Source organism: Melitaea cinxia, chromosome Z (assembly GCF_905220565.1).
Source record: "Melitaea cinxia chromosome Z, ilMelCinx1.1, whole genome shotgun sequence".
Lineage (NCBI taxonomy): Eukaryota > Metazoa > Arthropoda > Insecta > Lepidoptera > Nymphalidae > Melitaea > Melitaea cinxia.
This window is the reverse complement of record NC_059424.1, coordinates 3,961,010-4,105,188: the sequence shown is the minus strand read 5'-3', so window position 1 is coordinate 4,105,188 and position 144,179 is coordinate 3,961,010. Positions and strand designations below refer to the sequence as shown.

Below are 144,179 nucleotides of genomic sequence, written 5' to 3'. Positions count from 1 at the left end.
GACAAAATACCAAGCGGTTTGATCCGGACGCAAAAACTGAAGCAACCTAGCCGTAGTGTTGTGCGTCGTACAACTAATTATATCGATGGATTGTATTTTCGCTGACTACCATCTAACTATAGTCAAGGTTAATTTATAGAAAAGAGAATACCCAGTAGATAGTGTAGCGTAGATTATAAGTAGGTAATACCAGTTTACATAGAAACCATTTTGTTCCTAATTTTCGTTGACCTATATTTTATTTTTGTAAAATTCGTGTGTTGGAAGATATATTTTTTTCTCGAAATCTTTGAAATTTCAAACTTATATTTATAATATTAACATCTGTATATGTATTGACAAGACTGTTCATCAGATGTTCCAGTATACTGGTAATAGTCTAGTCAAAAAGTTCAAGTTCCACGTGCTAAATAGATAAAGGTCTTAAAAATATGAGCCGTAGCTCATTCGATCCAGAATGACATCTAGACAAATTATTGGAAGTATTTTCTAGCACGTAAAAAATTGTAAAAGTTATGAACAAATTATGTTGCAAAAAAAATCGTTGTTATTAATATCTCCGAAACTATTAAGATTTAAGGAATTAAAAAAATACTGCTTAAAGAGGAGGAAATTTTCAATAAAAAAGTCCGAAGTCTCAGAGTTCTATCACCAAGGTTATATCGGTACCGAAGGGAAAGATGTCGTCCAGTGTTGAGGACTATAGACCCATGGCAATCCTTTCAACACCGGCAAAAGTTTTGGAGTCAGCAGTGCACAAGAGACTGTACACACAAGTAAGCGCTCATTTAACAGATGCACAGCATGGCTTCCGCTCTATACAAAGCACGGCCAGCAACCTGCTAAACTATATGTCAGGCGTTATGACGGCTTTGGATTCGGGGGTTTAAATTGACAAATGGTAGACAATGATATGATTCTCAGATAGTTAACAAGTTTCGGTTTTACTACACAACTTTTACAGTTTTTTGCAAGTTATATGAGAGACAGGCAGCAGTTTGTGGAGTATGCTGGTTACGTAACAGAACCATATTATATTACACTAGGTTGGGTGTAAGTCATGGCAGTAATCTGGGACCTTTCAAATTCATTATGATGGTGAACGATCTACCGTAGGTAGTGAAAGAAGGAAAATGTCTTTTGTTTGCTGATGACCTTAAACTGCATTTGAAAGATGGAAATCAAGAGGATTGCGAAAAATGATAGGGGGATAGATAGAGTAGCAGCTTGGAGTGATGTCAATGGCTGACATGCCACTCCATTACATGAGCACTCTATTCTATCATTAACAGTTGGATTGAGGTCCCGGCTTTAAAAACATGTGTGCAGTTATAGTATTGTAAAATGCTTTAGTGAGGAGTCACCTCGAATGCCATGCAAGTGTATGGGCACCGCATGAGATCAAATACATCTTCATGCTGGAACGGATACAAAATAAATTTATTAGATATTTGAACCTGAAACAATATGGAGTATAAATGTTAAAGTATATTAATGTGTGATCACATTGTTCATCTTGGGTATGGTGGGATATATCAAATCGGACTCTAGCTGTTTATATGTTTCGTCTTATTAGGTTCAAGATAAAGCGTCAATCTCACGTAAGGGGAGGGAGGTTTAGGCAAATGTCACTAAATCTCACCTAAGGGAGGTCTAAACTGATCGAAAAAGAGCTCACGTAATTCATGGATGCCCTAAGTTGCTGCGGGAGACGCCGCTCACTTACGTCACACGCCTTCTGAATCAGCTCTGAATCATCAGGTGGACCTATTCTGTTGTACTCTGAATGAATTTATTATATGAAATGAAATGAATTTATTATATGTCAGGTTTAGTAATTGTTTTGTTAAAATATTTTAGTATGTAACTATTAGCATTAGGTAATTAACCTATAATAGTTGTTGTATTTTTATGGCAATAAATAAATAAACACAGGTGAAACCAGGGGTTTTGGGTAGTAAGACATAAAACGTTAGAACTATCTCAATCATTTGTGTAATAGTTTTTTGTTGTTTCGAACATCTGCAGTTTGTGGCTTCAATGGAATTTTGTTTGTCTCGATTGTTATCGACACTTCTCGATAAATGTCAATATTACTTTTTTTTTTTTTAATTAATATTATCGTATTTAAATGCATCATCGCAAAACTGTTTCTAAAAATGATTGACTACATTTCTTTTTAGTTTTATGAGAAGTTACAATTGTACAAAAAAAATATATATATATATATACATATACATATATATATATATATATATATATATATATATATATATATATATATATATATATATATATATATATATAAAAGAGTTTGTTTCGCTTTGTGATACACTGTTAGTGATCATGTTTAAACGCACACTTAGTTTCATATTTTAGGTAACCTTATTTTCATATCGGTATTAAAACCTCTCTATTTTCTCTCATATATCCTTGTGAACGAGTCTTGCGACTCATTAAACCTACTAAACCAAACAATTTGACCTTTCAGAGTAATTTAATAAAGGATAATTGTCTTTTATTTATTGAAATGTCAATACGTATGAACTCATTTAATATAATAAATATTCATCGATATTTAAACCGGGCTTCCCGCTCTACGGCTCACATTCGCCGCTTATCGGTGGCGTTTTACATTTTTATTGCAAGCGGATACGGACCGCGTTGCGCCGACTTTATTATTTCTCCCTCGCAATTATTGTTTAGAGAAGCTCAACGTGACTGGTCGTACGACGGATCGTCCGACCGGTCGCTCGATTGGTTCATGATTTATCATGTACCGGCCTACTATCCGCAAATATGCATTATTTATTCATTTCAAAGGGAAACTAGCGAGGAAACTCTGTGCAATTAAATCTAATGTTACACGCATTCTTTTACGGTAATTGTGAACTACTTCACGAGGTATAAGTACACTAGACCGTGTAGGCTGCTTAAAATGATTTGATTAGATTTTATTTTCCACCTCCTGAGGAACGATTCTGTTTAATATTAGAATCATTTTTGTCACAAAGCTATCAATTGTTTTTAGTTATTCATTTGATTTTGAAGGTTAAAGAATTTTGTTATCTAAACCATAACATAATAAAATTTTTGAGTTTTTACTACATATTTCTATGTAAGATATTAAATTAACATGGAATAACATGGGATATTTACCATATTTTTTTGTTTTAAATTTGCCTTTTGAAGAAGACATTCGTAGTTAATGTCGAAATATCAAGCTCCGCAAAATGAAAATAAAAAACATAGTAAATATACAGTTTTTGAATGCATATTTTTAATTTCAAGATATTCTTTTGAAGTTCGTGAATCTAGACAATTATGTGCTTATACTTATTTCAATTATTACAATAAAAATTCTGACAAATTCGATGTTCTCTTGAATTTGGCATGTTTTTATTCGTTAATATTTTATCATCACTAGCTGACCCGGCAAACGTTGTCTTGCCGCTAAACGCTATTAAGAAATAGGGGTTGGTGGTAGAAGGGTGAAAATTGAGGATTGCATGTATTTTTGTATGTTGTATCATAAAAAAATAGAAATTAAAAATTTTGTCTAAAAAATAAAAAATAAAAATTTAGGGGTGGACTACCCCTAACATTTAGGGGGATGAAAAATAGATGTTGGCCGATTCTCATAGATACCGGATAAGCACAAAAAATTTCATCAAAATCGGTCAAGCCGTTTCGGAGGAGTATGGCAACGAAAACTGTGACACGAGAATTTTATATATTAGATTTAAATCTCTCATTGTCATTATGACTGGGGTATAGCACTGATTGTTTCTCAATTTTTACGTAGGTATTTGAGTAGACAAGTATTGTACTATTATCGCCAATTTAATAGTAAGTGCCTGGGTGACCGAGCTTAGTTCGGCATGGTCTTCTCGGTCGCTCCCCACCTGCCGATTTCCCATCTGAGCTATTACAACTTATATATGCGAAATTACCTTCGTATTCTAACGATATTGTAGCCATTTTTTCATTGCCTAAAACAAGGATAAAACGACATTTTTTCTAAAAATGAATCCTAGCTATACCGATTTATCTCCCCCGAAATCCCCTGCATACTAAATTTCATGAAAATCGTTGGAGCCGTTTCCGAGATTCTGATTATATATATATATATATACAAGAATAGCTCGTTTAATAGTATTAGATAGATTAATATTTTTTTAATAAAGAATCTGTACTATTTTATTATTATCTACCCAATAATATTCAATATAAAAAAGAAAAGAAAACGACAAGTAGTTACAGTCTTAAGTTTATAACACTTCAAACAAACAGGAAGTATAAATTACAATATAATCGCTTCAATCGTAAACAATCGACAATTATAAATAGTTACTGTTATAAGTAGCTTTGAATTATCAGTTATCAACTTCATAGTTTTTTTTTTTCAAATCATAATTTTTGATAAGCCTTTTTAAAGGAAGTGCTAGACAAAACGAAATAAAAATAAAATAAAATAAAATAAAATCCTATGTACTGTGTGGCTACGGTACTAAAGAATATAGCCACCCCCTCTCTTCCCGTGGGTGTCGTAAGAGGTGACTAAGGGATAACACAGTTCCACTACCACCTTGAAACATATAAAGCCGACCCATGGCGGGATAACCATCCAACTGCTGGCTTTGAAATACACAGGCCGAAGACGGGCAGCAGCGTCTTCGGTGCAACAAAGCCAGCCCTGCGGTCACCAACCCGCCTGCCCAGCGTGATGACTATGGGCAAAACACATTAGTTCACGTTATTTTTGGCGTAAACTTGTGGAGGCCTATGTCCAGCAGTGGACTGTATAGGCTGTAATGATGAAAATCCTATGTATTTCAGTTCACATTTAACACGTTTTATGTTTATTTTTTTAATATGTACTCGTAAGTATGTGTAAGAAGGACGACACCACGGGTGACAGCAGTTGTTCACTATCTGCTCAGAGAATAGTAAATGGGTTTTAACGGGGAGATATTACTAGCATTTTCACCCCTATTTATACCATATCTGTCTATTACTAATTGCTGTTTTAAGTTTTGCATTATTAATTTGTATAATACTGTAATTTGTGTTCAGAATAAGTAAAAATACACGTAAACATGTACCTTAACATAAATGGAATATTCCAATAGTAATTGTTTAATATTAACTAATACCTATGTAAATATTTTGTTTTTTAATAAGGATAAACATAAATTAAAAGTACCTGCTTCTAAAACATTACTTAGCAAACAATATTCAAGTTTTCTCTTTTTTAACCGACTTCAAAAAAGGAGGAGGTTACTCAATTCGATCGCATATATATATTAATGTATGTCGTTTAGGAACCGATTTTGATAATTCTTTTTTTTTTTGTTGGAAAGGAGATATCCCTGATGTGGTACCATGATAAGGAAACCAGGATCTGATGATGGGATCCCAGAGAAATCGAGGGAAACTCGAAAATCCGCATAACTTTTTACCGGGTGTTCCGATTTTGATAATTTTTAATTCAATCAAGAGCCGATGTTTATCATGTGGTCACATTTAAATTTCATCGAGATCTGATTACTAGTTTTGGAGTAAGCTTTGATAATGCAATGTATTTACTTAACCATTTTTTTTCGTCTACCTACGTTGTATTACTTGTCGATATAATTGAAGTCGGCTTTTTTTCGTTTGCCTGCAAACACAATTATTTAATGTACTTTTATTTTATTTTTTAAATCTATCTATATAAATAAAAATAAGTGTTACAAAGCGCATTTCTCGAGCATGGCTCGACCAATTCGGCTAGTTTTTTTAACCGACTTCCAAAAAAGGAGGAGGTTCTCAATTCGACTGTATTTTTTTTTTATTTTTATGTATGTTACATCAGAACTTTTGCCCGTGTGGACCGATTTCGACAAATTTTGTTTTAATCGAAAGGTGGTGTGTGCCAATTGGTCCCATTTAAATTTATTTGAGATCTAACAACTACTTTTCGAGTTATATCTAATAATGTGTTTTTACTTGACGCTTTTTTCGTCGACCTACGTCGTATTATACCACATAACTTTCTACTGGATATACCGATTTTGATAATTCTTTTTTTGTTGGAAAGGGGATATTCCTAGTTTGGTACCGTGATAAGGAAACTAGGATCTGATGATGGGATCCCAGAGGAATCGAGGGAAACTCTCGAAAATCCGTAATAACTTTTTACTGGGTGTACCGATTTTGATAATTTTTAATTTAATCGAAAGCTGATGTTTATCATGTGGTCACATATAAATTTTATCGAGATCTGATAAATACTTTTTGAGTAATCTTTAATAACGCGTAGTTGCTTGACTATTTTTTCGTCGATCTACGTTATATTACTTGTCGATGTAATTGAAGTCGGTTTTTTTTTCGTTTGCGAGCAAACACAATTATTATGTTCCTTAAGGCACACGGAACGTTATAATAGAAATTAAAAAAATACTATTAACATTTGACAGAACGAAGTCTGTCCGGGCAGCTAGTATTTAATAATAGTATATACGTTTAACATTACTTGCGAAATATTTAAGATTTCTCTTTTTATAATGTCATTTTGATTTTCATTTTAACGATTCGTTCTTCACAGTGTAATGACATTAACACGAAAAGCGAATGACAGTCGCTTGCGCCGCAGTAGCAATATCCGCGCGGAAATCGTTCAGACTGCCCCGCGTTATGTGAACGCAGTCTGAGATTTGGACTTTTTCCCGCCTAGTTTTGACTCTTGCAAAATTGTTTTAAATTTTTTCATCTTCATGATTCTTAGGTAACATAGCGGCGGCTATAACTTATGAAAAAAGTTTTTGTTAAATTGCCTGTTTGCTTAATTATACAGTAGTCATTTCTTATATTTTATATCGGTAATTTTTATCAGTGATCATAAACCAACAAACCAAAACTTTAGTATTAGCATATGAAACTCGACTGATATAATATGTATATGATGTTTAATTTTTTTTTTTTTTTTCGTAATGGAACGCGTTATGAAACTGGCGTCCATCCATTTAATAGCGATATCTGAATCGAAATTTTAATCTAAATATGCAACTTAAATGCTCTAACGCTTTGAATGTATTGAATATATTAAATAATAACCTGACTTTTAAAGTTAATTCTGTATTTAAAGCCAATTTTCCATGTCTTCACAACATTTTTTTTTTTCCAAATTTGTCGATTTTAAAGTTTTGTATGAATGCTGTACTTACAACTGCTTCATCTTTTCCACGTATAATTTCGGCTATAGTATGCCATCACGTATCTCTACATAATAAGAAATAAATGACTCACACTCAAAGGGCTCCACTAGGATTAACTCCTGTGTCGGGGTCAGGTCACATTTTATATACAAAAAAATGCGTTTTAATACACTTTATGAAATAACTATATTGATTGTTCATTGACTCTCAGATGCAGCCTGTAACATCTCAATTTTAGGCATATGCCTCTTTCTCCATGTCGGAGAAAAATCTGAGCTTAATCCACAACCCTGCTCCATTTGCGGGTTGGCGGATTAGTCCCTAATATCAATAACGATTGATATTAGGTGTTTATGATAACAACCGGGATCGAGTGCTTCACATGTTCTCCGAGGCACGGTGTTGATTTTATACTGCACACGGACCACAACACCAGAGCGATATACTACTGTACGATTTTTATGACTAATCTGTACTAAAAGATCTAATATATAAAATTCTCGTGTCGCGGTGTTTGTAGTTAAACTCCTCCGAAACGGCTTGACCGATTCTCGTGAAATTTTGTGTCCATATTGGGTAGGTCTGAGAATCGAACAACATTATTTTTCATCCCCCTAAATGTTAAGGGTAGTCCAACCCAATTTTTTTTAAATTTTTAGATAAATTATTTATTTTATATTTTATTATGATTTGGCGTTGAAAAATACATAAAACCCTAAATTTTCACCTTTCTACCACCAACCCCTATTTTTAAATAGCGTTTAGCGGCAAGACAACGTTTGCCGAGTCAGCTAGTAATACTATAAGATTAAAGAATAATATGTATTGCAACGATATTTAAGTTTTGCTCCAAAAAGGAAAGCTACCAGTTTGATGAAAGTTTTGTGCGTAACTTAGTAAGCAATAAAGAACTAAATATATTACAAAAATATTAAAGAAGTATTAGATATTTCAGAGATATTTCGTTAAAACAGTACCTTGTTATACAAGTAGGTAGAAAATTGCAGCCTCACACCTCTATATCTTGCGCCAGAACAAATAATAAATGATCACAGCGCTGTTCTCATACGGTTATATTTTTATTATCACGTGTTCTTATTCTTGTGGAAGTAGTCTTTGGTGATAATACATAATATTGTAAAAATATTTATTTCATGAAATTTTGCTTTTTTATTGAAGAGTTCAATGATATATTTTTTTTATTAAATTATAAAAATGATGTTGAAATTTTTTACAAAATATATAAAGTGGTGAAAGACGACGTAGTGTTTTGTTTTTTGGAGCATTTCTTTTTCATCTTATTTCTCGTAATACATTTATATTTGTATTACCACTTGGAATATCTTAACATTAATAAATGAATTGTTTTACCTATATATCCATTCTGTATTTTCTTTGTGATTTTAATGTTTAATTTAAAAAAAAAAAATGCAAATTGTAACTTAATTTGTATGAATTTATTGTCGACGTACGTAAAGAAAACGCGACATATTTCACGCCAGGCATCACCCATCTATCTATTCGGTCACATATTTATTAATCCACCTCAAGATAACCCAATAACGCTCCCCGCGAAAACAAAATTGCTCTAAGGTGAAATCCTCTGAGGCTGACAATATTTGAATTAAATCTGGTTAGAATCGACCAATAGGGTGACGATGAGCATCTGTACCCGTCCTGAGCTCCAATCACTTTTGTGAATTTTGGATTTTGTGTATTACGTTCCGCAAACGACTCTGATGTGCGGACGCCCCAGGGGCGAATCAAACCATTATAGTGGGAAGCAAAGCTTATACCGCACATGTCTGTCGCTACAGCCACGAGTGATTCCGGAAGATTACGAAAATGTCACTTGACTTAACTGAGTAGATTTGTTATGCAGTGCATTCACATTTTGATTGAAATATACCAAAGCAGTAAAAATGTATATAAAATAATTTTTCGCCCTTAATTTTTTTTTGCGTTTTTAAATAATCATACGGTATATGTTTTTTACGTATTTGTATCGTAGATAACATAAACTTATGTGAAGTTTGAATATTTTATCTGTTAATGATTTTGCTTACTAAAGCATCACAAGCGCTTTGCCGAGAATTTAAGTTGAGCTTTTACTATTAATTAGTAATGCGTCACGAAGTTATCGTGGCAAATCTCTATTATAAAAAAATAAAAAAATATAAAAACTGTAAAATGATTGCAATTGTTAGGAAGGACACTTGTACGTTTATGTATAAGTTATACAATTGTTTAAGGACTAAAGGAGGGATTTTCGATTTCCGGTGAATTTCTCTTATAATATCGACCTGCCATTCCCACTTCCGGAACAGGAATTTGTTCTCTCTTTCCAATATTACGGGAAGATAGAGATAGTACGTAGGTATTTTAAGCGTTAGAGGCTTTCATTTTCAAAGGAGATTGGTTCGCTGTAATTAAGACTGATTTTATGTATTACGTATGCAATTACAGTAAAAATGACATTGGATTTAAATATAGGGAACTACTTTTTATAAGTCTATTTTTTGTTTTTGAAATGTTGCCAACATAGTGGCTTTCGAATACAATTAGTCGGTTAATTTTTTTTTCAAATATTTAACTTTTATCATTCATATCTTTTTCTAGTCCGATATATCACTATTTATTAAAGTAATAAAAACTTTTCAACTCGTTCAAACCTAGCGTTAGAAAAGGTTTAAAAAAAAACAGCAAGAAAGTGTTGTTAGACTTCTTATCTCTTTGGTTCAAATTATGTCGCGAAACTATTGAAAAGTTGTGCAAATCAAACTTAGATTTTTTAACGATACAATCATATAATAAGACTTTATTTAAAAATCTGTAACATAGCATCTGCAAACGAACTAGCACGGGTGCTTTTATGGGACGACACGTACACTGACGCACTTGCTCCATCCGCTGCGGATGAAAACTGAAACGACTAAACGGCACAAATATTCGTCACTGATTCCAAATTACATCTTTGTACCATTTGCAGTCGAAATACTTGGACCTTGGAGTAGCAGTGCTAATTTTTTTGAATATATTAATCTTTATTTATTATTTTTTTTAAAGATTTAAGTCCTCGTCGTATTGCGTCCCCTAGTGACAAGAGTGCTGCCGCTTTTTTGACCAGATAATCGATAAATATATATGACATAAATGGTACACAGCACCAAAAAGTTATATAAGAAACAACAAAAATGAAATATTTAATGAATATATTAAGGCCAATTACGTCCATCCATCCGTTTAAAATTAAATTAACAAACGTGTAAATAATAAAAGGAAAACAACACAAACAAGACCATAAAACTGAACAACAACAACAACAAAAATAAATTTATTTTCATAATAAACTAATGAATACCCTAACGGTAGTTATATTTGGAAAGTAATACCTATAACAAATATATAAAAATGATAATAATAAAGTAAAGATTATATAAATATTTATGAAAATAATATAGCCACCCCCTCTCTTTCCGTTGGAGTCGTAAGAGGCGACTAAGGAAACACGTTTCACTACAACCTTGGAACTCAAAAAGCCGACCGATGGCAAGATGGTTATCCTGTGTATTTCAAAGCCAGTAGTTGGATGGTTATCCAACTACTGGCTTTGAAATACACAGGCCGAAGACGGGCAGCAGCGTCTTCGGTGCGACAAAGCCAAAAAAAGCTAACCTAACCTACTCGCCGCCGGCCCAGCGTGGTGACTCGTGGTGACTATGGCAACACACATGAGTTCACGCCATTTTTGGCGCGAACTTGTGGGTGTTGCCATGCCTATATCCAGTAGTGGACTGCGATAGGCTGAAATGAGTGTGTGTGAGTGAACTATTTGTAAATATTTAGTTTGATGAGATATATATATATATATATATATATATATATATATATATATATATATATATATATATATATATATATATATATATATTGATTCTATAAGATGTGAATTGTAAATATGTATAACATTGTAAAATTTCAAAATAATTGTGAATAGAAATATTTTATATTTTACTAGCTGTGCCCGCGACTTCGTCCGTGTGGAATTTAAAAAATGTTTTTGTTCAGTTCGCAGAGTTATAAAATAAATAAATCTCTGAAATAAAAGTAGCCTAAGTTACTCCTTGTTACATTAGCTATCTGTCAGTGAAAGTCCCTTCAAAATATATATTTTGTTATAATACAGATAAGTTAATATATATTTTGTTATGATAAAGATACCAAATTTTCCCTCTGACTACGTTTCAGAGGCAGAAGACATTTAAAAAGGTGTAGCCTTCTCTAGTAAGAGGTCAAAATGAAAGTATTTTTAAATATTAAAACTAGCCACCGAATTCAGTCAGCCATTGTAAAGCCGGTGACCGGTAAACAGTCGTAAATTCCATGGCTAATATTTGTCATAGCCTAATGATTGTAAAGGGCGGTGCCACAATAAAGTAATACTTTATAGCCCGTGTGTTTGTCCGTCCGTGCGTCATAGGCGCGCCCTATATATTTGCCTTTCGTGTGCTCATTTTAGGATTTACTAATTAAATTATGTTGTTGGAGATAAATTAGTCCAATATTATGAACTGATCGATACATTTTAATTGACAACAACTCGGCTATAGTAATGCCTGTAGGCGCCTATGGACGTCGCAGGTTCGATTCCCGTTCGGAGTCAATATTTGTATATGTACAAATATTTGTTTTCGGTCTGGGTGTCTGTTCTTTTGTCTTTTGTACGCCTGTTTATCATTCGTATATTTATTAGTTTATTAACAAAAAAAGTACGGAAAATCTGTAAGCAGTGCAACAAAAATCATAAATGGTTGGACTATGCACCATGGATTCTTCTTAATCAATAGATGTTATATAAGTATATATAGCATATAGAAGTTTTTAGTAAAAAAATTAGTATAATTTATTTAAAAATTACAAAATTCCACAAATTTAGGTTTGAAAACATTCCATGAAATATACGAAAAGAAAGGACATTTTAAACTGCCCTAATTCATGTTTAATTCATATATGTCAAGGAGTTTAATAGCGAAAGGCGTGTTACATCAGGATATGCCTTTCTGATTAATTTATGGTAAACAGTGTATGTGTATTCAGCGTCAATAAATCTAATTTTTTTAGCCCTTTACGTATAAGACGTGTCGTTTTGAGCGATTAATACTTGACGTTTTCACCTTGTAAATAAGATAATGGCTTAATCGTTTATTTACATTTTTAGTTAATTTTTTTTTTTGATAAAGTAACTGACTTAGCATAGTAAAAAAATTTATCTAGAAAAGAAGAAAAACGTTTTGTCTAATGTTATGGTTTATATAACTACGTATAATCGTAACAGATATATATCCGCGGTTACAATTTTATCATATACTAGCGGGCCCGCCCCTAACGGTTGCAAAAACTATACCTTCCTCTGAAATTACTCCCCGACTAGAAAAAAAGTCAGGCTCAACCAGATCATGTATCTGGACCGGGTTAGGATAGAATGGGATGTGCCAGATCCGGCAAACTCTACCAGGACCAGGTCTGGTCCAGACAAGGATACCCTGATGTAAAATATAATCAAGTATGGTAAGGTATACTAGATCAGGACCCGGTCCGGTCCAGATAAGGACAGCCTGATATAAAATATATTTAAGTATGGTAAGGCACACTGGATTAGGACCCGGTCCGATCCAGATAAGGATAGCCTGATGTAAAATATAATCAAGTATGGTAAGGCTTAACTGCGTCAGGATCAGGTCCTGTCCAGATCAGGATAACCTGAAAGAAATTACGCGAACGGAGCATCGATGTTTTTAAGCGCACTTAGTATATATACAGATATCAGGACAGTCTAGCAGGGAGTTATTTCTACACAGTGAAGCAGTCGTAAGTAGTAGGAAGTAGTTAATTAGTAGTTAATTAATAGAAGCTAATAAATAAAATTTAATTAATAAAATAATTAATTATTAATATAAAAATAAATAAAAATAATTGATATTTAAAGTAAAAACCAAAATAAATAATACATTGGAAAAAATAAACGGAAATAAATATCATAATAATTATATTAAGAAACATATTTATAATTAATATTTACTTTTTTTTACTAAACAATTTTTTCAAGAATATACATTCGTGGTGTTTTAAAAGGACCGGACCGGACCGGCTGATCAGGATGAGATGAGATTTCCTGATCTGGACCTGATTAGGAAATCTCATCTCATCCTGATCAGGTCCAGGCAATCTTCTGCGTTACATACTTTATCCGGTCCAGATCGAGCATGCCCAATCCGCTCCTTCTAAGGAACACAAAAACATTTCTACTCGGGTCTATTTACTAAAAAAATCGCATCAAAATTCATTGGGTAGTTTTAAAGATCTAAGCATACAGACAGCGGGAAGCGACTTTATTTTATACTATGTAATGATAAGCTGTTACAAACATTGAGCCGTTAGCCGTGCCCGTGACTTCATCCGCGTGGAATTTAACAAAAAAGTTATTTTTCAGTTTGCAAAGCTATAAAATAAATAAATTTCTAAAATAAATTTTTTAACTTAATAATTGTGTATAAACTAGTGGGAATTGTATGTAGGCATGACATTACAAAAATACTTTGAAAATAAATTACAACGTAAATTATATTTTTGATTTCTACGGTTATAATTACCGTTAATATTTATAATATTTAACTGAGCTAGGGCACAGCATTAAATATACTACTCAAAATCTGGAGCAGCCCGACTAGGGAAGTATCCCGACCTTAGATACAGAAGAACACAGTTAAATAATACTGCTTTCAGGCAGTGTTGTGTTCCTGTGGTGAGTAACGTGATCAGAGCTCCTGGGGAAGATAGACCTCCAGGTAGGGTCGGTAACGCACTTGCGATGCTTCTGGTGCTGCAGGCGTCTATAAGCTACGGTAAACGCTTACCTTTAAGTGAACCTTATAACAATAATATAGAAATTTGTAAAATAATTTATTTTAAACATTAATCGAACTCTGAGTTCGTCAAAATTATTCCTGTTTTAAAATATATTATTACACGCAATATTTGGCGATAATTATAAGGCATTTTTATTATTTCGTCTGCAGTTGTGATACTAAGTTCTAATAGATTTCATGGAACTTTTCGGTAAAATCAGATGGAAGCTCAGAAAAAAAGTCATAATCAATTGAATCGCAAGAGTAATTCTCAATTGGTACATATATTTAGTAAGGGAGTACGTCTCGCTGGCCCACAGCGTCACAGGTGCTCAAATCATTAAAGATGGAGCAGCTACTAGGCTGAGGAGGTGTTAATAATGCAAGTTCGCTTCGTCCATACCCTTAAGTGATCAAGGCTTTGTGCACTTGTTAAGACATGTTCCTCGACCAATACTGCTTGTAAATACATTTTGACCAACTTAAACATAACACTTAAAATATCCTAGAATTTGATTAATTTACATTTTACGTTGATATTTAAGTTTATTGAATAACTGAGGTAGGGCACAGCGGGAAATTTCCTGCTCAAAATATGGAGCAGTCCGACTGGGGTAGTACTTCGACCTTACAGAAGATCACAGCTAAATAATACTGTTTTCTAGCAGTGTTGTGTTCCTGTTGGCGAGTAAGGTGACTAGAACCTCCTAGGGGAAGACTCCTGGGGGGAATTGGCGGTAGGGTCGGCAACGTGCTTGTGATACTTCTAGTGTTGCAAGTCTGTAAGCTTAAATACCAGCTGTCCCGGTAAACGTTATTTTGGTATATATATATTATGAAAGTTTAAGGTTGTATGTGTAGGAAGGTGGTCACATTGGTTAATTATAATGTAAGGTAACACAAGATAGTTATTAGTTAACAACTATAGATCGGTATATAATATGTAACAATTAATTCTTTGCACAAATCTAAGTTAAGCTACTAGCAGGATACAACAAATACACCGTGCCAAGCCAGAGCCTAGACCCCGCAGTTGCTCCCATCCTTTTATACAGGTCAGAATGACTCGAGTAATAGGATAAGTGAGGGTAGGTGAGTATCGAACGATGTGCTTGGTGGCGTACTCGGTGCATCTGTTGTTTATAAATTCCTTGCTAATTGCGTACGACAGCGCAGGACCGCCATATGTATTTTTCAATACCAAATCACAATAAAAAAAAATTAAAAAAAAATTAAAAAAAAAGAAAAAATATAATTTGGGGTCTGCCACCCTTATAACTTAGTAGTTTAAAAAAAAATTGTTTACGACCGATTCTCAGACCTACCAAATATGCAAAAAAAAAAACTTCATATGAATCGGCCAAGCGGTTAGTTTTCGAAGCAGTTTGGCCAATTCTTAAGTTTGGATAATTTTACATATTAGATTGTAATAACTTGTAAATAAATGTTTCATTTTCTAAAGTTATGCTTATCGTTAGTTGTAGATCATTCAAAATTGATAAGGCGATGCTTTGTAATTCTGTTGTGGTATGTGGCGATGTATGTAGGTAATGGTTCTGACGCAACGTTTATTTTAGTCGAATTTGAAATCAGAGAACAATACGCAAATTCACCTGGCAATTTAATGGTTACGTTCAGAAACAGTCGTGCCGTGTGTTGTTAGCGATGTCCGTTTAGTTCGAAATGTTTCCGTAAATCTTACTCGGAAAGTCGAGTTGTACTCTATTAACAACGGGTAACACGCATCGTGTATATTTCAGTTAATTGTCTACCGATTTTAAATTACATAGGGATTTTTTTTATGAAGAGGGCATTGACAATTGTGAGAAGAGCCCGTAATCTTTATCCGCCGATTCATTTGAGGTCTAAATAGTTTTGGTCTCCAATCAGTTTTTGTTTTGAAATTACAAAAAAAAAAATGTATATACAATAGCAATTAAAATTTATTAATTTACTTTATTAAAATCTTAATTAATATATAATTGGCTGAAGGGTTTGTATGTTTATTAAGACTTGTCATACTTGCATTCGTCGTTCTAAGAGAAATGTGTGGGAACTTGTTTTCTTTGTACATTTCTGATTGACTTCATAAAACCATTAAAAGAATAATCTAATTTCTGAAAACCTGAACCGATTTTGACGGGGCTTTCACTGGCAGATAGCTGATGTAATTAAGAGTAACTTTTATCTTAGAAATTTATTTATTTTAAAACTCTGCGAACTAAAGTGAAAGAATAACTAAGAACTTTTTTGTTAAATTCCACGCGGACAAAGTCGTGTGCATAGCTAGTCGACATATAAACTTAAAAAAATAGTCTATTAATAATAATAAATTAAATAAAATAAATTAAATTTTTATCACGGCCGAGAGTTTTAGAGAAATCGGTTTTTAATATTTCCCTCTATTTATCTATATATATGAAAATAAATGTTTGTCTGTATGTCCTTTATAGAATCGTAAACTATGCATTTCATCATGTCATGATCTTCAGTCACGTTCCCAGTGATCGAAATTCGACCATAATTAATTTAAATTATAAGTTTGAACTTTATTAAGATTCTGTTGTCAAGGTCTATATTTCTATAATCTTAAACAAAAGAGTATATATGCGTGTGTGTGTCAAATACATGGTAGTGTGTATAGTGTCTTTTTTATTAATTCAATGTATTTTTATGCATTATTAGAAAATAATTTTAGCATTCTGCACTCCTTTTCTATATAAACTATAAGTTTGCGATATTTCAAACTCCTCCGTCGAAAGGGGTACAAAGTTTTTGCTTCACGTATAAATATAATAATAATAATAAATACATACGGTATTTGGGAAATAACGTTACATAATAAATGAGAGTCTAATTTACTTTGTAAGGTAGAGCGCTGTCACTGTCGCACAAAACAGTAACAATTTGTTACATCTTTGGAAAAAGTTTACAATGGTACAACCACTGTCAATATGAGGTGTCAAAATTGAAATTATGACGCAAGTAGGAGTAATATAAGATAGTAAACTAAGATAGTCTACAAGTCCTACATACTTCATATTAGTTTTCAACACGATGTGAATGTGTATATCTGTAATGTTTATACTCAGGTACTGTGATGGTTTCCCTATTAAAATATACCATTGATACTTGTACACCGAATTTCTGAAATATTCTAACTATATCTTTATTTGACATAATTTTTATCGAGAATAGCTGATGAGACTGAATACTTACCTACACTTTTAATTGATACCGGCCAAATACAAACGTGTAAGCGAGTATACTTATACTGTAACCGATGCTCGTTATTTTAAAAGAGATAAAATTCGAAACGTGCAAGGTATTGCCGGATCATGATGAACTAAAAAATTGGTTGTCTGTTGTAGTTTACGGACGATAGTTTAACGTGACAACGTCATAATAAAACGTCTCCTCGGACGCATGGGCAATCGAGTGGAAGAGAGATAGATGCGGCGCAAGCGTACAATGAGCGTAACGGGACAATGAGTCATCCTTTTTCGTGAACGTAGCCGGCGTTCATCGATTTATTAGACGTTGTCATGTCAAAAAATCGTTATTACAGTTTCAAAATTTAATAATGCAATATTCCACAAAGAAACGGACGAAGTTGAAAGATAAAATCGATAGTTAAAATTTTCTACCTTATACTGTCCCTGCTACAAATGGGTCTATATATACGGTTGTAGCAAAATAAACGTATTCCAGAGTCCACACAGCCCTCAACACAACGCTATTGAATTTTTTCTTGTGCATTTTCTTCCTGCTAACTGCATTGTTCCAATATTTGCCAATGGCGTAGGCATGTAATAAACTATCAATGGAAATTATTCTCTACGTCAGCTGCGTGGCAGTGAAACGTTGGTATTCGATCTTTTATTAAATGTACCGTGCTTTGAAAGAAAAACAATGTGTGACAACTTGACAAGTTAGATGATTTAAAGAAAAACGTAAGTATCCTTGTTGATCCACTGCATGGCAGATGGCATGCATCGTAGAGGTTTTAGTGGGTAAGAATCCCACATAACCCGTTTCTACTCCAAGAGTCGGGCATCTTCTTGAAGATTTCCTCTGCGTAAAAAAATATATATTGCAGGGCACAACTGAAAGGCATTAAACCAATCAATAAACCAAGCATTATAAGCGGATTATAAGCTTTACAAGGATGAACGAATACTAGTTACTAAAGTAACGTAAAGTAAGTGTCCTTTACGTAATTTATTGTAATTTATTACATAAAGGACATATGTAACTGATTACCAATAAAACTATCTAATGTGTAGCGGCGTACAACAGAGAAAAGTGTTTACAATAAAATTTTGTAGGAATTGAATCCCGAAATCGGACCTTATACAGTTAATGCAACTTACAATTAAAACATAAAATTTGAAATATATTTGTTAAAAGTTACAGGAACAGCGAGCGATGGATCTGAGACAAAACTAATGTTTTGATTAGGACCATAAGTTTACGTGTTCTGTGTTTCGGCAACAGCCAGCTGAAACAGAGATACATATTTCATAATAATTGTGTACATAAACCTTTTATGTATACATGAAAGTAACAGATTGCGTGCGACCATCAAACCCCCGACATGCGCCTACTGTCTAGTCAAAATAAGTTATAGAAAACAAGTTAGATTTGCTTAGGAACTATTTGGTTTTATTTTAAGGAACATTTTGGCTAAAGTGAAGCCTCAGGCAATGCCGCTTGCAGTAAACTTTCTTACTCATTGTTTATTTTCGAAATCAAATTCCCAACTCTTTCGTACTGTTTACTCGTTATTCCTAAATGATCATTATAATTTGTTGAATGAAAATTTCACTATCGATAAATGTATAAAAAAATATTACGGTAACGATTAATGTTTACTATACATAATATGATACAAGGGACAAATAATAAAATAACTAGTCGTATAACTCCGGTAACATGCGATGATTGTGGCCGGCAAGCTGTATCGATGGGCTCTCCCCTACTAAGTAGGGCACTGTGGGTCCGTGGGTGCATAATGCAGATTATGCTATACTGTATGTGCACAACGACATATCTATCGCAGATACGGCGGTTAGGAACGAATGGAAAACCGATTCGCTTTGACGACTTTCATAAAAAGTAGCCTTTGACGCTCAATAGGGTAGATTTTATCTTTATAGAATGATTCATTTTTCTCCTCCACAATAAGATTATGAAAGAGTATTTGTTTGAAAGGCTTCATTCTAACCATTCATTTGGATAGTGAATTTTCAATCATACACTCAAACCGTAATGGCGTCGAAAGATTTTCTATTAAAACGTAGAAATTTTTCATTGTTTTTATTTTGTGCAAACAATTTAATATGAGAAAAATATATTTTTAGATATTCTTTACTATTATTTATCGTCTAATTTTAATTTTTATGTTCGTTTTCATTCGAGAATGTAAATGTACCAAAAGAGTATTGTCTTAATTAACTATAGAACAGAAATGAGAATTCATGTAAGCTTAAACCGAAATTAATCGTGGACATTTATATTAATCCTATTGAAATAATACTTAGGCTATGATGGATGATTCAAATCATCAGAAATTCATAAGATATCATCATACTCATGTTATCGTTAAATTTTTGTAAAAATCTAAAGTAAAACTGTATTTCTTAGCAAAATCAAAACTTCCTTCGGAAGCACTTTTGAACATTTCAGTTCCTTCTTCGTAGTTATTATTATATTTTCTTAATCTGTAGGTATGTCATTGTATTTTTTAGTCCTGTATCGCATGAAATACGACTGAAATATATATATACATATATATATATATATATATATATATAAAGTATATATAAAGTATATTTATTGATTCCGATATATTTTATGATAATATTCAAGTATTAAACAGGAAGACAATAGTAAGACTAATGGGATTGTCCAATGTGTTTGCCCATAACTTGATTGGTTGTTGGTCCAAACGCAGCCAGCGCCAACGTCTTCACTAGACAAGGAAATTCGATTAGCAGAATAATTGAGCCGCCGCTCTCTCAGTCAATTCCAACTGACCACGAACAAATCTCTGTGCACGGGAGTACACTACATGACTGTGATGACCAACTCGGATTAATTATTTTGTCCGAGAGCATGGGAAACTATACGGAAACTATACTATTCTATTACGTAGTGCCTATACTAGGGCCAGTTTAATGAATTTGCTGAGTTGCTAGCTATATTGATTTTCAGTATGTTTTGACGTTTCAAAACAATGTTGCATTACAACTAAACTATCATTTTTACGACGTCGCCTTTGTAGGAGTTTGAAGTCGCAGAAAACAAAACCTTGTGTTAAGTTAGATCGATGGTCAAGATGTTGGTTAAAGTAGTTTATTTTAGGTTTATGTACGTATAAAGAATATGAATAAAAGTTATAGCGGAATCTGCTTTAATTTTTTTTTTATATTCATTCCAATCGTAAGTTGTTGTTTTTTATTTCATTATTGTAATATTATTAAAATTCCCCCTACGCAGAAGTGCATCAGAGCTACAGGGTCTTCACAGCAGTGCTACGAGGAGATCGGATCTGCTCTACGAGTTCATCGGTGCAGAGCTACGAGGTCATCGGAGCAGAGCAACGACTTCGTCGCAGCAGGTCTACGGAGTCAGCGGAGCAGAGCTACGAGGTCCTCGAAGCAGCACTACGAGATCATCAGAGCAGGTCTACGGAGTCATCGGAGCAGAGCTACGAGAGCACCGCATCGGAGCGCTACACGGCGTGATCTTCGATGCTGTTTTAGATTTCCATCAAAATTCCTTTGAGAAAATCTTTTATTTTCAGGTAAATATACTTTTCTTAAAAACAAAATTTTGTACTACGCACGCTCTATAAACTTAGTATAAGTATTGAAAATATACGAATTTATATGATATATAATATATATTAATAAAAATTAATCAACGTAATGTATGTACGTGCGTAACTTCCGAACGTCTGCACCGAGTTGGATAATTTTTTGTTTTTGCATTTGTTATTCTTATTACCTACAAGGTTTGTTAAAGAGAAAATAAAAAAATCGACTGTTTTTATATTTACGGTGAAAAAAAACACATTCGCACGTTCGCCGGGTCTAGTGACTAATAATAATCTGTCACACATTAAACATTCACAATAATAGCAATGTTATTAAATTTGGAAGAACAAGACATGTAATTGTCGACTTAACTTTCTTGAAAGATGTATGTTTTTAATTGTATATTAATTTCAGGAACATTGTATTTAACTTATATAATGTCCGCATGAGATAAGATTGGTTGATTAGATTGGTTGTATATATAGCTGTTTCGGTATTAATTGTAGAGTATTAAGTAGGCAGTTAGAGCTAAGTTAAGACCGTCGTCCATGAAACCTAAATTATTACTTTCATATAATATCTTAAAAAATGAAATAATCGAAAATTGTTAGTTGACTCAGTATACTTAGGAGCCATCGATATGATATTAGCCAACAATACACGTTTACTTAATCGCACGGTGTAATCTTATACTCGTAATATACCTAATATGTACGTCAAGAGGTTACAAGCGTCTGTCAACGCTCATATAATTTTTGTTTCTATATAACACACACACACACACATCTGTTCCTTGGGTAAGCAACTTAATGCTTGTATATGTGTAGATATATGCAACAGCCAACTGATATAGCTACAAATTTTTTTCTGTATATATTAACCCATACTCAGGTAGGAATTAAGCAATGAGTGAAGTGGAGTAGAAAATAGGGCTACTACAAACTGCGTCAACGGGTTAATATTATTTATATAAGTTAATGTACGTCATAGTTATGACCAGCAAATGGCGTTTTCGCATCAGTGTCCCATAAAGCAGGAGGAACACTAAGATATTGTTGGGGTAAACACGGGGCTAAAGAGGAATTACTGTCCGCCATCACATAACTACGAGTTAACTTTAATTACAACAACCGACATTAATAATACGCCGCATATGAGGGACAACGGCGTACAGTCGCCTAGTCGGGGAGAAAGCGTTAGCTGTGTTAAAGATACATATTGTGATTCAGATGATAATACAGTAATACGATTTAAAAAAGGTGATTCGAAACCGCCGGTACGACGCTAGTCGGTTAATGAACATAAAATGTGGTATATGACTTTTTTCTTTTAATTGTCTTTTAATATGCCGACTTTAAAGTAGTAATTAGATAATAAAATAATACATTAAAAATGTAATTTCATGCGTATTCCAGAGCCATAACAAGTTGGTGTTAACGCTTTTGTTACAACAATAAAACATAAGTTTTTTTTTAATGAACAGAAATATTATGTTACGTTATAAAACTCTTATTTAATACTTGTTGAAAAGACTTGTTTCCATTTATACTTGCATCTTACATTGATTTGTAATGTCTCTTGAAGTTGTTACTTGATCTTGCTAAGTTTTTTCATGAATAGATCATGCGTATGTTTAAATGTTAATATTATGTGATTATAAAAATATTTTAAGCCTTTTTACATACAAATTTGTTACTCGACAGTGTTTTAGCGATTTTCTAACATAAAAATAATTGTAACTATGGTGAGATCACTGAAAAAATGTATAAAAGTCAGTAATAATTTCTTGGTGTGAAAAAAATAGTCTTAAAATTATTTAGAGTATCTTAGGTAACAGTAATATTTACCTAGTTATGAAAAAAAAACACTCACATCTGTTCATTATCTAGCTTTATTACTTTATCAAAAAATAATCAGAACTTATAAGGTTAAAAATCATCACTTGACAAATTAATAACAATTTTAAAGAGAAATAAAAGACAAATACATTCATGAAACAAAAAAAAAGTATTCAAATCATATTTTAGTTAATTTGACATTGCCAAGTACAAAGCGAGATTATCATTACTGTTTAAAAAACAGTTTGTTTGTACCAAGACGCGCGCTTTAGTCACACTTGTTCCGTAGAGAGGAGTGAGTGAAGTGAAAGCGAAGCATTAGCGGTAGGTGCACAGGGATTTATTGTTTTTAATAATAACGCGAAGCCGTCACAAAGAGAACAAAAGTCTGCGTGGGACGGAGCTCGAGCGCGAGTGCGCTAATGATGGATGCGGCAGTTAAAATTATTTATTTAATTACGGAATTGAATACAATTCTACACGAAGTGCGTTACGATATTTAAACATTAATCTTTACTCGTCAACATAATGATTCCACTGTGCACTGAAACAAATTTTATTTATTTACTAGCTAACCCGGTGAATATTGTTTTTCCGCATAAAAATTTTTCATCTTGAACCCTATTGCGCATCTGTGGATGAAACTAAAAATACTAATATCATTTTCAAAAAACGAGGGTGTTGGTAGAAAGATGAAAATTTAGGAATTTTATATTTTTTGATGAAAATTGTTAAAAATTAAAAAAAATATATTCCATATCTACCCGAGTAGAAATTTTTTCGTCTTCCTTAGAAGGACCGGACCAGGCATGTCTGATCAGGACTAGATATAAGGCATGTAACGCAGATGATTGGTCTGGACCTAATCAGGATGAGGTGAGATTTCCTGATCGGGTCCAGATCAGGAAATCTCATCTCATCCTGATCAGCCGGTTCGGTCCGGTCCTTTCAAAAAACACGAATGTATATTCTTGAAAAAATTGTTTAACAAAAAAAAAAAGCGAATTGATATTATAAATATGTTACTTAACATAATTATTATGATATTTATTTCCGTTTATTTTTTTCAATGTATTATTTATTTATGTTTTTTCTTTAAATATTAATTATTTTTATTTATTTTTATGTTATTAATTAATTATTATTATTAATTAAATTTTATTTATTAACTTATAATAATTAACTAGGTACTAATTAACTATTTCCTATTACTTACGACTGCTCGCAACTTTTGTGGTCAAATTTTTCCGAAACGGCTCGATTAATTCTTATGTTTTTTATTTTAGTATATTTATTAGCGATGAGATTAAAGTATATATCAGATCGTCAGGTGGTTATTAGGATGTCTCGATCTAGATTTGATTTTCTTGAAAAAAGTTCAAAATTATATAACTAGTCTGGCCATAAGTACTATTACATACAAACTTTTCTTTTTTTTCAACTTTTTAATTAATTTGAAATTGGAACACGATTATTATTTTAAAAACTTATTTCGATTTTGCGCCATTTCATATATTTTTTCGTGTTCATTATCAAATTACAATATGGATGGGGTATTAAAAAAATAGGATTGCAGTGATCATTTTCCACAAAGTGGGTATGGAGCCGTCGATCATATTCCAGACACTTCTAAGCTTGGTATCAGCCGTATGTTCGTATAACTTACTATCAACAGATACAGTAACACTTCGTCTGTCGAAGACCAGAAAAGATCGGTGCGGCTGCGTGTTGTTAGAACTACAAATGCTGTTAATGCTGTTAAAGCCAGAATTCATCGAAACCCCATTAGGAAGCAAAAATCGTATCGCAAGAAATGAAGATTCCCGCTAGGACTCTGTCGTGTATTATAAAACAAGACCTGAAGCTCGGTACTTATCGCCGATATACAGGACATGCCTTAAATCAATTTTTACAATTAAAGAGAGTGGATCGATCAAAACGCCTTCTGTCGCGATATGTAGGCGAAAAGAACACAGAAATATCCTCTTTACCGATGAAAAAATTTTCACGATTGAAGAACACTACAATAAGCAGAATGATGAAGTGTACGCTCACTGTTCTAAAGAAGCTGCTCAAGTTGTCGGAAAGGTACACGTGGTCATCATCCTGCATCAGTGATGGTTTGGTGGGGCGTATCAAGGACTCACAAAACTACATTTTTGTGAAAAAGGAGTGAAAACTTCAACCAAAGTGTATCAAGATACAGTCTTGGATGATGTTGTGAAACCTCTCAGCAATACACTTTTTAAAAATATACCGTGGACTTTCCAGCATGACTCTGCATCTGGTCACTAGGCACGAACTACCCTAGCCTGGCTTGAAACCAACGTTCCGGACTTTATAAGTTGAAGACTGGCTCTCATCTAGCCCAAATCTCAACCCTTTAGACTTCAAATAATGGTCAGTTTTAGAGGACATGGCCTGCTCTAAACGACACGGCGACATTGAGTCTCTTAGAAAATCTTTGGAGCAAGCAGTGCGGAAATTTCCCTTGGAAACAGTGCGCACTCCATTTGTGGCCAAACAGATTAAAGGCCTGTATAAAAGCTAAAGGTGGCCATTTCGAATAGAGTATTTTTTATTTTTTGCTGAGACGTTGATAAATATGTAGGTATCAATTTTAATAATATTTTACATTACTTCATTTAAAAAAATGTATTTTCATTTGTAACAGAAATTATGGCTGGACTAGGTATATATGAAGAATTAGTCTATATGTAAACAAAAAAATTATCAGTCCATCACATGTTTTCTAGTGATAAAACATGAAAATAGTAATGTGGGATGTGAATTATTATTTAAAATCCTATTAGGTTAATTTATTTTAAAGAATCATTTAAATTTTAATTTAAATAACAATATGTTCTGATCTTATAATATACTGTACAAAATACGATTAATATATCGGCGTACATAAAGTATGTAGTACTTTTTATAGTTTCATGGTTACAGCTCGAAGTTCTGCTGAAGCGTTCCGTGGTCGCAATATTAACATTCGTAGTTGCCGAAGTTATCGTCTGTCAGCCATATGCACGCTACTGTACGCTTTAAGCTCTCGTGTCAAGTGCCAAAATCGCTTGCGTTGTTTTCATTTTCTTTTTACGTTCAATCATGTACGATAATAAGGTAAATCTGGGTTGCTCATTTAATTTTTTATTTCGCATACGTCGTTCATTTTAAAAATTAAAATAATAATTGTATTTAATGCAAAGTTTCATAAATGTTTTGGTGGAATAATAATTAATTTATATTTGTATTAGAAATTTGCAAAGCAATAATTTTTATATGGAATAGAACAATTTACTTACATATTAGTGATAATCATATTATGATTGTAAGAAGAAAACGTTGGTCGATAAAGACAAGACAAACGCTGAAAAAATATAATTTTAATAGTTACTGGACATTTATGTAATAAATTAAAGAATTCCGATATATATCTTATTATTCTTTTACCACGAACTAATCTATCTTTTATTCTCTAAATAAAAAGAAAACGCGACTTATATACCGACGATTGTTTTTTGGTACATTTTATTGTAAACATGTTGTATAGAATTCAGAATATCATTTAACAGATATTGCAACCGAAACCGAGTTGTCAATATTTTGCCAAATCCTATTTGGCAGAATTGGATATGCATCTAAACGATAACCTAACCGACAAACTGGCAGTGCGACACTGAAATTAATAGAAAATGAAATTATACGCATATTATACGGATGTTACATGTAGTTACTGAGTAAAATGTCAGATGCATGTTATATCTACCCAGCGTGGTCACTATGGGTAACACATGTTATCTGACCTGTTTTTCATTTTTATCACCAAACTTTACTCAAACACAACGAACTCTATATATGTACATGTACTTTATGTATGTGCAACCCGTGAAGTTTATTAGTTTTGATTCAGCCTGTAACACCCCATTGCTGTGTGGTTACGGCAATGAAGAATATAGCCACCCCCTCTCTTCCCGTGGGTGTCGTAAGAGGCGACTAAGGGATAACATAGTTCCACTACCACCTTGGAACTTAAAAAAGCCGACCGATGGCGGGATAACCATCCAACTACTGGCAATGAAATACACAGGCCGTAAACGGGCAGCAGCGTCTTTGGTGCGACAAAGCCAGCCCTGCGGTCACCAAACCGCCTGCCCAGCGTCGTGACTATGGGTAACACACATGAGTTCACACCATTTTTGACGTGAACTTGTGTAGGCCTATGTCCAGCAGTGGACTGTGATAGGCTGAAATGATGATGATGATGACTGGGCATATTCACAGAGACACATATTCTTTTTTACTCTTCTTGTTAGATAAACAACACATTAATGTACTTGTGTTTGTTGATATAGTAGCTTACTGTGTAGTCGTGTACCTAATAAATAGGCGTTTGACAGTAAAACCAAATTTAAATTCTTAAAAATTAAAAATTTTGCTACAATATTATCAATTTTTAGATTGTATAGTTCTTGTATAGTTCATCTAGTATATTTATTTATTTATTTATTTATTCTTAATGTACACCGAAATACAGACACATATAAAGAAAGACACAATAGAAGATGTACAAAGGCGATCTTATCGCCAAATAGCGATCTCTTCCAGATAACCTTTGGGTACAGGACACGATACAGTAGCAGCGGTTAAGGTGTGCACAAATTAAGGAGTAAAGATCAATTATAAATAGGTAAAAACTACGATATGATAAACTTACATAATTATTAAAAAAAAGAAAAGAAAAAAACATATAAATAAGTAAATATTTTAGTATATAATGTATGAAACACATATATACACACATACATACATACATACATATAACATACACATACATAATTACATTGAGGCATACATATATTTACATAATAATATGCATAAAAAAATAATTAGATACATAAAATATACAGTAACAATAATTATTTACAAATAGTATATGTATAGTAATGTTTTAAATAAATAAAATAATCGAGTAGTTATATCTATCTAAATGATGTCAGTCAGTCAGTCGGTCAGTTCAGCTTATTGAAGTCGACTGCTGGACATAGGCCTTCCCATGTTCACAGTTCCCAGACTACACCCTCAATCTTACGTAGATCGTAGGTCCAGCGGACTGGAGGACGTCCCATACTGCGTTTGCAAAGACGCAGTCTCTACTCCAGGTTACGTCTGCTCCAACTGCCATCGGTTCTGCGACACAAGTAACCAGTCCACTGCCACTTCAACTTGCTAATTCATAGCTATGTCGATTACTTTCGTTCTCTCGCGGATCCTCATTCCTAATCCTATCTTTGAGAGAAAGCCCAAGCATAGATCGATCCATTGCACGTTGACCGACCTTAAACTTGTGGACCAGTCCCTTCGTTAATGTCCACATCTCGGCTCCGTTAACATAGGCAGGACGTATTGCTCGAAGGCTTGTGTTTTCAAGCGTTGCGGAAGTCAAGATTCGACGAAGCTTGTCAAACACCGCCCAGTCCAACAAATAATGTAGTAGGTGTTTGTCTTCAAATTTTTTTCATTTAATTAACGCGATAATTTAACTTCGTTGTTATATAAACATGAGAACTTACCAAAGCTCATATGTATTGATAGGTCATGTTATTTGCGTGCGGGTTCCCTCAACATTTATTTTAGTACGATCGTTACTGTTTTACGTACAGATACCGTGAGTATTGAATTTTAATATTCGAAAACGAGGCAGAGATGTTGCATATTGTAATTGGAAAAAAACTTTTTGTTGCGACTAGTATAGAGTATTAATAACATGCATACAATGTTAGTTTTGTAGTGGTATTTTTTTCGAAAACTACGACTTTGCAGTTTTAAAATACTGATACTGATAGTAGGCTATTGGTACATTCTATAATACCTAAGATTTGTGATTCCCTATAAATGAACTAGACGCAATTACTTTTCAATAAAAAATAATAAAAGAAAACCATTACACCAAAGAGCATTTTATTTGAAACAAGAAATAATGTATAATTGTGTTTGCTAGCAAACGAAAAAAACCGTACAAGTAACACAACGTAAGTAGACGAAAAAAAAAAACCACGAAGTTATCCGCGAACACACATAAACAATATATATATATATATATTTAAACGGTCGAATTAAGAAACCTCTTCCTTTTTTTGAAGTCGGTTGATAAAATTAAATACTAGACATTGTGTAGGCCAAATTTAATAAAATAAAAAAGCATAATATTTACCAACGTCGAGTGCAGCGAATCGTCATTACCATGGAGCTTCACAAACAACAGTCACTTAACCCATTTAGCAAATGAGTCGTTGAAATATGATTACGGTCTGCCTTTTTATTTTCCAACAAGAAAACGACATTGTTTTGTCTTTAAAAGGAAAAGAAACGGATTTGTGGCTCCCGTGCCGCCCAGTAATTGAATTATATCATCGATTTTCCATTAAAATGCTTTATGGAATGAAATGTTAAAAGTCTAGGTGGGGCGGCTGCGTGGGCCATGGTCGGAGTGTTAGCGGCTATGAATATATATATCTTTTTACATCTTCTTATATTCTTATACGCGTTGTAAAAAAAATTATTTACTATTAAACCGATACTATATAATAACGTGGTGGCCGATAGCGAAATATCACTATTTCATAGAAAAGTTCTTCGTACAGTATTAATAAATATTTAAGAAACGTATTTTATTTTATAAGAGATGAAATATTAAGGAATACAAAGTGGTGGGTACTAACTGGGTACTTCTAAATGTGTTATTGTCTTAATATTATTTAATTATATATATTAAATATTGTTTTTTTTAATGTTAATTATTTTTTTTCATTCATTCATTACAGCCTATACAATCCACTGCTGGACATAGGCCTCCACAAGTTTACGCCAAAAATAACGTGAACTCATGTGTTTTGCCCATAGTCACCACGCTGGGCAGGCGGGTTGGTGACCGCAGTACTGGCTTTGTCGCACCGAAGACGCTGCTGCCCGTCTTCGGCCTGTGTATTTCAAAGCCAGCAGTTGGATGGTTATCCCGCCATCGGTCGGCTTCTTAAGTTCCAAGGTGGTTGTGGAACCTTGTTATCCCTTAGTCGCCTCTTACGACACCCACGGGAAGAGAGGGGGTGGCTAAATTCTTTAGTGCCGTAGCCACACAGCATGTTAATTATTAATTAATGTTAATTATTAATATTACTATTGATTGAATTTTAGTATTGAATTTGGTGATGTTTTTAATTTTGGGTATTATTTAAATTTTAGTATATTGATGTTGATTTTGATTTTAATGTTGTTCGATTGGATTTTGATTTAGTATAATTTGTTTTGTCACAATTATTGAAATTAATATAGGTATTACTATTTATCTATAAATTAATACGTTACGCAAAACAATTGAACCCCTTTTTACGAAAATTGCGCGGACAGAGGAGTTTGATATTTCGCACTCTTATAATTTATGTAGAGAATGAGTGCAGAATGCTAATATTTTTTTAAATTATGCATAAAAGATACGTTAAATAAAAAAAGGTACACACAGTACCATGGTACTATTTAACACATAAACATACACACACACGCACACACACACACACACACACACACACACACACACACACACACACATATAGTCTTTTATTTAATGTTCAAACTTATAATTTAAATTAATTATGGTCTAATTTCGATCACTAGGCGACCACTAGTTAATTATTGACGAACAAAAATTATAACATTTCTGCTTTTTTTAGTTATATAACAATTTTTTAACTTAATTTTTTTCAATTTGTTCTATTGTGACAATCTCTCATATCTCGACCACACCTTTCTCTATGTCCAGTGCTGAACAAGAATTCAATCTCGAGTTTGATGTGAAGATTTTCATCGTAAAACAGTACATTTTATAACTTAATACAATAAAGAAAGTTAAATATGGAAGAGCTCGATATATATTGGTATCACGAATGAAAATAAAAGTAGAGCATGGAAATCGTATCGAGGACTACGTCTCAAAGAGTCCACGTTTAATTACAAACTATTCCAATGTACCTTCCATGATGTATATGTTGTGTGGGAGTAAAGAAGTTCTTATATGCAACAGTGTTGACTTTAGTAGGTTGGCTAACCCATAAATGTTTAAAGTGCCAACATTAACAGTTTGGTTTTAAATGTTATTTAATTACATTCTAGTTGAATTTAAACAAATAAGTTTATATGTATTTCAAAAAACGGTTCTGCGATACGATGGTTATAATTATTGATGACACTCTTACAAAATGAACCCCAAATTAATAATTAATGTTAATATTTACTCATTAAAAAAAAAACTGTATTGCATTATTATTTTATCATTATTATTATTATCTGCGGTCACCAACCCAGCGTGGTGATTAGGGGCAAAACACATGAGTTAACGCCACGTTCACGTTTGGCGCGAAATTGTCGACCTTGACCTATGTCCAGCTGTGGACCGCGAGAGGCTGATGTGTGTGTGTATGTGTGTGTGTGTGTGTGTTTGTGTATATATATATATATATATATATATATATATACATACATATATATTTCATTTAATATTATTACAAATAAAAGTTATTAGATATTTTGTTACAGTTTATTTAAATGATTTACTGTAAATGTAGTGACTGCAATAAAGTTCTTAACTACCAATTATTTACGTTATACCACAAATAAATAACTGATGATAGTTATTATTTATAATTTTTTATTTGTACTGGCTCACTATCGTAATATATCGATATCAAATATTAAGCGACGTGACCTTTTACTTCTAGTACTGATCGTTTCCTTAAGAACGTTTACCGGAAAGTAACAAGAGCTCTGTCTTTTTCAGAATTATGTCTGTTCATTGATACCGACGGCCCTCTCAGTATATGCTGCGTACGATAATTAATCAAAACAGTTATTTTTTGTGCTTAAATTCCTTAAAAAAGTTTACCTATACCTCACTGAAAAAAAATAAACATAATTAATAAACGCTTCACACTCAACGGCCCCCAGTAGGATATTCTCCTGTGTCGGGGGTCTGGAAACTCATACAATACAAAAGTACAAACGCCCAGACCACGATATAAACATTTATTATATTGGTCTATATATATATATATATATATATATATATATATATATATATATATATATATATATATATATATATATATATATATATGTATAAATGGCTAATACAAAAGTCTGTCGTGAGCGGGGATCGAACTCGCGACGCCCCCGCCACAGCTGTGATCGCTGCACCAACGCGTCGTCAAAACGTCATTTAAAAAAAAATGACAACGTAATGAATGCTTTATTTGTTAAAAATAGTTCAGATCTCGAGCTACCTACTAAGCGAATATCTTCCGTCGTATGAACATTATATACATAGACATATTTATTTCTACCTACTCGTATACGTCACATATTAATAAATATTCTAACTGATTAACCTTATTTAGTTTTTTTTCTTTTTTACGAAAAAACCTTGCTTAGGTTTATTCCTTAAATACCTATAACCTTATATCTCAAGAGCATTACAGCTCATTTATGAGGATATTGTACATTTATGTATAAAGAAACTCAATAAAGATGATATGTAAACAATAGTTAAACAGTAGGTATGTATTTAGATACGTAATGAGTGAAAATAGAGAATGGCAGCAATGCACAGTCAAGTTTATTTATTTGTTTAATACTAGTATTATTAAATTTAATTAAGGTCTGGTCGTATTATTATTTGTTTTATTTTACTATTAAATTTTGATTTTATGGCGTAACAAAACTTAATTGCGCACACTTACATCTATTGACTCTACACACATATACACCTTTGTATTAAGTACCTATGTATAAGCTTACGTGCATCGGAAAGAAAATAGGATGACATTTTACTTGTTCTTAATCATATTGTTAGGTAATGGGTATTGTATCATAATAATTAACCCATTATTGACTTTCCTGTAACCGTTGAAAATATGTCTTGGCTTGCACTTTGCTTAATGGACTTATTTATAACTTATCTTCTTTATAATATGTGTCAGTTTCATGTCATAAAAGACATTAATGAACAGCCTCCGTTGTCGTCTAGCCGTTGAAGGTGTATGGTATAGAGTTACAAGTTTAGAACAAAAATCTTGAATACACCACCCTTTTAATGTTCATAGACTCAATACGCAGAGGAAAGATTGATTTTTTTTCCTTTGAAAAGGATAAATTCAAATTGGATTTTAATTTAATTTTCATGAATATAGAGTTAGGTTATCATTGGCTGTGAGTGTAAGTAAATTTCGCTTCGTCAGGAACATGTAATTTGATAGATCACGAATTCATTATTATTTGTAATTTATCATTCAAAAACTCGTGTTATAATGTAATTAACCGACTTCCAAAAAAGGAGGAGGTTCTCAATTCGACTGTATTTTTTTTAATGTATGATACTTCAGTATTTTTGACTGGGTGGCCCGATTTCGTCAATTTTCTTAATCGAAATGGTGCTAGTGCGTGTTATTTGGTCCCATTTAAATTTATTTGAGATCTAACAACTACTTTTCGAGTTATATCTAATAACGCGTATTTACTTGACTGTTTTTTCGTCGACCTACGTTTTATTACTTGTCGATGTAATTCAATTACATCGTCGTTTTTTTTTTTTTGCTTGCTAGCAAGTTCAATTATATTCGTTCTCGTTATTCGACTAGCCCGTTGGCGCAGTTTGTAGTGACCCTGCTTTCTGCTCCGAGGGTTGTGGGTTCGATTCCCACCCCGAGTCTGGGTGTAATATAAATATTTATTTATATATTTATATATGTATTATTTATAAGTATGTTTATCGAAAAAAAAAATATGTAGCTATATACCAGTCGGCTGTTACCTATAACACAAGCATTAAGTTGCTTACTTTAGGAACAGACGACCGTGTGTGTATTGTGTAGATATTTATTTGATATTTATTATTTGATATTTATTATAATGTATCATATACTGGACATATAACTAACTATTTTAATTACACTATTCTTAAGCAATACCGTAATAAAATGGGTACTAAACTTCTATAAAGAAAGGAATACACATCACCCTTCGTTCATTAGCAGGATGAAATATGACCACAAAATTTTATTCGCATCGAAATGGCTTTTGACAGTCATAAATCTATTTTTGATGTCATTTTTAAAATACATGTTAACGACTTCTATGTACATAGAATTTGACACATACATGTATATATACATCTAGATTGATTTGTATCATTGAGATAGGGATACAGCTCATTGAGGTAGCACTCAATAATAATTGTGTTTGCTAGCAAACGAAAAAAACCGACTTCAATTACATCGATAAGTAATATAACGTAAGTAGATGAAAAAAATTAACAAACGCACTAGTCGTCACTACGATTTTCAAGGTTTCCCCTCGATTTCTCTAGAATCCCATCATCAGATCCTGGTTTCCTGATGTACCACCCTTGGGATATCTTCTTTCCAACAAAAAAAGAATTATCAAAATCGGTTCATAAACGATGAAATAATCCCCGAACATACATAATATATATATATATATATATAACATTAAACTAAAAAACCTTAAGTATATATATATACATACTATAATAATTAAAAAATATTATTAAAAGGAGTCCCTTTAGGCAAGGTTCCGAAGATACTGGCAGCGTTCCCCCTTTGAATAGCTAGACTAATTCTTTGTTCGAAGTAGCTGCCAGCTCTTCGGTCTCCTGTGACGTCGAATAACCTTTTCGATATTTCCTTAAAAAGGGTTATAGCACTAGGACCCCACGGACCAAGGGTCTCGACACCGAATGGGACAAAATCATATTCGGAGCCTAGACCCTTTTTATTTTGTTTTTTTATATATATATATATATGTGTGTGTGTACTGTATATATATATACAGTCGAATTGAGTAACCTTATCCTTTTTTGAAGTCTGTTAAAAATATCCTGCTTCTAATCTGGCCCAGCACGTCTGGGGAAGTTCCTCAACCTGAAAAGATGCTAATGCACAGCTAAATAACAATGATGTCAGTTAGTGTTGTGTTTCTGTGATGAGTACTGTGGTTAAAGCTCCTGGGCAGGGCAAGGGATCGGCAACGCTAGCGATGCTTCTAGTGTGGGAGGCGTTTTAAAGCTACAGTAACCGCTTACCACCGGGTTGGCCGTACGGTTTTATGCAGCCCCTGTCGTATAAATAGATAAAAAAAATGTTTTAAAATACTATCGTCTCTTCCTAAGGTAGACCTAATGTCCATGATATAGTTAACAGTTGCCTGATATATTACAAATATGTATGTATATTTTTAAAACAGACACATATAAATTATGCACACAATATATAAATAAATACATATAATACAACTATTTCATTAGGATTCAAGAAATTGAACCCACCCCCTCGAGCAGAAAGCACTGCAAACTGCACTCACAAGTTATTCGTGAAAGTGCATTTACTAAAGCTATATCCCAAAGGATCTATGAAAAGATACAACTGTATTTGTAGAAAAGCCTAGACACAGACTGTAAACAGAACTGTAAGTAATATTCCAACCATCCAACCAGACTACAGACAGTCAGAATATAATATATATATAACAAACTATATATCGTATTTATATATAAGATTTATAATAGAAGTCAGTGTGCATTTTTTTACATTGTGTCAAAGTTATCGTTATTTAACAGTAAATAAAAATCGATATATAAAAAATAAAATAAAAAATAAATACAAAATTATTTTATTATATAATAAAACCGATTTTATATATTTATAATCATGTTAACTATAAGCTGGTAATAACCTAACTATCAAATACTTTAACTTGTTAGATTTAATTCATAAAAATATTTCTACGTAATTTTTACAGTTTTTAGATATATCGGAATCAATCTCTCAAATGATAATAATGAACTAGCTGTGTCTACGACTTCCTCCGCGTGGAATTTAACAAAAAAAGGTATTTTTTCAGTTCGTAGAGTCTTAAAATAAATAAATCTCTAAAATAAAAGTAGCCTATGTCACTCCTTATTACATCAGCTATCTGCCAATGAAAGTCCCGTAAAATCGGTCCAGCCGTTTCAGAGATTAGCCGGTACAAACAGACGGACAGACAGACAAAAATTGTAAAAAATGTTATTTTGGTATATGTGCCGTGTATACATTCATGTACATTTAAAAAGCAGTTATTTTAATATTATAAACAGCCCAAACCAATTAACCAATTTTATTTATTTGTATAGATAATGTCTACCTATGTTATATTAGTAACTATTTACAGTTAGTCAATATAGTTATAATAATGTTTTTCATGTGTAAAACTCACTCGTTTTTATTTGATATATATCAACCCTAGTTTACACGTCAGTCTGTTGCCGGCCAATTAAATACTTGTCACATCGACACTTGCCTAAGCCCGGGTGTTATGAAACCACATGTTTTGTGTGTAAGCGCTTTTACACTTTTCTATTTTTGTCTATGCGCAAATTCGATTTTTTTGGTTGGCTGCATTGGTGAACGCTCTCGGGCAAAAAGATTTGACCATTTTGCGTCTATGGTTTCACACTTTTTTGAAAGAATATTATTATTTAAATAAAACTTGTACGAATATTCTAATACACGAATAAAATGTTGTTGCGCTAAAATATTCGTCTGTTTTGAAAATAGTAACAATATTTTATAATTATTACAATATTAGTTAGCTACATTATTTAGTAGTAGGGGAGCGAGGGGCTTGTTGTAACATTTTTCATGAAAACTAATATATCTTGAAATCTATTGATTATATTGCTACTAAATAAAGATGAATAGATGCTTTAACTCTTCCTCTACCCAATAAAGTAAAAATAATACCATAACTATTAGTCATTATTTTACAATCAATTATTTTCTAGAAGAAGTGCGGTGTTACAACTTACCTCGGGCTTGGGGCAAGTAGTAACATCTACCGGGGCAAGTAGTAGCGACAAAAAAAACGACACTAATACCTGTAATCATTTATTCTTTGTTTATTTTTAACAAAATTGACACCTTTTTAAAGTAGGTATTATGTAATTCTTATCAAAAATCAACTCAAATAGACTTTTAAGTAATCAACGCCTAAAAATTAAATAATTAACTGTTTTATGTACTTAAACACTACTTATAATCATCATTGCACTTTTATATCACAGTAAGTAATTAAATTATTTATATCTAAGGTATGCTTCGTAATTATCTCTTTTTAATATCTATCTAACAAAGTATTGTACTTATATAAGAATCAACATTTGGTAGGTTTCATTATAATTAAATTCAGTCTTCATCTGAGCAACAATCAAAACAAATAAAAGAAATAGTGTTTCCTGTAACACATCCTACATGTGCCATCTTACAAATGATACACTCTACCCAATCTTCTTTATTTGAATCTGTGTAAGCTTCACCACATACCAGACAATATGTATTTATAAAGAAATACGTGACATAATCCGAAAGTCTGACTAGCTTTCCGAATACTGCATTTTTTTTCTAAAACTTTAGCTGCCGCTAACTCGTATACTTCTTGGTTTTGTGTTGCTCGCTCTGACTTTCTTTTATACACCCTCATTCTAGAAGAACATAACTTGGGGCATATTGTAACACGTTACATCAAGCCTGGAATTTTGTTACAACTAGCCCCGGGTTTTTGTTACAACTAACCCCATGGTATGATTTTTAACATTTATCAACAGAACTATTTAAACAATTTAGCAACCTTAAAAACTGTTACACATTATCAAAGATAGATAAATTTGTATGAAAATGAGATATAGAAAGTCTGAAATTAGTCGATATTAATAATGCAAACCAAAATTTTACGACAGTACAATTTTATATTACCTGGCAAAAATGATGCGCGTGCACAATTTCGCTCATTGCGCCGGCTGGCGGGACACTGGCTATGACAACATGATGCAGCGCAGTTTATAGGTTAAATCGAGTCAAAGAAATGCGTTGAAAAAGTTTAAGATCCTAGTGAAAAGAGCCTGTCACTACTTACCCCTGTTACAACAAGCCCCTCTCTCCCCTAATATAACAGCGCGGACGAAAGAGAGTGGTATTTAGTTCGCCTGATATTATTATGTACATACATAGGTAATTTGAAATATGTAAATAAATAATAATGTATTAATTATCATCATTACAGCCTATACCGTCCACTGCTGGACATAGGCCTCCACAAGTTTACGCCAATAATAACGTGAACTCATGTGTTTTGCCCATAGTCACCACGCTGGGCAGGCGGGTTGGTGACCGCAGTACTGGCTTGTCGCACCGAAGACGCTGCTGCCCGTCTTCGGCCTGTGTATTTCAAAGCCAGCAATTGGATGGTTATCCCGCCATCGGTCGGCTTTTTAAGTTCCAAGGTGGTAGCGGAACTGTGTTATCCCTTAGTCGCCTCTTACGACACCCACAGGAAGAGAGGGGGTGGCTAAATTCTTGTGTATGTATTAATTATAAATGTGCTTAATACCGTCCACAACTGTAACAGTTGACTAATATAATAAATGTATAATATACACATTCGTATACAAATTCGTATCACATGCAGATTCGGGCCGAAAATTGAACCCACAACCCACGATTAGAAATCAGAGTCACTGCTAACTATGCCAACGGGGCAGTTTATTTAGCAGCTTTTGTACACAAAGTTTTTTTATTTAATTTGTACAATTTGTATTTTGTTACAACAAATTAAATAAAAAACAGTTTGGGAATAAGCTATGTTGATAGAGTCGATAGGGTCGAAAATGCGTTGGAATGGTTCTGGAGATGCAGGCGTACATAGGCTACGATAAGCACTTAGTTCAATTTTAAGCTTTTTTGCTATCTTTAAAATATACTACCAATATCCGTGCGAATAATGCGCACTAAATAAGTAAAAAAATTACCGACCGTCAATCTTGGTGACGTTGTTTCAAAATTAAGGTCGTCATACATTTTAATGTATAATTAATTTACAAAATCAGAAGCAATAATAATTTTGTAAGTTGTCGATGCCGGTATAGAAAACAATTATCTATAAAATGATATTTAATTTATGTGGAGTAATTGTGAGGTTTTTTTTTGAAAGTGAGGCAATCATCTTAATCTTAGCGTAATAATACCTATATATGATTATAATCTCCCTATATACTTGAAAAGTCAGTAAAAGTAAGTACATAAATAAATAAATAAATAATTTGCGGAAATATATGTAGGGCTGTAGGCCCATGATATCCGAACACGGACAAGGTTATATAAAAGAATATTTTAATAGAAGCCATTAAGAAAAAAACAAAGCAGTGCAAAGTTCGTCGGGTTAGCTAGAAGTAAATATATCTCGTAATATACAGCCATACAGTTTCACTGTAGTTGTGCCATTGATGTTGTAATACAGAAAAAGATACACAAATGGCTCTATGTTGTGACTCAGTTTCCTGGCGGCTCACTAAAAGTACAACAATACTTGGAAAACTCCAGAACGGGTAATTAAACCGACTTTATAAATATGGCCGACAAATATTAGTTCCACGCGTCTTATGTTCCTTATACGACTTGATACGGGCTGAGCAGTGTTTGATACATCTCTTTGCTTTGGAAAACATATATATTTTTTTAAATGTTTACTCGTAGGTAACTAACTATATCCTATTTTAATATATTTTCATTAAAAAAAAAATTGTCTTAAATATTATTATATTTTTAAAGGTTGTCTGGAAGAGATCACTATAAACGATAAGGCCGCCTTTGCATACACTATTTGTTTTTGTATCTAATTGTTTTTCTAAATGTATCTTCGTTTTTTGTGTGCAATAAAGTTTTTATAAAAATAAATAAATATATTTTAGCAAATTTTATCTTTTACAAATAAAAATAAAATATACAGCTTAAAATCGTTTTTGTTTTTTCTGTAATTAATTAATTACTTATCGTTAGTACAGAAAATAATTGTGTTTGCTCGCAAACGAAAAAAAAAACCGACTTCAATTACATCGACGAGTAATACAACGTAGATCGACGAAAAAATAGTGAAGTAACTACGCGTTATCAAAGATTACTCAAAAAGTAGTTATCAGATCTCAATTAAATTTATATGTGATCACGTGACAAACATCAGCTTTCGATTAAATTAAAAATTATTAAAATCGGTACACCCAGTATTATTGCGGATTTTCAAGAGTTTCCCCCGATTTCTCTGGGATCCCATCATCAGATCCTGGTGTCCTTATCATGGTACTAAACTAGGGATATCTGCTTTCCAACAAAAAAATAATTATCAAAATCGGTACATCCAGTAGAAAGTTATGCGGTATAATACAACGTAGGTCGACGAAAAAAGCGTCAATTAAAAACACATTATTAGATATAACTCGAAAAGTAGTTGTTAGATCTCAAATAAATTTAAATGGGACCAATTGACACACACTACACAAATCGGTCCACCCGGTCAAAAGTTCTGATGTAACTAACATACATAAAAAAAATACAGTCGAATTGAGAACCTCCTCCTTTTTTGGAAGTCGGTTAAAAAAGCGTTTAATATTTTCATAAGCGTAAGAGTTTAAAGCGACGCGATAAGAGATGGCGCTAGCGGTACAAAAGAACTAATCAACTCAAAGCGTTGACTCATAAACATGCTAATTTTCCTATGACTTTTTTATAACTTAATTAATAACGTGTAGCGTACAGCCACTACAAGTTACGATTTAGACCAGTTTATGCTACAATTTAATTTGATGACCCTCGCGTGACCCGACTTGTCGTCACATACTTTTATGAGAGATGTAAAATAATGAAAAAATACCGGATGGTCATTTTATGCGGCATGTTTGATTTAAAACCGCTGTGTTTAATATTCGACAGTGTTGTTCTAATGTGGAATTTACACTTTTTCCCCATTTACATAATCGTCTAAACAATTGCAGTTGTTTCGTGTTTAATTTGTAAATTGTAGAAACGCTCTGTTAAAAACAATCCGAGTTCTGAAAAGAAAACTGAACAAAAGTTAGCTTACGTAAAAAAAAAATTGTAGTATAAATTTCAAACAAGGTTTATTAAAGAAACGTGAATTTCACAGAATAAAAGAGACCCCATAAGTTTCATGTGTATTTTTAACTTCGAGAAAGCTAAATTGTGAAACCGATTTTCATCTAGATTCTTAAAGGTTTATGTTATGTAAGCTTAGCGAAAGGAGAAAAAAATGTTTATTAAGAGTAAAGAAAGGAATTTTTTTTAATGTTTATTGATCAGTGCTGTGTGGCTACGGTATTAAAGAATATAGCCACCCCCTCTCTTCCCGTGGGTGTCGTAAGAGGCGACTAAGGGATAACACAGTTCCGCTACCACCTTGGAACTTAAAAAGCCAACCGATGGCGGGATAACCATCCAACTGCTGGCTTTAAAATACACAGGTCGAAGACGGGCAGCAGCGTCTTCGGTGCGAGAAAGTCAGCCCTGCGGTCACCAACCCGCCTGCCCAGCGTGGTGACTATGGGCAAAACACATAAGTTCACGTTATTTTTGACGTAAACTTGTGGAGGCCTATGTCCAGCAGTGGACTGTATAGGCTGTAATGATGATAATGATGATCAGTGCCACTACAGAGATTTCAGTTAGTTATACTCGATACTGCAGCCTCAATCCGTAGTTGATGGAACCAATAGTGATTGTAACAAAACAATACTTAATAAAAGAAAAATACAGAAAAAGAACTATACATATATACGTATTGCTTCTAGAAAATCAAACAAAAGTTTTCTTTAGAATATCAAACAAAAGTTTTCTAGAGGTTTTATCTAGTTTTTTAAAGATTTTTGCTTAAAATTAATTACTTTAGAATACTTCTACACATATACACTACTACACATGACAATATATCCATATATAGACATAAGTTATAGTATTGTTATATTATAGTGACATTAAAACAATGTTATCAATGTACGTTAAGCGAATTTTTTTTAATTTTGATTTTATAAGATAGATAAGAAATCGTTACTAATCTACTGTCGTAAGGCTGCAACATAACGACCGTTAAGATGAGAATCCTGTTTTAGGAATACTGACAACTTTAGAACCCTATATAAACTTTTAACATAAGTGTAGATTGAACCCAATGCCGCTAGAGTAACAAGCAATAGCTGTGACCAATTCATCAGTGGAGGACTATTATCCAGTTATTCTCCATAAGATGTTAGAGCATAAGTAGAAGTAAAACTTACGAAAACTAAGTCTCTCTCTTTCTATCTTCACTAGCTTATATCTCCACTCAACTTCGTTCGCTTCACCCGCTCACACTTTTCGTAACGCTCTAATCACGCATTCATTCTGGTGACAGCTTATTCCCTATGTCAAGTGTGCCTAAAGTAGTTTTACTTTAATAGTATTGGTAATATAACACACACACACACACACACACACACATTATATCAATTTAATTAAAATAACTGTTCTGAAATAATGACGTGAAACTTTCATTAGCGCCGACGGTGGCGAGTTCAGTTTCCTGTCTCAGCGTGCATTGTTTCTGGTTTAAGTTCCGAAAAGCATACAAAGCCATGAATGTTGATAATATTATGTATTATCTAATATATAAAATTCTCGCGTCGCGGTGTTTGTAGTTAAACTCCTCCGAAGCAGCTTGATCAATTCTCATGGAATTTTGTGTGCATATTGGGTAGGTCTGAGAATCGAACAACATCTATTTTTCATCCCCCTAAATGTTAAGGGTAGTCCACCCCAAAAAAAATTTTTTTTTGATAAATTATTTTTTCTTTATTTTATTATGATTTGGCGTTGAAAAATACATAAAATCCTGAATTTTCGCACTTCTACCACCAACCCGTATTTTTAAATAGCGCTGAGCGGCAAGACAACGTTTGTTGAGTCAGCTAGTATTATGTATAATAATATATACGTAGCATAGCTCTAAAATGCGAAAGACTCCTGCAGCCGAACTGGCTCCACACGTATCGACTGGCCGTCCCTGTGGGCCTAGCCAGTGAGGTCGAGAGGGTGGTGCAGAGCTTAGACAAGTCTGCGTTTCCTGAAGAGTGTCCTAGGCGACACAGTGTCTCTCTGACTAAGGCCAATAGAGACGTGTGGTGGATTAATCTCCTACTCATTTCCTAAGTGCAGGCATTTTACTAGTGAGAAGCTTAAATACTATTTTAGTTCTGCCAGCTCAAAGAAATTCCTATTTAAATATTGTCCATTTCAGAATTTCGTTGTAACTAACATTAAATGAGAAATTACATTTATGCAACAGTTTGAGACCACCGGTTTCAAATTAGGTTTTTTATTATTATTTTAAGTATTTGTTTAGTCAGTACTATTAAAATATTTGTAGCTACACAAGGTTTTTTCCTACCCTCCGCACAAGGCCTTTGAATGTTTTAGACAGTACGTTGCAATAATGTCGAATTCATCGAACTGAATTTTATCGTGAAACTAATTCTGATTTACTATGTCTTTTGTACTCGAAACTTATTTGAATTGAATGTAACGATCAAGTAAATAAAGTAGATTTTAATAGTTAATGCAAAAAAATATTTTGTAATCAATAACAGCTTATGTCTGTATATGGTAAAGCTTAGATAAAGGTGTCTTTTAGTGGCTGGTGGTGACGCTAAGACCAAGAGAACACGTGACAAACGTTTTAATGATTGACCAACGTTTTCTATTTATGGCAATTGATGGTACAATAGAGAACCAACCAGTTACCTAACGAAATTACACTTGCAATAGTTGTTATGAGTTCACACGCAAATAAATTTAAAATTTGAATTTGGAACAAGTTCTAACGCTAGTCACGATTAACAAAATTAAAATCGGTTTTCCGATCCACATACAGACGACACACAGAGAGACATGCGTGAACTTAACTTTTTGCGTCGGAGGCTAAAAATTAATCAATATCCTGTCTAACAGTTTCGAGCTCTGTGTTCCGCGTATATTTGTTTACGGCTCGCCGAGGGCCACTCTGTATATTTTATACGCCTGTGCCAACATACGACTGGCTTCGTGGAACAATTTAATGTTGCCATACTCACAATACTCTATACTCCTTAACTGCCCTCTGCCTACGCCCTGCGAGGATATGTTTTCGACCCGAACTTATTTTTATTTTCAATTATTGTAACTTTGGTAATTTTGACCTTCTTTTTTTTCAAGTACTACTATTATTGGGATGTTTTTTTTTAATGTTTATTAAAGCAGCTTTTGGGTATAGAACAAGAATATCTGGGAAATTGTTACGCTAATAAATTTCATTATTTTTTTTTAATACAACTAGGTCGGAAAGCAGTATTATTAAGCTGTGATCTTCTCTAAAGTCGAGGTACTTCCCCAGTCGGACTGCTTCAGATTTTGAGTAGGGTATTTCCTGTTGTGTCCTACCTCAGCTAGATAGGTTAGTTACCCACTTACGTGAACTTTACTTTTTATATATATAAAAAGTAAAGTTCACGTTAGTGAACGCTGCGGTATATGTTTGTTTTGTTCTGTGTATTAATGTAAATGTTTTAATTCACTAAAGTTTCACTTTTTTTTTTTGATTTAATATCTTTTTTTTTAATGACAATGAAAAAAAAAACAAGTTTCACTTACAGCGTGGTTTCATAAAACCACACAATTCTTTTTTTATTTATTAAAAACGTCTGTTCACGCAACTATGTTCGTCATATGAATAATTTGTATGTATAATTGTACATTGAATAGCATCAACAGCACACTTAACCCTTTAACTGCTATCGTCGTAATGTTACAGTTTTAAAATAAACATATCACGCGCCACCCACATAAAAAGGTAATCAGACTTAAAAGTGACTAAAATCTGTAGATACTGGATCTGTAGATAGATAACGGACTTTACTAAATTATAGATAGTGCACTTTCCTTTATTACTTTGTATATTTGTAGCATGTTAAGCTTACATATCATTATTATTTATCAGTATCTTATATATATTAATTCTTATGTATAAAATTCTCGTATTACAATGTTACTTACCATACTCCTCCGAAACGGCTCGACCGATTTTTGTGAAATTTTCGTTCATCGGGTCAGTCTGAGAATCGGCCAACATCTATTTTTTATACTCCTAAGTTGTAAGGAGGGGGGGGGGGATAAAGGGGGTGAATAACATATGGCAAAACAACGTTTGTGGGATTGTTAATTAATTAGTTAACCTCCATCCAGATCGTTACTCATAGTAGCACCCTTTATCTTGAACGTAGAAAGAGTTCTATGCCTAGCAGCGGGATGTTCCAGGCTAATGAATAAAAAGAGTAACGTAAGTAAGGGGTCGGCAACGCGCTTGCGATGCTGTTCGTGTTGCAGGCGTCTATAGGTTACGGTAGCTTACCATCACGGGGACCGTAAGCTTGTTTCCGACCCAGTCGTATAAAAAACACGTGGACTTGATGTGTCGTAGTCGTAGGTTCAGACTTCGCTCCCTTAACTTCGTCGAACTTGGCCGCGTAAGTGTGAAACTGTACTAAAAACAAGCGGCAACAATAGCTACATGAATCAATATTATTATTATTTTTTTATCGATTTTTATGTTTACTGAATTTATCTATCTAATCTAGGATGTAGCTTGACTGTGTGTGTGTGTGTTTGTATCTATCTTGTACTTTTAATATAAACTAGCCGTGCCCATGACTTCGTCCTCGTGAAACTTAACAAAAAGGTTTTTGTTCAGTTCGCAGAGTTATAAAATTAATAAATTTCTAAAATAAAAGTAGCCTAAGTTACTCCTTATTACATCAACTATTTGCCAGTGAAAGTCCCGTCGAATCGGTACAGCTATTTTAGAGATAAGGCGGAACAAAGAGACAGATAGACAGACAGACAAAAATTGTAAAAAATGTTATTTTGGTATATGTACCGTGCACACATCCATAATGGTTTAGTAAAAAGCGGTTCTTTTAATATTACAAACAGACACTCCAATTTCATTTATTTGTATAGATAGATAAATGGATAAAAATCTTAATAAAGTCAACACGATCAAAGTAAATCTTAAAAACGAAAACACAAAATATGTTAAAGTTCAGCGTGCAAAGGCGGTTTTACTGTTATTTGTATATAATCTCTTCCAGACATGCTTTTGTGAAAGTAATTATCTACCTAAACCTTGGTGGTTCAAATAATACCTTCGCCAACTTGTGAAGTAGGCGTCCATAGGATACTGTAACCGCTTAATATAAAATGTAAGCAACACGTATAAGTTATATTTTATGTTATTATGTACAAAATTTAATAAAATTTAGGGATAGGCAGATAGTATAACAAATACAAATGAGTAAGTAACATCTGGGTATATTATCTTGATATTAGTAAATATTACTTATTTTAAATGTTGATAATTAAAAGTTTTTTAATTAATCTAGTTGTAAAACTACCTATATGTTTATAGATTATATTTATTTCGAATTCTGAAAATCGTGAAAATTCCGCACATCTGACGTCCTTCATTTAGAAAAGCTAAAATCGGTACAAGATATTATTGTTTCTGTATATTTTTTGTGATTGATGCCGTCCTCCCACCGCGCGTGTAAGAATAACGCTAAGAAAATATTGAAAAATTCACGACAGCAAAATTTAGATTTTAATTCAAACTTACCAACTAACGAACCTGCTGCACCTACCTTTCCCACGCACATTTTCTTCTATCTAAAGGTTGCCTGGAGGACCGCTAATAAGCGATAAGATCTCCTTTGTACATTACAGACTATGAATGACTGTGTGATTTAAATTATTTTTGAGTGGTGTGTAATATCTATAAATCAGGCCGAAGACGGGCAGCAGCGTCTCCGGTGCGACATAGCCAGTACTGCGGTCACCAACCCGCCTGCCCAGCGTGGTGACTATGGGCAAAACACACGAGTTCACGTTATTTTTGGCGTAAACTTGTGGAGGCCTATGTCCAGCAGTGGACTGTATAGGTTGTAATGATGATGATGATGGTGTGTAATAAAGTACGCTTCAGCCAGTAATATCCCACTACTGGGTATATGCCTCTTTCCCCACGTAGAAGAAGGATCAGAGCTTAATCCACCACGCTGCTCCAATGCGAGTTGGAGGATATATTCCCTACTATGAGTAACGATCGCTATCAGGTGTACATGATAACAACCGGGACCGGCGGCTTAACGTGCTTTCCGAGGCACGGTGGGGAGACCCACAAGGACTGCATAAACACATGTTTGTCATGTGCGGGGATCGAACCCGCAACCGCCAGCGCAACAGATACAATCCATGGCTGTAACCGTTGCGCCAACGCGGCGTATAATAAAGTATATTATATCTATCTAACAGCTATGATTAAATGGGTATTAGTTTTAGCGATCGTAATAATCGTAATGAGTTTAAGGTGTATTTATATTGACGAGAAGTAGAAGCGTTGATATGCGACAAATTCTTTGTCGCGTGACGCGTGCGTCATTGTGTGCACTTACACGTGTGTGACAAGATCATTTTGTGTGTGTATTATTTTCTGTTATTAACAGTGACATACCTACGTACGCATGTTCTACACCAAAAAAGGGCATTTTATTGCCAAAAATGGGACACAACATTATTATTTTATTATTAAGACAGTAACAGTAGACAATAGAAGACACGTATATAGTTTATCGTTTTCCTACGTATACGTCAATAAATCGAAGTAAAGTCACACTTCGAACTAATTTTGCGCGTATGTGAATGAGCCTTATTGTTCGTTCGTGAACTTGTCCGTCTATGATGACAAGCGTTGGGTCTTGAACTTTGTTTACCATAACATGTAAATCAATAACTTAATTTTATGACGCGCGAAGTTGTCATTTTGAAGTTAGTTGTCATAGATCACGGACTTAGTTCGGTTAATTCCATTTGGAAAATGATTCGCGGTTATCGACCGAGCACTTCGTCAACAGTTTATTTAATAAGTTGTAATAAAATTACACCAGCGAAAATAATAATTATTTTGAAAAGAAATTTTCTCGAGAGTAAAAGGTATATTAGTAAAGTAGACCAGGGTCGACAATTTTTGAGACCAAAAAAAATTAGAACAGGATGTAACACATTAGGAAAGTAAGAAAATATAACTAAAATAAAAATAATTTACGGTGGATTTAAATTCCGAAATTGGAGAGGGGGGGAGAGGTCTATCCTCATGTTAATGTTGAAAACGGTTTATTACGATTTCTGGCAAAACTACGATTCATATCGAAAAAAAGTTAAATGGCAAAATTGTAGGTAGCAAAATCAGACATTTTGACGTGAGAATTCCCGATTGAAAATGATGATGCTTTCTTGGTAAGGAAAACCATATATATATATATATATATATATATATATATATATATATATATATATATATATATATATATAACAATTAAATTTTCTAATGCGTGAAATGCTTTTTTATTTTATTCTTTTAATTTTTACCATGTTTAAAGACTTCGGCACTGGTCTAACTGTGCAATGTGTAATTATGTATGCTGCCTTTAGTTTCTTGTTAAAATCTTTCTAATAACCTGATAGAATACTTATTATATATATGTTCCTTATTTATAGGTACGAATTTTAAGCTGTCAGTCACAGTTGACTCATAAGCAGGAAGTAAAAGGTACAATGTAATAAACAAACAAAAAAAAAATGTCGCTGTAAGTTCGGTGTAACTAATGTTAGTTGTGGCTGTACTTTTCTTGTGATGCTTTTATTCATCATCTTCTAAAGAAACTTATGTAGGTATATACTTATGTAGCCGATTTTATGAAGGCGTGGTAAAAAAATAATAATAATAAAGCTTTATTTATTCCATACATACCTAAATTACAAAAAGATATAAATATATTAGTATTTGCACTATCAGTAAATATGTCAACACATAATAATCATAATACACACACACACACGCACACACACACACACACACACACACACACACACACACACTTCAGCCCATCGCAGTCCACTGCTGGACATAGACCTCCAAAAGCTCGCGCCAAAAGTGTGTGTTGCCCATAGTCTCACTGGGCAGGCGCGTTGGTGACCGTAGAGCTGGCTTTGTTGCACCGAAGACGCTGCTGCCCGTCTTCGGCCTGTGTATTAATAATTACAAATTATCGATATCACGGCTACAATTAATAAGTAAACCAATTACAAAATCATACTTGTTATCACTATTTACCAATCAATTATGTATAAATAATTACCAATATTTAATATTCTATAAATTTACAATATTCTATAAATTTACAATATTAAATACATATATATATATATATATATAAATGAATGTTTGTCTGGATCCCCTTTATGGAATGGTAAACTGTGCATTTGTTCATGTCATGATCTTCAGCAAAGTGTTGTGCATGAGCCCACAAAGGTTTTTGAGTTGATACGGTCAAAAATAAAAAGCGTATCAATGCGCGCATGGTCAGCTAGTTAAATACTATTACTATCTTTTTTAATAGTATTTTTTGTAAATAAATTTGATGTTTGAGATTGAGTTAATTTCTCATTCAGTTTATTAGTATTTTTCCATCAATTCGCAAACTAACCATGTATGTACGTACCCCCATTCGGGTAAAAGCCTCTGTCAAAGAATGCTAAATGTTTTCTTCTTTGAATTCTCTGATTTGAATTTGATGAGGAAGGCCTGCCTGTGGTTGCTGTACTGTGTCAGGTTTTGATGTTTCTCGTTGTTCTTGGTTGTTGTATTTGGGTGTGAAAGTTAATTTTGGTTTTTGTATAAATAAGTCCTTAATGTTGGCAGGTTTTTGTTGTTGTTTGTTTTACCCGTTAAGTCTCTTTCCACTTTCAGTTAGGTTTGTAACTCTGCGCTCGTTTCTGACCTCCAGTGTAAAGTCATCTTTTATATAATAACTAGCTGGCCCCGCAAACCTTGTTTTGCTATATATTTTATTAACCTTCTCAATCCCCCCCCCCTATAACTTAGGGGAATGAAAAATAGATATTGGCCGATTCTCCGACCTACCCATAACCCAAAATATATGCATATAAAATTTCATAATATTTTATTAACCCTCTTAACACCCCCCCCCCCAAAAATAGATGTTATTCGATTCTCAGACCTACCCGATATGCACATAAAATTTCATGAGAATCGGTCAAGCCGTTTCGGAGGAGTAACTACAAACACCGCGTCACGAGAATTTTATATATTAAATTTGTGTTGCGTAAATATTTGCTTAAGTATTTTCCGTTTTTCAGTATTAAAATGATATTTTGACGGGTTTAACCTTATTTCCTTTTTTCCCTTGCTCTTATGACATCTTCTATGTTGTTGCTGGTGTACTTAATGCTGAAGTATGAATCGTTTCAACCTGTCATATCCCACTGCTGGGCATAGGCTTCTTTCCTCACGTAGGAGAAGGATCAGATCAGTGATCTCATAAGGCCGGCACTCTGATAATTTCGTTTGTGTCAAACATAGCAAATCATTGATAACACTATTAATTAGTTACGAAATTGTATGCCTAATGAAAGTATTTGTTTATTTGTAAGTGTAAGTGTTGAATTTGGATTCACTATTTACTTTCATCAAACACACATCTCCGTTACATATTTCACAAGTAAACTTATTAATCACTGATATATTAATATTTTCACTAATAATAAGAACGCTCAAACGAAAAATTCAAAGCGAATTACAATTATTATTACGAAATTACTCTGTGGAATGTTGCGATTATGCGACCGTGTCAAAAATCATAATTATTGGTAAAAATAGTATCGAATTCAAGACAACTTGATTTGACAGGTTATTCTTAGGCTGTGGCTACTCTCATTGTTAAACCGACCAATATTAAAAACACAATACTTTGTTCGTATTCCATATGACGCGCGACATTATAAAATTGTAGGATTATATAATGTCTTACTGTCATTGCTAACATTTTGTTAGCGATTGTAGGCAGAAGTTTCATAAAAGGCCCGTCGTCGATTCGCGCGAAGCGCTGATATCGCATATATGACGGCGGGTTTTTTAGTTTTAACTGAATTACGGTTTATGTCTTTTTCAAAAATATGTAATGTTCAAGTTTTATGTATCATTTTTAGTAACATGACAAGGTAGGTAATGCCTTTCTGCCTATATTGAATGCACGCTACGGATGATAACAACCGGGATCGATAGCTTAACGCGCTTTCCGAGGCACCCACACTTGGGGAGACCCACAAGAACTAACAACCAGACCGGAAATAAATATTTGTATAAAACAAATATCCACTCCGAGCGGGAATCGAACCCGCGACATTCGATGTTAAGGCGCCGACACAGCTCACGCACCATTACGCCAGAGCGGCGGAAGTATATATTTATTAACTTAATTATTCTAACCTCTAGTTCACAATGGGATTTTTCACCTTCTTGGAAGAAGGTGAAAAATCCCACTGTCCCAATCTCCGAACGTTACCAAATTCTTGTGTCTGATATATCTTTCCCAATTTTTTATTATGGTGTAGGCACTGTTCCTGAATTTTCTCCTTAATAACTTAATTTTTAAAAATTCTAATTGCTTAAATTTCTCATCAATATACATATTGGTTGCATATTTTATGTCTTCTTTCATTTCTAACGTTTCGAATTTTTGTTGTCGAATATCTTGTTGCGTGTTTTCTAAAAGCTTTTTTATTCCTCCATCTTGAAATGTATTAACTACAGTAATCAGAAGTTTCTCTAAGAAATACTGAAAAATAAGCCACACCTTTTTATATGTAGTTTGAACTTTGCTCGTGTTCAATATTCATTCTTTCTTGTTGTTAATATTAGGCCACGTACGACTTATTCAATCGATGTGAAACATAGAGCAACACGGAGTGCCCTTTGATGTGAAATATGCGTATACCCTCGTAAACACGTCTTTATCTAAGTTACGTTGACAAACAATTACGTTGACAAAAGTCCACCCTCACAACCTATTTTTATACTTTTATAAACTTCTTATTATTAATCTAATATTCTTGTAGTTTTTCGTATTAGTGTTATTTTGCACTTTTAATAGCGTATTAGGTTTATTTTTCACTAAAATCTCAGTTTCTTCAGTTTTTGCACTCCAATAAAAGCTATTACGGAAAGTTGAGTATGTGAAAGGAGTTCAATGTTATTCGGATAGTTTTCGAATACTTTAGCTTAAATTAACACTCACACTCGCGTAATAGATGTCGACACGTGTTCGGAAGCATCACTAGCCTTAGTCGATCGTCTGTATTATTCTTAGTCTAAGTTTTACGGATCTTATGTTACACCGACCACAGAGGTACCATCCTTCCGTAGCGGAATAACAGTTCGTATTTACTGTAGGTACAAGTAAAAAAAATTAAATTTAATATTAAATGTAATTAGCAAAACCATATTATTCGAATTTTTTAGTACTTTATTTAATGCAAGATATTACTAAACTTATAATAAAACACAGTTTTTGGTCAAGAGTAATGACGGAGTTTATTAGCGATCCTTCTGCAGAATTTACTTTTCGAATCGATGGTGGTAACATGACTTTAACTATAATTAGTTCGCTAAAATAAATATAAATTTAATTTTTAAACTTTGAATAAACTAATTTTTGGTTTTGATTTTACGAACATATTAATTTAAGACTTGACTTGTTCAAATTATATTATTAATTTCGACAGCGTACTTATTAAGGTAATTTAATTTGATCTATTGAGTATTGTCGTGTCGCTGATTGTTTGCATAGAATCAGCCCACCGAATTGGTAGTCGACTTAAAACTACCACGTCAACAGCTTCATCAGATTCAGAGCTTGTATTTTTTAATTTGAATTTTTAGGGGGATGCATTCAAAATGGGTAAAATCGCGTGAGACGTTAATATGAATAAGAAAAATCGAGGGAAACCCTCGAAAATCCGCATAAATTTTTACTGGGTGTACTGATTTCGATGATTTTTAATTTAATCGAAAGCCCATGTGGTCACATTTAAATTTCATCGAGATCTGATTACAACTTTTGGAGTAGGTAATCTTTGATAATGCAATGTATTTACTTGACTATTTTTTCGTCTACCTACGTTGTATTACTTGTCGATGTAATTGAAATCGGTTTTTTTTTTGTTTGCCAGCAAACACAATTATTTGCGATTTTTTCGATAAATTAAAAAAAAGTTATTATTTTAATTGTCTCTGATTTACCGCTATCCCATTCAGTTACGGTCAAATAAATCCGGTTACTTTTACCTATCTATCTTTGATTTTACTTACTAGACCAGCTAGTGCTTTTAGCGTTTGAAAATGTTAAAAAGTGAAAAAAATTATAGTAGGATGAAACCCATTGGAAAATGAAGAGAATGCAACGAAAATAAAAGGAAAAATAAATTACGGACATTCTGAGGTCGGGACGTAGTGTTTTAAGAGTAAAAAACGGTTTATCTCGATTTCCGAATTTATTTTCATCCCACTATAATTTTTTTTGGTTTCAAAAGCTAAAAGCACAGGTAGAATATTTTAAACTATTCGTTCGAACTTAACGTCAAAATGTATAAAATGTATGTAAATAAGTAGGTACCTACTTATCTACTCTAAAAGATTGCGCGATTCCTATAGAATAGCATAATATAAAATACAACGTTAAAAATTCTAAGCAAACTAAATCACGAGCACTACTATCTACCTATTAGCTAGTTATTGACAAGTTTGTCACTGAACTTTATGTAAAACTTTAAAGGGCTTAAGTAAACCGCTCAGTACTTAAGTATAATTAATGTAAACAATGACGACAATTTAGTTGGCTGTCTTAATATACCTAATATTTAATTATTAAATAAGTTTTACTAGTAAGTCTTACGATTGCTGATCTGAAGTGTCATTACAACGCACACGAGGACAACAAAGATTTTATGGTGCCTAAGAAAGGGCAAATAAAAAAAAAAGCCTTGGATGTTGTGTATCCTAATATAAACATTATCTATATTACGTATGTAAGTAGGTGTAGGAATACCTCCTTGTTATACCTAATTATTTTCAATAAGTTTCGTTCAAAGAAAGAATAACAAAAAATTAATTTGCTTTACTACTCTGTAAACATTCCACAGATAATAAAAAGTGAATAACTAAGTAGTTATAGACTGACTAACGTAGTTATAGGTAGGTATACGTAGTGATATATTTTTAAAATAATTTTCATATTACTTTTAATATAAATAATATTAATTGATAATAATGAAAAATTCTATTAATATTCTAATACAAATTTTTATACCATTTACCCGCATACAACCATGCACTTATCAAATAAACGATATTAGTTACTCGTAGCTACCTATTGTATGCATTTTATTCCCTTTATGTGTTAAAAGTTGCCAACACGTCGCTATGACAGTAGCTACTAATATTGCAGGCGTCCATTAGCTACGATTATCGCTTCCCCATATGAGTATGTAAGCAAAATATGTAGGTAGTGTACATTGAAATACCTATACGAATGAGTCTTAATACCTATGTAAAATTAAAATACCGGCGGCCTTTGTACCGCTATATAACATTTTTTCGTGAAAATAAGTATCGGTTTAAATTTATTATGATTATTTTTTTAATTAATGACCTACAATAAAAAAAGTGTGGAATCCTCCAACGTGGTGCAATTCGGAAGTTATGCGCACACATACATTTTGTTATAAATATAGCGATTTTTATTACGCAACCGTGTTGTACTGTTTAAGTCAATAACTATGTCCACTAGGATGAAACTGAACATATATATGATCTCAATGAATTGGCCTATAAACGTCCTATCTTGGACAAACTTAACACGCTGATTTATCACGCTGCTTTGTCGCGAGATGGCGGATAATTACGAGTATTAATACATCGAGTAACTGAGGTAGGGCTGAGCAGGAAATTACCTACTCAAAAAATGGAGCAGCCCGACTGGGGTAGTAATCCCCTTACAGAAGGTCACAGCTATATAATATTGCTTTCAAGCAGTATTGTGTTCCTGTTGGTGAGTAAGGTGACCAGAGATTTGCTTACGATCAGGCGAGCCGTACGCTTGTTTGTCGACTTAGTTATTTTAGTTATACTAATAAAAAAAAATAAAAAAAAAATAATAATATAGAAGTAATAATAAAGAAAAAAGTTTTCTTTCTTCTCACTTTCTTTTTTTTTCTTTAGTAAAAGTCATCACTACGTATATATCTACTGTATTTTTGTATCACGACTAGATGACCCGGTGAACTCCGTATCACCTAAATAGGTATAGTACTTATTTGTGAAAAATATGGTCAAAACTTAATATTAAAAAAATAAAACGAGTGGGCTTTAGACCACACGACTAAAGTAAAACTACTTAAGGTCCATTTAACTTATACCTCCCTCTCAATTTCCGTTCGCCTCGCCCGATCACAATTTTCGTAAATCTCTCGAAACGCATTCACCAGCTTAGGTTCCAAGTCAAGCGTGCATAAAGAAGGTTAAATTCAATAATATTAAGTGCAACACAGTCATAAGTACTTAATAAATTTACTTAATGGGTATAATTATTAATAATTAATCGCCTTGAAATTTATTATTTTTATTTATTTTATTTTCACTTTTGACAAACAAGTACCTACCTACTTAACAATTTTTTGGACATCCTTTGTCCAATATCAATTGTTTCTCAGCTAAACAATATTTTGTATAAAAAAAAAATACTTAAACTGCCGTGTTTAGTATTTTACGTTATTTATTATCACTACATAGTATAAAACAAAGTCGCTTTCTCTGTCCCTATGTGTGCTTAAATCTTTAAAACTACGCAACGGATTTTGATGCGGTTTTTTTAATAGAGTGATTGAAGTGGAAGGTTTATATGTATAATACATGCGTAATATAATAGAGGAATACTGATAGTTTTTTCAACCGTGCGAAGCCGGGGCGGGTCGCTAGTTATCTATATGTCTCACCATTTAAAACTTCTCTGATCTTCCTCGAATACATCAAGATCAAAGTTAGCCACGTCGGTCCAGCCATTCTCGCGTTTTAGCGAGACAAACGAAAAGAAATTAATTTATATATATGTCTAAAAGATTCCATAGGTAATGATCGCTATCAGGTATTTATGATAACTATTAGGTATGTACCTGTAGGTAATTGTTTAAAGATATAGTTAATTTAATTAAGTATCTACCTTTAAAATAGTTACATGTAAGCTCACATTTTCCGTATGAAATTAAATTTTTTATTGCCTTCCTAACAGTTATTCTTCTCACAATTTTTTTAACTCTTTTTAGGAAGGTAGGCAAAAGCTAGGCAGTTACGTTTTACCTAATAATTTCGGAACCTAAATTTTACGCATCAATCTAAAATACTTAAGTAAATCAAATCAAGTGGTTAGATTACCTAATAACATGGACTTTACTTTAAAATCTTACTCGTGAGTTTATACTCTACTAGCTTTTACCCACAGCCTCGCTCGCATTGAATTTCGTTTAATAAACAAGTATCCTATGTTACTTCTAATACCTCCAAGAATATGTGTACAAAGTTTCACGATGATCGGTTAAGTAGTTTTCGCGTGAAATCGTAACAAACAAACTTACATTCACATTTATGATATTAGTAGGGATAATTCTACATAAATAAAAATGAAAGTTGCTAAGCGCATAACTCGAGAATGGCTCGACCAATTCGGCTAATTTATTTTTTTGTATGTACCTTAAGGCCCACGGAAAGTTTTAATACAAAAACAAAAATTAACTTTTGACAACGAAGTCTGTCCCGGCAGCTAGTTAGGTTAATGAAAGTCAAATTGTATATTTTAAACGTGTGTTTTAGATTTCATAACTTATTTGTGAATCATAAGTCATCTGTTTTTTGGAAATATGGTATATTTACACACCATTTTCATTAGTTTCACCTGTATGTTTATATGTTTGTAACCGACTCTCTTGGACTTCATTCTGACCTACTTCAAAAGTTCATATTTCATTTAAACTTATTACACTTATCGAGGACCGATGACAATAGATACACTTATTTTAATAAGATTTTTCCATTATCCTAATCAGGATCGTCAGGATTAAACGATTTTTCTTTTTAGCTTGGTTTATTTATAAAAGCGTGCTTTTTAGATTTTTTTTTACACTATTTAGGTATTTCAATAAAGAAACGAAGTTTTATTCTTGTTAGTAAGCCCAGAGTAAACTTATATCGTATTTCAAAAGCATTTTTCTCAAACGGCAAAATGTTACGAATTTTTCCTTTGAGAGAATAGAAGTCAGATCAAATAGACTACATAAAATAGCAAGCACGTCGAGCCGTCCAGCTCGGCGAGCCAGCGCGTGGGCTAGTCGTGCGGCGGTGTCGTGCAGGAGGCGTGCTGCGGCGTGCGCGGGCGCTGCGATCGATGCGGGGTGCGGGGCGCGCGAGCGGTGCGGGGCGGGCGGGGCGTGGCGAGGGGCGGCGCGCGGCGGCCATTCGCTTGCCTCGCGCGCCGCCTCTAGCCCCGCCCGCGCGCCCCGCCGCCGCACAACGCCGCTCAGTGCCTCGCGAGTCGTCGCCCGCGGTGCATGTGTTGCGCGTTTCACTCCCCGAGCGTTACATTGCAGATGCGAGCCCGTCGCCGCTGAAGACATGCCGGCCGAGGAGGAATCCGCGCCGATGGACGGCCGGGAAGCCGCCGATGGCTCACCCCAGCAGTTCTGCCTGCGTTGGAACAACTACCAGACTAATCTCGCGAACTGCTTCGACCAGCTGCTCCAAACTGAATCCTTTGTGGACGTAACGCTCGCCTGTGAGGGCCAAAGCCTGAAGGCGCACAAGGTGGTCCTCTCCGCGTGCAGTCCCTACTTCCAGACGCTGTTCATGGACAACCCGTGCCGGCACCCTATAATAATAATGCGCGACATAAAGTACTGCGATCTGAAGGCAGTCGTCGACTTCATGTACCGCGGCGAGATCAACGTGTCGCAGGAGCAGATCGCGGCGCTGCTGAAGGTGGCCGAGATGCTGAAGATCCGCGGGCTGACGGACGTGAGTGGCGAGCACGCGGTGCTGGGTGGGCTGGAGGCGCGCGCGGGCAAGCGCGCGGGCGGCGAGTCCCCGGGCTCGGGCGCTGCGGGCAAGGCGCGCCGGCGCTCCGCCGACCGCAGCGCGCCCGCCAGCCCGCGCTCGCCCGCGCCCGCGCCGCCGCCGCCCGACCCGCCCGTGCTGCACGCCGACGACGCCGACATCCGCCCCGGCATCGCCGAGATGATCCGCGAGGAGGAACGGGTGAGTCCCTCGCTTGCTCCGCGCTCACGATCGATTATATTTATTCTCGTACGACCGATGATTCCTTACCCGGTTCCGTTATGATAACCTACCTCCGTTCCGACAGTAATTAATATTAATTATTTGTAGTAGCTGAGATTTTTTGCAGCATGTTGATCGTAGCGTTACCGTGTTATTTTGTTGTCCGCCTCGTGTTATGATAGTTATCAATATAATAATTAATTTTTCTCATTAATTAGGTACTTCCTTAGCGAGATCCTTTTGTTTATTTTTAAAGCGCCATGTGCCCGTGAACGCGCAATTTACACGCTTACAAGAGTAAGATGTCAATTTAAATAGTTACGATAACTATTGAAGTTTATACGTGTACCGACGGAGGGTGAGATATATTTTCGATCGTATTGTGATCGCAATAAGGTCTTAAATCGTTTGGGATCGCGGTCGAAGAGCTCAGCTGTTTGAGACTAGGACATAACATTGTTTCGATTCTCTCGCGGCGCCAAAGATTCACTAATTCGAGCTCGTTTGGGAGGGGATAATCTTATTACCAACCATCTACTTGATTTTACAAGTTTCATTTAATTGAAACATTGTCTAAACGAAATATTTTAATAGTTAAATAGGTGTTAAATAATAATTTAAAAGTCACCTGTGAAGCGATTTTAGCCCAATTAGGTGTTTATTTTTTATTTTATGAATAGCAAAATTTGCTTTTAATAATTAATATTATGTTATTTTTTTTTGGAATATATTTTATCATTTATATATTTATATAATTTTTACATTCGAAGTACTAAACTGAATTTATTTTATACCTACTATTAAAATAATTATACAGAAAATATCAATTTTGTAAAAAAACATTGATTTCAATCGTAATTTATATGTAAACTAGCTGACCCCACAAACATTGTTTTGTCGTATATGTTATTAAACCCCCTTAATATATGTAAACTTTTATTATGCAATTGTTTGTTGTCCTAAATAAAATAAAACAAAAATAAAATAAAATTGATATCCCCTTATAACATAGGGGTGTGAAAAATGGTTTTTGGCTGATACCTAACATTGTGACATGAGAATTTTATGTAAGATAAATAAATATATCCATCAATCATCATCAATATCATATTATAATTTTCAAGATAAATTAATAATTATCATTTGTAATTAATAATTATCATTTGTAATTAATAATTATCATTTGTAATTACTTACCTTAATTTATAAAAAAAAAAACATTTTACAGTAGATAACTAAATTTTTAAATTATATTTCAACAATCATTGCTTTAAAATATAACATGTACATTTAAGTAAAATAAAAGAATTCATAATATAACAGTTTGTCAATTAGTACGCGTGTCGCTTATATACCTACTTATATAAAATAATACTTATTTATACAAATTACTCACATATATATTCTAATACCCGTTCAAACTACCTTTAAGTAAATTGTAGAATTTGTCGGTTTTAGACCGACAACCCGAGAAGCTGCTTTTTTCTTATATATATATATATATTAAAAAAAGAAAAGAGCCTCTAGAAAAAGAGTCTTTAGAAAGAAGCCTGTTATCGAGAAATGGTTATATAACTTGACGGGAGGCACAGCAGGGGTTACATAGTCTATCAACGTAATCCTAAGTCCGCGCGTAGTTGCATTTCGATAAAAATGAAATAAAATCACAGCGTGCGAACTGAATCAATTTAACACTTATAAATTAAATATGAATAGAAATAAAAATAATATTGTATTAAAGTAATCGGTACAAATATATAATTGTTGCATTATTTATTTTTAATAGCGCTGATGTTTTACGAAAATATTTCTAAAAAAACGATTTTGGGCCTCTTTCGTCGGTTGTGGCATCTATTTGATGGACGATCGTGTCCAACAGATAATTTTTTAATAATTTTTTTTTAAATATATTATTCTTTTTTACCATCGAGTTCCGGTATATTTATGTGATATTTGAGTTTGCAAATATGAAACTAAAAGTTAATTATAGTTTACTAATTGAGGAGAAATAAGTCCTAAATGACCTATCTATATCTCCTGCTGTTAAAGTCTGTTCGTAACTTATTTACAGGATAAACAATCCATAACCAGTGAAAACGAAACTTAATAAAATTAAAACGTGATGGTTTTATGGTACCTATATAAATTAATGAAACGAATTGATTTATGTATGACTTATTAAATGTATAAATGTGTATTTAATATTACTAAAGACTTGATAACGGTTTCTTATAAAGTTTATCTAACACTTAAGCTACTGATAGGCTATATAGAAAGAGATGAATCAGTCACTTAGGTAGGACTTGTTCCGCTTCGACTAGAAACCTACTAGTTTCAAATTTATTGGTTGCAAATAAAATAATGTCCAGGAAATGGATGAAAAGAAAAATATATTTATTTTTAACTATTGGATACCGTCTTCCGTCAAATAGCGTTATTCACAACCGGTGGAACATGCCCTAAGTGTGGCAACGCAGCATCAAGTGCGTTTTATTAAAACATTTTCGCGCTATTGTTCTCTAATGTTGTCGGTGAGAGTAATTTAGTATTTGCGAACTAAAACTGGGTCTTTCTTATAACAAAAGGATATTGTTCTGCCACAATTAGCATTGCAATAAGCATAGATAAGTGAATGTTTGTGCTATTGAGTTCGAAATTAACAGCATTTCGAAAAATTCCTCAACGAACAATAGCTTATTATCGGTGTTTTAAACATTTTTGTATTATTTATGTTTTACTTTGTGCGTTATGCGTTTACATACTCGAAGTGCGATGCCTTGATATTTTTTATTTGTAGCTCGTGGATACGGTAGCTGAAACGTTTTCCGGTGCAAGATTATATACAGGAACAGTAATGAAACTGCAACATCTACACAAGATCAACAAGACGGAAATGATTCTTAATTGTCGTAACTTGAAAATTGTTGAAGTGTAGTCTATGTACTTATTTATTAATGACTAGTTTTTCGCTCGCGACTTCACTCGCGTGGGTTGCTCGATATTGGCTGTTCCGTTTTCTCCCGTTATAACACAGCCAGTGTCATTTAGTGATAACCTTAGCTACTGATCCAGTAGCTAGTCGTGGGTCGTAACGTCTTTTATGTGTAATCGGTTATAGGTACGTAGTTTCGTGGATACGCGTAACTAGTTTCGAAACTGCTTATTTTTCGTAACTAGTTATTTCTGTATACAGCATCAGTTACTACGTTATATTACTTTTGTTTGTATTATGGTTATGAAGTAGTTATATGTTATAAATACTAATGCCGTTACGTATGTTAATATTGATGGATAGTATAATAAAATTAACTTACCTTCATACTTTATCCAGGCTTACGACTGGCTGCAAAACATGTTATTTAAATTAATTTTTTGATTTTTGTATAGACATAATAATCGATGTAGGCGTATTTAGAAGTTCATTTGATTTTATGTACAGCTTTTTTAATTATTTTCCGAGATACATTATAATTAAAAATACAACAAAAAAACCCACTCTTTTTAGTATATACTTCAACGCGAGACAATAACATTAATCTTAATACTAAATAGTAAATTCGAAAATATTTAAAAAGAAACACGACCGAAATTAAAATTTCTTTAAAAAACTGTGCATATTAAAATAAACTTAAGCTCATAGTAATTGCGTACAAAATCGCATGAGCATATTCGAAAACAAAGATGCACCTATAGTACTTATAGTTATAAGCCATCTCTTTTTATCCTACGCGTAAGCGTACTGCGTATTGTGTTACGTTATAAGGCCAAACGCTTATGCGCCGGTCGTTGTGTCAAGTTTTTGATAAAACTGCGTACGTAAAATAATCGTTACATTCGTATCGGCGAAACTACGTAGGTACCTACATGGTTATTAGCTTCGTAACTAGTTACTGAAACCGATTACGTTAAATAACGCCCAACGCTACCAGTAGCTGAGTTTAACCATTACAAACAGATAAAAAATCAAATTTCTTCTCTTTATAATATTAGTACAGATTTACATGACAATGCAAGTTTTAAACATATTTAGGCTTTGAATTTGAATGAATTTGTGTAGGTTTGTGTTTACATGTGTGTGTCGCGTACATGTGTTAGTCTGAAGACACACGTATTTCGTAGTCAATAGTAGGTACCTATATGCTATAAAACGCATTACACAGACAGATAGACACCGTTTATTAGTTTGTCAACTAATTGTATATAGTATTTCTGGTACTCTTAATACTAGTTGATCTACACCATATATTACAGCCTATTGTTGCTAGTAAAAAACGGTTATTTTAATATTACAAACAGACACTTTAACAGACATTTTATTTATTTATATAGATAAATAAAAGTTACCTATACGTCATATAAATACAGAGCCGAATTAGTCATACTGCTCCTTTGTACAACTATACTGAATAATTCTAATCTATTATATTGTATTTTTTTCCAAAAGTTCCAGGTATCGTTAAAATAGTTTCTAATTGAAAAAAAATTTTTTTTGTTGTATTAAAAAAACAAAAGTACAGGATTTACTACCTTTTTTTAAATTAAATAAAGATTTCACGGTCTCAGTTATAAGGACCAGTAAAATTGATTGTATACTTGGAACTATAGATGGACAAAAGCGCAGTTTCGGTTCTAAACAATCGTTGGAACTTATACAAAAGTTTTTGTTATTTGAAATTTGTTGCCAAATAATAATTCAATATAAAAAAGTTGTTTCATTAAGGTGTAACGTAAATGAGTGATATTTGCGTAAACGTTAGGAAACAATGTAAAAAAATATTTATAAACAATTACAATTTTAAATCGAACGAATTATTCGATGAAGAACATTTTTTAATATTAAACTAGCTGTACCTGCAGCTTCGTCCACATGGAATTTAACAAAAAAGTTTATTTTTCAGTTCGCAGAGTTATAAAATAAATAAATTTCTAAAATAAAAGTAACCTTAGTTACTCCTTATTACATCAGCTATCTGTCAGCGATAGTCCATTCAAAATCGGGGCAGCCGTTTCAGAGATATGCCGGAACAAACAGACAGACGGGCAAAAATTGTAAAAAATGATATTTTGGTATATGTACCGTGTATAAATCCATATACATTTAGTAAAAAGTTATTTTAATATTACAAACAGACACTCCAATTTTATTTATTTGTATACATAAGTTATTTATCATAGTTTCAATTTTAAAACCGATTTGAAGGCCGAATATAAAAATAATCCTAATTCGTTTTTGTATAACTAGTCACTAAATAATACGTATCAGTATATATACGTATCAGTATATATATATATATATATATATATATATATATATATATATATATATATATATATATATATATATATATATATATACACTCGTAGTGTCTATATGTAGTGTATCGAAGTTTAAAGGCTCGATTATTTGCAAAACGAATAGGAAAAACGAAAACTACTTATCCCGTGTAACTAGCCACATTATAATAACAAATAAAAAAAGGTGTTTATTAAATAAAAAGTGTTTGTATGCACTTGAGAAGTTAAACTTCATTTGCTAGCTAACTTTACGTTACTAACTATTCTTCGTTGACTAGCTAACTTCAGGGTGTCGGTTTTTTGTGATGGAATGCGCGCGCGTCGTAAAAATTTACACTCATAATTTTTTCATAACACGCCAAAAGAATTATAACTTCCAAAAAAAAAAAACAATGACATTTCAAAACACTTTTCAAAAAAGGAATAACAAAAATATCCCCAAGTAGTCCTGTGTTGTTACGTCACTCAGTTTGAACTTAGGGTGTATCAAAGTTTAAAGGCTCAATTAGTCTCCGTAACCTGCGGTTCGACTTTGTGGTCTTCGTTTGTCTTGTCAGGATTAATGTATTAAATACGTTGCGTTAAAAATTAGATATTATTATTTTTTTCGTTTTGAACTTAGCGACTTGTACGGTTTCACCTGGATTTTAATTTTATGTGATGATAGCTTGATAATTTGTGTGCTTACGTTTTATGTATCGTTCTGTGATGTTTTGAAGTCCTACAATAAATAAGGCCGTATCATTAATATCATTTATTCAAATCGGATTCGTTTCTAAACTTCTGTTTAAAAAGTAAATAAACCACCCCGTAAAGGTGTGTTTTTATATGTATAAAATGTGAAGAAATCAGATTCGAAGATGTTGAGTCTTTATAAACATTACTTTAAAACATAGTCAGTTCTCAAATGCATCTAAACATGTTTCTTGACATGTCGATATAGTCCGTAACTGTCAAATCAGTGACTTAAAAATTAATTTAAAAAATTTACACTATAAAATACTTTATTATTATTATTACATAGCAAAAACAAAACAAAAATAACATTAAAATGTAAAATATGAGTATAAACAATAGTTCATTAGTAAAACTTTATAAGCGTAAAAGAACACGCGCGACGCGTATTTCAATTAACGTACCTAATTAAAAAAGTAAGAAAAAGTATTATAGTATTAGTCTAGTGATTAATTTATGCAGCCGATAACGATATTTATTATAGACTATTCGATTTAATCTGACGTCTGATAAAAGAGATTTTATTGCCGGGCTCGTTATGGGATTACTTTTTATTTAATTTTAAATCTCGTAGAAGTATTGCAAAAATTAACAATTAACTACTTATGGAGGTAGGGCACACCATATATCGTGCTCAAACATTATAAATTAATAAAATTTTCCCTTATTTTAAGTTTCACAACATTATTAAACCTAAACCACAAATGAATAGGTAATAGTTTACAGATAATTGTGGTACAAATCTTATCTGAGTGGAAAGATGTAAATAATGATGGCAGCATTTCCCCGTTGAATCGCAATTCATGCATATGGGCCAATGCTCCAGACCTCTTGTCACCAGTGGAGGCATAAAGCTGAGGAGTTCTCTTTTAAAAAAAATAGTATTGCTACTCCACGGTCCAAAACGCTGCCATCGACCTGGATTTGAAGTACCTAAAAATTTCCTGTCATTTTGTAAACATCAGCACATTTTGAGATTGTATAAATCTAATTATATAATTATAAGCTAATATAGAATTTTAATTATAACTTAAAAATATCACTATTATTTTATATTACCAGGCGACTATACCTTCTGCCTTCAACAGGTTCTCAAGTCGAAATGAATCTCTAAATAGTGTTAGGGATTAGTACTCAAATGATAGTACAAAGACCGCTCGCGCCACCGAAACAAAGTTCAGAATAGTTCCTGAAATCAGGTGAGAAAGTAGTCGAAAATTTTATTTTCGCAACGATTTTTTAAAACTTGACAGGGTACTGTTTTTTGTTTAGGAACATTTTAATAAAAAGTTATGCCGTTGTCATTACAACCGACCTAAAAATTAATATTTTTATTCCTGCGGTCTGGTATATTTTTATTTACGAAATAACGGGTCGGAGAGCTAGATATGAGCAGACATTGTCCATTTGTATATGTATGAATATTAATATCCCGGTGCTGTATAGCAAAAGTCATATATCCAATCACGTCAATTTCTATTAATATTTTATTCGAGCAAATTGGTCTGAAGTTTAATACGTAAGTCTGTCAAGTCTATTATGTTGTTATTGTCTAATCGTCTTTGTCGGTTTATATCAAAGTTCTCAGACAGCAGTCGTTACTCATGCTAGGGATATTGTTATACTATGGAGCAGTGTGGCGGCTTAAGCTCTAAACCTTCACTTAGATAAAGAAGTTGCTTTGACTAGCAGTGAGATCCGGAAACATATATAATACACTACCACAAACGCCCAGAACGCGGTAAACATTTGTATGGCTAATAAACATATATGCTATGTACAGGGATCGAACCTACAGCCATAAACCAGTACTGTGAACGTTGTGCTAACGCGTCATCGTAACGAGTACGTATTTTCCTCTCTTAGAAATCAATCGTAGCTACATATTTTTATCACGCGAGGAGTCAGGTGAATTATTAATAGCTTAAGAAAATTAACACAAGTATTAAGGTCCGTTTTCTGTGTCTGGTGGATTAAAGTTTATACTAAATAGTACATAAGGTAAATATTTTAAGATTTCTAGCAAAAACATGTCTCTAAGTTTTCATGTATCTATTTACAGCTATATCTAAAACATAAATTGGTACTGATTCGCTTCTATCAACTCGACGTTTTGAAGCTTGTCTAACATCACGGTAGTGCAGTTTTTGTTTTTTTTTATTATATATTTTTGTGTACTGTAGTGTGTAATTTACTTATTACCCATTGTTAGTCCATCTGCTCTCATGACGTTTAACCATCGTTTGGATGTTCGGGTTGTAGAAATTTGGGAACCGATATATCTAGATACTTTTTATGGACCATTGAACGTAATTTATTTATTTACTTTCTAGTTCAAAAACGTGTTAAGGCGCTCTTCTTTAATTTCAGATTAAGTAATTGTTAAGTGTTTTAATATTAATAAATAAATTTGTAAATCTAAACATACGTTCAAATACAGGATAATACATCGAAAATATTATCCCATTTGTTTCTCTGAAGATAAATAAGAGGCGATGAATAAATAAAGATTCAGTCGCCATTTTTTATTTATAAGCAAATAAATTGACATGCTTCCTACAAAAGATAAAAGAAAACATTGCGTATTTTTACAAAACATTACGGTTTACATCTTTCTGATACTGTGTCCTTAGAAATTTGGGCTCTTCTATTATACAATAGATAAACAGTACCGCGAAACCGATTTAAATCTTTTAGCGATACAATTAGAAAATATTCCATAAAACTGCACTATCGTGAAGTTAGGCAAGCTTAAAAAGTTGAGCTGATAGAAGCAAAACAGTACCAATTTATGCTTTAGACATATCTGTAAATAGATACATTAAAACTTAGTTAAATTAGTATTGTTAGTTTACTCGTATGTCGTTTTCCATTACAGACAGAGACACGCATTACAGAGATTTTACTGAGACTCGTACTACTAAAACCTATGTTTAAAAATTAGGCGCGAAATAAATAGCAACAGATAATAATCTATTTTTGAGTAAGCCGAGGATCAAATAAAATAATTTCAAACGTCGTAAATATGCCTAATTACGTGAATGCATCGTAGCAAGGATCTTCAACACAGTACATATCCCTGTACTGTAGGGTCTAATTCTAGCGGAGGTGACCTCTGAGGACCCAAAACGATATGATTTGTTCGTTTGTTTGCCTTCAATCATATTGACTATTTAAGAAAAGTTTTGCTGACCAAGTATATTTGTTGGTATGTGTATTAGTTAGTAGCCGCTCTGGTGTAGTGGTTCAAGTAGTCGCCTAAAACACCGACGGTTAGCGGGTTCGATTCCCGCTCGGGATGGATATTTGTATTTGTACAAATATTTCTTTCAGGTTTAGATGTCTGTTTTTCTCCACACCGTGCCTCGGAGAGCACGTTAAGCCGTCGACACCTTCTAAACTACAAGTAGCGATTTTTAAATATTAAAAAAAAAACAAGTTTACCGCCTGAGTCATAGCGGCTAATTTCCTAAGCGAAGCCGATTTGCAGCGTTTGGTAACTAATTAGTTTCCTAGATTAAACTAATGCCCTGTTTTACTATCGAAACGTGAAGTCTGAATAATATACTAAACATAAAACAACGCTAAAACAATTGTTCATTAGTCGTTATGATAACGATAATTTATTTACGTTTCAATGAATCACATCTCGATACTGTTTTTGTGAATAAGCATATGACCTAATTTCATATGACGTCACTCAAAACTTAAACCTACCCTCGAGATTCATCTCTTACACAATATTTATTGTAAGAAAACATTGGTTTAATAATTTAATTTTATAAACCATGCCTGTATAGGCTTTGTATGACGTTTTCAGTTCAATGTGTGGATATGAAATTCGTTCGGAAAATTGAAGACTATTTATTTTTAAACGATCATCTCAGATGTTCATAATTTTTAAAAAGCCGTAATGTGTTATACTTCTGGTGTTTATGGGTAGAATTAGTAGAATTTAAAATAAATATGCATTTGACTTGAGCGTTTTAGGGGATATGTTTTTGTTGTTTAAAAAGTTTTAAAACATCGCATGAGAAACACAGTAATACAATAAATGTACTCCTGAGTCACCTGTTATTGTGTACAATATATTTTTTATATAAGCAATTAATATGTATTTGTGCGTGAAATTAAAAAAATATATAACGTGTATAGAATTCACGGTTCTTGAGAAACTAATTAAGTCTTTCATTTAATGTCGTTCATGCTCGCTATTGTATTAATATTTTTAATCGGTTGTTTAATCAGTTTAAAGTTGCGAAAAACAAATCTGCCTTCAATGGATTCGAAAATAAACGGTATCTTTAATATTTATCTGTAGGACTTAGAAGGTAGTTTAAAATAATAACCACGAATGATGCAGATTTTATGGCAAAGTTAAAAAAATAGACGAATTAATAGTTGTTTTAAAAAAGCATTGCAACAATTACATTCTCATGTTTGGTCTGTTGTGCATAGAATCTTATTCACCAAATACCAATATGCCATCTTTAAAAAAAAACGAGAAGATTAATACCAACTGTCGTAAATGTCAGTCAAGTTAAGTCAAGTTAAGAGAAATCAAATAAAATGTCGGTAAAATCTAATCCAAGTGGGGATTTAATTTTGCAATATATATACCTAATTATCTATGTATGAATATGCAGATGTAAAATTAAATAAATTTGTGTTTACGCAATTTGTGCAATACGATATGCTAATAAATAATGAACACAGTATCAGAATTATTATAATAAATAATACTTATTGTGTGGGCGTTTCGAAGTACTCTGTGGCATATTTTGCCGAGAATCAGAAATCAAATTTCGTGACGGGAACACATCGAGGTTATGTAAAACAATTGATGTGACAGTAAATGTTGAAACGTTTCATATGTAATAGATTTTTAACACGAGCAAAGGTTTACATTTTTATTTTTTGATACCTGACGTTGGAACGTAATTCATTATTTTAGTGTTTCACAAAACCGTCCCGGACCGGAATCCATTTACGTGTGCCTAAACGTTTCAAACTTAAAAATTTGGAGTTGAGCATATAGTTTTTACTGTGCATCAAAATTAAGTCATCGGCGGCTAATTGAAAGGAACGAATGAAATGAAGATATTTTTGTGTCGTCCGCATGAATGAATGAGTGATCCTGGTAGCCAATCGGCTGGTATCGGAAATTTAAATTCGAATAAGTGTCAACCGCGGTCGACGAACCAGACTCGCTACTTGCTTTCATAAAATATTAAACGCTCTATGTGATAACTCGATTTAAATAAGTATGAGTCGAGCAAATATCCTCGTTTATTCGGGACGGGTGAGGTAAAAGCTCCGCGTGAATTATATTTTTTTAAGAAGTGACATGAACAATTAAAATAAAATTGTTGCCATTTTATATTTAGGCTTTCCTTATTAACTTATTTAGTTAAACTACTTATTGCAACACAAAATTCCCTTTAAACAAACCTAAAGTACGCGAAGATATTTCTCGTTAAAAAATTATAAAAGAGAAACGTGTATCAGAACCCCGAGTCAATATTACACAATAAGAACACTTAGTTTATATCTTTCACAATTTGTCCAAACAAACATCGGCTATTCTCATTCTGGGCTCATTAAGCCAGTGCACACACGTTATCTGTTTTATTGTTTTAATTTAAAACAACACAGATAACGGGAGAGTGCCATTTCACATGAATTAAGGTCTTTTTTGTGTACACCGTCGATCCTTGTGACCGCTCTTGTGTCAACAGCCTTACACTCTCGGAGCACGTGACCCGCTTTTAGTGGACACCGACAATATTAGCTATTAAAAGTGCTGGCTTGTGGCCGCGACTTCGCTCACGTGATTTATGATTTTCGAAATAACTACAAATTTATTTTGAAAATTTAATTTTATAATATTTATCATACCTACATATTAACAATTTCCAATATAAAAACTATGTAGGTGTGTTATATCTCAAGATTTGTACATTCACAGATGAAATAGACACCAAATATTGCTTAGGTATACTCGTAGGGTGAGTTGCATAAATTTGTTAACTTGGGTATGTTTCTCCGGCTACTTATAAAGTTTATGTTTCACATAAGCTACTGATAGACAAAATGTATTCTTATTGCCAGTTTTAGCTTAACTAATTGCAATGTTTGTATTCATAGTGAAATTAAATTGAAAAACTGAAAAAATATATAAGGAAAAGTGATCCCTTTACAATTGTATATACGAAAAATGACTTTTCTCATATGTATAATATAACCATATTTAAAAAAAGTGTTGAATCTCCATTTATATTTAAAAACTAGCTGTGGCCGCGACTTCGCCCGCGTAAATTAAAAAAAATTGTTCAGTTCGCAGAGTTACAAAATAAATAAATTTCTAAAATAAAAGTAGTCTAAGTTGCTCCTTATTATATCAGCTATGTGCCATGTAGCCGTGTAGTATACATCCATATGTATTTAGTAAAAAACGGTTATTTTAATGTTACAAACGGACACTCTTGTCTTATACTATTAAACGAGCAATTCTTGTATATATAATCCGAATCTCGGAAACGGCTCCACCGATTTTCATGAAATTTAGTGTGCAGGGATTTCGGGGGATATAAATAAATCTAGCTAGGATTCATTTTTAGAAAATGTCGTCTTATCCCTGTTTTTAGGCAATGAAAAAATGTCTACAATATCGTTAGAATGCGAAGGTAAATTTCGCATTTGTTAATAGAATTGTCATAGCTCAGGTGAGAAAGCGGACGGACCGTCGGGATCGACTGAGAAAACCACGGTTCAAATCCCATGTCTCCGAGATCGATTATTTTTCCCCTTTTTTTTTCTAATTGCACTCGTGATTTTTTATTTAAATAAACAGTTCATATTTTTTATTATTATGGGTAAAATCGTAATATATTATTCATATTTTATCAATATGTAGGTAATTCGTATTTAAAAATGATAAAAAAAAAAAACGATTTACTAAGAACACCGAGCTAAGCTTGGTCACCCAGGTACTTTTATTTATTTGTATAGATCATAAAAGTTAGTTGAATGAGGTGTAATGGTAATAGTAGGCAGTAGATTCTAGATTACACCTCCATCGGAGATTTGTTCTGTTTTTATGGCATCCAATCTGACCCGTCGGATCTCTTGCCATATTTCTGAACCAAGGCAAAACATTTTCGATTCGACTGGGGAGACTCCGAATTGTTACATCACAACACCATTGTATTACATTACATGACATACACTATTTACTACGAAATGTAAAGAAAATATAACTTATTTCATATAAAAAACCAGTATTGTTTAAGTATAATTACAGTACAATTGGTAAAAAATATGTACCTACAGTTAATTGTGACATAAATCATGTGTAATGGTAGGAATGCTGGCTGCATATTCCCGTTGTATTGTAACACCGATTCTGAAGGCAAAAAATGTGCCAGCTCACCAGCGGAAGCTACGAGGAGTTGAGTTAAACCTCTTTAATCGAAAGTTTTCGAAATATTTCTTCGAAATCTTTTCTTTTCGGTGAACTTTTTTTTTTTAATTTTCGTAAGAAATATGCGTACACGTATTTAAGCGAGTCATTTTTATTTATATAAATGTAAACGGCGCAAACATATATTTTATAATGTAATAATATAATCTACGTATGTATATTTAAGTATTAGGTTCCTCAATAACAATAGATATGGTTATTTGGACAATGTGGTCATAAGACGCCGATTATCAACGATTAAACACAATGAGATGATAATATTTTAGTGTTTTAGCTTATCTAGGCCAGCCTTTGAACGAATCTCCGCCTCAATTAAATAAAACTTACTTATCTTATAGTAAAAAGGTTTTTATTCATTCTATGTGATATGTAATATACTAATATCACGAAGTGAATTAGTTTCCTCGTTTGCTTGAAATGTTTTTTTTTTTATCTATTTACCAATTTTAAATTCAATTTTCGTATTCTTCTGTTAAAATATATTTCAGTCTTGATAATTTCCTTTCGTGTCAGAAGTCTGTCATGAAATGTTATACTATGATGTTATGACTCATGTACCGGAATACTTAGGCGCAGCTGAGATGATAGTGAAGGTCGTGTCTACTATTGTTAAAAAGTAGCTGTGCTCGCGACTTCGTTCGCGTGGAATTTAACAAAAAAGTTTTTCCAAAAAAAAGTTAGGCTAAGTTACTCCTTATACATCAGCTATCAGCCAGTGAAAGTCCCGTCAACATCGGTCCAGCCGTTTCAGAGATTAGCCGGAACAAACAGATAGACAAAAATTAAAAAAAAATGTTTTTCATGGTATATGTACCGTTTATACTTTATACATCCATATGCATTTAGTAAAAAGCGGTTATTTTAAATATTACCAACAGACACTCCAATTTTATTTATTTGTATAAGTAGATAATCAATATCAAAGAAGACAACAATCCTTCTTTGGTATAATTATGGCTATATTTGGTCGAGGGTCGAATTTTCCGGTCGAGGTATACATCTTATTGTAATATTTAAAATATTTTTTTTTCAAACAAGAATGTTGTTATAATTTTGCCTTGTTGTTCTCTTTTCCCTCTCTCCAAGAGCCGGTCACAGTTGACTCTGTCTCCCCTACTAGTTCTGTCACCCCTACTAATGCTTAATATTCCTGGCGGTGTAATCGTCCATCAATTCGCAGTTAAGCAATATTGTGGATGAAGTTACAAGAATTCCCTTATATGTGAAAAGAGATCCTTGCCCAACAATGGATCTCATTAAACTGTCTGTGTTAAGTTTTAAAATATCACTCAAAACCTTCATAAATCAAATCACTTCACTTCAGCCTATCGCAGTCCACTGCTGGACATAGGCATCCACAAGTTCGTGCCAAAAATGGCGTGAATCATGTGTATTGCCCATAGTCACCACGCTGGGCAGGCGGGTCGGTGACCACAGGGCTGGCTTTGTCGCACCAAAGACTCTGCTGCCCGTCTTAGACCTGTGTATTTCAAAGTCAGCACTTGGATAGTTATCCCGTCATCGGTCAGCTTTATAAGTTCCAAGGTGGTAGTGGAACTGTGTTATCCCTTAATCGCCTTTTACGTCACCCATGGGAAGGGGGGGGGGGGATATTCTTTACTGCCTTTAGCCACACAGCTACATGAATAAAATAGGTGTTAGTTTTACTTATCACTTAGGTTTTACGTTTAAGTTTTGTCGCTAAACGAAAGCTCTCATCTATATACTTCTACTACATACTTATTTACTTTGACTATATACTTATTTATACTCTGTAAAAAAAGCTAACCAAAAACTTCGACCAAGACAGAAAAGGCTATTTTTCGCCTACTGGCTGGGCTACAGGATGTCTTCATGATCCCGTTAAAGTGTGAACTTTTTGAAGATTTTCAATATTTTGAAATTTGTATACACGTTAACTTGCAAAAATCAGTTGTATTCAAGATCCTAACTCCACATATATAACACTATACTGTAGATCTCATTGCCATGCTTCATCTGTCTTCTCGATTCTTCTTTCTTTTTTGATTCATTCAATTAATTTCAACCCTTTTTTTATTGTCTCTTTAAAAATTACTTCGTTTATCAATTTTTAAAGTCACGATACGATTGCATAAATAAAATCAGTCTTATTTGCAAAGAAAATTAAACTTTTTAAGTTTTTTTATTATGTACAATAAAAATAATCATGAATAAAAATTAGGATGATATATATATGTTATTTTGTATGTTTTTAACAAAATGATTCCAATATAAGTCCACCATAGCCAGCCATGGATCGTACCTGTTGCGCTGGCGGTTGCGGGTTCGATTCCCGCACATGACAAATATTTGTATTGGCCATACAGGTGTTTGCCGTGGTCTGTTTGTGTGTGCAGTCCTTGTGGGTCTCCCCACCGTGCCTCGAAGAGCACGTTAAGCCGTCGGTCCCGGTTGTTATCATGTACACCTGATAGCGATCGTTACTCATAGTAGGGAAGATATCCACCAACCCGCATTGGAGCAGCGTGGTGGATTAAGCTCTGATCATTCTCCTACATGGGGAAAGAGGCCTATGCCCAGTAGTGGGATATTACATGCTGAAGCGTGCGATATCAGGCCATCCTAATCATTATCATTTTAGTTAAGGAGGAAGATGTCACTAAAATACCAACCTAACCAACACCTATGCCATAAAATCATGTCAACCTAACCTTTGTATTTATAAAAGTTCATTTCAAATGTGTTTAATATCTCAATGCTAAGCCACATGATTGATGCTAGCTCTGTAGTTTCCTGTCATAGTGACGCGGCCGCTTTAACAATGTAATTAAAAGCCAATATAAAAACACCGCAAGTTGGATAGTGTGGGGTAGGTACTTTGACAAACCAATACCAATGATAATCGTACCACATTCTATATTACCGAACGTTATACAAATCTCTATCTATCTATATGTCTGTGTTTCCGTTAAATTATCTATTTATACTAATCTATAGTTAAAACGCCTTACCTACAATAGGTATGATATTTGTGGCTAAATAAATAGTTCATGTTGGTCCTGCAAAATGTATCATAATGATTTTACCGTGACTCCGATATAGTACAAGTGAAATGAAAAATGTTATCACTGATAGATTGTTAGGACACTATTTATCTTGCAGAACTGCGTCTCAGGTAGTTTATGAAGTGAGTTACCTCTTGAAGTGTTTACAGGTCAGACCGCCCTATTGATACAGATATCTGTTTCGATAAAAAGTAATCGAGTCCGTCCAAACATGGTGAACATATCGCGTAATATACATATAAAAAGTACTGTAGAAAACATTAACAACAATATTTTATGTATAAGTAAAGGATATGATCCCTGAGGAGTAAGTAAAACATACAAGTCTTGGCCTAAAGCCCTAAAACGAGGTCCTAAATATATTACAATATAGTGCGACTAGATAAGCCTTTCAGTGTTGGCCTTTTTACGCAGTCGATGTTTCTTCTATCATTTACAGGAAAACAAAGTAAGTAGAGAATTAACGTTAAACAGTTGATTTAATTGATTAATTGCATGTGCAATTAGACCTTCAATTATAAAGCTATAAATGGCGAAAATGTCAAATACCATTAACATTTATTACGTGATGTCTTCATTTATCGCCAATTTGTCGTAGTTTTATTGACAAAAGTTCAAGTTAAAAATAACATACCTTCTCACGGAGCTTGGGTTCTATAGAAGTGGCGTGTTTTTATATTGGACCTTTATCTCTTTTATTATAACAGGTAACCTGTTGCCACGTTGTTTTTATATTTATTTTACATTACTTTATGCTTCATTAATATTCATTTTAATCAATGCACATATTTAATACAATTCTGCACTTTGTATACTTATTAGTAGTTAAACTAAGTACAATCGTCAAAACGATAGTATGCACGATCGATATTCATAATATAAAATTAATTAAAATTATTTGTAGTAGCGTTCTATATTAATTACTCTTTTATTTGTGAAATTTATTTTAAGGAGCATATTTAAACTAAATGTTAATAGTTGTATAATGTATGGGTATATTTTAACAACTATATAACTGATCATTTTTATATATATTTATATTTCACTTTTGCTTCTTTTAAGCCTTAGTAGACAGGAAGAGTACCCTATTTAGCTATAAACCGCTGGTTGCTCAAAGTTCTTTTATTGCATAAGTAAATTGTTTGTATTTTTTGTGTGCAAAAAATAAGTAAACAATTATAGTTTACGCGTTACCCCTTCCCATTTAACTTACTGTTCTAACGCTTTTCGTGTCTCAAGATGTCGTTAAAGGTCGCCAACCACCTGTGGAATTTAAGGCGACGACACACTTGTGCGGCGAACAGTTTCCGCTTCCGAAATCGACTTCTTATAAAACGATTCGAGATAAAAACACTTCTACTTTACATCAACAATCGCAACATAATCCCTGGTTTAGAAAATATAATGAATTTATTTAAATACATAACTTGAAAATAAAAATAAAACTTGGTCGAAATTATGTCAAGTTAATTCATAAAAGATGTAAAAGGGAAATGAAAAAAGTTTTATATATGTTGTTGAATTTTATGAGACACATACTTGACTTACTTTACTACGTACACGTAGTAGTGGTTTAATGTGCCTTATTATTATGATTTTTACATTTATTTCGTAAAGTTCACGTATATTAATACAATGTATTTATCTTAAAGCTCTTCATGATTTCCGACAAGATATGCGACTCGACGATATTTAAATGAGCGACCGATACCCGATAAACGGCAATATTCCACATAATAATAATGATAGGTGTTTATTCGTCGCCTCGACGCATCAGTCCAGTTTGGTCGGGGTTGCTTACATGTGCCCATTATGAATATTATTTATTTACTTGTCCGATTCTTCTCTTATTACTTTATTTGCAATTAAATTTTTAATAATGTAACTTTGTCTATAGACAGAGTTTTCAAGGTCCATATGTAACGTTAATTACTTGAGTAAACACTTATAAATTCTTTGAAGACACACTATAACAAGTTTTTAGAAGATATATGAAACATATTTTTAATACTAGCCGTAGTCGCAACTTCGGTCGCTACTACATACATTACATTTCACCCCCTCACCTAAGGGAATGGGTCTGAATTAATAAAGAAAATCGATATTCTTAGTTCGGGACTCAAATTATACCATGTGTGTTCAACATACTACAGATAGACATAAGAAATCCATTAATGAAGTCACAGCTTATGAACATTATCGATTATAAATATTTTTTCTTTAAAATTTCCCCAGTATAGTGTTCCAAGTTTCTTTCTAACGGTTGTTCTTCGCTTAGCTTTCTCATCTTAGTCCTAGATTAATAGTCTTAAGTTAATTAATAAAAACCAAGTTAATATTATAATGTGCAATTGGGACGGAACATGCTTAGAGCGATTGTTCACGCTTGGCGCGTTTTTTGAAATTTATAAAGCGCGCTCCGTGGTACCGTGCCATACTGTTTATAATTTAAATCCAGATGTTATTATAATTAAAGTATCCCTTATGAATATTTTAAACGTTATACGTGTCGAAGACGTGTACGTTTTAAATGTTTTCATGTTTTTTTTTTGCGGTACCGAATTTGCATTTAAAATGTTAAGCGTTCAATTATAATTCGAGGAGTATGATACTAGCAGTTTGTTACTTGGGGACGGTGTTTTGATTTTTATTTTAAAATTATATTCAATAAGAATAACAGTTTATAAGTATATTGACGTTAAGATGATGTTATTTGACCATACAGTCCTCAGAACTTAGACCTTTTGAAACGGTATCGAGTAACTACAGAAAAGGTACAAAACAATATTTATACCGTATTTAGTTAGGCTTTATTTAAAACCTACATTTTGGTTTTCAATGTTGTTGTGGCACTTCCACGAGTTATCACGTTATTGACGTTTATTTGTAGCCCAATCATCTGTATAAATTTTTTGACATGAATAACAAGTGTCCATATTTAGATGTAGTAGTTATTAGTATCGATGGAGAATACACGATGAAGATTGATCAGTAAAGTTGAGAATACAACCGTTGATCGAACCGTGAGTCGAAAATATTCGTTAAACTTTTTAAGTAAAAGAAATAACAATACTTTATCATCCATTCACACATCACATAAAAGTACATTAAACTCAGCTACATATTACTTAGAAATATGTTGTGTCAAATACAACTATAAAGTAAATATCGGTGACAGTTTGATCAAAACAAGCCGATACTAGACAGGCGAGCGAGTCAGGTGTCAACGGTTACGTTAAACACAGCTTAAAAATCGTTTACGCTATTGATAACATCTACAGCGCGTGTGATCGGTCCCCCCGTGACAACCACACGCAGATAAATTGACGGAATATTTGTATACTGAAGCTATGGAATATGTTCGTTTGTTGGTTTTAAACTAGTGAGCAAGATTTTAATAAATGTACCGTTTGATGAGCTGCTTTATGAACGAAACTTATAAACTTATTTTGTGCTTATTCTACTATTTGACTGATGTTTTCTATAAAACGCGATTTCCCTTCTAAATACTTACAAGCAGTTAATTCGATGGAATATTTGTGTACTGAAGCTATGGAAGTTTATTCGATAATCGTACGGTTTGATAGTCAGGTGTTTTATAAATAAAATTGAATCTTATCTTGTGCCTAATCTACTGCATCTCTTTGGACGAATTTTTTTTATATAGCTTGTAAATCGTTAAGCATCCGAGTGTTTCTTTTAAAACTTCTAACTGATGTAAAGTTCATTAAGAATATTTTGAAAATTATTTCTGTTTAGACATATATATACATATATATCCTGTAGTAATCTCGTTACCACGAAACTATCGAAACTATAATATTTTAGAAATTGCAATATTGATTTTTATTAGTCAATGAGCTAATATAAATCCTAAAAGTACCTACGCTTCGATTGCGTAAATCTTAAATAGTGTTTATTAAATGATAACAATAACTAGATCCACTTCGCCTCCAGGAACAAAGCTATTAAGCCAAGCGCCACTTAAACACCGCTCACTCAGTCTACAACACGTGTGTGATTGCAATTACTATTAGATCTAATCAAAGCTATCACGAAAGCGGGCTTGTGACTGGTTGGTTTGTATAACAAAAAACTAATAAATATAAAAATAAAATTTGATTTGAAACCAATTTCAATACAAACGAGTTCGGATATAAACTATTTATATATTATACACATTTTTGAGGTTATAATTCTCTTGGCGCGTTAGGGTAAGATTATGAGGGTAAATTTTTACGATGCGCGCGTCACGATAATACCGGCATCCTGAAGTTAGGCTACGTGAAGTTAGCGAACCAATGAAGTACCTATAACTTCTTGTGTACGTATATAAGTACATACACACTTTTTATACATATGTCCTTTTTTATACCGCAAAGATGGTAAGCAAGCGTACGGTCCGCCTGATTGTAAGTGAATGTCAAAGTTTATGGACGCCTTCAACATCGGAAGCATTGTTATTGCCGACTATTATTGTAGCTTCGATTCAACCCAGAAGTTCTGGCTGCCGTATCACAACCCCAACACTACTAGAGACCGATGTTATTGAGCTGTGATCTTCTGTAAGGTTGAGGTACATACGCATATATTTTGAGCAAAATATTTCCAGCTCAAAGACTATATATATATAATATTATAATTAAATTATATATTTTAATTACATTTATCAATAAAATAAGGTATATTTAAGGTATATTTAAATTTCAAAACAATGAGATTAAGTCAGAGAACTTAACAGTCTTGAGCAGACAGGCGTAGAGATGAAATCAACACTTGTTTCATGCACTTCAACGAACAGCACGCGACAGAGTCGACGGGACGGTTTCCACTTAAATAACGCGCTATATATCTTCTAAGACTAAGAAAAGAAAATCAATTACTCAACTACCTTGCTTAAGATTTGTTTATATCGTTTAAGATGTGGTTAAACACCAAAACTGATTTCACGGAATTATTTTATATCAAAAGTTATCGCAAAAATTGGCAAACTTCATTAAGAAAAATCAGCAACAGTTTACAAAATTATATTCCTTGTCCAGAGTGAAACTAGAAATGAAACATTTTTTTAGACAAATTTTAATTTAAAGATGCGGGTATAGCGAAAAACGGCGTTGATGTATCTTCATATTGGCAGATTAATCTATTGATTGATTTGATTTTTAAATGTCTTATTAAATCATGTAATTTGACAAATTGGTTAACAAAAGCTCACTTATTGTTAAGATCATATTTATAATACATTTTTAGGCTAATTCACCTTTACAAACATACATTTTGAAATACGAAAAAGTAATTATAACATGTTTACACAAAAACACCTTACATTTATCAGTATAATATCTAATTGTATGAGCGGTTTGTAAAACGTTGCACATTTTTAAAATTTACACTTAATACTTATTACACTTAGACAAAGATTATAAAAAATAAAATAAAAAGATTTACAAAAGTATTGCTTACAACATACAATATTAATTACATATTTGATTATAATTTTATATTTCACAATTAGAATAGAAATATAAAATAAATAAATGTAGGTATGTAGAAATATTTACTGAGCTATGGATCGACAAACGCAACGAAGCCGGTCGCTTGTTTAATTATATGGTTATGATTCATCAAGAAAGTAGTGATGTGGTAACCTATTGTATGATGTAGGTTAATCTATTATTATATTATTACAAGAGTTGATTGATATTAATACAAATTAATAGCAAATTCTTATAAAGTAGTAAAATAATGTTTGATTTCAGTTATTTGTCTCCATTTTATTTAACAGTGTTAATTTAGTAGTATCGCTTCGCGTAACATAGTTCTTCAGGAACTGTACTTGTGTCCTTATAACTTAACGCTTTCGCTGGTTTGTTTTGACATAACATTTACGCCTCGAATATCCTGAAAATTTATAATAGTTTTAAATGTTTTTGTAATAATTAATTTAAATATATTTTTACAATAAGTTATAATGTAAATTATTTTGTATAAGTTAATCGCAAAATTTTTAATTATTAAATCAGTTTTCAAGAAATAGACTCAAAAAAGTCACTTATATTTTTTTGCTATACCGATCAAGTTAGCTTCTTTCAAAATATCATAAAAAAATATGAAATAGTGTTATAATAAAGATATTTTTAAGGAACGTAGGAATTTCTATTATAAACATTCTAGACATAGGACTTCTTGCTCCGTCTTAAGAAGCCAATAAGTTATTAATCTCGAGTTACGCTTGCTTTGCTAGAAGGCTGTCTAGAATCGGCTATAATATTGAGAAATTCTTTAAAATTTCTTTAGACAAAGGCCATGCACCTGAAGTATTTCCAATAAATCTTGAAGAGCTCGTCGATAAATTCCTCGGGTTCCACTTTAATGAAAATAATTTCATATAGGTATTACAAATGTTCGGCGGCGGTTTTCGGTGACACGAGATGGCTTCGTCTAGATGTGATCAAAACGTACCTACATCTATATACTAAATATTTACCTGCCGCCTTCGAGCACGTCTATTCTTTAGTAATTTAACTTAACTTCTTTATAATTTTCACACAAAAGTATACACGTGACTTCCACTTTTGCAATATTCTTTTATTTATTGAATTTGATTTTTTTACTCCTTTATTTCCTTTTACCTTCATCTTTATTTCTTTAATATTTTAGTAATAGAAACAGACATTCCAATTTTATTTATTTGTATGGATATAGATATAAAATCTAAATTAGTTCTAAATTAATATAGCGATAACACGTTTGTACATAATAATCGAAACTGCCTAAAGGATAAATTGAAATAATGTCAGAAAATATTTATTAATTTATTGTTGATATTAAAATTGATATTTAAAATTAATCATCTTGTAATAGTATTATCGTTCTCTTAATGTGATTTTAAAAGTTATTATCTACCTCCAAACCAAATCTTTCAAGCTTTCCTCTCAAGCATTATATGTACAGTTCAGTGGTGTCCCATTAAATATCTTGACAACACACTTACAACTCTCCATTTAATTTTATCGCTATGAACTATTCAATTGATGAATTAAAAAAATAAAAATAAAAACTTTTTAAACGATCGCAATAAAATATTTTCATTTAACTGTTTTAATATTACGATTCGGTTTATTAATATCTCAAGTTCTTTACTTCTGCTTCGATGCTCTGCTCGCGTTTGTTTTGTAGCTTTTATTTTAATGTTTATAAAAATTAAACGTCGTGTTCTCGATGAGTCGATAAAAAAAATAAATGAATTTTAATAATCGTAATAATTATTTAATTAATTTTATAAAAATTAAGAAGTAGGGTCGAGGCAGTTGAAAGTTTTTAATGCAGTAGCAGATTACGGGACGCGTACTTAGTGCCATGTTTTTTTTTTTTTGAAATTGAGAAGTACCTGATCTTGATTTTGAACTTTTTTTATTGCATAAAATGCACTAGTCATTTTATAAATTTGTTGTGTAACAATAAATTGTAAGTGGCAAGGTAACAGTAAATTTCTATAAACATACAATCTACCCTACCAACGTATAAAATGTCATACATATAGGTATATGTTTCCACATATAGTGTTGTTCGCAAAAATAACGTTTTTAAATGCATCATAAGCAATTATCAAATTAGTTGAACATATTTTACGGGTATCATCACACTATCTTTGTTTGACAGCCAATTAGGAACCATGACAGAACAAAATAACGCGTATTAATGCAGTGTTAGTCGCGACGTCAAAACGTTTCGAGTTGCGGTTTGTATTCGGCAAAGGTATTGCAAATTCTTGTTCAAAAGCGCTTCAGCCGCTTGAGTGTGTGATGGAATGCTTAATTGCCACACTCTATTGGCGTGAACTCAATTAATGACATAATACTATTTTCACCAATTTAAACCTAATTTGATTATTGATTGCATTTGAATCATTATTTGAAAATCACGGACCACGGCAAATCATTCCAGGATAACAAAGGCTTTGTTTATTCGTCGAATAACTTAAACATTTTCAAATTTTTAATGCGTCAAATGATGTCTAAATCGAAAGATATAATATCGTTTATATTGTCTAAAAAGAAAACACACAGAAGTTAAAAAAAAAATGTATTAGTCAACATTCTCGTGAACATTCTCGTCGAGTTACCTTAGATTTCGAATTAAATAGATTTAATAAAGTAATAATAATAAATACGATGACCACAACACGAAGAACGACGCGTTAGCACAGTAGTCTTAGCAGTTAGGTACGTTGCGCTGGCGATTGGTACTTCGGTCCCTGCACATGACATACATTATTACTGGCCATACAGATGTTCACCGTGGTCTGGACGTTTGAGAAAATCTTACTGATAGGCTTTATTATACAAGGTGAAAGAAGCAAAAACATTAAAGTAGCAGTATACAAAGAAAAATGCGTTCAACAAAGGCGTTCTTATCGAAAAATATATCTCTACCAGACAACCTTTCGATACAGAAGAAAAAGTAGTTGGAAGTGTACAAACAGTGTAAGGTGATCTCACCTAGGGAATTTTAAGAATATACATAAACAATATATTTTATATCTAGGATCAACTAACAGTGAACTACAACAATTAGAATGTGTTTTACAGGGCGGTTATCACTTGGTTATGTCAGTAGTGGTCGGGGGAACAGATAACGCATTTTACATATTGCTATTAGGTAAACATGCACCTGGTATTTATTAGTGCGTCGTATTCAAAGGGCTCAAACGAAATTTTATTACTAAGACTATGCTGTCCTTCTGTGTTTCCGTTTGTCCGTAAAAATAAAAATGAGTTCATGGAATTGCTTGATGCCGTTTATAAAAGCAATATTCAATTAATTAAAACATTCTCAATATAGAATTAAAAATTTCTCAATTTATAAGGTACCTACGGCCTAAATGACATTTTGTCTACAATATAATGAAAATTTCTATCGAGTGACTCCGCTAACACAACCGTCATTTACATACACAACCTATTTTTTTTGTAAACAATGATAGATCATTACATTCACAATGAAAAAAGTTACGGCTGTGATTATTGAGTGGTACATTATTAAATAATTAAATGGCGGGTACAGCGTATCATAGCTAAAGTGATTTGCGTCGTTGAGTCAACCAGCTGGTTTTATTTCAACGTAAAAAACAAAAGAAAACTTCTTTAAACATTTCTCTAAAACTGGTTTAAATCGTGTTTTATACAAAAAGATAATCATTATTTTTATAATTACATTAAGTTTTATATATTTTGCTGTGAACCATTCTGATTATTAACGTGATTTCTATAACGTATCATGTTCTTGTAGTAATAAATATACAATTCATTTTAAATAAAAATTATTAATTGTAACGACTTATATAGTACTACTAGCTGACCCCGCAAATTTTGTTTTGCCTTATATGCTATTAACCCCCTTGATCCCCCCTTTTAACTTAGGGATATGAAAAAATAGATGTTGGCCGATTCTCAGACCTACCCGATATGCACACAAAATTTCATAATATTTTATTAACCCCCCAACACCCCCTCCCCCTTATAACTAAAAGGTATATAAAATAGATGTTGTTCGATTCTCAGACCTACCCAATATGCTCACAAACTTTCATGAGAATCGGTCAAGCCGTTTCGGAGGAGTTTAACTACAAACATCGCGACACGAGAATTTTATTTATTAGATAATACTGAGGTTGAATCTTGGACGAAAGATTCAAATCCAACTTGATAGAAATTTTTCAAGCTGAAATTTTTAGTAAAATTCGGCACTCAATGTTATAAGAAGAAACAACGAGAACAGTTCAATGGAAAAATAATGAGGCAATCTATTGTTATCTATTACATACAACAACTTGGGCTAATTACTGAAATCTCCACCATAATATCCATATCGAACTCCTCTACATTACATACAATTAACATACGGCTATGCTCATCAGTAGATTGTTACTTAATTATTATTATTATCCGGATGGATCATGATTGCCATATAATATTCGAGATTGATAATTTGATTGTAGATCTACGTCGATGAGACAGAGCGTTGTTATTAAGTCAACAGGGGTTTTGTTATAAGCCGCGGTTGCGATCGCCGAATAACATTTCATTTATATCCTTTCGCATGTCAGTTCTTTTTATATGTTGTTATTTACACCGTAAATAAAAGCTGATATATCTTAGAACCAGGCAAGTGTATTGTCATACAGAGAAGTTTTAGAAAACGTTTGAACACAATTAGATTACATTAAAAAATTCATTTTTATTTATAAATAATATTGTTTATGTAATTATAGATTAAAGACTATTTTGCTCCTAATTATTTTTATTTAAAAACTTATTCTTAAACTTAGAACAGGGATTAAAAAATGACGTGTTCTTTAAATAAGCGGAAGAAAAAATAGCCAGTGATTTAAGTGAAATAAGTATGGTGTTCGAGCGTACGTGTATAACGCCGGTGCATATTACAGCGGCGCATGAGTGGACACGGCCAATGACATAATTAGTAGATGCTAATTATGGTATAAAACATGTATCAGTGGAAGCAACCGAGCGTCTCCGCTCGTGGACGCCATGGTTCTGTAGTCGGAGAAGCACCTTCGAAGTTACGTAAGACTATAAAAATCTATATAAAGACACTCTTTGATAATAAACACCCTTTTGTAATAACATAGTCACATTAAAGTCTTACTTGTGGCAGTAAAGTGCCAGCGTATTAATACAGCGTTTATGTTATCCTTAGAGATGAAATAGCCAATTAATTAATGCTTTTAAAAGTGTTTTTAATGTTTGCATTTAACTTTTTCATATTATAAATATATTTTTCCAACATCCATAGAGCATAGGAAAATCTATTTAATTAATTCCAATTGTACTTAATTGTAAATATTTAATACTAGTGATAGTTATCAAATAACATCAGGTGTTCACTTGAGCGTGGAGAGTTTTCAGCGGATAAAAATAATATTCAATATTATCTCGTAAATATATTTCTAGCTTGTAGCTGCGGTCGCTTTGTTTTATCGATAAATAGGTATTGGTATAACAAAACAAAAACCCTTTCCTTTTTATTCTGCGCTTGTTTTCGTTCGGATGAAATAATATAGTGTATAATTTTGCACCTTTTTAATGACGTTAATAGCATTTTGTTGTTATGATTGTGACCAGTTATTATTTTTCTTTAAACTCACCACAATCGCTCAACTATCGGCTCTATAATTAAGGTACTTATAATGGCTCCTTATATATAGTTATAACGGAGTTTTACGACACATTAACACGACCGTACGAGAAAAGTGGAATCGAAATGTTTTTGTTCGATAAATAATTCGCGCGGCGAAATCGTTGAGCTGCTGTTGTAGTCTTTGCCGGTCGTAAAAAATAATTCATTTTATTGGTTTCTTATAATCCTTGACTAGATAAATCTGGTGTTTTTTTTGGTGGTTTTCTTTTGGTTCCCGCGATTAATACTATCGTGTAATTATTATTATATATTTACTATAATTATCATTATAGCTTTTGACGTTTACGGTTTTTGCTCCTATGAGCTACATTGCGATACTTTATATCCCAAAAACTTTTTTAATAAAGTTGTGAGATTAGAACTCTTAAAATTTTAATAATCAAACAAATATCTTTGTTTAATCGTTAAATAAAAAACGTATAAATTCGATATCAGAAATATTTAGCAACGATTTACGAAACGATATTGACAACTACTTAACTTTTAATGAATTTTACGTAGTTAATGTAATTTGAGAAACTTGGTAATTCAATAATTTTAGTTCATTGCAATTCAAGTAACAAAAATAGTTAAGCGCTCCGTATTAATAAAATAATTCCAGAAAAGCGTACCGTATGGAAACGAGAGTCTATTGTTTTAAGAAGTTTAATACATTGATCGTGTTTGCTATTACTATACATTTTGATACAATTCCTTACGCGTTTTAAAATATATATGTAAGTTCGGTGTATAAATAACAGCATAACCGGATAAAACTAGATTAATGGCCGTGCAACTTTGCAACTACATTAAAGATTACTTCCCGCCCCGAACCAGCTTAATACGTAGGTAGTGTAATTGAAGGAAACAGATGCAATTTGTTTATTATTTATATATTATAATAACAGTGGCGAGGCAATTACACGAAATGTATTCACGGTGACTAAGGAATGGAATTACAGGTTGTTTTGCATATCTACTCATCGCCGGCCCTTGCAGGCCGCGGCTGTAAGTAGGCTAAAAAACAAAAGTTTTAATAAGAAATGCCAACAATATAGTGGTCAGAGTGGAAAATATTAGTTACTATGACGTGTATCGAGCAAGCGTGGCGTCACTGTTGACTTTTCCATAAGCGGAGCGTTTTTAAATAAATTCTTATTCGTTTCCTCTTAATTGTTTTACGTAGGTATAAAGTATTTTTTAATAAGTCCAAGTACACAAACTGATGTGTAAATAATTTATGCAATATTTCTCTACTTATTATGTATAATAAAACAAAACTAATTATTCAAAGTTTTATTTAAATTTATTCATAGCGAACGGTTGTTATTTTATACTAAACGAGACGTAGACATATGTTAATTAAAAACATTTCTTGCAACGGCGTATTATATTGAATACTTACTTAGTTTATTTCTGAGAAGAGTGTGGATTTGTAACAAACGATGAATATGAGCGAAATTCTAATCTTAGGTTTTAGATTTCGTGTCTTTATGTGATTTTGTTTTGTTGACTTCTCGTAAGCCTTAATAGTAATACTCTTAGTAAGTAATGCACGATATGAGTATCTAAGTTTCGATAGTAATATTGAGAAAATGAGATGATTGCCCATGTGCTGAACTAAAGCTGACGATATGACAAGCAGAAGTTGTAGTACAAAATGAAATACAACAGCGACAGCAATACACATTCTAGTACAACATAGACACGTTATGAATTTGAACATTTTTGGCGCAGATTGTTAGAAGTTAAGAACGACAAAGCACTCGCACCCTATCCAATATTGCACTTAAAATATATCGTTGTTTCTCTGGCGTTTATACCATTTTATACCTAAAACTTTCTAATATTGAAAGGAACTAAAAACTAAACCATTCTTACTGTATGGTACATTCTCTGGTTAAGTGAGAGATGACATGCGAGGGAAGGTTATGGGGGAAACCAAAGCCAATGAAAGTCGATCTAACACTAAGCTTATTAAGATTATTTTGAGTATATATAGGCAAAATTACAGACGTCATTCGTAGCAAACAAATAACAATTTCATTAGAAATCTGCATCAGTCAAATAACGATTTCGTAATAAATAAGCTAAATTAAGGAGGTTATTAGTTTGCAAGACAATCATATTGCTCAATGTGCGTTAACCCGTACACTTACAATGTTAAAATGTATAATTTATAATAAATATATAATTATATTTTTAATTTGCTATTGTTATGTTATTAATTCTTTACATAATTTAAAAAATAAAATATAAATTACTTAGTTTTTAATAACTAATAAATGATGTCGATCCAAGGATTATAACTCTACAGGTATTTTGTTGGGTCGGGTAGGGATCGACAGCGATCGGTAGATGGAATAATAAAAAAAATAGTTAAAGATTAAATAATTCCAACAATTAATAGAATAAACATGACCATAATTAGATAGTGAGCTCCGCTAGTTCTGAAGCCCCATCTTCGACGTGAGTCACTTGAGAAGTTGCGCGTACGCTCATAATGTGCGTTAATTTGAACGATAAACAACATTCATTCGATGTTTGTTAGATTTTTACGAAATATTCTTTTGTTCCCTGCACATCACTGCAGGCGTGGTCCGACTCCAATTTTTACAGCTTCCAAAAAGCGTCTGTTTTTATAACGATCAAACGTTTAAACGAACTACGGACATTCACTACAGAAGTACGATTCGTGTAAATCGTATAGAGTTTTAACTTTTTTATACTTTAACTTTGTTTATAATATATGAATATCTTTGTTATTATATTGAAGTAAATAATGAGTATGGACGGATTAACAATTGTGCAGATAGTAAACCATAGCACTTAATATTATGTACGTTTAAAGACATAATACTCAATTCATATTTAATTTAGTACTTGAGGTTTCTTTGACTGTTCGTCGTGATTTAATTCCCGATTGTCTAAATATCTTCATGTAATCAGGCGTTAATGAAATTACACAAATATTTATATTGCAAAATGGCTATTAAATATGTTGTGCTAATGTTTTTATTTTTGTTTCAGGTATGTAGAAATTTATTGATATCCCGACAGCAAAAAAGGTAAGTTTTTAAAATAACGATCCGACGCGGCAATGTACGTTTTTAACGGCGTAATTTTAATTTTCTATTTGTATGAAACAATTGTTCTACTTTCCAACAATTCCAGAGGACTTTCCAAAACACTTTCTTTCATACAAACGCCATACACCATTCATACAAAACCGAATTAAGCGCGACATACTGAAAGCGTTGATATAAATGCGATAATCGATTTTTTATATCTATATTCGCTTCAGCCTGTAATATCCCACTGTTGGGCATAGGCCTCTTTCCCCGTGTAGGAGAAGGATCAGAGCTTAATCCACCACGCTGCTCCAATGCGGGTTGGCGGATATATTGCCTACTATGAGTAACGATCGCTATCAGGTGTACATGATAACAACCGGGACCGACGGCTTAACGTGCTCTCCGAGGCACGGTGGGGAGACCCACAAGGACTGCACAAACACCCAGACCACGGCAAACACCTGTATGGCCAATACAAATGTTTGTCATGTGCGGGGATCGAACCCGCAACCGCCAGCGCAACAGGTACAATCCATGGCTGTGACCGTTGCGCCAACGCGGCGTCATATATCTATATTAAAATTCAAAATTAATAGTGGTCACAACAAATCGTTATTGCGCTAGCGGTCACGGGTTCAATCCCCGCTGATGACACAAAGGAAGACGCTCGTCGTAATCTCAGCATTTATGTATGCAAGTAACCCGTTGGCGCATTTTGAAGTGGTCCTCTTTTTGCTCCGATGGTTGTGGTTTCGATTCCCATCTAAGTCTAGGTGTAAACATTAATATTTATTCATTTATATGTGTATTATTTCTATTTATATTTATGACTTTTTTTAACCTGTATCAGTCGGCTGATACCTATAACAAAAGTAATAAGTTGCTTAACTTAGAAACATACGACCCGCCTGTGTGTATGTCGTTGGGTATTTTGCCTTTATTCAAAACGGTAACAATACCTGAGGCTTACATACTAGTAGGTACTTGTTGTTATATTCCTAAATAAAAAAAAAAAGATATAGAGAGAGATAAAGATATTTTCCTTAAAAAGCCTTTACATGTAATAAAAAAATAAAATTATATAATAAATAAAAAAATAAAATTCTAATCTAAATAGAAATAAATGTCACAAAGTATATTGAGATCTTAAACCTTGGTACTCAATGGTGCGAACAGTTTTTTTTTTTAATATTATGAAACGTTCTCGAATATTCTCGCAAGTTTTGGTCAAGTGTGAATTTGTTGCTACCGGACCTCATCGCATGGTCAAGAAAACCTGGTTTTTCCCATAAAAATATTTGTACGAATATTATATTAACGTTTTTGCTCAGATTTTTTGAAGAGCAATTTACTATATTTTTTGTCTGGGGCAATTTTGAGTAGACATGATAACATAGTTTTATATTATAAATTGTTAACTATGAAATGCGATGGTAATATATATTTATATTTAGGGCTTATCTTGCATATAAACGTCTCACACTCAACGGAACTCAATAGATTGCAATCGTGTGACGGGGGTCTGGACACATACACACAACGCACAAGCACAAAAGCCTATGATAAAAACATGCATGCATTCAAATTTTTGTCACGTACGGGGTTCGAAAGCGCGACCACTAGCGCAACAACCAGTTGCTGCGACCACTGCGCCAACGTCATTGGTAACTAACATGTATACATACTCTATCAGCAAGAGGTAAAACCCGTCCTTACGACCAAAATTGAATGCACATTAAACGAAAAATTCACAGATGATAAAGTTAGTCTCTGTTTTGTTACTTCTGTTAATGTTTGGTATAAACTTCTTTGTAATCATATGAAGAAAACAAAACCACAAAAAACATATGGAAATCGTAATTCTAACAATACTATTTGAAATTAACATTGCTTATAATTCTAAATACGAAAAAACTATACAATTTTAAAATAAAAACCGTGGATAATGGATAAATAAAAAACGTATTTTAAAAGAAAAAATAATAATCATAAAGATTAAGACAAATCTCATCAGAATAAAATCATTAACGCTTATCAGTTACGCTACAATGCGTTATTTCGGTAAGGCATTGTTATTAGCGAGAGAACATGCGTTATTATAAATAATTAACATGGTAACATTTAAACTTTTAATGTAAGAAAAAAACCTTCTAGAACACGGCCACCCGCAATCACTACAACTATGAGAAAAACGTAGCGCATTATCTCGGCTAACGTATCGCGTACACAGTTACGTCGAACATTAAATTTATTCGCAAGTAAACTATTATACTTTTTTTAATTAGCACTCAGGTCGCTGTAGCCCTGGCCGGACGATGTAATCTCGAGCTGGTTTCCCCCGAAATTGCGTTTAGTGTTTCTGTTATTACTGTTATTTTAAAAATAGAAAAAAGTGCAATTCTTTATTATTCATATATGATAAAATACACCAGTTACCATGTAATGGATGTTATCTACAGTCGGATCAAAGTTATTTACAAAGCGGTATGGCACGGACCTAATAAATATGGATATGACAATACGGAATTAATTATTTTTTGTATTTTGTAATGTGATAATATTGAGGTATTAAAGAAAGTTAATATTATCGCGTAATATGATAATGCTTATTTATAAAATAGGAGGGACTAATGATCTGAATATATATATATATATATATACAGTGTTGTAATTCAACAGACTGCCACAAGTGACGTAAGATAAAAAATAATATCTATAACGGCTGCATAAAAAATGTGATCTTATAAATCGCTAGCAAAACAAATGACCATGTTCAAAGTTTTCCGTATTACAGAAAAAATGAATAATATTCGTGCGTAGTTGTTAATTTTATAGTCTAGACATCGCATCCATTGAAACACAGATCCGTGACGGACACAGAGAGCACCAGTTACCATTGTTTTGTCAGCGACTAAGGAACATAAAACTTAACTGCCGTCTATACGAATATATTAAAATTCGCCTTGTTTATTACCGACTGAATTAATTATAACAGTTAAATGAGTCTACATAAAAAATATAGAACGCTCTGATTCTTAAATATTATATTTTTATAGACAGCATTTTGTTAGACGTCGAAATTTTGATCTATGATACCGTAATTTCTACTTTATTTTGAACTGTGTAAGTTCTACCCGCAGAGTTGTGAATCTATGGGATGTTAATACTAAAGTGGGTCGTTATTGTAATTACGACTATTACAAATTACTTGCTTTTGCTGAGTGATTCTATTTGTAATTAAGTCATGCATCATAATTAAATTTCGTGCTTTAACTGATCCACCGGCTGTGATTAATTATTAATTAATATTTATACAGATTTGTTTGTTGGCTTGTTTGTAAGTATATTGTTAAACATTAAAAACGTTTTATTCCGTTTTACGGATCTTTAATTTTGGAGGTCAAACGAGTAATTTATGAATCTAATTAATTTATTAGTAACAATTACTTTACATGACACATGTATGTATTAACTGTTTAATTCCTACAAATTATAAACATCGGAACCCGCAATCTAACATTTTAAGTCGGTATTAATTTGAGTGGTAAATTTATAAATTTATAATCTTAAATATAATATACTTACCTATATATTATAATAATAGGACGCTGTAGAGTTTGTTTGTTTTTCTGTTTGTTTAAGCGCGCTAATCTCAGTATCTAAGTAGTGGAGTTTGTGGTAGTGGCTCGAATTGAAAATTTCTTTTTGTGCCTGATAATCCATTTACTCGAAGAAGGGTTTATATGCTAAATTATATGTTAATTCACGCGGGTAAAACAGATTTTTTTATGAACGTTTACAAGATACTCAATGTATCCTAAGACTATGAAGTACCCATAGCGGTATCTTGTGACCAACAACCGCTCCGCTTCTTTTCCTTTCTTTCCACATGTCTGTTCATGTGACCCCATCTTGCCTCGGGGAGCACGTTAAGCCGTCGATCCCGGTTGTTATCGTAAATACCCGATAGCGATCGTTAGTCATAGTAGGGAACATGTTCGCCAACCCGCAGTGGAGCAGCATGGTGGATCAAGCTCCAATCCTTCTTCTGCACGGAGAAAGCCTATTCCCGGCAGGGAGATGTTACAGACTGAATGCGAATGCGAGTAAAACCGCAGGGCACAGCTATTCTAGTAATAGGTGGGACCTAAGTTTCATGTGTGTGGTGAGTTTGTACAAATAAACCAAAGATAGTATACTCGTGTAGTATTTTTTTGGGAGACGTATAATGGTTCTGAAAATCATTGCTTTAAAAAGCATTCCTAGTAGATATACTTTCCTAGTAGCTACTAGCAGGATGTGCGATTTGATAAGTGTCTATAAAAATACATATGACAATTATTAACTATATTATAAACTAGCTGCCTGGACGGACTTCGTTCTGACAAAAGTTAATAATAAAACTTTATATATTCTTTTTAGTATTAAAACCTTCCGTGGGCCTTAAGGAACATCGATCGGTCGAGCCATTCTCGAGTTATGCGCTTAGCAACATTCATTTTTATAGAAGAATATAAGATATGTCAGGAAATTATTATACTTTTAACGATTCTTCATAGTATCTGTGTACATATAATAACAATTATTCATTTTAGGTTTCAGTAATCAGGACATAATATGGGTTATGAGTGAGATCAAAATTCAAATAACGCATGCAAAATGTGTTTCTATTAGGCTATTATGGAACAACACGTATCTTGGAAGAGTAAGCGTCGAGCCTCAAGTGATCATTCCTTTACACGTAGGACCCAAACCTCTTAAGTTTATTAGTAAACGATTTGAGAGCACTCTAACAAAAATATTTATTATGTGCGGCATCTTATCGTTTTTTTTTTTTTTTTTTTATATCTCAGTCTCTTATCCTTAACATAATTATATATATATATAAGTTCTTTGATATTCTTCTATCTTTCTATTCCTTTTGAAGTAAAACTTCTTTAATCACGCCTGACTTGTTGAGTAAGCTGGGGAATGCGTGACGAGAGCGTTACAAAAAGTGTGATAAGGCGAGGCGAACGGAAATTGAGAGGGAGATATAATTGAGTGAAGATTGAAAATTTTACTTCGATCGTGTGGCACAACCGTTTTTTTTTTATTTTACAATTTTCACATATTTATTTCCCGTGTAATCGTATTTTTAACCGACTTCAAAAAAGGAGGAGGTTACTCAATTCAATATATATATTATGTATGTTCAGGGATAATTTCGTTGTTTATTACTCGTTTTTGATAATTCTTTTTTTGTTGGAAAGGAGATATCCCAGGTGGTACCATGATAAGGAAACCAGAATCTGGTGATGGGATCCCAGAGAAATCGAGGGAAATCCTTGAAAATCCGCATAACTTTTTACTGGGTGTATGAGGTGTATCGATTTTGATGATTTTTAATTTAATCGAAAGCCGTTGTTTATCATGTGGTCCCATTAAAATTGCATCGAGACCTGACTACAACTTTTCGATTAATCTTGCATAATGCGTATTTACTTGACTATTTTTTCGTCTACCTACGTTGTATTACTTGTCGATGTAATTGAAGTCGGTTTTTTTCGTTTGCCAGCAAACAAAATTATTTTCGCTATGCTTCAAGTAACAATATATATTGAAGTTAATATTGAATTTTATCTTGAAACAATCTTCAAGAGAAGGAGTAACCTTCTCTTTGATGTATGTTATGGACATGTCGGAATTCACGTAACGCATTTTACGCAGCGCAGTGCAGAAAAATATTGATGATTTTAAAAAATATACATGTCCGTATATTATGACGTAATCAAACGCCGTAGAAATAAGCATAAGCGGAAAAGCAGAAAAATATAAAAAGTGACAAGTTATGGCAACAGACACACCTATAAATAATACAGTATGTGTAATAAGAATGTGTTACGTTTCAGGAACGTCGCGCGTTCCTGATCAACACAATAGGTCTGCCTTGTTTGTTTCTTTCCTGTTGCAAAAGGAATTTGTTAGAACCACCACTTATCCTTAAAAGTTAGGACATCTGTCTCGAGTTCTCGACTAGATATGATTTAAAAAGGTTCTATTCGAAAATAAAAAAGAGTAAATCATACACCAGGCAAGTAATACTGTAATAACAGATTAATTACTATAAGTAAAAAAGAATGCTAAAGTTATAACACGCCGTGCTGTAGTGTATGTTTCTCAACAAATATGATTGTCGCACGATGACAGTTATTATTTCAATTTGACGGTTGTACGTTAGAATTGGTTCAATTGTGTAACAGATTAAGGAGTTGAGGTGAGCTAACAGTTTATTCTACGGCTCCGTTGCAATATAGTCTATATCGACAGCGGCGTAAGACTCAATATTAAAGACGCCGAAGCTCGAATATTTACCGTACACTACATTTCGCATGCATATAGTTTTATTTATTTATACTCTCGACGTGTAATTATATTTGTACAATGACTTGTTATTCTATGAAAATCTTAATAAAAGAATTTCCGTGACGGTCTGCAGACCGTACACACGATACGATTTTGTCGTTTATCACAATTGTATTGAGATCGGAATGCCGTAGCGTTAGCGGGTTTCCGAAGTTATTAATTTCGAAGTTTTGGCACAATGTACCGCGACTGACCTTCATACCGTATTATAATTCATCAAACAATTGTCCAGCTTCTCTTATTAAATGAGAACTATTTTAAAATCCCACTCGAGCAATAAATTATGGATATCTTTGCATAATTTATGAGATCGTTTGCTAAGTCCTACCGGATGAATGAATGATAAATATCGTAGGCTTTCTTGACGCTTGATTTAATTTGTTGTCTACGAATCTTGTTCTTAAGAGAGAGTGGACCATTTACTATCGACAGAATTTATAAGGATCGTTGATTTCTTCGTTTTTATTAAATTCTTAACAAATGTGATTATATAACACGCCTTTTAGGGTTCTCATAACCGGAACTTACGGTACTTTATCTTAACAGAACCGGAATTTCCTGGATCTTTCGGTACTTTTAATTTTTTTTTAAAATATAAAATAAGTGTTATTCTTCAAAAGTGTACTCCAATCAAACAATTAAGTAATTGTCGTTGAATTTTAAGTAACTTTGCAAAAAAAGTATTGAAATTAAAAAGAATTTAATCAGTCAATCTTCTCATCGATATTTTCTTATTTTTCTATTCTCGTGTTTAGCAGTAGTTATAATTAAATCAAAAATTAGCTAGCGTCATTTGATGAAGTGATTTATTATCCGAAAGAATAGATTTTTTTTTTAAACAACCAGTTCGGCTCGCCTGATGGTATGCGACTGCCGTAGCTTATAGACGTCTGCAACACCAGAAGCATCGCAAGCGTGTTGCTGACCCTATCCCCAATTCCCCCAGGATCTCTGGTCACCTTACTCACCGACGGGAACATAACAATGTTTGAAAACAATATTGACTTCAGTCAGGTTGTTCCATATTTTGAGCAGCAAATTTCCTGCTATTCCCTAAACCTGTGCATTTTGGTAACTTACCAAAGAAAAAAAAAAGTAACCTCAAGTAAGTGCATCTCTATGAATTGCGTTATTAAAATAAAATTCCCAAAAGTACCGAAAGAACCGGTACTGAAATTTGATTTCCTGTTTCTTTTTGATTGACCAAAGGACCGAAAACTCCCTATGCTTCCGTAATATCGTTTATGACCTTTAGGTATTCTTTCATCTCTCCATAGAGAGCTTGATTCTACATGAGTTTTTTACCATCTATACAATGGGGAGATTTCTAAAAAGCTCGTCGATATAGTTCCACCGTCACGTTGTTACCACAGTAGCCCTTTCTCCAGGACACGTTATTAATCTCATCACATGGTACTCAGTTTGCATCTATAGCTCGTTTTAGTATTAATTGCGTTATTAAAATAAAATTCATGAAAGTATCGAAAGAATTGGAACTGAATTTGATTTCCCGTTTCTTTTTGACTGACCCAGAACCGGAAATTACTGGTCCGTTCGGTGCCGGGATCAGACACATTAGGTTCTGAGTCCTAATGCGTTTATTATACTTAATAAATCTAAAACTATCACAAATATGTCACATTACATGACTGTATTTAAATGTTCGTAATGGTTACAATTATGTATTGCTATTATATATTGTGCAAAAGTTATTTGACATTCACGAGAAAATGGTATGGTAGAATCCGAAGAACAGTGTACAAGTTGTTTGTTGGATTTTATTTAATAAATTATGTATGTTATTTGCCTTAAAATGTCTATTACATATTGAAAATATGTAATACATTCAGACTTACTCTCTTAATTTTTAGGTTCAAGGGTTAGAAAATTTTACATACATGTTTGGCGACTTACATCAAAGTGTGTGTTTGTAAAATAACATACGTGTACGTAGGTATTTATTTACATTTTCCGTAAAAACTTGGATCCTTTATTTTTAATATTACACAGTGCAGAAATACACAAATAAGTATTACAAAAGAAAATATCTTTTTGTAATTTCTGTTTACCATCAATGTGTGTGATCTTTTTACAAAGTAAATTAAAATATTAGATTAAAAAAGTGATAAATTAAGATAGTCAAAACGTATTGCAAATTAAATAAATAATAGCCTTTATTCGTCATACAACGATGTCAGACAAAGTATAAAATGTCTTAATGAATTATGTTATAAATATTCACGAGGTTGCCACAATTTATGCATCACTCATTTTTTGTATAAAGTTATTATCTTGTATGTTATGTCTTATTTACATTTATTCATATTAATATATTAAAAACACTAGCGCATAACATAATAACAGATTAATATTTTAATGTATTCGTTGGTACTATTAAAATTGTTAAAAATGCTATTCCGATAGTGCGACGTAGAATTCTTGATATTTCGTCAGAATCATTGCAATCTTGCCACTAAATTCGGTTCTTCTGAATAAAATATAAGATTCGTGGCATCAATCACAAATCCGGTCGCTGGCAGCCCTCAGCGAGTTATTTTTATTTTCTTTTAGACATTGTCCATCTCTAATTGTCCGCCACCGTTCCGCTAACAAGTACCGGTTTTCAAATAACAAATTAGTCGACAAAGTTACTGTCGATCGTGAAGCGTGAAACTTAAATACTATTAAGTGTACTAATTTCATCAAATGCGTTTGTTTCATTTACATATATTATAACTAAACGATATTAAAAACGTGTTATATATTATTTGTATTTTTGCGAAAGGAATGTAAATTAAATTTTTGGTGTACCTAATAGTTTTATTAGACTAATAACTGCGCCCTATTTCGTTTTCGTTAACTCATTTATTTCGTTTTCGTATACTCATTACAATTTGTATATATATATATATATATATATATATATATATATATATATATATACACACAGTAAATGATCAACATTATCATTAATGCGTTTCTACTGAAAAAACTAATTTCTAAAACAATTTATTCATTTTGAAACAGAATAACATTGTATTTTTGTTAAGGTGCAAAAAAACTGTTTTTTATATATACATATATAAATATACAATGGCCTTTACGTAACCATTTTTGAATCAATGAAATCTTTTCAAATTCTATTTGCGTAAACCAATAAATAGTTCTAGAGATTTTTTTTTAAATAAATGGTTATAATAACTGTTTCTTTTTATAATTATTGTTTATTTTTTGTTGTCTAAAGCTATTAGAAAAAACTATTCGCTGTTGTAAAATGTTCAATTATATTTTTCTTGTGTTGAGATCCCAAAGACAGTATGAGCTCAGACCGGGGTGGCGACGGCGCATCGGAATAGGACAACATTCAGAAATTATTGCTTGTGTCCAAATATTGATGTTGTGTGTTTATTCTTTAAAACCGGACGCATCGCTACGGTATAGTATTTAAATGTATTCACAAACAAAGGGCGCGCAAGGGCCTGGCGCGAAGGGAGCCTCGCTGCCTCCACTACTATGTACCTAATTGAAATTTCCTACTCGGATTGACGGTGTTTGATACTTGATCGATTGTAAATGTTTGTTAACTTTCAAGACTTTTACGTCCGATTTTGAATGTAAATTTGTTTTATTCGTTATTTCCGTATTAGGTGTTGTTCTTTTTAATAGTACTCGTTAGTGTTTTTTGGGGTTTTGTATTGGTAACATTTAGGCAAAATGTAAAACCAAATTCAAATGAAAAAAATAATTAAAATAAGAATGTATTGTCACAGATTTTCTATGTCGCCATATTCAGTTTATTGAAATAATAATTTCCTTTTCTTGGTTTTCATATTGCTTTAGTATGGATGTGTACTATGGTCATCGACTTGTGAAACATCGACAAAAATAATACTTGGTATTGTGTTATGTTTAATATGTTTAATCTTTAAATAATTGAAAGTATCAAGACCTCCCACGCGGCGTAGAGCAGAAGGACCGGGCAACCTTTAAGTTTACTTATAATATTAAGATAAATATTTCACATGCCCATGTGAAACTGCTTTATGGTTGGAGAATATCACTTTTAAATCGTACTGTGTTCGAAGCTCGAATGTTTTAACGGCAATTAGATGCGTTTTACCCGCCCTTATTGTTAGCTACGCTTAGGCTCGCATTGATAGTGTGTCAATAGAGTGGCCGCCCGTCCTATTGTATCTCGTGTTCGTTTCGGGTTTACCTGTTAAAAATCTTCGTGAACTACTTTATTTTTGGGGGGCAAATAGACTACCTCAGGTTTTAAGAGGAAAGGCCAATACGCGCAGTCGGAGGTGGGAGAGACGCGCGCACGGTGGTCGCGTTTACTTGACACCTGATTTGTTTGCTCCAATGTCGCTGATCGGGTATTAGGAGTCTCGGACGTACACGGGGCGTGAATCTTTAAGTAGTATCGCCGTAGAGGCTCGGATTATTTCTGGATCGACACGGCCTCTAAATGGTTCTCGGACTTTCCTTTTGTGCGCTTATCACGATATTGTTGGAAGCTCTTTGAGACTGTTTGTTCGGAAACACAAACACTCGTTTTAAAGCGTCCAGTCGTGCATTCGCGCTGCAATATTCGATGCAGTTTCAGCTATGTTATTAAACGATCACCATCGACATCGCCGCCTTATCTCCACCTACGTTTATAAGTTTGTAACGAGAAAATCATAATTTAAAAGTAATAACGATTAAGCCGTTATCATCGCGAGAAATTTATTTTAGCGCTTACTAGCTCATTCCATCGAATAATACTCAGTTAGCAGTAAACAAAATTGAAACAAAGCGAATGTATTAAGCCGCGGAGCGATATTAAACCGAGATCGGAAGCCGGTGGCGCTACGCCCGCGCCTGCACCGCCGTATAATAATACGGGGCCAACTTTTCTCATTTTAATGTTGTTCCCTGGCAAAGTTTAAATATAAAAATATAATGATGCGGCACGCATTAGTGAGTCATTGAGTGCGTGCGTGCCTGCCGCGCGACTTTCAGCCCTCGCGTCGCGAATATAGAAGTTAAAAACAAACGGAAAATAAACTTTTCGAATAAAATAAAAATAACCCTCTTGGCGGCGAGGGTGGCGGCCCTCCCCAATAAAAAATATAATAACTTTTCTTTTTATTCGACGTAATGGCAACCGTTCGCTTCTAATGTAGCCATCTCGTTCGCTCACAGATTATTGTAATGGGGTGCGGAGTGGGAATGCGGGTCGCGGCGATGCGCTGCGAGCGTTTGCGAACGGTTGCGAATGGGCACGAACCCGGTACGCTCGCGGGTGCGACGCAACGACAAATTGCCTCGGTCAGAATTCGCGGCGGCCGCATCCCCAATCAGACCGTAACAATGTACCAATAGATCTCCACAATTATCCAATTGCCATTTAAATTCAATCAAATAGACCGTCGCGTAGGTCGTAATTTAAGTATACCTACATCTTAAATTACGATTTAGATAAACCGGATCGAATGTGTACCTGTATTGGTCGATTATTAATATGACTTAACCGCGGAGCATATGTCGACGTAGGCGTAAGCGAGCGTAACAATAAATATGACATATGTCGACACTTGTAGTCGCTCTCGCGTCGGTCGCACATACCTACAATGCGTTAGGGTGCGTACCACGCTGACCCTCAAAAGCTGTCCTTTATAAATACGATAACGGCTATTATCCCTTAACCTCAGGGCTGCAACTACATTAAGATTCAACCACTTAAATCGATTTCTTTATATAACGTCTTTTTTATCATGTTCTATATTACTGGTAGCTGCAAGCTTAGAATTTTTCAACTCCAAAAATAAAAGGGGGTGCATTACAAGTTAAAATGTATACTTATGTGTATTTGTCGGTCGGCTCCCAATTCGTCGTTTTTGATTTTGTTTTGCTATCGTTTGAAAAGTGATTTTATTGTGAGTATTCTACTAGTAGGTGTACTTCAAGGTAAAATGTCCTGCTATTTAAAGGACATCTATTTTTTTAGCAATCAAAACATATGCGCTAATTCAACAGGCTTGTATACAAAACATAGGTTGCATGTATTAAAGTACATTTCAATATTGTGCCGGAGATTCTGACACATTAAAAAAACTTTTTTTTTGTTTTATAACATCAAACAATGTGGCAACCAGTCTAAGATCTTAAATAATTAAATATTTATTGTTATGACAATATAATTATATAAAGTCAATATCGCATGACGGTGACAGCCCTACGAAAGACACAAGATGGGCGCATCTTACTCAAATAACAGCGCACATCCACGCTACAATAATAATAATCTATTGTTTCACTGTATAGCGATCGTATTTTTAAATCTAACTATAATAATAATTTCTATTCACTTTTCGGTCGAGTGAGTTGATCGTAATTTAAACAATTCGTATTTTCTTTTGCCCGATCGGCCGCAAATACTCGCACTTAACTTAATACAAGATCTGTCTTGTGTATTATTTATTATCGTACACTCAATTACCGATAAGGTAGACGAGGAATGTTTGCATACAATATTACAACGATATTGTATGCAAAATCAAAAGTTCCAATAGCGACCGACTAATTTAGGTCGGACGAACGAAGATGAGAAAATAATAAAATATGAGAGCTGCAGCAATAAAATGACTTTTTGTTTAGCGGCCATTATACTTTTATTATATTTAAATTTAAATGGAATCGTATTTTAGTTTCAATGTCACACGGCGCCGGTGCATCGTAAAACGATTGTTGCGGTGATGGAAATAGCGGCGACAGTCGCGCGATGCGCCGACGAGCGCTCGCGCAACGAACAATAGAAAAGAGGACGAAATGAAAAATCTGTTCACAATAACATAGCGTGTTTGAACTGTCCGTCTGTTTGTTTAGTTGGAAAGAAAAAAAAATAGCTGAGACATTTTGTTGGTAGATACCAACAGAATGTCTCAGCTAAATTTACACATAGGTAGGTACTGCCGAGCATATAAAATGTATTTACGTGTCAAAACGTAAAAACGACGGTCGTCTTTACGTTGAGAAGTATCGTACAGTTGGTCGGTCATCTATTTACTTCTGCAGTCTTCTACTTATCGTTTGTGGTATCCTTACTTCATAAAGTATAGGCATTTGTTTGATGTAGTTGTGATACAACGTCAAACTAGCCGATTGAAATCAATTTCCTTTTAATTAGTCACACCCAATAAAATTAGCAGTCGTTAGTTTAAGTGCGCGCTATACGACTACTTAAGATACTTGACTGATAGTTAAGTTGGTTTCGAGCGAAAACTCATTATTTTGTGTTTTTTTTTTTGTGTAGTACGACTTACGAGTATAGTACTTGTGAATGAACATCTTAAGATCAAACGATTTTAATACAAATTATTTTAAAAAATATTTCAACAGAGTAAATATTTATTTGAAAATAAGTAAGTCAGTTTACCGTCAAAGACGCAATATAAGTCGGTTTCTTACCCTAACGAGTCTTTTTTTAAAGTTACTGGTAAGTTTGTCACGATGTGATGCGATTCAGACATACTCATTTAAATTATTACACATTAGCTGTATATTTTCTATTTCTATGATTTTATATTTTATTTTTTATTTCATACAAACTACTCCCGACAACTTCGTATCGCAATTTTTTTAATGAACATATACAGTTCTTTTTACCTTTTTTTATATCATACAATTTCATACAAGTTCTTTGTCTCGACAATCGAACAAAAAAAAAAAAGAAAAAATTCCAAGAAATCGTTCTAAACTTATGCGCGTCCATATGTTTCGGCGATTTATTTATATTTCTATAGAACTGATTATTTATTAATTTAATGTACACGTGTATAGATAAGTTTCACAAATACAATTGTAACTAAGTATGAATGCACGACGTCCAAGGTAACTGCAAATTATTCAAAGTTTAGAGGCTAAAGTTCTGTAAAAAAACCCCACTTTAACAGAAATGATAGTCAAAGTTATTTAAATTTAAAACATCATGTGTATGTAGCAAGCTAACCTTGTAAACAAAGACATTTTCTTGAATCTTTTTTGTCTCAAAATGAAAACAACAAAATTTTTATCAAGTATCATTTTCGTTTAAACATGTAATATACTTTTTTTTTTTCGTTTTATTATAATAACATAATATGTAAATTAATTAATTAATAATTAATCATATAGCTGATTTGTCTGCTAGTAAAATTCCGATTTTCTGAAATCGAGTTAGACCCTAATTGCATCTCTAAGTCTAAACTTAAACTAAAACAGAATTTATTAGTCATTGAAACACATTAATTGTCATATTTGATTCATGTACACATAACACAGACATACTTAACTCAAATGGACAATAAATAGAACACAATTTAAGCGTATAAAATCATAAAAAAGATGTAGAAATATAATTAAAATTAGTGTAGAAAAAGAATACTTCTTTAATAGAAAAAGCACCAAGCGACAACCACAAGCAAAGTTTATTTATAATGCACATTCGTGTTTGCGTTATAGATTTATTGTAAAATAGTTTAGACAGACTAATAAACTAACAAAGGCAAACATTACTAATGCTCTCGAAGAAAAATAATTTCCATTTTATACAGTCTTAAAAATTCTATGTAGTTTGTAACCTCAAACACTTAGATCAATCTCTTATGTGTCTTTCCATCGTACATGACAATAGCGAAATTATTTGTGACATTTTTGCACTGATGAAAATCCAGAAATTAAAATTAATAATAATACTGATTTTAAAACGTAATGCGTAATCGTACCATTTTGTACTCGTAACCATATAACTTATAAGTTAATATGGTCAAGAATCGAGTTACATTCCTTAAAAATAGCGAAATAAAAATGGTGCATATTTTATTTATTTTTAATACAGAAAGTTGTAATAGTTGCATGAAAAGATAAGCTTATAAGTTAATATTGAATTGCATCGATTGAAGAATAAGTTATTTAGATTGACTATTAAAATGAAATTTATATTATTCTAAGGTAGGAAAGCATTTATTTTATTCGAATGTCATTTCTCAATACACATCGTTAACGGTTATTATGTCTCATCAATGAAATACAGTGAAGACTGAAGCTTCTTCTCATACTAAATATAGATCTTGCAAAGGCTTTCAGTAGTAAATAATGATAAATAAACGTAGTTACCCATCCGATAATAATCGTTTTTTATTATACGCTTTTTTTTTAATTTTTTTGGTCGTACCATCTCAGAATTCTTGTGGGCTCATGCACAACACTTTGCTGAAAAACATGACATAATCACATGCATAGTTTACGATTCTATAAAGGACAACAGACAGAAATTCATTTATATATATAATATATAGATATATGTTACTGTTATTTATAATAGGTAAAACTCTAAAAGAGGCAAGTAATACTTTACAGTTTCAAAAAGTACCGACTGCAATAAGTCTAGACTCAGTTATCAATCGGTTAAAATGTAGTTATCAAATTTATCTAACGCATTAGTTACTATAGAATACTAAATATAAAACGGAATCGCGGTACAAAACTAGCCGAGAACCGATCTCAATATTATATTAATAATATCAGGTTGTAACATATAAGTTATAACAGTCGTAATAAGCATTCTTGTGCTATCATTTGGAATGGACTATAATTGCTTGCGTGTGTATTATAACTTAAAATAATATGCCCTAATGCTCGGCCGACGCTAGCCATCATGTTATTAGCGTTATAAATAAATATACAATGTTTACCGGTCGATTTTGTTTGCAGATTTCTTCGTAATCGTGAAGGATTTAATGTTTTGACTTATTATAATTTTTGCTATATATTACTGTACTAAATTATCTAAACAATTAGGTAAGTTTCGTTTTGATAATTTAATTTTCAAAATTAGATTTGTCCTTTAAAGTTATGTATTAAATGTTTTCAATAGAATGTAATTTGGCGGGAAAATTTTGATTACATGTGTAGATTTGTCCTTTAAAGTTATGTATTAAATGTTTTCAATAGAATGTAATTTGACGGGCAAATTTTGATTACATTCGTATATTATGATGTTGCATTTAAATTCGCCTATTGCCGACATTTGTGTTACCTAAATTATGTTGGTACACTTGTTTTTATGAGGTAAATATTAAATTTGGATATTATGACTCAATGAAAGCAAAGCAAATTTCTCATTAGGACCGTTGATACGCCATAGTAATTCCTTTTGTAGAGAAAGTACTTACAATGCTGTTTTGAAATTACACATCGTATTTTGTAATTTGGTTTTGATATGTTCAACTTATTTCTTGTATAATAAAAGTAGGAACAATGTATATCTATAGAAGATATACAAATATTCGTGTTAATTAATTAATTAATTAATTATTTCTTTTATTATGTTTCATTAATATTTTATCTTCCGGCTGTAGGTATAGCAATAACAAATAAGATTGTTATTAATAAAAATGACAAAATTTTGTAAATATACAGAGATATTTGTATGTCTTTTTTTATTTTTATAATGTAATAAATAAAAAGAATATTAATAATCTGGTATACACCTAAATAAATTAATATTAAATATTTTTTTTTATCATGAAAGCGGTGAAAGTATTTAAAATATAACATATTTTATATTATTGTTATTCTACTATATATCGTTGAGATGTGTGCATAGTTGGTATTTTCTTACGTCGGTTTTTATGGTAAACTAGTGTCTAGTCACGTAGACATTCATAAGTTCACATTATTATTAACATTATTATTATTTTTTGTTCTAAAAAATGCTAATAACCCTCCGAAAGGCTTATAACCTCCATAATTACTATGTTTTGTTCTCGCTCCGATGGTTTCGGGGTTCGATATCGGCGAGGGTAATTTTTTTTTAACATTTACATGTGTTCTTAAATTTATTTTATTGTAATGTTATACGGAATCGATATTAATACATTTATGAAAGTACGAAAAGTTAAGTTAATAACTATTAAATCTTATAATATATTAAAATAATTATAAATATTTAATTGCTATTAAAATGTTCGTTTATTTTATATTATATTAAAAATAAAGTAAATTAACATTCTGCAGTAACCATTTGCAACATTGTGATATTAATAACATTTTATTTGCCTTGTGGCCGTCAGTCGGTACGTTGGCCCTCGTTCGGACAGAGAGTAAAAATATTGTAGTTATGACAAACGATACCGAGGGAAATTTATTTAATGAAAAAATATTTCAAACTAATTTAATAAAATTATATCCACTTAATATAAATGAATTTATGAATTTTAGAAACACGATATTAAAATCCTATTGATTTAATTAGGAATACATAATTTAAAAAAAAAAACAAGTGTCACACACGGAAGTGAAAATAAACTAAATTAAAAATCTTCGTTGTGATAATAATACCGTAAACAAAATTTATAAAAATATTATCAACCATAATTATCAACGTAGCGCATTCAGAAGAGCACTGGCTACCTTACTTACCACAATAGGAAACCACAACGTAAGGTTTTGGTTTACTCCTCAAAAAAATCTTCTAATGACAAAAAAGTTACAGGTAAATTAAATATGAAAGGATCACATGACGGTGCTGTGCCGTCCCACCTGTCGCCCGTTTAATCTTTGGCGATATTACACACATGAATCAATTTATTCGAGCAGCGCGCGACTGCATATTTTTCAATTACGTCAATTTAAAATAATACTTAATTCGCTATTGTGACTCATTGGGAGCATTGTGTCAGTCGGCGGACAAATAAAGCGGATTTCACATTGTGCCGCTCACAAAGCTTCTAGTTCAAAAGATTCGTCACACGGCCGCGAGTGACCGCGACTAGGCACGAACGTTTAAATTTTTACACACACGTTAATTGAATCACTCTTTGACCGATGTCTTTTTCGATTTGTTTGAATTATCTGTCCCGGTGCGATTTTCGAATTTGATATACAAGGCTTTGTTTGGCTTGATGAAATATTGCGTTTGTGTTTCTTAGTGTTTGTGGATTAGAATTACATGTCTAAGTTGATATGTTTTTGAAAAGTGTTTCTAAATTTACTAAATGAATTTTGGTAGTCATAGTTTATATTTAACCGGACATTAAATGAATTATTATGATACTTTACTTTTCACTATAAAATAAATATATATTAAAAAAGTCTACGTCTTTATATCGTCTTTGTATTCCTCTATGCTTAAAATGCACAAATTAATATATAAAATTCTTGTGTCGCGGTGTTAGTAGTTAAGCTCATCCGAAACGGCTTGACCGATTCTCATGTAATTTTGTGTGCATATTTGGTAGGTCTGAGAATCGAACAACATCTATTTTTCACCCCCCTAAATGTTAAGGGTAGTCTACCGGATTTTTTTAATTTTTAGATAAATTATTTATTTTTTATTTTATTATGGTTTGGCGTTGAAAAATACATACAACCCTAAATTTTCACCCTTCTACCACCAACCCCTATTTTTAAATAGCGTTTGCGGCAAGACAACGTTTGCCGAGTCAGCTAGTTAGATGATAAAATATATTAACACCAAAAAAAGTACCGTGGTACATCAACAGTCAACAGCGAGTGATCATTTGTGCAGGAACGTTATGCAACAACATTGCATGTAGGTACACTTCTACTACATTTAGGGCGTACGTAGTTGCTATTTTTTGGATTTGTTTATTGTATTTAATAACATAACAAAATATAACAAGATTATAGATAACAAAAAGCGTTAGTTCTTAAGAATATTTCATGTTGTAAAGCTACGTTTTGATTGTTTCCAAAAGTGCGTAACTTTTCGTTCAACGTTTCTTAAAGCGGTAACATAAAATTACAACAAAACTATTGTATAATGGATGTTGCCCAATAAAACTAGTTAACGTTATGCAAAAAGTAACTAAGGTATGATTACAAATTTTAGTATTACTAAATCAATATTAAAAACATAATTTTAAACAACTTACATATGACACATGTACTATCGTGACTACTATAATAATTTGAAATATCAAAGCAATGTCATTCAAATACTTGTGTTTCTCGCAAACGAAAAAATAACTGTTTTCAATAACATCTACAAGAACAACGTAGGTAGAAGAAAAAATAGTCAAGTAAATACCTGATCAAATTTAAATTGGACGACAGAACAAGCAGTAGCTTTCGATTAGAATAAAAATATAAGAGGTATAAAGAAAATAATTAAAAAGTAGTTACCTTACAAAATTATCTTGACACCTTTATTTTATTTACAATTATTATTTATAAAAATATATAATAATTATCGAATCATAATAATAATAGCAAACTGCAATAATAACAGTCATCACGTAGACACTGTATAGCCATAATACATAGACTATACATAAAAATCTTCCACTTTTTTTAACGTTACGGACGTTTTTTGCTGTGTGGTTACGGTAGTTAGAATATAGCCACCACCTCTCTTTCCGTGGGTGTCGTAAGAGCCGACTAAGGGATAAACACAGTTCCACTATCATCTTGGAACTTATAAAGCTTACCGATGGCGGGATAATCATCCAACTGCTGGCTTTGAAATACACAGGCCGAAGACGGGCAGCAGTGCCTTCGTTGTGACAAAGCCAGCCCTGCGGTCACCAACCCGCCTGCCCAGCGCGGTGACTAGGTATGGGCAAAACACATGAGTTCATGCCATTTTTGACGTTAACTTGTGGAGGCCTGTTTCTAGCAGTGGACTGTATTAGGCTGAAGTGATGAACGTTTACTGCCGACTAAGGTACCCCTCCTTAACGCCCCATAAGAAACTTCGTTCCAAAAAATCATCATCATCAATCATCAATTTGGAAGTCGGTAAATAAAAGAAGATTTTTATGATCCTACATGGATCCTAATACCTACATGGATTTATATCAACATCTACCTATACTCAAACAAATTTTATAAAAATATGTTTAGCTCAATGGAGTTTTAGACAACATTAGTTTGTTTATTATTATTGAAATAACAGATGCTGCAGCTTCGCACATATCAAATTATACCGTGCGCGAATCGATGTAACATACTGACTACATGTTTTAAATATGTAAATACATAGAATATGAAAATGTAAGGATTAAATTTCAACACATACATATACATTTTGAATATAACGTATACGCTTAGAACTTATACTCATATAATAAGTCTGAAGTATACTGTCTTATTATTTAAAAAAAGATTTTTTGTTAATAGAGTTTATACTTTCCAATTTTCTTTACACTTATATTTGAAGCTCTGTCTTGAATGAATGAATGAAAAAGAATGAATGAAATCTATATCTTGGTTACAAAATATATATACAATAAACAATACACGCTTAAGAGAATTTGTGTAAAAGAAGAGATGTGAAGACGGTAGAATAAAAGTATAGCAATATCTAACTACCTCACACAAACGACAAAGCCAGCCCTGGTGAGTATGGGCAACGCATATGAGTTCACGCCTTTTTTGGCGCGAACTTGTGGAGGCCTATGTCCAGCAGTGGACTGCGATAGGTTGCAATGATGATAATGATGATGATGACTACCTCCTGAGGTAGCAAATATTTAAACGGACGACAGAAAATCCTAGATGATGTTGTCATCATATAAAGTTCTGTCAAGTAAACATTGTTACCGTATCACACGATTATGATACAATCACATTAATAAAAATACAATAGGTATTTTTATTGTTGTCAATAGATATTCAGATATACGGTGTCCTAATATTGAAGGTTTCAGAATCGCGTTATTTTCAAGAATTTTCATGTTTTGATACGATCATCGATCTTTCGTAACAGCTTTTTAGCCGACTTTAAAAAAGGACGAGATTCTCAACTTGATTGAATTTTTAATGTATGTTACCGCAGAACTTTATACTGAATGGTCTGATTTCTTTTAATCGAAAGGTAGTGCTTGACGTGGGTCCCATTTAAATTTATACGAGATCTGACCAGTACATTTCGAGTTGTGTCTAATAACACGCATTTACTTAACGAATTTTTGTCGTTGTATTACTTTTCGATGTAATTAAAGTTGCCTTTCTTTCGTTTGCGACCAATACAATCATTGTTCGTTCGTCGTGTAGAATTAAATTGTTATGGAATTAGAACAGTAGCGAATCTTTATTACCTACACAACTAAATCTTTGTTCACCGAATTACATATTTGTTGTAAGTACACTTTATTAATAATAGATTTCGAGATCTGACGAGTACTTTTTTATTTATCTCTAACAATGCTTACTTACTTGACTATTCTTTTTCGACAAACGTTGTATCAATGTCGACGAAATTGAAGTTGCGAGCAAGCACAATTACTTATACCTGTATAATGTATTATTTAATTGTAAATGTGTTAGATCATGTGAGTAAATATCGTGATAAATTCAATAAGTCCAAGATTACGCGTGCAGCCGACATTAGTACAGAGGTAATAAAAATCTCAATTCTTTAATTAACTCAAATTAAATAATGTTTCCAAGTAACCAATGAGCTGTAGACGGTTCGAGATGTGTTAGTGTCTTCATGTGCTCTTTTTCTGGTTTAATTATATTTTTATTACAAGGAATATTTGTTTGTTTATAAGGTATAAATTCTAAATTCATATAACTTTGTAAAACTAATGTAGAATGTGTTAGCTATAAATACCCTGAAGTAAAGTGAAAGAAGTGTAACCGAGTGGGTTAAATTATGAAAGAAACGAACAATTTTATGCATTGATTATTTTTTAAAATATTAATTATTACTTTTCAAACAAGACTTTTCTGTTTGAATACGTTTCTCAAAAATAACTAAACTTATTTCAAAGACATTTAATGTATCAAAACTATACAGATCACTACTTATATCAAGTAATGTCACTGTAACTCATAAGCGAAGCCGTAACCATTAAACTCGAACGCGGGGCAAGCCGCGCGGGTCGACTAGTTATTTAACATAGGTTTTATTTACATATTTTTCGGTTCGATTCTAAAAATAACCAATTTTAGTGGTCCTTGCCTATTGTGAAACTCGTACTTATGCGATGGTTTTTTATTATCATATATTACAATAATTCTGTCTGTGCTCGTGTCATAAAAAATGGGTGAAGCTTAGACCTCGATAGGAAGGTCACCTATTAAAATCCGACCATATTTTTTCTAGCGCTAAATTTGCCTGTATAATTTGAATAGTTTTCATCACCTATCTTCGTGACTTCTTTGTTATTTCTCTTCAATGTTATGTAAAATTTAAAAATTCTTGGCAAAATTTTTGTACTAATGAAACCCATTACATTTAATTAATAATATGTACTAAGGAAGTGTGAATTGCGTAGTTCTTGATTTGTTGGCTGTGTATTGCAACTCTCCGTCGAATTGTGTCGTTCACTACACACGATACACGGTCTGCTTTTTAGAGATCCTTGTAACCCATAACTACGATCCGCTATTTTTGAAATATATAGAAATTTTCCTTAGAACGTCCATTATTAAAGTAATAAGAAATATTATTGTTAAACAATTAAGGAAGTAATAATCCAAGATGCGGTTTTTCTGTTTTTTTTTTTGTCTTTATTCATCAAAGATTGTGGTTATTTTCGGTAATTTTTAAGGCAATTTTTTATTGATTAAAATCAATATATAGGTTACAGAGAGTTTTAATGTTTTTAGTGATACCTATCTTTCTCTCCTGTCCCGGTTTACGTTTAAAGTGGTTTCGCTGGCCAGCGTGTTTTCAGCTGACGCGTATTGTATGTGTATTTGGTTTATATACGTCGCTTAACTTTAATTATCCAATTTGTATTCAAGTTGCAGTGAAGAGTGGTTCTGTATTATTTATCGCGCGAATTAAGGACGTGAATACAATGTTTTGTTTCGACGCTCTCTAGTTTCTTATATATATTAAAATTAGTTTGACAGTACGGTTTATATTATTGTTTTGTAGTTATGACGTTGATTCAATGATGTTTTAAAATGTTTTTTATTTATTTATTTATTTATTGTTGTTTAAATTTTAACTAGAAAAGGTAAGTAAATATAGTATAATCATCATCATTTCAGCCTAATACAGTCCACTGCTGGAAATAAAAAATGGCGTGAACTCATGTGTTTTGCTCCCAATATAATATATACATAAATAAATATCATAATTTTTACTGTATACATTTCAAAATTATGACAGTGCATTAAAAATTTGTCCGCGCATAAAAGTTAAAAGTCTTTAGGTGCAAACGTTTGAGAACCACTGACCAAATTAATAATTAATCTAGAATTATTAAAGCGTACTTACAATAAATATGTAATTCAGTGAACAAAGCTTTAGTTGTGTAGGTAAGAAAGGTTCGCTGTAGGTAACATACAAAAAAAAAAATTACAGTCGCATCGAGAATGTCCTCTCTTTCTTAAAGTCGCTTAAAAAGTTGCTATAACTATCGATGATCATATCAAAACACGGCAGTCATTGAAAATAATGCCATTCTGAAACCTTGAATATTAGGACACCGTATATCTGAATATCTGTCAATAACAATGTAAATTTCATGTAAAAATCGCAGCACGTGTGAGATTTTATCGAGGTTTTTTTGGTTTATATTTACGGTTTCCTTTTAAGCGTCTCTGAATTTTGCTTTACATATCGACTACCTACTTTTGTGTAGATATTTATATCGTTACGTAATGATTGTCTGTGTACATCTTATATATATGGAAATGAAAGTTTGTTTGTTGTCCTTTATAGAATCGTAAACTATGCATGTGTTCATGTTCATCAGCAAAGTGTTGTTACATGAGCCTTCAATGGTTTCTGAGTTGGTACGATAAAAAAAAATGTAGCAATGCGCGTAGGGTACGGCTATAATATAATATATATAGATGTAACGCTCATGAAGTGTACAAAAATTGGCGGATTATTATTATTATAATATTATTATTATATAGGTACGTATTAAAAAATAATAATATTCTAAAAAAAATGTTAACACGTTTATGTGTACAGTCGAAAGGTGAAGCGAATGCACTGCATAAAAAATAGATAATTTTCCTTTTTTGCTCAGTCGTGTAATACAATATTAAAACTAAGTGTGCCGGTGTGTTATGTACAATCATAAAGTAGGTACATAATAGATTATGTAAATGCAGTTGTATTTATGCAAATATAATAAATTTTATTTGTTTGTGTTTTACCACGCTACCATGTGTTTTAAAAAATATATTTATTATATTATGGATCCTATTTATATTAAGATTATAATTTTTTTTTAGGCTAAATACGTCACGCTGTGACTCATAGGATCGAAACGGTAACCTTAAATGTCAATTAATCTGACATGTAAGTAGCAATCATTAGCAATCGTGTTTATTCTTTAACAAATTTCTAATATTATAGTTGAAAGACTCGTAATGAACATATCTGACATAAATCTAAAATACTACTGAATTTTATAACCCTAATTTAGATATTAGGTATTTTTAAAAGTATGAAAAGTTGTCACAATTCATTAAATTGTATGTATGTATATTATTCTTATTATTGTTCTTGAATGTCCAGGATCTTAATTGTTGATTTAAAGAAAAAAAAAACAAGTAATGTATGAAAAAAAATTATAAATCACGATTACACATCACTAGTGTTGATTGAACGAAATTACCTTTGTCAATACTTATTATGCGAAGACGAAACGAAAGTGTACCTTAAATGTTAAGACATAAAGGTGTGACTCCCTTGACAGTTTAGTTACCTACGAGTGTCAATGCACTCATACATATTAAAATCTATTTGCACTCATCTGTTGCACTTCGCTTTATTAAATGTTTTATACTTAAGTTTCTTTTTAACTTCAATCATACTTAATAAAGATTTCGCATTGTATAGGGGTATTACTTTATTTATTGTAATTTTCTTTCATTTTATTTAGCAGTCGGGATTGTTGACTTCTTGGCGTAGTGTTTTTAGCCTATTTATTAACTTTGAATAAATGGGATTTATTATTTACTTAAATAACAATAAAGAACTATTCAGATACGGCAATGAAATTGTCGTGTCACCAGACGCTGCTTCACGTGCTCGGCCTGTGTAGTGTAGTGTGTGTGTGTAAAAAAATATATTAATGAAGAATAATTATCAGAATAATATACATCCATTAATAATGTCACGTTCAAAAGAGGGAACGAGGTCGGAAAAACACGAAATATCACAAGGAAATGTAATGATATATCACGTGTATTAACTTTCGTTATATGCGCGATTTCTAAATAAAACAAAAAAAAAAACAACAACAAACACTCTGCAACCTTGAAGTCTAAGTTTAAGTCTGTAAATTTGTATTACGATGCTTAATTTACTAAAATTGTATCAGATTATACCTGCATTTAAAAATAATATTCTGAAAATTTGAAAATACATTGCACAAAAAATACACATGACTAACATATCACCGAGGAATTAATGGACCTAATGATAGTAATAAAAACATCTCACACTCAACAGCCTCTACTACACATGAAAACCCAATCATAACAAGCATATGTACGGCCTACCCAAACATTTGCATTGAGCAGAAATCAAACTTGCGACCGATAGTATTTATCTAATAACCACTACACTAGATGTTACTATTGTTAAATGCTCATTTCTAAAACCATCACACCATCACATTATCCTATTTGCCCTTAAGTAGTCATTCAAGTACCCTAATACTGAGATCAGCTTGTATCCTTGGAAAACGATTATGTAATAAATAATTAATGTTAAATATATCGTTATAATATGTACATATGTAAAAGTAATATTAGTACAACTGATTTATACATATCAAATTATGGTATATTTATAGCATTGTGACTAGCTCATTGGCATAGTTTGCAGTGACTCTGCTTTCTACACCGGTGGTTGTGGGTTGCGCTTTCCGAGTCTCGGTTAAATGTATGTAATTATTTATATGTGCATACTCCAAAATATGTAGCAATATTCGTCGGTCGTTTCCTATGACATACTCATTAAATTACCTCTTAGGAACAGACGATCGTGTGTGTAGGTAAGTGTGTTAAAAAGATTTTTATTTAATTGAAATTAAATGAAAACATTTAATTAAAAATTAACGAAAGTCAAAAAAATAATGTCATTTAAAAACAAAAATACAAATAAATTAAAAAAAAACTCGACAATAATAAAAGAAAGTTAAGGCAGCAAATAAAATCAGACAATAAAATAAAAAATATAAACATTGTTAAACTGTTACTATATTCATGATTTAACATAATGATAAAATTGTAATGTATGACCTCTGAGCTCTGTCTCTGTAAGCTTTCTTCTCTCACTCTTCTCTGTAAGTTGGTAATACATATGTCTGCATTAGCTCACGTTGTTATCATAAAAATACTAAACGATCCAACTACTTCGTATTTCGTTGTGTACATTTAAACGTTAATACTTACTAGTAATTGGTTTGGTGACAATGAGGCAATCAAATTTACCTAGCTAGACGAATTTTTCATTTTTTTAAACCTTCTAATGTCCTATATATTTTTAAAAAAAAATTTTGGAAATGTTTAATTAACTGTCTTTTTTAACCTTTATATAGTATACTCGTAATAGGTATAAATAATTTTAATTTCAAATTTCCTAATTAAAATAATTATATAAATCTTAGTAAACGAAATTACAAAAAAAAAAAAAAAATTACAGATAATATTACTATCATTGTAATAAAGTAAAAATAAGTACAAAAATAAACGTTAAATGTCATAGTAATAGCACACGAAAGATATGTTGAAAGTCACTAAAATTACAAAAAAAAACCAGACTAAACAACCGGAATGTATATTTTAAGACGAGATATTATTTTATTTTACAATTTATACAGCACGGCAATCATTTAATGAAATTAGCGTAGATTGTAAGTATAGACTACGTGGTGAGCAAAGCAAAACTGCGGTTTTTAATTGCTTTTCAACGAGATGAAATTGTGAATATTTATTGGACCTGTATAATTTAAAGATATGCATACATTATGCCGCGAATTAAATGTAGCATTCGAAGGTACATTCGCCGTCTTTATTATCGAGTGGTAATAACAAACAGCTGATCAGTAATGCCATATTTAATGAAGGTTTTGTCTTACAAAGTAACAATTTAACTGATCATCAATACAGATTATTCTTTAAATTTTTTGTTCTTCTTTTGGGGTACCTCGAATGAGTATTTTTTGGGCAGCTTACGAATTTAAAACAATGGGCTTAAATAAAATCAAGTCAATAATATTATTGCATATCAAAATGTTATTTATAAAAAAGGTCGTATAAGTTTTCTTAAAAAATACTATGAATAATCTAATTTATATGATATACAAGTAACATTTAGAATACAATCTTCTGAACAAAGTAGCTGTTTACTGTTACTTGTCTTGTAGCCTTTACAGAAAATTATTAAATATTGTTCTATTGTTTGTGTGAGAAGAAATGACGAAAGTAGACACGATGGTCCGTTCCGTCCAAAATGAATACGTTAATGAATTATATGGTTTTAAAAATCTATTATCAACATGTATGTGTACATGTAAACGGTATTTACGAGTACAAATCACTTTAAACAACATGTATTCTTGACATATATAAAACGATCTCAATTACTGACTCTATCATTTTAAGAACATTACTACATAACTGAAGGTATATGTAGATTGTAAATGAAATAACAAAAATTACAGTCATCAGGACTAATAGCTAATAGGCTCAATATTAGATGAATGTAGCATAGCAAAAGTTAAAGCAAAATTTTGAAGTGTTCTAACATTAATCGTAATCGAAACTCATCTCTACACATACACTGATCGACTTACACAAAAAGTATTTCTAATCAGTGTGATGCACATGATAAATTCACGTGACTCTTTTTCTTCTTTCATTTCATTTTTTTTTTAACAAAAAAGATTGCATTCGATTCAGGCTAATTAAAAAAGCATGTCTGACGCTCCCTTTCCGATTCAATTTGTGAATTCATCAACTAAAATCGAGCTGTGTAAAACAGATGTTTAAAACATACATTCTGGAACAGTATTTGATTATAATTTACAATTCAATAATTTAATTTATTGTTTATTTGCTAAATAAATAAATATAACTTATTTTTAAATGATTGTCTCTTTCGATGTATAATACGATGTATGTAACCGCTCTCGTAAACTTTCAAAGCGGAAATGCAATTTTTATTTTTACTGCTAACCCATCGATTTTGTTTCAAAAAAGTAACTTTCATATGAACTCATGACTCCGACGATCGACAATCTACGTAAGGTTGCCGGTGTAGGCTGGATGAGGATTGCGGAAAACCGGGATGTCTGGCGCGAACTTGGGGAGGCCTATATCCAGCAGTGGACTGCAATAGGCTGAACTGACTGACTGACTTACATAGCTCTGTCTGTCGTTTTATTCGCTTGACACGGACAAACTGAAAATATTTTTTGTTGCCTCTAGCTCAATATCGATTATTATTTTACATAGATTAATCATTTGAAATATGTTCGTACCTTCTGGGCTGTCTAATAATTAGTTATTTATAAAAATAAAATGGTTTTAATTCAAAATAATTGAAAACGTATATTTTATAATCTTTATTAAGAATGTTTTGAGTTTCTTTCGGATTGTTAGATTTATAGTAGTCAGTTTCTTTGAATGAATACGTTACAAATTAATATTGAACTTTATATAGGTACCGGCTTGTATATGAAATAAAGCATTATTATTTTCCGACCGACTGCACTTTATACAATTTATATATATATATATATAATATATTTTTAAGTATAATGTTAAATACTCTTATAAGAGAATATAATTGCAATTATTTTCACTTACTTATGATGTAAATTATACATTATATGTGCATATATTTTAATTAATTTTAACGGTAACTAAACATGTTTCTAAGTGTTATTTAGTCTGTTTTTGATGTTTTTGTATTAAGAAACGTATGAATTTACTTCTATATTACGTAAATAAATAATGAATTAGAGTACGAAATGTGTGGTTGTAATATTTTCGTAAGTATCTTGTAACTAAATATATATTAATGATGAACGGTAAGAATCTTTAACTTAACTTACAAATTAGATTATTTAATCGATGAAAGAAATTCTACTTGTAATGTTACTTATTTGCTACTTAAAGTATTGAAATCCGACTAAATATATTTTCGTCTGATGTAAGTTAAACGAAGTTATGTTAAAAGGAATGACATAATAAATGAGGCATTACTTATTTAAATTGATTTCCAACAGTCGAAGGAGTCGAGGGTAACAAATCACATAAAATATCAAGAAGTACCTATATAATTCGAATCATGACACGTTTTATATCGTGTTAGTCGCCTAAAAACATTAAAGTAGTTCACATGCTTAATAATTTAATAAATAAAAGCCGAATGTCGTATTTATTAACCTAATTTGATGAATTAATACGAAAGTAGTACCAGAAATAATTAAAAAAGTTTAACAACAGTAATTAATATCTAATATTACGTAGTAATTAAATTAAAACGATGTTTCAATTAAAGTTTTAGTTGCGTATTAGTTGTGTCGTATTACAAAAAAAACATGTATAATAATAATGGACAAACACGTATAAGTATGCTTTATACAAAGCGTGTTTCGAAAGCAAGAGCCATCGGTCAAAACTATTGATAGGTATACCTATAATTATGCCGAGGTGCATAGATAATGTAACTCAATAGCAGGCTGACTTATATTTGATACAAAATATTCGAGGTATTTTTAAAATAAACTTATCACCCAGCTACATTTATCCATCAATTATATAAATTTGAAATAAAATATATTATTTCACAGCAGGTAAACTAATTTATTATCAAAACCAACATTACAAATATTTCGAAAAATAACATCAATAATTGTTTGTATTTTTTTCTTGGATATTAGACAAAAAAAAAATAAATATTTTGTACACAAATGAACTAATTTCATTTATACTGATCGCATAGCAAATGAGCTTTTCTTGCAGCATGTTTCGTATTAGCATATCGTAACTTACTGGAAATAAAATACTTAAAATTTCAATTAACACGCTCAGCAAATATATATGTTTTTGTATAGCATTATTTCTCATAGATGTTACGGACTAAGAAATAAGTAGCGTTTTAAATAATGCTTAGGGCAAAATACATAACTACATATTTATATAATTCGAACTTCCTAATCACATTGTCTCGACATTGAGAATATCGCCATTGAAAAGAATTCAATAATATTTTAGAAAATTAGAAGTTTCTCAAAAGATGTAAATAATTCAGTAAAATTCAGTAATATTAATTAAATACAATATTTTTCAATAGAAATGGGTTATGGTGTTTGTTTTGGAAAATCTTATGGGCTCGCGTCATCGTCATCCTCATGACTGGCGTACGCGCAGCAGCCGTGTGCTGTGCGCGTTAGACACTTTTTGGATTGGTGATATTACGTGCGTTCGTCACTGACATGCTTATAGCAGTATATCTGTAGCTACAGCTGACGTATGGGAAATAAGAAAAATATCACCTGAAATATATTTTATTTTATTCATAATGTCATAAGATGCCAGTTCAGTCTACTGGACACATAATTGTGTGTCTTTTGTACTATATTGTTTTAGTGTTTAAGCCAGAAGACTAGGTTGCCGCAGACATAGTTAGAGACATAGACAGAAATGCTTAGATAGATCTTTCGTACCTACTGTATTGTTTTACTATACTCTGCTAACAGAAGACCCAATCTACTACAGGTTTTATGAAGGTAATATTCAGCTGTCTCTCGTACTGTATAATATTTTCACGCCAGAATACTCCAGAAAATCCAGACTACTGGAGACATTATTAAGGGTTTTGTTCAGGTATCTTTCGTTCTGTATTATTTTACTAGACTCAAAAGATCAGTGTTCTGGAAACATTATTGAGCTATTTTACAAGCGTCTCTCATTCAGTATTGTATTGTTTTATTGCCTTACACCAGAAGACTTACACGCCAAAAGACCTCTGATTGTTGTTTTCAGTCACGGACGTTCGTAACAAGTCGTGCCGTCGAGCTGATTAAAGTTCGATGACAGTGAGTCGGTCAAGGTCCGTGTGTTAAATGAGGTCGAGAATAATTCATTTTAATCGCGATGTTTTCGTATCGTTTCGTGTGTATCGTTTCCTTTTTTCCGTCCTTAACATTATAATACCCTTTAAGACCAATTTTTTATTTAGTAAGTTCTTTACGCACGCTTGACTTGGGGAGTGAGCTGGTGAATGCGTGACGAGAGCGTTACGAAAAGTGCGATCAGGCGAGGCGAACGGAAGTTAAAAGGAGATATAAGTTAGATGAAGCTAAAGAAATGTTACTTTAGTCATATGGTCTAAAGTACACTGCAACAGAGACAGGAGCAGGAGAGAGGGTGCGAGCACACATTTTTCATATTTTTTTAAAGAGGTTTAGATAAGTTATTTCCAAGTACTCGTATCTTGACAATGTTTAATAATTAAAAGCACTTACTCGGAAAAAATGATTGGTAGGTTATATCAAATAATTATATTTAAGATATTAATATGTATGGATTTTTTTTGATACAGATATCTTTAGTCAATGGACAGCGATCATCTCTAGTAAATATTTATAATAGAATCAAAGTAAGCGTACATCGTAGCAATATCCAGGGTGACCTTAAACTTGTCCATCTTCATAACGAACGTACGTACGCGTTGACGTTTCCGATTGCTCTTCCGTTACTATCATTTGTAATGTGATGTTGTATAGCCTGTTTCTATACAATAGATTTATTCTCCTAGCTGCAAACCGCTATTTATTTTTCCTTGGAAATTAATATTGAATGTGTATTTTGGAAGTTCATTTTTTCATATCCATATTAACTCCTTTTATCGTTAGCTTTGTGCAAATGAGAATAAGTTCAATCAAATTAGTTACTATGATATCAAGAAAAATATAAATAAACTATTATTATTTTTATTATATTATATTTTATATCGAAAATTATTGTATTGAGAGATTCCCAGTCGTGTAAAGTCGGGGACATCACAGTAGATATATCGCAACATTTAGTCATAGATAATTGTAAGATAAATATTTTTTAGAAAAGAGTATCATGTGATCATGTTGACGTTAAGAAATGTTTGGATGGTTCAAAATCGGGTAATTGTCGCCGATTTTTAAATATATTAATAAGTTTATCTTATTTGACTACAAATAATTGATAAAATGATATCAAATATACATATGGATCGACATGTGTAATTAGGAGTAACCTTAAATATTATTAATAATTAATATAATTATTACGATTTATAAAAAAATCTAAATTCAAAATTATATGATCATGAAATATCTATAAAAATACAAAATAATGAAGCCAAATATGGATTTAATTATTGTAGGTAAGCTTACAAAACATCCTTCATCTCGAAATCACTAGAACAAGTACCGACAACAAAAAAACAAAGTTACCGTAGTTACAGTTTACAGTATCAAGCTGCTTTTTCCGTATAACTTTAATTAAAACAGAATAGTTGGCATATATTTGTAATATTATTTCTCTTCCATCAATTATACATATTGTATAACACGGCTACATCGAGTAGGTACTCTCACGACGGTCATTTATTACGATAAAGCAATATCGCCATTATAATACGAAGGTCGATTTCATTTGTGATCCTATATTCGAATGTATCACCTTATATTCGTGTACGCGTATTGTGTATGTAATTGTGAATTACAAGTTATGTCTTTGTGTGTGTATCAAGGTTCATATACATTCAATTTTAGAACATCGCTACAAAAAGTTTTCGTACATTTATATATTGAAAATTTTAAGCTTCTTTACTTGTTATAAGTAAATAATAACAAAAGTTAATAATATTGTAACGAGAAGAGAGAATTGATAGAAGGATAAGGTTGCTCGGTTAAATATATTAAGACAAGTTAAAAAATGAAATGATGGAAGAGTCAGTGTGTAGTGACCCCTATGCTTGAGACGCCGAGGTCGACGACGGCACAGAGTACATTCATTGTAATTTACAATTTATTTAAATGTCCTGTTTTGATAGATGAGACCACTATTTTCATGTAGTCAAACGAAAATATATAAAAAACGTTTTTCATACATAGTTATTGATCAAAATATCCAAACTAATATATACAACACAAATACTTAGTGTAGGTAAGCATATAGTAATGTATAATTTTTTATTGTTTATTTAACATTTATTGCACGTTTGAAATTATAATAATATAAATAATAAATTTGTCTGTTCCTAAAGTAAGCAACTTAATGTTTGCGTCGTAGGTAACAGCCGACTGGTATAGCTACATATTTTTTTTCGATAAACATACTGATAAATAATACATATATAAATAAATATATATATTAAACCCAGAATTGGGGTGGGAATCGAACCCACAACTCTCGGAGTAGAAAGCAGGGTCACTACAAACTGCGCCAACGGGCTAGTCGTTACATAATGAAAACGATACTAAAATGATAATCTCTTACAGACAACCTCTGACAATGAAGAAAATATTGCTAAAATAAAAAAATATAGTAAATTAAATTTAAATAACTCAATATACGTACAAAATATACGAAATAATGATACATAGGTACATATAAATAATTAAACAAGCATATATAAATATTGTAAATATATTTATTACTAGTATTATTTATGTTAATTTCAAATGAATTCCGTTCCTTAGTCGTTCTTTGCTTGCTTGCTGTTCTCGAAAAGTATTAGATAGGTTTCAGTAAAAAAAAAAGAAAAAAAAAAATGGAATTTAAAAGAAGCACTTAAATAATGACTCCCAAAGCAAGTATTAGTTTATAGCATGAATGTCCACGTCTTATTTGTTAATATCTCATTTCGAGCGAAGCCGCCGAGTAAACTTGTTTAAAATAATATATAAATAAATAAGTACATAAACGCCCGATATCCAACAGCAACCCCACTTACATAAATATTTGCCGTACATATGAAATTATAATATTATCATTGTTTCTGAAACAATAGATCGTATCATTTGAATAATTTTATCTGATACAAGTGTACATGTACTGCGTGAGCGTACATTCACGCGCAGCGATCCACGGCGTAACACAATATCGCTTATATTTCGCTCTATTCAATTTTAATTTGAACAAATATTCAATAATAACGACGGAATTCAATGCTGACAATAATACAAATTATCTAAATTGTAAAGTGCAATTTATGTTATTCTACGTAAATTAAACTTTACTATATCAAATTGTGTTATCTATATTTGACAATTTTCCATAATCATTTTAGTTGTATGTTGTAAAAACTTAGTTCGTACGTAAAATCGCTATCCATTGAAGACTATTGAAGTTCAACGTACTTCTATTCAAACATGCTGAACGATCTAACACATCAAGCTTAAATCCAACAAACACTCGCCGCTTTGAACATTTTCTACGCGTCGGTACTCGCTCAGACGACGTAAGTTCTCAAGCGCTTTTCTTAAACGTACACGACTTGAGACTCTAAAATGATAAAATAAGGTAACATTTGCTTTCTCGTACCATTTTCGTGTTATCATGTCCATAATATTCAAGATCTTAGCGTTTAGAAGTATTCGCGCAATGGATTAGTGGCGATATAGTGTGATATAGCTCTTAACGCGCTGTACTGCTAGTGAGGGATATTTACATTGAGACTCCTGCGAGACCTTATTGTGTCAAACGATTGTTATATAGATAATAAAATCTTCAGATTTGACAGTACGTGGGGTGTGATTATTGTTGTTATGTTTATACGTCTTATATTATTTACTAGTCTTGAGACTAGGTTTGAAGGCGTAATGACAAATGTCTGCTATTGTTCGACAAATTATTAATAATTTCGAGCTCGAGGTAATGAATCGGTGTAAAACTGTGTGCGTAAGTATTGTAAAACGCACAAGTCGCATTCTGAGGCTGTGCTAGACCGGGCTGATCTATGGTAATTATAATATTACCGGAATCTGTGAAAATATTAATAGGTTAAAAAGAGTTAAGGAAAATAGTTTGATATTCTCCAATACCTATAGGAAGTAAAGCGCATAACCTTTTTTTTTGTTTGTTTGAATGAATATTGAGATCTAGAGTCCATATTAATGTACCCATCTATATATTTGACTTAAGGGTTGAAAAGTCAATATGGCCAAGAGGGCAAAATTTGTAAATCGCTTCTCGCACGGTTGCAAATTCTATTGGGGCTAGACTTAGTCTTAACACGCTAAGAAACGCTGTAAGCAAAAGTAAAGAAGTGTGATAAAGAGAAAATTGTTAAGAAAGCTATATTATTCGTAAAAAACTCTGCTTTACCCGCGGTGTGTAGTAATATATGTGTAATATCCTTGTAATTTTAGTAAAATTTTCAACAACAAGAATTGTTGAATTAGCTCAAAAAAAAAATCAATCTATTCTTATTTTGACATATTATATACATAACCAATCCTTTAATTGTAATGAGTAGTCGATCTTATTGATTTTTCTGCTATATGCATATTATTGCAAAAAAAAAACTTATTAAACTGTAACTAAAGAATTTTGACGACGTTCTGTCAACATTAAGTATGTACGCGTCTAATTTGGAGTAGGCATAAGCTTTTAACCCTCTAGAGAAGTAGAGGTTATCTTTGAATCATTTTAACAATGTAATACAAGTTCAATGATTTGGTTGCAAAAGAAAAGAAAATAATTTAATTTATAAATATTATGGTCATCTCAAATCGATTCTCGTTTTGTTCCCATTATAAGTATATCTCAATTATTTGATGCATGTACACACACAAGCAAACGAAAACACATTAAAGAAGAACTCACGAGTATGAAAAGATATATTTTTATCTTTCTATCTTACACCTATTGGCGTTTAAAGTAAGGAGAATCGCAGCGTATATATGTAAAAAGTTCAGGGGTGAATTTGAGTTTTTAATTAAAACGACCAGAGTTAATTCTTATAGGTGTTGTAAGGGTGTGAAGAGAGATCGGCAAATAAACATAACCCTCGAAGCGCGGAGAGTGGCCATTTTATTAAGTGTTGCCAGTTGCTGATAAATGTTTGCGCTTTTAATATCAGAATCGTTGTGTTACGCGCGACTCTCTCTTGAAATCTAAGCAGAATTTAAATAATTTCGCCCTTACTTTACTCTCTTGTACTTAATTATTTTCGAATGCTTGTTCTGTAATTTGTTAGTACTGGTTTTAATTTCTTCGAGCTGCGAAGTAATGTGCGGTGGTTCGGGACGCATGCGCCGCCGCGAATGTTCTGGATGCCGTTTTTATGTGTTTATGTATTCTAATTTTATTGTTTTCTTTATTTGCGTCCCACTTTTGTTCAGTTCGGAGCTCGGCATTGTTCGCCGTCGTAAACGCCGATTTAGATGATAAATAAAATGTTGTAATAATAAAAATTTGCCGTATGAATTTTTTTATTTAGTGAGCGTATTTTTTATCGCGCCCGCTCCGTTAGTGATATTCGGTGTTTTTCTTATGTTGTCTGATTTTGTAATAAATTTTTATATTTGTTTATCAAAGGCCGCGGGTCGGTCTACATTCTTTGTTAGTAATTATTATGTTTAGCTTTTTACAAAATGTACATAATGTAACGTATGTTCTGTTTTAATTATTCTTTGATTAAATTATACAATATGTATTTTTCCCTTTACGCCAATAATTTTGTTTGTTAACTTATGTATAGGTTAATTTTACTTTTTAGCTTGTACGTTGGTGTTATAGAAACGAGAATATTATAGAAATACACGTTAATACACACACACGTTATATATGTATATTATTACTTTTTCTATGTAGCTAATAATGCTAAAGTAATTTAATTATTGGCTAGAAGTTTTCGTGATTAACTTTGAAAAATATGTCACTGTAAAACATAGCATTCAGCCATAAACATAACATTCCACAGCTGGACAAAGCCCTTTTTCTCCATTTAGGAGACGGTCTGTTAAACATAAAATTTCAAAATCAATACATAAATTAAAATTGACATATAAAACCAGAATATGACCATCAGTTTTGTCGTCTTCGACGTACCGATGGTAATGTCCAAGCTTTGCAACTCGGGAAGTTATCTGAAATAATTTAATACAAAGTATAAGTGATGTTTTTGTTAATAAACAATATAAACATAATTATTACGACATAATCGAGTAATCGATCCGATCGACTGACTAAAACGCTATTTGTTAGCCATGTTTGTACGCGTGTATTGTATAAATTAAGGCCTCAGGCCACTCTCTATGCGCTCGTACTAAACTTATGCAATTTGATATACTTAATATGTTACACTTATTGAAAGTGTTACACGTTAGTGTTGCGACGTTTATTCTGAGACTAAATAAACTATTACAAATTTAATAGATTTGTAACCATTTTGTACCAAGTTGGTTACTATTTTTTAAGATTTTTGTTTTAATAAAATTATTTAACTATATTATGTATAACCACTTTACCGTGTTATTTTATTAGAACCAATTTTAACTTAAACATTTTCGATTGTTACTCAGTTTTCTTTTAAAATTATAATAAATCACAAAATTTGATTCGATCGGACTCTGATAATTTATTCAAATATACGAGTAAATTTCTACGAACGGTTTAAACAAAACCCAACGATTTCCCGCGTAACGCACACACAAACACACATCCTTGTGAACACGGATGTAAAATATATATTTCACATTCATCTGAGAACATTAAACGCTCTTAAATCAATACTAATATTATGAGAATTAGAGATTTTATTTTTTTGTTTGTAATGCACAAAATCACAATCACGACTGGAACTGAACCGCAGACTGATAGTTCATTACGTTAACATTATCACTGAGTGTCCTACTAATATCATAAAGTTAGTGAGGATGGATGAATGTATGTTTATAAGTTTTTCACACAAATTACTGAACGGATTGTAATGAAACTTGGTAAGCAGATAGCTGGTGATAAAGAATAAAAGATGTGCTCATTTTATCCCAATGTTCCCACGAGATCAGAAATAACGCGAGTGGAATCTCGAGGCTCAGTTAGAACGCTATGTTTAGACGGGAGTAAAAAAACAGTTAAAATATACTAATGATTTGCTATGATACGTTTCAGCATGTAATATCCATTTGCTGGGCATAGGCCTCTTTCTCCATGTAGAAGGATTAGAGCTTAATATAAGTAGCCCTACTATAAGTAACGCTATCAGGTGTTACCTACATGATAACAATTGGGACGGACAGCTTAACGTGCTCTCCGAGGCACAATGGGGAGACCAACAATCAGACCGGAAATAAAATAAAAAAAACTATAATAACAAATATCTCTGAGCGGGAACCGAGCCTGCGACCCTCGGTGTTTAGGCGCCGATGACACGGCACACGCACCGTTACACCAGAGCGATCGTCACGTCTTTATTCCCTTAGTAACAATGTTTACTCCCTTAGTACACTGGATGTTTTATATGAGACAGTTTTTAAATAACAGACAGTACCAGGAAAGCATAAATAAAAAGCGTAGGGCTCATTGTACACAGTGTTCATTGAAGGGTAAAAATTAATATTACCGAAGTTTTTTTGCTGTATACTCTTCGATAGTTCTCAAGATATAAGTTTAAATTTTTTTTATCGTCTATTTTTATTGTTAACTTATTACAATATAATTTGTATACAGTTTTTAAGTAATTAATTTTGTATCGCCATATTTTTTTCGTGAATACATATTACTAGCCGACCCGTGCCCACTTCGTTAGGCGGTAATTATTTTTGTGATGCAAATATATAGGAAAGTTTTCATCTCGCTCGCATTTCTCCGACTCGATTTACATATACCATTATTTTTACAGATTTTTTTGTTCAATAACAATCAAATATGGCCTCTATCACTCGTGAATAGTGTAGCTTTCTGTTAGTGAAAGAATTTTTTATTTTGTTACTGAAATTAGTTTAAAAAATATTAAACAATATATAAAATATAATATATAAACTAACATACTCCGTCCTTAGTAGTAAAGCCGCGTACCAAAACAAGTAGTAGAAGTCATTTTTCCTAATGTGAAATGGTTTTCTTCTATATGTATAAGAAGTACCTTTACGATTGTGAAAAATGATAATGTTTTTTATGATAATTACGTAATGTGAGCAAGGGGCTATCGTTGGCGCTACCTTGTCTTACTTGTTTCTACCCTATAATTTTTGCCCTTATAAAACCCGTCCTTATTGCAAATTAATATTAATAATGCATACATTTAAAATGAACTGAAACTACATGCTAGCGTTCCACAATTGTACCTTCTTCTTCAAGTTGTGTCCAACACGCTGCTCCGTTAAGGGATCGATTAAAATTTTAGTGTGTTAAGGGTATCTTTAATAATATTCGCTCCGAGCTGGAATCGCATTCGGGACCGTTGACGTTCATGGATATTTTGCGCGCCACTGCACCAAAACTGTCGTCATGAATAGATCAAACAGGTGCAATTGTAAGTTGTATAGTTGTAAATAATACGGTTACAGCGCGGGTAATTACCAAGTTCCTATGTCCACTCAGCGCTCGGTTGTTCTCGGCTCCGCTCGGCCACCTTCGTCTGCGGCGCATCGCCGAGAATCGGAATTCTTTAAATTATTTTCGATGGCAATTAAGGCTCGTTGGGGGTTCATTTTAGCTGTTGACTTCAGGTTTTTCGAAGCAGCTGCTGTGTGTACAATTAATTTATTTTATGGTACGTGACTTATTAAATTATTACGTTAAACAATGTCACACTGAACATTTTATTTTTTATATCGTTCAGTGTAATGTAAATTGATAAGATAAAGATAAAAAACGGTGTGCTTGGGTTCGGTGTGACTGGCCCTCGTGCTTTACATGTGACATCGTTTAGAAATTGATCAAGACTGTAAAATTTTTTCACAGTTTTTAAAAGAAAAGCTATTGGAATATCTTGTCGATTCCTCTCAGCGATAGTTGTAAGAAAATTATATTGGTTTTTCACATTCATCGTTTATTAAAATCACTTGGGAATAGAATTTATTACTTTAAATAGTTCTTAGTTCAGGAAATATATAGGCTATAATGTATCACACTATAAGTAATAAACCTGAACCTGTCTGGAGTCGAAATACAAAGCAGGTAACACGGGGTTGCTTGCAAAATTATAATAATATTAAAAAATTTCAACATGCGTTAAGGATCGAATCGGATAATCAGTTAATGTAAACAAAAGGAGAAGGCTTTTATCGTATAAATGATTTAAACTCGGGTTCAATAACCTCCTTTACCCGACATCGATGATGGGATATTTATTAATAACGCCTTAATGAATGAATTAACACAAGCCGTTAAAATGTTTTTGTAACGAAAATGTTTTTTTTTCAATGCATGAAGCTGAGCGAATTTCTCTCAAATTCATTCATATTTTAATTCTGAGAGGCTGAGGTTAAAGCTCAAGAAACACTTTTTTTTAAAACTTTCCGTCTTCTAAGTTAATTGAAACGTTTTAGCGTGTTAGGTCGGCTTAATTATATCATATTAAGGTATAACTTTTTATTTGAATAAACTACTGTTACCAGACGTATTTTTCCGTGATATTTCCTTTACTTCAGGATATTAGGAGACTAGGAGTCAACGTTGCTTGGGATTGAACCAGCGAACTATCTGTTGAGATCCCACTCTACTCCTATACTCTATAATCTAAATAAAATATGTAATAAGCATGGAGAAATTTTATTTTAATTTATTTCAAAAGTAAATCAGGTAGTCCATGCAAGACATGTTTTTTATTAGGAATTTAAAAGAATTATCACAGTATCTAATATTAATTAATACGTGGTAGTATGATTTTTTAGGAAAATCAATATTGATATAGATGTATTTCTTAAGCATATTTAATATTAAAAAAAAACTACATTTATAAAATTTTATATTAATTAAGGCCATTATAGTCGAAATAATCTCATTGTCATTGAACTCTTGATTGATCAATAGTTCCCCTGGATAAAACTGGTAAAAACCGGATAATAGGATTCTATTTTTAACCGCTATAATCTCTATTTCTAAATAAAGGTTCGTTCACATTCTCTCAAAGTTTTCACATACGTCGGTGTCTAATTTTTTTTAACTTTATTTCGTGGCTTAACAGTACGCTAGCCTAATGCAATCACTTAACAAAACTATTTCTGATTTCTCTTTCGGAATGAGGAAGTATGTTGCGAACATTTAAACAAGAACTAGTTTTATATTAATATTATGTTACAATAATAAACTTGACGTCAATGTTTACGCTTAATAAATAATATTGAACATTTAATAATAAAAGTAATTGTGACGGTAGCGACAAGCGGAAATATTGTTTTAAAACATTATATTACATAGTGACACGTATCTTCGATATATATTTTTTATTAAATTTTATATATGATAATTAATAAATGACCGCTTCACACCAACGGCCTCCGGTAGGACTTTCTCTTGTCTCGGGGCTCCGGACACATAATCCGCAAGCACAAAGCACAGACCACGAAAAACATGTGGTCGATAAAAATTAATATGTACTTTAGATTTAGACTAATATTTTTACAATATGTATATAAATATATAAACATATTGAAGAACACTGCACAGAACTAGTATCAACTGTTTCACACTGCACGTTATATAACTGATTAATGTATATACTGCACGCTATTTATCACTTAATTTATTCTTTATTTATATTGTACGTTCAAATAATCAAAGCAAGTATTAACAATTATAGTAACATACAACTATATGTACCTAACTAGTTTATACTAAGTAATTCGACAGATATATGTTAATATTAAAACAGTTATTGAAGTACTAAATAATAACTCTAAATATATAAGTATGTTGTACTTCTGATATACGAGAAATCTTATGATGTAATGAATGCAAACATATTTTGTGCTATAGCGCATAGTATTTTAATTTAAAAAGGAGGAGGTACATATCCATATAAATAAATAAAATTGGAGTGTCTGCTTGTGATATTAAAATAACCGAATTCATATGTATGGTTATTCATATGTATACAGGATACATATACCAAAATAACATTTTTTATAACTTTTGTCTGTCTGTCTGTTTGTTTGTTTGTTCCGGTTAATCTCTGAAACGGCTGGACCGATTGTGACGGGATTTTCACTGGCTAATAGCTGATGTAATAAGGAATGACTTGGCTACTTTAATTTTAGATTTTTTTATTATTTTATAACTCTCGAACTAAACAATAACTATTTTGTTAAATTACACGTGGACGAAGTCGCGGGCACAGCTAGTTATACATAATTTTAAAGAAAGTTTTTATTACTTTATTGTATGAGTTGGCTATAGGTCTGTATTAATGTTAAAATATTTCTTGCCATTGTATTTAATATCACCATATACCTATATCTAGTGTAATAAAGAATATATATTACATATTGTTTTAAGGAAGGCGATACTGGATGTCAGAGTTTGGGTCACAAGTTCGCCGGGTCGATGCGAGGCGCGTTTACGTTCCGTTTCCGAAGGAACGCGAAGCCGACACGACCATCAGCTATAATAAATTTCTTGTCTTATAAAAATAAAACTTTTCTTTTTGCCTGCGCCGCGCGATACGGCACAGACTAAATACAACAGAACGACCACGAGTTGTATTCTTATTTGTTCGTTATTTTGACTGCTTTAACGTCATTATTACGTTAAAATACGTTTTAAATTTTGAGCATTTGCTTAATCTAAACGAAATTAAAATAGATATTATTTCCTTTTAAATAAATTCACATTCGGACAGTGTCTAATTATAGCCGCCGTTTTACTTGGATATTGGGTTTTTAACCTATATTAATGATATAAGAAGGTATCATTGTATCGTTTTTATAATGTACTAAATAATTTAAAGTTCCCTTTAAGACCAGAACTGGAAAAAATGTAAGTATCTACTTAGTGAATATGAAATTAGAAATTTTACATTAAAAGTAAGAAAAGAGAACTTCGTTCCAAAACAATAAATATTTTGATAGTAGAATTAAAAAAAAAAAAAAAAACAGAACTAAGGATACTGGTAGTGGTTAGTCTATGGCGGGGAGGTAGTGGAGTGAGTCTCGGCAAAGTTGTGAATTGGCCGCGCACACAGGGCCGCGCCGCATTATCGTGATTCATGTCGCTTATAATTTTATATTATGTTAAAACGGAGCCCGGCCGAGGGGCCCGGGGGCGGGGGATATTAAAAATACAAGAGCCCACCGAGCACTTTCTGCACCGTCTGCATGGAAACCAACTTTGTTTGTGCTCAAACTATTGATCCGCTGAATTCGGTCCCACTTTTTACGGTGTAATTCCTCCCACATTGTTCGCCGTTAAATAACAAACACGAGTTATACAATATCTGGTACATTGTAGTAAGATGTTTTAATCTTTGCACTTTTGAACGCTCGGAATATTTATGTGTGTGTGTGTCGTTTTTATTGTATTTTAGTATTTAATATTAATAAGAACGAGTGGGATAAAATAAATGCATCGGGAAATATCACCACGAGGCCAACGTAAAATATCCTTTTTTTCTCTCTTGGTATCTTAAATGTCCTTTTACTTTTATAGTTAAATAAATATCGTTTAGTGTTCCATAACGTTTTTAACAGCATGTCATCGCCTGTAACGTAAAAGGCTACAATTTAATTAGAAAGTGCCGGTATTCACAAGTTGAATCATCGAGATCTATTAAGAAACGATAAATAGATACCTAATTACATTTTTGCGGCGACTTCACTTTATGAAGTTTCTGAAGGAATATAATTTTTTGTGTAATAGTTGATACATCGCCGCGAGTGCATTTTGCAAACAAAACCCATTGAAACAAGAAACATTCGCAGAATATAAATATAAATATTTACGACTGTAACCTAATAAAGGTAGTGCTTCATTTGAATATTTTTTATTACACTACGTTAATAAATAATAATCGATAAATTAATATTTTATTACAGAATAACCTTTATGGCCATAGACATAAGAGTTACGGTCGTCTCGGAGTGAGTTATGGCAGTCGGCCCTCTGACTGGTGTCAAGTAATAACACCATATACGCGAAAAGGGCTAATTAAAGCCGAATGCTAAAATTATATTAACTCGCCGCATTACCTACAAATATCGAGTATGTTTTCAATATGACGGACTTATAACGAGGCGGTTTAAGAAAAACTGGGAAATAGCTACCAATAGCTCTTTAAGGTGTGCGCAGACTAGGTATATGGTATGAAGTTCTTTTAACTATAAAAACAGAAGCTGTACCGTTCATAACCATCGCAAAAGACCGAGTATTGTATGCTACTAACTCCCGATGGTATCTTTGATTTGTTTTTGCGGTTGATCAAGTCTTTTCAAGATTTAGTTGTCATATTTATACCTACTCGATATACGAGTGTTATGTTTTAAAGTCGAAAGAGCGGATAAATAACTGTTATAGATGCGATTGCTCCACGCTCAATTTTTAAAATAATATTTAATATTAATCATTCGTATTGTAAAATATTTACATCTTAAAACGAGTTATTAAATAAAATTTCTATTAAATAATTTTTGAACTGATATATTCTTTGTACAACAAAACTTATAAAAAAATATTACAATACTTATAATTTAAGGGTTAATTTTTTACCTCCTTTTTTTAATCTGATTGCTGTTTTATACCTGAATAAAACGTAACTGTCATCTGACCTCAGCCTAACAATGAGCGAAGGGTGGAACAATCATCTTTCTTACGTGTTATGATCGGCAGGTGTCGACGATAATAACAGGGATCGATTTGAATCCAAAAACACATTGTAAACAACGGCTTGAAAATATAAATATCAACAAGCAATAAAAGCGGGATGACAATGTCGCAAATGAGGTACAATTATGCGATCTTAATAAGAATAAAATTAGTAGATTTTGTTAAAGGTTCTTAGTATAACATTTCAATAACTGAACTGATTGGATCAGATCAAGAACGTTTATGTGGTTGCCAGGGTAAAATGTAATAACATTTTACCTAAGTAAATATACTTGAACTAATTAGTTAGAAAGAAAGATGACAGAATTGAGAGTGAAGTAAAATAACGTTAAAAGTATCAAAATTAAAAATAAAAACAATCGTCCAATTCAATTAAAAAAAAAAAAAAAAAATAATAAAAATACGAAAATATTGAAAAACAAAGAAATTTTCTGAATTTGAAATTTATATTTTGAACTTAATTTTATACTGATTTGATCCATCCCAGACAAGCTAAATGCTGATTGATTCAGAGTATAATTAAAGGTTCTTTATTTTTTGCTTAATCCTAGTCTTCTTACCATATTTCATTATTCTGGATCGTCTAGAGGTGTATAAATCGGTTTTTGATTATCTATCAGCCATTAATTCACTGTCATAATCCCTAGCGTTTGTTACGATTTTATTTATATATTTATTTATTAATTTTGGATCGCGTGATCCACTTTCATTCCTCTTTTTTGGCTTTTAAAAAAAATATCTACATAAGTTCTATAAATAGTGTACGTAGGGACTTATCTTTGATTAATGAGTGTAATATTATGCTAAGCAAATCCGTTACCATACTAGAAAAGTCTTAAAACTAGATTTTTTATCATCGCATTTTTATGTAAACTAAGAATACGAACAGGGAGTTGCTTATTTATGGCATCAACTAAAATATTTATCGCACGTGTAAAAAATACCATTACAAATGCGTTATAATTTGCTTTCATATCATAAAATACAATAGGAGACTAATATTATTATCTATTAACAATCATTATCAGATCGTTACGGATCAATGAGTACGAGTTTGATAGAAAAAGCTCGATAATTGATGTTAGGAGCTGGTCATAATTTCAATTTTAACAGCTCTTCGCTTCAGCTCGAAGACTCTTGAGACGTGGAATTCCGAACGGTCAAACTTATAAGCGTCGAGGCCCGTATCTTCTGAGCATGCCATGATGAAATTCCAATAGGTCCAGATGTATGTAGCTAACGACAATATGCACTGCACACGGAAGCGACCTTATTAAATTACCCAAAGCATCTATTAAACGGTCCGACAGACCGGCACGCACACCAACCTGTATTTATATACATACAATTTTATTATTAGACGTCTATTTGTGACTCGTTATTCCTATTGTCGCTTTTTCTATTTATTATCCGATACAATATGTGATTATAATGTGGCTTATAACAAATGAGGTATGTGGGAGTCGGGCCGTTCCACACGGCCGGCTTTGTCGTCGGTAACAATTTTTGTATGCGATTATTGAATGATGTTTTAACTTTTTAATTGTACCGCAATATTTTTTTAGTTCTAACAGGGACTTTTTTGTTTGGTTTATTAATATTAGTTTAGTTAAATTGTGGCTACAAGCGAAACGATAGTTTAATTATTTGTGTAGTTAATAAGTAAAAATTACGTTCACAAGAATAGTAAAATTTTCAAAATATTCATAACTTTTTTATTAAAATGGATGAGCTATTCAAAGAGAGAAGAAAGGTAGTGTGGCTCGATCGCGACTATAATGGACATCTTTAGGAACGACTCGCGTCACGAGCAGAAAGGTGATAACTGCCTCATTACATGCAAATAACAGCTAACTCTAATTGGAAACGATAAAGCATATTATCGCCTGTTTGATATCAATTGGGTTCGGAACTTTTGAGTGCTCCGAGTATTGCTGGTATCATTGTAAGATCGCGAATTTAATATAACGACCGATTCAATTATCCAACTTAATATAACAGGATAGAGTTCAATTTACTATAATATATATTGTTTGGAAATAAATCGCGGCCGTCATTTATTAGAGTTGGATTCTACGGAAACTCTTTAATATAGGGTTATTGTTCCACTCAATGCGATCTATTAAGCTCATATAGGTACTTGCTTCTCATAGGTACTTAAGGATGGATGCAATATTTAATAAGCGGTGAGTGGAGTTTGCCGAGCCGATATTTTTCAATATAAATTTATAACATTTTCTCTACAATATTATATCGCTTTACTTCCTCACAAATTGTTTATAGAAGAAAGTGGCCTTCGAGAAAACCTATTATAGAGAAAGAAAGAAACAATAAAGTTCAGGAGTATTTTAGTAACTTAACTTCAATTGCTATTTGTAGTACGATTTGCAGGAAAAATGTTTGAAAATACAATATCATATTTCAAGGCTTCTGAACTGAATTGTGTTTGAAAGACTTCCATGAATTGATGGTCGTACAGTTCATAGAATGTTGTCATGAATACGAGTATGCATTTAAATATTTTAAGGGGTTGATTTTATGTGTATTAGATAAATAAAGATTCCTGAGAAAAGTAATACAAATATTAATAACTACAACATTTAGTTTAAGGAATATATGGAAAGAAAAAGTGACTAGCCCGTTGGTGCAGTTTGTAGTGGCCCTGCTTTCGGATACGCGGGTTGTGGGTTAGATTACTGCCTGAGTCTGGGTGTAATATTTGTATTAATTAATTATATATGTATTGTTTCTATGTATATTTATAAAAAAAATAGCTATAACATTCGGCTGTTACATATTATTTATTAGACAAGCATTAAGTTGCCTACCATAGGAACAGATGATCGTGCGTATATATACATAGTATAAAACAAAGTCGCTTCCCGCTGTCTGTATGCTTAGATCTTTAAAACTACGCAACGGATTTTGATGCGTTTTCCTTTTGTAAATAGAGTGATTCCAGAGGAGTTTATATGTATAATACATGCATAATATAGTAGAGGAACACTGATAGTTTTTGCAACCGCGCAAAGGCGGGCCAGGTCGCTAGTATGTTATAAAAAAAGTAGTAGATAGTATATTCAACAATTTTTTTTGTAAAAATTTTATTTTGTAATAGTATACGTACTATTTCGAGCTACAAGAAAGACAAATAAGATTTGTCTACACTACCGACATTTTAATTTTCTATTATTTGATATAAAAATCACTCGCCTTATTTGGGTACTTCTCATTGATTCATTGTCATTAAAAGTGACTATCACTTTAAAGTTGTTCTAAAATTGACAATGTTATCTTATTCAAGGTTCCTTTTAATATAAAATATGTCCTTTCAATAATAAGAATAATATCCTTTCAATATAGTTTAACATTAAAATATCTACTAGATTTACAATAAGATTACTGTTGAACGTAAACAAAAACTTGTCTTTTTACTACACTCGCGAAAGAGAATTAATAAATTCAAAGTATTGCCGATATTTAGTATGAAATGATTTTAGAATGACTTTGACATTAAATTTCTATACGATTTTTACTCTTCATTCATGTGTTCACAAAAGTTTTGCTTTGTACTCATTAAACAATTGTCAATTTTTAACAAATGTGTCAATTTCGTCGCCTTTCGATGTCCATACCGACTAGAAATTGTTTCGTGTTCCTTAGAAGGACCGGACCGGGCATGCCCGATCTGGACCTGATAAGGTATGTAACGCAGAAGATTTGTCTCGACCTGATCAGGATGAGATGAGATTTCCTGATCGGGATCCAGATCAATCATCTGCGTTACATACCTTGCCTGGTCCGGGTCGAGTATGTCCGGTCCGATCCTTTTAATAAACACGAATGTATATTCTTGAAAAAATTGTTTAACAAAAAAAAAAGTGAATTGATATTATAAATATGTTACTTAACATATTATTATATTTATTTTCGTTTACTTTTTTCAATGAATTATTTATTTTTACTGTAAATATCAATTATTTTTTATTTATTTTTATATTATTAAATAATTCTTATTATTAATTAAATTTTATTTATTAACTACTATTAATTAACGACCAATTAATTACTTCCTACTGCTTACGACTGCTCCACTGTAGAGAAATGGGCTGCCTCATCATCTGGCATGCCTCATTCTATCCTGATCCGGTTCAGATACAGGAGGGAGTTAATCCCTGTTTTGCATAGTTTACCTCTTACACAGGTAGAATTTTTTAAAACGGGGAATTGTTTTCAAATGTTCGCTTTAGTTGCCCGGAGAGTTCCTGCTTTTACTTTGTAATAATATCAAAACTTCCTATTTCGCTGCGATTTTAATTATAATTTTTTTTCGATTACTGTACGTGTTCAGGGTTTTGTTTTTGTATTTAAAAACTCGCGAATCTCTTTCTCCATTTCCTTTCTTACCGCTGTGGAGAAATGTATAATATTATAATATTTAATACTCATAATTCACCGTTTTTTTTTTTTCTTCCTTATCATACTTATATTTTTACGTATTTACAAGTAAAACTAGCTGATGATAAACTGACCATGTAGGATAATTTCTTTAAGAATTCATCGATGTACGCTTACGATGTTCGAAAAGAAATCGGCTAATTACGATGATAATAACTATAACATACAACAATCAAAATGCCAGCATTGACAGGTGAGGTTGTAATCAAAAATGGTATTTTACTCAACAATAATATAATACGAGAGAAAACAGAAAACGTTGTACCGTTTATAATTAATAAAAGGGAGAATTACAATCCGTAATTACAGTCCGCGATATTAAACTTATTATCTTTTTTGAGGCGGTTTAAACAAAAAAAAAAATATGTTTAATAACTCTATTGAATTATTACCACGTAACAGGTTACTGTTGGAATACAACATTGTATTGAACTGTTTTAATTATTTATACATAATTTAATATACTAACACTAGTCCATACATTATGTGCATACATATTTATATTATTAATAAATTCTTGATATTATCTATTACATTTTCAAATGAAGATCGATCGTCGGTACTTAATACGTAAGTAAAAGTTAATAGTAAACGAGTACGTGATGGTATATGTTATGTCTTCGATTGTTTTATAGTCGAAATTATTTACGTTAAAATCCATATTTCAATTTTCTTTTCTCTTTAGGTAATTGTCTGGTATAAAAACAATTAATAAGACGAAGTTGTTTTAATTATAAAGCGCTACGATCTCAAGTTGTACATTTATTTAAAAGATAATTGGTTCTGAATGTATACTTGACTATGTGGAGTGGAATTCGGTTTCTTATCCATTGTATTAAAATAGATATTAATATTAAATCGTTAACTGACATATTGATGAACAGTTATAAAAGTTGATTATAATGACTTGTAAAAGACAATTACGTTTGCTTTTTGCATTTATGCATTAAGTTAATTTCCGTACCAATTATAGGAAGAAACGTTTACAATGTTTACTTTGACGTGACCGCAATAAGGCTCGGTATTAACACGTTATTATATACACGTCGCTGTGATCTATGGTCAAACGTCCACGAAAGACCATTTCCTCACAACCGCAGCGTGGCTAACGTGCTAATTCGTGCATTCGTGAAAGCAATCTATTTCATAGTGACGCGATCGTATCGTGAACTTGCGCGAAAAATGATCGATAGCCGCTGTTGTCCTAATGTGTACACAGCGGTTCAACGCCCTCCGGAACCGACATCGACACCGACTCGCTTCTAATTAAAGTATATTTTATTGTTCCCCTCACTGGGCTATCGACACTCGCGCCGGCGCACGAATGCGGGCGAATAATTATAATTATATTTTATTTTTATTCCATTTTATTAATAGCGCCGCGACCTTCCTGGCTACATTGTTGTTTGCGCGTTTGTGTGTGTGCTCCGGTATATATGTAATACGATTTTCCCTCAGAGCGTGTGTGCGTCGTCTATGGGTAAGGAGTTTTTGTGATAGGTTTATTCAACTGTGTTTCTTTATACTAAAACTCGATATCTATTCACTTTGTTGAACAATGGGCTAATTAACATTGTATCTAATCTACCATGTTATTATAATTATTTATCTTTATATTTTTATTGTTTCGACGAAGAATGGTATCGACGAGTGCATTCTCTCGGCAACGACTCTTTATAAACATTTCTTTGGCTGCTGGCAGAGTATGGGATCGAAGTGATATTTTACGTTCCTTATAAATTCGACTACTCTTTGATAGAAGACGCTTTCGCTTAGCGCAAGGACATAGTCCGTTACATTTTAATAAATACCCATAACATATTGTTTATGGTTATATATGGTATGGCTTATTTATTTATTAACATAATAAGATATTACGTTAGAGCGATTGAACATTAATGAATACTTAATCAGTCGAATAAAGTCTGCTAGATAGTAGCAGGAGATAATTAAAGTATATAAAAAAAATACATTTTTTCTCGTAACATTTTAATGCATTAAATATGAAAATCGATAATATTTTTACATTCCTCCGTCCCTAATTATATCGACGTTAGCGCCAGGTGTTGCTAGCGCTAACAACTTTTGTCACTTGAAGTCTTGAACGCTAAACGTCAACTTGTCCGCCTAAATATTGTGTCAGTTACGAGTTATGTCAAATTAATGTAATATTGTCGTATATAAAATACATTCAATAAGTATTTGTCGTTTATATTGTGATAACTGGTCTATTTCTGAACACACGACGTTTTATCCTTTTGCTACCGTTCAGTGTGAAACCTTTTATACAAAATTTACTGGTGGCGATCTATAGAAATATAACAAAGCCTAAGAACTTGCTTATTAGAGCGTGCTTTTCTCGAAAACTACCTTACGGATTTGAAAGATATTTTTATGTAATAAAATTTGTTTATTGAGGTGGATAAAAACCTCACTTTACGGAACATATTAGAGGAAAATACCAAAAAATAACCACAATTGATAAGACTCGAATTTTAGAGGGCATGGAACATGATGTGTAGTGTTCTGTGTTGCTAGCAGGTATTAGCTAGTATTAAAACAAATCACTATAAACATAACTTCGTACATCTAAAGCATCAATCATTCAAATAAATGAAACACATGGTCATTGACAAGATACAAAAAGTAGCATGGTTCTGATCACTATTAATTTAGTCAATTAAGTGTCTTACAAAAGTCGATGATTAAATAGTCTCTTTTTTGTCTTAACGTCGGATATGGCTTGAGATGAGTGTGGGTGATGTATGCTTGTTAACAAACTTGCGGACTGCACGCCGACGACACGTCAAAAACTTTCGAACGAACGTTAATAAATAAACAGCCATTTATAGGTTCTGAAACAATTTTCGAAACATATGAAGTTGTATTTAGATCTTGAGATCTGGTTACAGTTGTCTATTTAATATTTCGGGACTTATAATTCGTATTTAAGTTGAAGGTTCCAAAAGTAATATTAACGAGTTTCCTGCTAACTACTTGACAGTTTTGACTATTGTTAATATATCGTGCACTTCTACCATAGAGAGCTTTAGATGCACTAATAAATAAGTTTTATGGATACAAATTACTGAAAGCAATACCAAAGTTACGTTAGGACTTTATGGTAATTAGAGAGAGTTATCAGATATCACAAGATACTTAAGTCTGATCATCACTTCAGCCTATGGCAGTCCACTGCTGGACATAGGCCTCCCCAAGTTCGCGCCAGACATCCCGGTTTTTCGCAATCCTCATCCATCCTACACCGGCAATCTTACGTGGATCGTCGGTCCAACGGGCCGGAAGACGTCCCACACTGCGTTTGCCAAGATGCGGTATCCACTCCAAGACCCGCCTACTCCAACGGCCATCGGCCCTGCGACACAGATGACCAGCCCACTGCCACTTCAACTTGCTAATTCTGTGGGCTATGTCGGTTACTTCCGATCTCTCGCGGATAGTCTCATTTCTAATCATATCTTTGAGAGAAACCCCAAGCATAGCCCGTTCCATTGCACGTTGAGCGACTTTAAATTAGTGGACCAGTCTCTTCGTCAGTGTCTATGTCTCGGCTCCGTATGTTAACACAGGCAGGACGCATTGTTCGAAGACCTTTGTCTTCAAGCATTGCGGAATCTTCGAAGTGAAGACTCGACGAAGCCTGCCAAACGCCGTCTAGCCCAACCGAATCCTCCTGTCGGCCTCCTTCTCGAAGTTGTTGCGGCCTAGTTGGATAGTGTGGCCTAGGTAAATATAATCCTGAAGAACTTCAAGTTCATACAGAGACCGACACGCTGGGAGGACTCGTTTAGGCCGGCCAGCATCCGGCCTAACTCATCCAACGTCTCCGCAAAGATGACAATATCGTCGGCGAAACGAAAGTGAGAGATGAATTCACCGTTGAGGTTAAGGAGGCCTCGTTCTCCCCAATCTAAGGTCTTAAAGACATCCTCCAGCACAGTGGTAAACAGTTTCGGTGATATTACATCTCCCTGTCTTACCCCACGCCGGAGGGAATTAGGTCCTGTTCTCTGGTCCTGGACATGAGCGGTCATCGTCGCCGCGTCGTACATACATTTCAGTATCTCGATATATCGCCAGTCGATATGACATCTCTGCAGAGAGTCCAGGACACCCAGGTCTCGACAGAGTCGAAGGCTTTCTCGTAGTCCACAAATGCCATACACAGCGGTTGATTATTTTCTCCTGTCTTTTGAATAATCTGCCGAACAGTATAGATATGGTCCACGGTGCTGTAGCCATTTCGAAACCCAGCCTGTTAGGTTAAGCCTTAAGTTTAATACTTACGTCAATGATTAAAATATAGTGCAAGTCGAACGGGCCGTGTACTAGCATCGTGAGTGATTCGCCTTATGGCCAGCTGCCACTCGTCGGTACAGTCCTCGACAAAACCGTATCGTTGACCGTATTAGTACACGCAACTTTACTTTTTATCTCAATCTCATAAGCTATAATATCCCACGAACGATATCGCGAAAACGTTCCTTTTCGTCCTCTTCCGGTTCGTTGGAATGGGAACGTTTTTATGGACATAAAATAACTCATTAGTCATATAATTAATATGTATACTAGTATGTATATACGTTAACTGTTCCTCGCTAATTATTGTTTTCCATTTGTCGTTCCCGGTGCATTTTCTTCCTATTATTTCGTATCAAACTCGTGCCACTTTTACCGCCTCTCGTATTTAATTGCGACATTTTATTCTTTACTCTTTTCTTAATTGTTATAATTATAACATTGGGGCGATGCTGCGCGATTGCCGACCTTGGGCCGTCGTGATATACGGTAGTAATATATTTCAAGATATATTTATATAAACGAATTCAGATAATTAAAAGCCTGTCTCGTTTCTGAGCTGTTTTAAAATATGCTTCTCGTAAAATATGCTGTCGAGATTTTAACTTTTTAGTGGATACCGTGTTTATAATACACATTATGGCTTATTATCGCTTTGATAAATATTTTATTGTGGCTTTCTTGGTCTTTATAATTTGTAGCGTGATACTTATTTATGTTTTTAATTTATCGGTTGAATGTTTAGATTAGTTTAGATTTGAACTGTTGTTTGATTAAATTTATTTTACTGTTTCGTACGAAGTCGTTTTGTCAAACGAGGAATGAATAAGTAGCCCGCGTGCAACTTTAGTCGTGACGCTGACCTTGTTATTATATATTGTTCTGCAGTGGCAACGCTTCCCGCGTCCGCAAGACATTACACCTGTCACTGTAGACTCTCTTTAATCTCCTTGTTAAAATATATACTATTTGACGCATGCGCATTCGTTCAAAGAATCCGGCGTCGTATCTTATTTTCATGAGCGATAAACATTAATCTTTAGGTTTTTAAAATTAACGTTTCTGTATCAATTATTTCAATTCGTGACGCAGGAGTTTTGTTCTGTAATATTTATGTCTAAATTTATTTTTAAATAAGGTAAATGTTATTTTCATCAAATATTTAATCAACTCTCAAAAAAATTGTTTTTCGTTTCGAATATTTTTCACCATTAGAATAATTAAAAGATACCATGTAATTATTGCAGCCTTAATCGCTCGAATACATTAAAAAAAAATAATTAATTTTGAATGAAAAAACCCATGGTTTATTTTCATATTAAATGGAAGTAATCATTATTTATATAAGTAAAGCTTAACCTTTACCTTTCGATTAAGTGTGATAATTATAATTTTTTTCAGATTTTTAATGTCT

General features: G+C 32.6%; 1 protein-coding gene across 1 annotated transcript; it reads left to right on the top strand.

The window, feature by feature from the left end:
- The first annotated feature begins 57,350 nt into the window (after positions 1-57,350).
- LOC123668503 (protein bric-a-brac 1-like) lies at positions 57,351-119,669 on the top strand. The gene is made up of 2 exons (XM_045602238.1): positions 57,351-57,989; positions 119,529-119,669. The coding sequence occupies exons 1-2, from the start codon at positions 57,351-57,353 to the stop codon at positions 119,667-119,669; spliced, it is 780 nt and encodes a 259-aa protein (XP_045458194.1).
- The last annotated feature ends 24,510 nt before the right edge of the window (positions 119,670-144,179 follow it).

What these genes read in the sequence shown, in the direction of transcription:
- LOC123668503 (XM_045602238.1), top strand. Translation starts at nt 57,351, where the DNA reads ATGCCGGCCGAGGAGGAATCCGCGCCGATGGACGGCCGGGAAGCCGCC. An exon ending in TGATCCGCGAGGAGGAACGG is followed by an intron (nt 57,990 to 119,528) that starts GTGAGTCCCTCG and finishes ATTTTTCAATAG; the next exon opens with AAATGGGTTATGGTGTTTGT.